Source organism: Argentina anserina, chromosome 7, assembly GCF_933775445.1.
Source record: "Argentina anserina chromosome 7, drPotAnse1.1, whole genome shotgun sequence".
NCBI lineage: Eukaryota > Viridiplantae > Streptophyta > Magnoliopsida > Rosales > Rosaceae > Argentina > Argentina anserina.
In genome coordinates, this window is record NC_065878.1 from 10,286,204 (window position 1) to 10,427,033 (window position 140,830).

Genomic DNA, 140,830 nt, shown 5'->3' on the forward strand with positions numbered 1-140,830 from the left:
ATATGTTCGTCGTATAGGATATTTAATATTCTACAAACGTATTCTATGAAGTACTGGTTTTCTTGAATATGTTTTGAATGAAAGCACACTTGCCACTTATCAGTAGCTTTTTCAGTACAAAAAGACTGGTAATTTTTAGGTCTGACTTCTTTTTTATTGGATAAAATGAGCCAATTTTGTGGCATAAGCCTGATCTTCACTTCTTTCTAAGCGAAACAAAATCTGATACCAGCTAGGGCGAATCTAACCGATGCTCAAAATGTGAAGAGGTTTATGATCTTCTTCAAAAATTTCTTGAAGAACTTCGATATTTTCTTGGGATGCGTAGATTCTACGCTGTATTTTGTAGATAATATCCCAATAATTTTTGGTATTTCTTAGAAGGTTCTTTCTATTTCTTATTAGTTTTTTATATTTTTCTTTTTCTTGTTGCAGTTTTTTTAAAGACAGTTTAGCAAACGCTAAAAGCCTAAGTCTAGAAGTTATGATAATTGCTATGATGATAAAATAACTGTTTACCTTTGAGTATAGAGGGTAGATTTAAAAATTAGTAAACTTCTTAGAAAAATAAATTTTAAGAATTAGGTCCACCATGCTCCGACAAAATTTTAACAAAATGACAAAATTAATAGAAAAAAGAATATTTTAACGGAATATTCCAAAAGTTTTAACAGAAATACCTTATTGATATCAGAATAAGAGTTCAGGGATCTCTTTGATCCTTTTTAAAGGTCAGAGATCAAACTATCCTTACCTCATGAGTTCAAGGACGGTTGGTGAACTTTCCTCTATTAAAAAAACCTCCTTTAGCTTCGCGTAGATAACCGACTCTCACTTTATATATTTCTTTAATTAAAGCCTTCGTCTTGGTCTCTCTTTTAGGGTTTTATCTGATTTAGGGTTTCCTCCCAGGTATCTCTATAAATAGAATATTCGATTATCCGATCCAATTTGGGGCTTCAATTGTTTGCTCTGCGATATTCGCTTCGCTAGGGTTTGTGATCGGATCAAATTTGGTGTTCAAGTCAAGAACTGGGGGAAATTTGAATCGGAAACAATGCCGCCGAGGATGGTGAAGAGAGGAGCTGGGTCGGCCGGAACCAAGAGGACGACGAGGGGCACCAGAGGGGCGCCCAAGGCTCAGAACCAGGCGCAGAACGATGCGGCTGACGAGTCGATGAAGGCGGAGGTCCCGGTGGCGGTGGCCGGAGGTAAAGATGAGCTCAAGGTTGAAGAGACTCAGGAGAAGCCGATTGAGGAAGAGGAGAAGCCAATTGGTGGAGCCGATGCGAATTCGGATCAGAACGGCTTCAAAAGTAAGTTTTTTTAATCTAGTTTTCTCTTGATTTGATGATTTTTTTATCGTTATTGTAAGTCTTTAAATCAATTGTTATTATTACTTTTAATCTTTTGCATTACGTTATGAGATTGTGGAACGTTGGATTAGTTTTATTTTTTCTGTTAATTGTGTGTGGAATCTTGCTGAGAGTGTTTAGGTTGTGAAAGGTTGTGTTTAACTTTAGGGATTAGTTATATATGTTATTTTCAGAACTTAGGAAAACGGATAAGATAGTTAGGAAAACAGAGGATGATTATCGGGAAACGGTAAAAGAGGATTACTGAACTTTGCTTCTAGCTCAGTCATTGGTAGGAACATAAGAAATTGGTTCTTTTGAGGGAAGTTAAGGACCGAAAATTTGGCTCTTGCAGTTCAAGTGTTGTGTTTGGTACATTGGTTTTTTTTTTTATGGAGCCTAGACTGGCAGTTCTATGGCGCAGTACTGTGTTATTATAAAACTGAGTGACTAAAGGCAAGGATGGTCTCTAATTAAGTAGCATATTCGATGTTATATATGTAACATAGAAATTGAGAGTCAGTTCCAGTAGAGGAATCATCAACCTTGATTTTATGGCAGAACAAGAAAAGGCTAAGGACTCTATAGATGATTATGAAAAAGATGAACGGCTAGAGCTGGAGGATGAACCTGAATATGAACCTGAAGAGTATGTTGGGGTTGATTATGATGAGAAGGAGATTGAACAAGAGGATGTCCAGGAGGTCGAGGATGAAGGAGAAGAGGATCCTGAGGAACATCTAGGCGAAGAAGAGGGTGATATGGCTGAGGAGGAATTGGAAGATGTACATGAAGAAGTTGAAGGTGAAGAGTATGAGGAGCATGGTGGTGGGGATCATGAGGGTGAGCGTGAGCATGAACATGAGCATGCACAGATGGTTGATGCTGAGGAAGAGGAGCACCATGAAGTTGTGAATGAGAGGCGGAAGCGCAAGGAATTCGAAGTGTTTGTTGGTGGCCTTGACAAGGATGCAGATAAGGCTGATCTTAGGAAAGCTTTTGGTGTAGTTGGTGAGGTTACTGAGGTTAGGTTGATGATGAACCCTCAGACTAAAAAAAATAAGGGATTTGCATTCTTACGTTTTGCAACTGTTGGGCAAGCAAAACGAGCTGTTAGAGAGCTTAAACATCCAGTGGTAAATTTTCATCCTTTCATAGTTTTTGAGTGGTCAATGATTTTTTTTTTCAGACATTGATTCAATTACTTGAAATGATTTCAATTCCAGATTAATGGGAAACAGTGTGGTGTTACTCCAAGTCAAGATAGTGATACCCTCTTTCTGGGTAACATCTGCAAAACATGGTCAAAGGATGCTGTAAGTAATGCCTACGTTTTAAAAAATATACTGGCATTCTCTGGAGTTGCTACAAAGTACTGATATTTTTCGATGGTTATATTTCCAGTTGAAGGAAAAGTTGAAACATTATGGAGTAGATAATGTTGAGGATTTGACAGTAGTTGAAGATACTAATAATGAGGGAATGAACCGGGGCTTTGCTTTTTTGGAATTCTCATCTCGCTCAGACGCCATGGATGCCTTCAAGCGCCTTCAGAAAAGAGATATTGTGTTTGGAGTTGAAAGGCCTGCAAAGGTTTCTTTTGCAGATTCCTTCATTGACCCTGGTGATGAAATTATGGCCCAGGTAATCGATATTTCTCCATTGTTCTTGGATGTAAGGAGTCCTGAATGGGAACTCAGCTAGTCAGTCTTTTCTTACCGTAGGGTGAATGGACAGAGTTTAACATCTCTCTCTTAACATTTGATTTGGTTAATAATTGATCTGCAGTTATCAATACATATGCTCATTCTGTATCTGTTTATTAGATTTGTCATATCATTTACACATTTTGTTTGTAGATGTAACACATGATTTAACATATCAGATTACACATCTTGGGGACTATGATTTAAATTATTACTTCATTTTGTTTGATTTTTATCTCAGTCCTTTTCCCTCGTCTATATTACTACTTATGGAGAATCATGTATAGGGAGAAGCGCTGAGTTTCTTTATGTATAATGGTAATACTAATATTTTGCAGAGCGGTGCTGATGATGTGTTGCTGATCTCGTATTTTGCGTTGCAGGTTAAAACTATATTTGTGGATGGCTTACCTGCTTCCTGGGATGAGGATTATGTTCAGCAGCTTCTTAAGGACTATGGGGAGATTGAAAAAATTGAACTTGCTCGCAACATGCCTTCTGTTAAGAGGAAGGATTTTGGTTTTATTACATTTGACACTCATGAGAATGCATTGACATGTGCTAACTGCATTAACAATGCAGAGATAGGTGACGGGGACAATAAGGTGTGTTGGATTATTATGACTCGTCCTTTCACATTTAGATATTGTGTATGAGGTACTTGTAACTGTTCAAAGTGGATATGTTTAAGTTCTATTTATGGTTGAATTCCAGGCAAAGCTTAGGGCAAGATTGTCAAGACCCCTTCAGAGAGGGAAAGGCAAACATGTTGGTCGTAGTGATTATCGGTCACCACGGGGGGATGGACGAGCTATTAGGGGTTCGTGGGGGCGCCCTACACCTTCACAAAGTCTACCTTTGCGTGATTTAAGAGTTGGAAGTCGTATCCCACCAGCCAGTGTGAAGAGGCCTGTTGGACTGAGGGATAGGCGCCCTGTTGTCTCGTCTTATCCTGCTAGAGCCAGGCCTTTGCCTCCTCCAGTTAGGTCCTATGACAGGAGGCCACCTGGTATGCAATTTATGTGCAACTTTTCTTTTCTGCACTTTCCATTTTCCATGTGTATTGTCTTTATCTGTTTGTGTTGTGGTTTATTGATTGGATTATTATGTTGGTATCGTCTTTCAGTTCCAACCTACCCAAAGAGTAGCTTCAGAAGGGAATACAATAGACGTGATGACCTTCCTCCTCCAAGGAGCAGACCAGTGACTGATTATGGGTCAAGGGCTGTGCCAGAGAGGCGCCAGACATATAGAGATGAGTATAGTACACGTGGTCCTGCCTACGTTGACCCACCAAGAAGTACATCTCGTACAACAGCAAGGAGAGCTTATGTTGATGAAAGTTATGGACAACGGTTTGAAAGGAACCCTCCCCCTCCTCCTCCTAGTTACCATCGTGAAAGTCGTGCTCGTGATTACGACTCTATTTCTGGGTCAAAGCGTCCATACTCAGCAATGGTTAGTGTTACTGTAGAGAGTGCAACTTGTTTGCTCATGTATCTGAGTAGGCCAATATGTTTACCGTGTTTTTTTTGTTTTTAGGATGATGTTCCACCTCGATATGCTGATGCGGGCATTCGCCAATCAAGGGCTCGATTGGACTATGAATATGGAAGTGGTTCTTCTCAATATGGGGATGGCTATAGTGATAGGTTTGCTTCCTCGATCTGAACATATGTAACTTCTGATTTTGACATGTATCGATGTGGTAACATCCTTTTGTGGTTTGCAGAGTTGGGAGGTCTAGTTTAGGTTATGGGAGTAGCCGGACAAGTCAGGATTCACATGGACTTTATAGCAGCCGTCAGAGCATGGGCTATGGTGGAGGTAAGTTTGAGATTGATGGTAGTCTGAATGTCTAATATACAATTAATATGTGTGGGCTTTGTCGTTTTGATGTCTGAATTTAGATGGTCTATGGCTTTCAGGTTCTTACAGTGGGAATGATGTTGGTGGAATGTACTCATCAAGCTATGGTGGTGATTATATGTCTCGTGGAAATGATGTATGCTCTTAATCTCCTTTGGTTAATTACATAATTCACATATCTATTTGGATCCTCATCTCATACATCGTTTTCTGATGCTGAATTGTAGGTTGGTGGTAGCTCTTACTCATCAATGTACTCTAGTCGTGGTGTTGGTGGAGGCAGTTATATGGGTTCCGGTGGTTCTGGCTCATACTATTGAGGTAATTTCTCTTACTGTCTTTGTATTATGGTGTTCTTTTCTTAAGTATTATTGAAGTAGCCGAGTGCAAGTTATGTGCCAAAGGGCCCCAAGTCATTACTATTTTCGTCCTGGAGATTTTTGTTTTTTCGAAGACATGGCATCTCTTCATTTGCTGTTAAGAGGTCATTGGTGAAAACAGAGTGATTTGGTTACAAGTGAATTTGTCCATGGAACAGATCTGAAATGACCAAGAGGCACTCTAGGATGGGGGACTGTCTGAAGCTTTGGATTGTGTCATCTAGCAGTTAGAAGAGACAATTATTTAAGCGTCTGTAGCACTGTGAAACTTTGATTGTATACAGTAGGTCAAGCTCTCGTAGATGTTCCTAAGATCAGAATTATGTTAGGCCAAAGTTTTGATGCTGCAAGGAAGCTGAAGTTATTCAGAGACGAAACAGACAGTGGCTTCCTTTTCATCTCTACCAGACTCACCTGATGGAAAACTTGGTGTCATTTATGTACAGAATTTGATAAGAGAACATGGGTTTTCTTATTGTGGTCTAAGGTTTTATGGATATTTTTTTATGCTGAATCCTTTGGAAAAGTTTTGGATTTGAATAATAAGTCATTTTGGTCATTTTAGACCTGCATATTCATTCCAGCTCCATGACAATGAATGCTTCAGTGAGCTGAGGAACCATTGAGTATTGAGCAGGCTCATATTTTATGAGATTGGGTCAGGGAAGATTGACCTGGAATCTCCTTTGGTTGCAAATGCGAGTTTACTTTGTATTTGGTTGTTAAGGATTGGCTATTGTTTTTGATAATCTGGTACTGCAGAAGTAGAAGACTGGTTCAAGTAGCATACTTCAACTACCAGAGAGATCACGTTATGCTTTTACTTTATGGATATTAACTGACATAAAAATTTCTCTTAGTTGAAAGCATCGACCTTTAGTTGCTTCCCAGCCCCTAAGAACATATTACAGTCGATAACTGATTTGGGTACAAAATACAGACGAGAAAATAAAGTATCCAATGATCATAATGTGCGCTAATGTATGGGGTGGAACTTCTGGACTCAGATTTAGATATCTGGATTTATTGCTTAGGGAGATTGGATTTAGTACATAGCAGGAGCTATATCCTTCATCACTGTTAGTTGCTCTAGAGACTCGGTTACAATCGCTGATTTCATTCAACACCTGCCGTGTATAGTTTAGGTATGACTACTATATACCAACTGGGCTACGGATTTGGATGCCAACTGAATTTGCTGAAGTTTAGGATATATGCCAATATGGGCACATCTATATTGCATTTGGGGGGACAATTTCAGTTGTGTTCATATATATGTATAAATATGCTGCAGTTCTCTGGCTGTGGCTCCAGTTCTGTTTCTTTTCCTTTTCGTTTGGCAAATGTACGATACTTGGTAAATAAATTGGAGGAAAAGGGTTGAACATGGTCGCGTTTTCATTGTTTATGCATAAGAGATGTCATGGATGGTTCATTTTCTGTTTGGTCGTCCAGGGTCAATTCTGAAATGTTATTTCAATTCTTATAACTTGAATATTGGGAGGACCGTGTTCAAATGTTCAATGCATCCGTTTATGGCTTAATGCGGATTGATGGTTAGATCTACCGGAAAGGTTTTGAGATTGACCAATTCATCTCTAAGCTCAAGTGATTGGCACCTGTTTAATCCATAACGTTGAGTATGTGGCGTGATTGCGTGAATGTATGATCTGTCTGTAAAATCGAATGACTGATCTCTATCATGAGCATGATGATATTTTTTGCCTAACATGGTTCTACTAAAACGAACTAGTATGAGGTATCCATTCAAAAAAAAAAAAACGAACTAGTATGTGATTTAGAGTTTAGAATTGTTATAATGAAGAAGGTTCTTTGGGGCTTTACACTAATTTTTATTAAAAATTTGCTTTCGAAAAAGAAGAAAAATTGCATGAAATTACGAAAGCAAATAGTAGCAGTTGGCAGTATCAACGTGTCACTAGTAGGCTAGTTTCACCCGCATCAAAGACGCCTCTATGTTCATGCTTTCAATCATGCTTTAATTACTGGACCAGCAACATGAGTCCAGAGAATTAAGCCAAGTCCTTTCTGGGTCTTTCAATCCAATCCGTAATTTCAAATGGGTCGCCGGCAGAGCGAGTCCGATCTCGGGCGCTTTGCAGTTCTGGTTCTTCTCCTCATGGGTGCAATCTCCTGCTGCATGCTCTATCTGTTCATCTCTATGGTGTTGAAACCCAACAGTGCGACATTTGTTTCATTTTCGGAGCTGGTTGAGAATGTCGGTGAGGTTGGTTTGGGGGATAAAGAGGAAGGGGAATGTTGTAAGGGAATTGAACATTTGGAGATTTGGGGTGATGCTGTGAAATGGGGGGCCGAGTTTAAGGTTAATTCTTCAAAAGATTGCTGCATGGCTTGTAAGAATATGTGTGGTGATCCAAATGGGGTTTGTTTGTGTGATTCTTGGGTGTTTTGTGGGAATAGAGAGGCTTGTGGAGATAAATTTGGTGAGGTATGGATTCTTCTTTCCTCTTTTCTTTCAATTACTGTTCCATTGTTGGTGTTTGTATCGTTTTGTTTCTGTAGTTTGGTCGGATTCAGTAGATTCTGAAGAAACTGTGCGTTAGTTATGGTTGGAAGTTTGTAATTCAACTGTGTAGTGTGTACGTACTGTCATATTCGATGGAAGTTCGTATACTGCTGAAAGATTGGAAGTGGCCTACAAAATAACGAATGGGGGATTGTGTGTATTGACTATTGACTATTGAGAACTAGAGTTAACCGTATGTGTTTTTATAGAGCAATGGCATAGTTGATGTAAGATGGTTTTTGTTTAAAATAGCATTTAAATTTCTTGAGAATCACCAAAGAATCTGTTCTTTTAGTTATGAACTCATGAGATGCTTGCCTTCTGTGTATTTGTAGTGTTGGTTGAAAAAGCAAAAGGATACCTTAGATCCTGATCGGCGAGACTCAGGGGATCTAGTTATGTGGACTTCTGGACATATCTTTGGAGAAGGAGAGGTAACTGATGTTCCAGGCTTTTAATCCTTTCCTTGATTTAAGTTTACGCTGCCTGCATTCAAGTCACTAGCACTCTCGAAAAGGTTGTATATTGCCAAATTATTTTGATCGTTTTGTGAAATTGTTTAGTTCATGTGCATGCACCTGTGTTTCCTAGCTAGTCATGTTTCTTTTTTATTTCCAATATCCTTTCTCTGCTGTCGACGAGTTCAAAGAGACAACTTAAGCTGTATTGCTTTAATTCTTTTGTTTTCTAGAGAAGTCATATGGGAAGATCTAATACTACAGAATTGCAGTGGTCCAGTTCCCTGCATGATATCATAGATGATTAAGATTAACGAAAGTACAGTGATTCTGTGGTGTGCATATAATCCAAAGTAGTTCAGTATGAGAATAGAGTCCCCTTGATCCCTTTATCTGACTGATAGTTAGTTTATGAGAAGGCTCTATTGATTGGACCAAAGAAGGCTCTATTGAGTTTTGATTGAGGCATAGAAATTATTTACTCCTATAATTTGCGAAGGAGCTAATCATTTGCCACTGGCAGTTGTTTTTATGAGAGGTAAAAAGGAGATTGCCGAAAGGGAAAAGGAGGTAGGAAAGAGAATATATATGTAAAATATATGACACTTCCAACGAGTGGTAAGGAAAGGTTCATGGGATCTTATGGGATACAAAGCACTGAAGCAGAAAGATTCATCATATTAATTTGACACATCCAATGCTTGTGCACTTATAACTACTTTGTTGCATATTTAGGAGCCGCTGTAGTGGAGTTTGAGACTATTGTTTTTTTTTTTTCAGCTGGCATCATCTCTATCTTTACTTGTCTGTTAAAAAGGCCTGCTTGTTTACCTATTCCCACAGGGTGTTATTGGCTTGAAGACAGAATATGGAATTCTTCGTATACAGGTATGTGTGTGTGTGTGTGTGTGTGTGTGTGTGTGTATATATATATATTAGATCAGATCTTTCTCATATCAGTCATATCGAAACCCTCAGTTGATCTATTATATTCAGTTGATGCTCACTTTGTATTAAAATCTCATGGTGTATTTGATGATTTTGTGTTCAGCTGACTTAGTCTTTGTGCCCCCTTTTGCATTTTTCTCTAGCAATCTTCTATTATTTTTCTTTTACCAAAAAATAATTAACTGGAATCGATCAAGGTTACAATTTTGACAATTATCAGTTTTCATTATTACAGGTATCAGTGGCTTTCAAGAACTTTTTTCCGGATAGTATCACCTCAACCATATTCTTGGTGTTGATCTTTTTTTTCTTTTTCTTTTTTTGGTATTATATCATCTTGAGAATAATTCTTCAAAGTATGTATTAGTAGCCGAATGGTTTCGTTTGATGAGGCCTGTTTTAACAAGTCCCTTCATTCGGCTGTCATATAATTATGTTGTCTACAAATTTGTCTAGTTGAAAGTTTCTTCTAATATACTGTTCTAATTTGAGTTCAAACTTATTGTTGTATAGCTACAACTGTTTATTTCTACATGCTATCTTTTGCTGTTATTGTATACCATGTCTATTCGTCTATGAAACTAATATATATGGCTGCGCAAATAATAGTTTCTTCATGTCTTCCATTTCAGCTGTTTGTTGATTGTGCCCCACATTCTGTTTTCTACATTCTTGAGCTGTTGCGAGAGCATTATTGTGGAGGTTGTCAGTTTTATCGAGCAGAAAGCCGTGGAAGTTTTTGGGATTCTGTAGGACATCATGTCCAAAATGTAAGCTTACACTTGATAACTTATCTACTAGTGCCTGTTCTAGAATACCAGTAAATACGTTTCCTCTTCTACCCATGTAAAAACCATGTAAAAACCATATCTGCTTTTATTAGCACCATTGTTTAGCCTATGAGATGGCTTTGATGTAGTATTTATTCCTCATTCAGATGTTTCTGGTGTGAGATATATATAGGTGCCGTTTGGCCCCCCTTTTGGATTAATACAAGGAACACTCGAAGCCCACGGTGTAATATTCAAGGAGATACAAAGAGAGGGTAACTACAACATCAGAAGGGGATCAGTAGCCTGGGTTGGTTCCGGTCCAAGTTTCTTTATCAGCCTTAAGGATGGCATTTATGTCTTTCGGGTAATACCCACGGGTAATTATCCACCTAAAATTAATCGCGGGTAATATCCATTGGGTAATACCCACATGATAATTTGATGGGTATGGGTAAATACCCACCCATTCCTAAATGGGTAATTATACTACTCACCCATTTACCCATTTTCTATGTGGGTATTTTATTATTATTATTATTTTCAATTTTAATGGGTAGCTTATATTTTTTTCATTTATAAATGGGACCTTTTTTTTTACCCACATGATAATTTAATAGGTATGGATAAATACCCACTAATTTCTAAATAGGTAATTATACTAACTCATTTACCCATTTTCTATTGGGTACCTTAATATTAGTATTATTAGTATTATTATTATTTTCAATTTCAATGGGTAGCTTATATTTTTTTCATTTAACTGGTACTTTTTTAAAAAAAAATTCCCACATGATAATTTGATAGGTATGGATAAATACCCACTAATTTCTAAATAGGTAATTATACTACTCACTCATTTACCCATTTTTTTATATGGGTACCTTATTATTATTATTATTATTATTATTATTATTATTATTATTATTATTATTATTATTATTATTACTACATACTTGAACAAATTACTAAGACAATATTCAGCAAAATTGAAATTACTCTTAATAAATGACTTTTTAATATAACATTAATTGAGATTACAATTCAAGAGTTAAATTGACTACGTACTATTAAAATAGAGGGGAAGAGTGTGCTCTACTAATATTAGCCGGTTGCCTCTGAAGTGGGGTAGAATCAGTATCACTGCCAAGGCTAGATTCTTCATCAACATCAATATCGTCATCTAATGTACCAGAAACATCTAGTAACTGACTATGTAACCAATCCCGACCACACATTAATGCCTCTATTGTGTTTGAGTGAAGTCTGTTCCGATGTGGGCTCACAATCCGTCCACCAGTACTAAATGCTGACTCTGAGGCAACTGTAGATACAGGAATGGCTAAGATGTCTCGAGCGACCTTGTATAAGGTTAGATACTTCATCCCATTCGTTTTCCACCAATATAAGATATCAAAATCCTTATCATTGATTCTTGGTAAAACAGGCTCATCCAAGTACCTCTCTAAGTCAGACTTGTCGTTGTTCATACTAGAGCCAGCAACATAAGCATCGTAGGCATCCATGTCTGCATCCCTCAAATCATCATCGCTCGCCCTTGAAATTTCAAGCAAAGACGAGTTATCAGCTACATGAGACACAGTACTTGGCCTATATTCCCTAGCCAAGTCAAAAGCAAGCTTCTTAACTCTCTCAACCTCCAATGCAGCTCTATGAGGATAAATTTGCCTGAAATAGAACTCAATTAACTTCAACTTATACCGAGGATCTAGAATAGTAGCAACAACAATTGTCCCGATCACACCCCAATACTTCTCTAATTTCTCCTCCATTTTCTTTGCCATTTCTTTCACTTCATCAATATCAGACTCGAGCCACTTGGATATAGACAACTTAATTTGACAAATTTTTGAGAACAACAAGTTCGATGTGGGATACTTTGTACCGGATAACAACTCAGTCGCTTTGTAAAATATCTGCAACTTATCAGCAATCTCCATCACGAGATTCCACTCATCTTCACTTGGCACATCCTTATATCCACGAGTCTTAAAAACTGTCTTTTAAGCTTTAGTCCACAGACCTTGTCAAGCTCATACTCAAAAATTCCAAAGATTAAATTAGAGAAAAACTAACAGAGATGAAACCTCCAAGGCTATTAATTAGAGAAAATAATTAAATGAGATTAACCTAATGAAGAACTAAACTTTAGTCCACAGACCTTGTCAAGCTCATACTCAAAAATTCCAAAGATTAAATTTTCCATTGACAAAGGAGAGTGTCTGAATCTAGCAACAAGTGTTAAAGAATGAAGGAGGCAACACCAAACATGAACTTCCCAGAAATTATTATACATTCTATGTCAAGTTTATGAGGAATCATCTTTGACACAGTAACATGCTGAAAGAATTTTATACAAGTTGAAAAAGTTGGTTATATCTCCCACCTACACAACCTTTTCAGTGTCAAAGATGCTTAAGTTCATGTTTATACAAGTTGAAAAAGTTTATGAGGAATCATCTTTGACACAGTAACATGCTTAAGTTCAGCTTAGTTAGAACTAATATGGATTAGGTGTTGCTGCAACTAACTTTGATCATATTCAGAAAATGAGTTGCTTCAATCAAGAGCTTCATTTTAATACAGTTCAGTGTGCATTACAACATTGCAAGAGTTCCCAATTCCAATTCACAACAAGATAACACAACAACCACAAACAACATCATAAAATCGAGACACATTTTCATTCAGGCATTTCATCAAACATGTGGCATGCAACAAACTACACTACACAAACATCAACACTTTGCACAAACTACACTGGTTCTTCATCTAGCTCCTATAATCACTAACACGTCCAATAAGAAACATGAATCATGATTTAGAAGCATCTATAACTATAAGCTATTTTTATATATTATCTTACTGCATCAATGCACACTAAGTTGTATCATACCTTGAATTTGGCTTGCTTCAGTATAGGGGCATCACCAGCAGCTCTGAGATGAATGACCACTGCAACAAATCGAAAACCCAAAATAACCCATCATCGAACCCAATATTCAAGCCAAATAAGATATTTCAAAATAGAGGTGTGACGCTGAATTACAGCTAACCCAGCGAAGGTGGAAACATGCCCAAGGGAAATTTAAACGACGTCCGTACCTTAAGAAATATGAGTACGAGTTTGAAGCTTGAGAGGTGAGATAGCCAATCCAAACCCTGAAATGGGTACTCGTCGGCGGTGAAATTCAGAGGTGTCGAAATGGGTATTCGAATATGAGAGTTAATTTAGGTTTTGTATAATCAAGAGAGAGCATGTATTTTACCCATGGGTATTACCCTTTACCCGTGGGTATTACCCTTACCCGCCATTTTCATCCATGAGTATTTTTTAAATACCCATTACCCACCCATGGGTATTTTCAGATTACCCATTACCCAAATAAAATACCCAACACACATTTTTACCCATGGGTACCCATACCCGTGGGTTTTATTGCCAACCTTAATCAGCCTAGCCAACCATTTTGAGTGGAAAAAAGCCTACACCGTGTTTGGTTCTGTTCTTCCTGAAGACATGGAAATCGCAGAGAAGATAGCAGAGCTTCCAACCAAGCAAGAGGTCTGGAGTAACATTGATGTCTCTGTCTTGGAGAGACCTGTTCCTTTAAATTTCCAAAGAATCAAATCAAACTCATGACATTGAATCTTACCAGCATAGACATAAGCTCACAAAGTTCAAGTTTTTCCCTAGTTTCACCTCTTTTACCATGTAGATTTGACTGATTTGTTGTTGCCTACCAAATTTGTACATAAAACGCATAATTGGCAGAAATGAAATAGTCACCATTGGTCTTAGATTAGTTGTGCAGTAACTATTTTTCTTACTGTTTACTTTTCAATTAACAAAAATGTAAAAAGTAAGAAAATCATGTTTTTGACATCTTTACTGTACTTGATTAATGTACCAGACGAAGGTTCCACCACGTGTGCACCGACGACGTGATCTCAAACCCACTCCCGCTCCCTTTCCTTTTCATCTTCTCGAAGTGAAACTCAGACTCCCTCTTTGTATTTAGTACCGCCACCACCTCCTGTCCCCCTCTTCTCTCCACCACTTTACTTTTATTTTCTACCCAAAATACCCCCAAAACCCAACTAAGCCCACTTAACCATGCCCACCAATCACCACCCTAACCACCCCCCAGCCCCGGGCGGTGCCTCACACGCTCCTCCACCCAATGGTGGTGGACCTCCCCGTTCCCTATCTTCCCCCACCTGGCGCAGGTTAGCCCCATCCACCGCTCCTTAGATCTCTAATTCAGCCGCACACTCCTCCACCTTATCCTGCGCCGCCCTCCCTCTTACCCTACGCGCCTACCCTCTCTCCTCCCTAATAAACACCTCAAATCCCTAAATCCCCAATCTCTCCTCCTCCTCCTCCGACTCTTTGCTCAGCCATGGCTTCCTCCCCTCCCTCCTCCCCACAAGACGGCTCTCTCACTCCTCCTCTCCACTCCGACGGCCCTCCCCACGCCGTCCCCCTCGCCCTCCCCGCCCCTCCCTCCCTCCTCTCCGCCCCGCCGCCGTCCGCCTCCTCCCGCCGCCTCCCCCCGCCGTGCTGGTCCCACGACGAGACCGTCGCGCTCATCGACTCCTACCGCGACAAGTGGTACTCCCTCCGCCGCGGCAACCTCAAGGCCACCCACTGGCAGGACGTCGCCGACGCAGTCTCTCGCCGCTGCCCCGCCGCCTCCCCGGCCAAGACCGCCGTCCAGTGCCGCCACAAGATGGAGAAGCTCCGCAAGCGCTACCGCACCGAGATCCAGAGGGCCAAGTCCATGCCCTTGTCCCGCTTCACCTCCTCCTGGGTCCACTTCAAGCGCATGGACGCCATGGAGAAAGGCCCCGCCGCCTTGAAGAACGAGAACTCCGACAGCGCCGGCGACGACGGCGAGGAGGACAACGACGAGGAGGAGGACCAGGACCAGGAGCTCTATGAGGAGCTCAGATATGGCTCCAATATGAAGAGCATGAGTAAGATGTATAGGAATGGAGTCGGAGTCGGGGTCGGAGTCGGAGTCGGACAGAGTGGCGGGAGCAGTGTTGGTGGCGGCAGTGGTGGCTTTCGGATTCGGATTCCGAGTGGAGTTAGTATAGCGCAGCCTGGGAACAAGGTCTATCCCAAGATGGATGCGAAATTCGGCATGAATTCGCACCCGGGGCCGAGTTATGCCACTGCTAAGTTAATGAGGGAGTGTAATAATAATAATGTAGGGGGGAGAGGCGGTGGGGCGGGGTTGGGGAAGAGGGAGAGGGACCCTGTGGCGGAGATGGTGTCGGCGATTAGGGTATTGGGAGACGGGTTTGTGAGGATGGAGCAGATGAAGATGGAGATGGCAAGGGAGATTGAGACTATGCGGATGGAGATGGAGATGAAGAGGACCGAGATGATTTTGGAGTCGCAGCAGAGGATTGTGGAGGCGTTTGCGAAAGCTGTTTCGGAGAAGAGGAAGAAGGGGAAGAGAATGCCATCGCCTGAGGCTTAAATGATGATGGATTGATGGTGGGTTGGGGTGGAGATTCGATGACAGGGTTGTGCCCGGATGGGGTTTTGTTGTGTTCGCAGAGTTTCAAGAGTTTTGGGAGAGGTCTTGTGGTGGAGTCTCAAGGTTGAGTGAACTTCCTCCTGTTCATGGCAGCAGATGCAGGTCGGTCTTAATGATCAAGAGATGTGTGAGTTTGCTACTTTGTAACTTTGTGTTTAACTCGCTTTCACACCACTTGTTTAAGTGATAGGAGAATGTGGAATTTGGTCACTTTAATTTTGGATGATTGTAGCTTAATCTCTGTAGTATCATGTAGTACTGGAAAGTTTGTAGAATAGTTATTCTGTTGCTATCTTAGTTTAATGCATAGTAACTTTAGCTGTTTGATCTTGAAGTTCCTTGTGCCAACTTGATTCTTTATCTTTTGCATTAGAATTATTGGTTTATGGAAGTTGAGGATTATTCTGTTGTTTTATTGGGCATCTTGGTTGAGTTTTATGCTTTGATTCTCGATTTGGTATTCACCACATGAAGTTCAAAGGGAAGCCCTCCGACTTTTTTATTTTTTGATATGATATGTTGTAAGATATAGGGCATTATAGGTTTGCCCTTTTAAGAAGGCCTTTGCCATGAATTGAAAATGTTAGATGAGAATCAAATTATACATTCCTTGGGAATTTGGCTCATGGTTTAGGAGAATCTGATCAATTAAGTGATTATATTAATGTTCACAGACACACTTATGCACATATCATTTAGGACCTTAGGTAATATACTGACTATTGATTTGGAAAATGATTTTCACTAGATATGTCATGAAAACGTATTCTGGTTCCATGGTTACTTATCTTATGTTGATTATCGACAAAATTGCAGTTGATTTTAAGAATGCTATCATTTAGTGTAGAGTTGACAGGATTTCACCATAGGACCATGTACAATTTTCTGCTTGTAAAGTTTTGCTGCCTGCTCTGTATGGTGTATGATTATATTTCTGGTGCTACCTGGGTTGTAAGTGGAAGTTAAACTGGGGAAAGACGAACCAGGCATCCTGCTAATTCCCCATCCCACAGTTTACCTGCACTTAACCACTTAACTGGGCATGGGCATATTGGTTGAATCATGATTTCTTGCCAGGTCCTTCTGGCATGACTAAGCGTGCCTGATTTTAAATGGTAACAAAGAACCTTTTGCCTGGAACAGTTGTATTCTAGATCTAGTAATGGGTTCGTACGAACAGTATGAGTTGTTAATTTACCTAGGAATGGCTAACATGAAACCAAATGCTTTCATTTTCTCTCTATCTGTTGGTTAGTTCATTTTAGCGGTGTCATTTTGAACGATCTTTCACCCTTTTACCTAACAATCAACCCTGCAGTGCATACGTGGGATTCTATAACTATGATTCTGTTTCTCTTGAAGGCATATATGCCCGTGTGCATGTTGCACCAGGTAGCTGAGAGCCTGAGTCAGACACATTCGAGTGGCATCAAATAGTTGGTATCCATCACCATTTCTAATCTGTTTGGTGACCAAAGCTGAGCTGCTTGAAAAAGTATGCTCCTCTATATGAATGACCTAATTATTTTAGGTATTATGTCAGTGAATCTATGAGATACTGACCAAAAATAGAAAGACACTATTACTCTTTTTAAAAGTTGGAGTGGATTCTTCAAGTGAAATACTGTTTAAGCCTTCGAGGTCGAGAAACCCGCACATAAGAAATACTTCAATAATCATGAGCCTGTGTGGAATACTCCTACGTACTATTGTTCCCGAGCAGATGTCAAATACTGTAAAATGTAGATGATAGTCCATAAAAATGACAATAATATTGTATTGGAACGCCGATGCCTTCCTCCATTCATATCCGTCTCCGCCGTGTACCACGCTAACAGAACCACTAACAGTGCCAGAAGCTTTGTAGCTAGCTAGTCTTTGGGAAAAGGAGTCGAGATCCGGATATGAATCTTGCTTCACGCACAAGAAAGGGAGGAAGACGAACACGAAGGTGAGTCTCGTACTACAGACTTGTATTAATTTCCTACTTTATTGATGTAGTGTGTTTCTTTGTTTTTTAAATACTACAAACAGTACAAAGACAAGTAGGACTTTGTTTTCGATACCAGGACAAGTACGACTTGGCTACGCGGAAAGAGGATGAGTTTCTCTCTTCGTTGTTGGATAGTCTTGACGACAATGATTTCATATTAAGGCTACGGGAACTTTCATAGCTTCAAAACAAAACCCTTTATATTTATGTATGGATATTAAATTAGCACTTCTGTGTAGAAAAGATCTATTTGCGGAAAATAGACTAAGAGTGATCTGCAAGAATATAAAAGAATGAATAAAATCCAGTATTTGTCCAACAAGCTACATGAAGTTTCAACCATTTCCTTAAATTTAAAAGCCTACAGTCTTAGATAGAGTCTATTTTTAAACGAAGCATTACTCATACCCTTGATACAATATCCAATAGTAAACACTTCTAGTCTAGCTAGCTCAACCTTTAAGAAATTAATGGCCTTCATTTGGGTGGTAGTTGGATTGCTTGCACTTGCTTACCTGCAGCCATGGACATGGAGAAGCAAGAAGAGGTTGCCTCCTGGTCCGAGAGGGTTTCCCATTTTCGGAAGCCTCAACTTGCTAGGGAAATTCCCTCACAAAGTTTGGCATCAACTGGCCAGAAGGTATGGTGACATCATGTACGTGAGGTTAGGCCTTGCGCCTGTCATTGTCGTCTCCTCCACTCAAGCAAAGCATATGTCTTACGGCCAAAGGAACTTGATTTTTGCTGAGTATGGCTCTTACTGGCGTGACATGCGCAATATGTGCACTCTTGAGTTAATAAGCAACCACAAAATGAACTCGTTCAAGTCAATGAGGAGAGAAGAGGTCGCTCTCATGGTGAATTCTATTCGAGAGTCAGCAGCCAAGGACCAACGTGTTTCAGTTGATATGAGCTCCAAGGTGTCGTCTCTTAGCGCAGATATGACTTGCAGAATGGTGTTTGGGAAGAAATACATGGATGAGGAATTCAATGAGAGGGGTATTAAATCCCTGATTCTAGAAGGCTTGCAATTAGGAGCTGCCCCTAACTGGGTGATTTCATTCCTTTCCTTGCTCCACTTGATCTCCAAGGATTGACTAAACGAATGAAGGCTGTTCACAAGGTGGAGAACATTGTTGAGGAGCATCTCCAATTTAGGGAACATGGAGAAAGACCAAAGGACTTTGTTGATATCAAGCTCAATGTTTTAAAAAGCGAAGACGTACCCAAATGCGTTTTCTTAAGAGCCTTTAGGCTTAAAACTTGAGGCGCATAAGGCGTAAGTCTTATATTATAAACAATTAGTAGTTAAATGTGTAAATATATAATTATACACATATAAAAAGAACAAATATACATAAGAACTCACCAATTTATTGCATTTAGATATAATGAAATTCATAATTCAAACGTTTTAGATATTTTTCATCAAATTAAACACATTATATAAATAAATACAAAAATATATACTTAAAAAAATTATTTTCTAAGGCGTAGCAAAATGCGTAAAAGTCGTGAAAAACGTAGCATAAGGCGTAAGCTTTTTAAGCATCGGTGCTCAGACCGAAATACATAGGCGTTATGTAAGTAGCCTTAAGCTTTTTAAGCCTTAGACGAGCCTTGAGGCCAATTTTTTAAAACATTGATGATGCTAGGCTTCATGGGTTCTGAAGAATCTGCATACCAAATTGGACGCTCCAACATCAAAGCCATCATGCTGGTTAGTATATATACTTTAGAGAAGTTCACATATCTGTCTTAGTATTCTTGGTAAGAGGATATCTTCTTTAATATTTTGTATAATGATGGTGAATTTCTTTGCAGGACATACTAACTGTTGCGATGGACACATCAGCAACAACAATTGAGTGGGCACTCTCTGAACTCCTCAGGCATCCAGAGCTATTGAACAAAGTGCAACAAGAGTTAGCAAATGTAGTCGGAATGGAGAGGATGGTGGAGGAGTCAGACTTGGAAAAGTTAGAGTATCTGAACATTAGGCTTCCCCATAAATCAACTGAGGATTCCACTGTTAATGGCTTCCACATACCCATTATGATCAACGCATGGGCAATTCGGAGAGACGCCAATGCTTGGATTGGAGCAGAGAAGTTTATACCTGAGAGGTTCATGGGTAGTAGTATAGATCTTCGGGGAAACCACTTTGAGCTCCTTCCATTTGGCTCTGGACGAAGGCGTTGCCCAGTGGCCTAACGTTGTCCAATTAGTGCTGGCACAGCTTGTGCATTGCTTTGATTGGGAACTTCCAGATAAAATGTCGCCGGATGATTTGGACATGACAGAAGAGTTTGGAATAACAGTTCCGAGGGCCAAGCATCTGTTGGCTATTCCATCATATCGCCTTCACAAATGATCACAATGTGTTGTAATGACTTGTTTTCCTCCTCGTAGCAGGATTTTTTTTCTAATGTTCTGTCTTTCTATCCTATGTGACCCTGTTGTAGCATCTTGTGTTTACTTTCTTTTGTATAAGAGGAAACCAGAAATTAAATAATATCGTTTAATTCATGTGGTCACCCAGCCACACATGCGAAACAGGACACCCGTGCAAGCTGAGGCGAGGGGGGGGGGGGGGATTGGGCGCAGGGCGACCCGGAGGTGCAAGCTGAGACTCCGGCCACGCTGGTCTTGGAGGCGGTGGAACAAGCGGCCGAGGGAGGCCAGACGCAGAAAAGGAGTCGGAGTGGTGGAGACCAGGAGCGAAGGGCGTAGAGGACGAGGTCCGCCAGTGCGGAAATGAGGGAATGGGTCGTGATTGCAGTAGAGTTTCGCCCGGTCTCGCTTGAACTTGCGATAACAGTTGGCGAACATAACACTGACCGTTGCTCGGTGTCCACCAGTACCCTCCGACACGAGTAGTGGTCTACCTGCGCAGTTATCACTACCAAATTTTACGGGAGCTAAATTCGGGGGATAGAGCTTCTCATAGCCTTGTATTCCAGTGTGTCTGCTCAGTGGGACCTACACACAACAAGTTAGAGTCAAGGGCCAGCGGTGCGCCGGCCTTCGACCATCCGAAGCTTAAGTTAATATACGGAACGTAATAAGTTTGAGAGTTAAGGACTTAGGAATACGTGACCTCTTTTATGTGGTTTTAACAACCTATTTATAGCTACACTGGGGAATGTGTATGGCCCTTTCCTTGATGTGGGAAGGTGTGCCAATACATTGTTTCTGTCTATGAAGGCAAGCCACCGTGGGTGGGGTTAATGACGATGCCTGAGGAAGCAGAGGGGTCGCCAGATCGGCGTTTCTGCCAGCTGGGTCTCCCAAGTCTCCGGCCATCGGTATGATGACCGGAGCAGGAGGAGATTAAGCCGAGATTACCCCATTTAGGGGGTGGTGTTAACAAACTTCATTTGTTCAATGCAAGCATCATTATCTTTATAAAAACATGGAGGTTCAACTACAGTAGAACTTAATCCATTAGTAACTCGAATGTGAGTAATAATTGCTCGAAGCCAAATGCACTTTTTGACTGTTTCATGCAATCCTATAATCTCAAAATGTTTTGAGGAAGTAGCAATAAGGGTTTGCTTGGTTGATCTCCAAGAAACTGCCGTATTCAGAATGGTAAAAAAACATAACCGGTTTAAAAACGTCATTTGAGTGGACCCGAAAGGTATTCAGTATCAGCCAATCCTACTAACTTATCACTACAAGTTGTAGAGAAGGAGGAGCTGCCATTCAAGTACTGAGAAATAGCATCGGCGGAGCCATATCCAGCTTTGCAGGAGGCCATGGCTGTGACGTTGTGTCGATCATCACCATCAATCTTTGCCAGAATAACACTTCTCTTTTCGTAATACTGATAATACAACCCCATATCAATGAAAACCTTTTAAGTACCTAAAGATGTTCTTGATACTGGTCCAATTACGCATAGTTGGTGTAGAAATAAACATTGTCAACAAGTTCACTTAGGCCCAGTTTGGTACAGTTGTGCTGTGAGCAAAATGACTTTTAAAGCTGCTGTGAGCAAAATGACTTTTGAAGTTGTTGTGAGAGAAATCTGTTAAAACGTTTGGTAAACTGTTTTGGAAAGTGTTGTGAGAGTAAAAAACTATTATTTGTGTTTGGTAAGTTGTAAACAAAAAGGGCTTTTAGTATGCAAAATTACCAAAATATTAATAAATATTTAAAGTGTTATTAAAATGGACAAATTGATTCATTCACCTTTAATTTGTGTATTAATTATATAAATTATACACTATGGGCTATTCCAATTGTTAGTATAATTATTTTCAATTGTTTTGGTTATACATTGTTTGAACCAAATAAAAACTTTACGTTAAAACACTTAAATTTTCAACAAAATCCATCCAGAATATTACACAAAAATATTTATCCACCATAATTAAATAGAACCCAATTTATGGGCATGTAATATTTAGGAAAGACTAAGGACAAAATAAGTTGCCCATAAAATTTCATTAAAAACATTGTAGCTCCGTGTTTTTGCCAAAAGCCATTTCAAAAGCTACCCTCCCCTAGGTTTTCAATTTCAGCTATGACCAAAATCAATTTGAGTCAAAAGCAGCTAGAGAAGTTTACCAAACATCATCAATTGCTCCCAAAAGCTAAAACAGATACAAAAGTTGTGTCAAACTGACCCTTAGAATTTAATGTCTGGATGAGTACATTGAGCTAGATAAAGCAATGCCCCTATAACACTCAGATTTGGGTATTCAGGACCAAGTGTCTCTTCATCGTCATCTTTCGGACGAAATTGATCTTTCTTGGTCTCTAGACTTCTTATGACCATGGGAGTACTAGAAGAGTGTATAACTTTGTCCATACAGAAGTGCCTGAGCATCTTTTGGACATATGCAGAATGGTGTACAAGGATTCTACCAACTCTATGCTCAATTTCCAAACCTAAGCAAAATTGAGTCTTTTCCCATGTCCTTCATCTCAAATTCTACTTTCAAATAGCCTATCGTCTCACTAATCTCACTAAAAGATCCAATTATGTTCATGTCATCGACATAGACAACTACTATAACAAAACCATAACTATTGCATTTGATAAACATGCAAGGGCACAGTTCATCGTTCTTGTATCCCTTCCCAATCAAGTATTCGCTCAAACATGTATACCACATTCAACCGGACTGTTTAAGTCCATAAAGTGAGCATTATAACCTAATAGCATAGGCATTGAGTGGCTTACTTGACTTGGGTACTTGAAGTCCATCAAGAACCTTCATGTATATCTTTGTATCTAAATCCCCATAAAGATACGCGGTCACCACATCTAACAGCTATATGTCTAGCTTTTCAGATACCACTAGACTTATCAGATATCAGAAGGTAATAATATCCATAACTAGAGAATATGTCTCCTTATAGTCAACACCAGGGAGCTGAGAGAATCCTTAAGAAACGAATCATGCTTAACATTTGGCGGTACTTCAACGACCGAATCGAAAACTTGCCTTTTAATTAGAGAGTCTAGTTCCATCTGGATTGCTTCTTTCAATTTCGGCCAATCTGCTCTTCATTGACATTCTTCAACCGAGCGCTATTGCATGTCGTCGTCGTCGATCATTTTCCGAGTGAAGGAATAAGCAAACATATAATCTATCCGCATGGAATTCCTATCCATGACTTCTTGAGCATTTGACTCGCTCAATGAGATTTCTTTGCTCTCTGATATCACCAATGAGTCTGAATTGTCCCTCAGATCATCAAGTGTTGATTCATGGACATAGTTATAATCAGAGATAATATCAAAGCTTGGGTTGTCCAAGTCTATGATGAGTGGATCAGTTTGTGCCTTGACTTTATCCATTTTTCTTGGTTGTGAGTCGGTGGAACCTTTTGGTCTCCCCTTCTGATTGGGAGGATCCAAAACCGTCGCTGTATTGCGATGACATCTTGCCTAGAAATCAGGACTTTCAGCATTGCAGGACAGTTTGCAGCATGTATACTCAATTTCATCACTTTTGCAATATCCGTAAAGGCGTCAGGCATCGAATCTGCCACCTTATGTTAGTGAAAAATATGTTGCACTTCAATCTTAGGATGAGATGTGAGGGGATCCCAATGAGACATATTAAGGGTATTCCACGTCAATTCTTGACATTTATCTTGAACAAATATGTTCTTATTTCGCCCTAAATGCGGGATGTGTGTCTCATCGAAGTGACAATTTACAAATCTAGCAGTAAAGAGATCTCTTGTCTGAGGGTCAATGTAGTGGATAATCGTTGGAGAGTTATATCTAACATAAATTGTCATTCGTCTATGTGGACCCATTTTCTTACGTACTGGAGGCGTAATAGGCACATAAATCGTGCAACCAAACGTGCGTAAATGTGAAATGTCAGGCTCATATCTAGTTACCAATTGGTACGTACGAATTGGTTGTTTGGTAGTGGGTTTGAAATGAATAAGTACTGCATGCAAGATTGCATATCCCCAAGCAGTTATGGGCATGTTACTACTAAAGCCCGAGCTATAAGCTGTAATCGCTTAATCGTCGCTTCTGTCAATCCATTCTGAGAATGAACGTGGGGTACAAGATTTTCAACATCTATCCCGATTGACATGTAATAATCATCAAATATCTTCAAAGTGAATTATCTTGCATTATCCAGTCTAATAGACTTAATCGGATGGTCAGGGTGGTGAGCCCTGAGTTTTAATTATTTGAGCAAGGAGCTTTGGAAATGCAACATTGCGTGTGAACAATAGATCGACATGTGACCAGCATGTCGATGTATCTACCAGAACCATAAAGTATCTAAATGGTTGACATGTAATAATCATCAAATATCTTCAAAGTGAATTATCTTGCATTATCCAGTCTAATAGACTTAATCGGATGGTCAGGGTGGTGAGCCCTGAGTTTTAATTATTTGAGCAAGGAGCTTTGGAAATGCAACATTGCGTGTGAACAATAGATCGACATGTGACCAGCATGTCGATGTATCTACCAGAACCATAAAGTATCTAAATGGTATGCACTCTGAATGTATTGGTCCACATATATCACCTTGGATCCTTTGTAAGAATGGAATGTTATGTGTATTATCAACTGCAAAGGAAGACTTTGTCTGCATCTTTGTGAATGTACAAGCTTTACAAAACGATTTATGGGCCTTAGAGATTATGGAAAAACCATCGCATAACTCCTTGGGCTCCATCACGATCTTAGAGGACTGTGAGAAAGCCTTGGCAGGCCGTGAGACAGAGCCATGGCCGAACGCCACTATCATCTATGGCATGTTGGATTCCCACATGCTTGTTGGCTATGAAAAATAGATGACAGTGTGAAGTTTTTAATATACAAATCATCATATTACGCCCGGGATGACCTAGACGATTATGCCATAGCTTGTAAGAGTTGGAATCACATAAAGACTTGCTAGTTGCATTGGATTGAATTGCACGTAGTGTGGTAAAGTACAACCCACTACTAACACGCTCAAACATCTCTAAGTTACGACGATGACGTCCATAACAAGAGGTAACACATAGATACTTATTTTCATTAATAACTTTAGTGTTCAGGTGATAATTGTTGACACAAATATCCTTACAAATGAGCATGGTTTGGTTCCTGTCTGGTGCATAAAGTGCATCATTGACTATATGAGTACCATTAGGAAGCAAGAATTGCGCTTTACCACATCCTTAGATCACTTTATCGGTCCCAATGAGACAAGTCATACAGTTTTGTAAGGCACAAATTGTGTAAAAAGTTGTTTATCTCATAAAAATGTGTGAGTTGTTCCATAATCTGCTAAGAATTATATATCGCCGGTTGACATCTAAAAGTAAATTGTAAAATATAATTAGTTTTTGAAAAGACAAGGCAAACATTCTCTAAGGAAAGAGAAAAATTATAATATGAATAGTTAAACAAGTTGTGATCCCTTAAATGTGCATAATAGTATCATAAATTCTTAGAGAAATCACAGAGAAACTTATGTGTGCCAAAGAGTAAGCATGTTGCCATTGGATCAAATAACTTTGATCGGCAAAATACAATGAAATAGTACTGCAGGGTCGCATGACCATGGCAAGGCTGCAGGACCTAGGTAGGGTTGCAATGTTGCCATGCAGGGGAGCTACAGGGGTCATGTAGGGTGGACTGTAGGAGGCCGTGCAGGGGTCGTTCCGAAGGAGCTGCGGGGCCGTGCATAGGGGCTGCAGGGAGCCTACAGAGCTGGTAGCAAAGCTGCGGCGGTTCGGCAGGGTTGCAGCGATGGCGATTTTGGCGATGGCCCGACGACTTACTGGCGACATCTCCGATGACTTTTCCGGCCAATTTCCCGCACTTTTTCGGGCGATTTTTCCGGCCACTTTTTCAATTTAAAACGTCTTGCGAGGGTAAACCGAGCGGCGGACGAAACATCTTGGTGGATTTTCAAGGCCGTAACTCACGAACCTGTTATAGTTTACCACTCACCCTAAGTTTCATGTGTTAGTTGAATTTTCGAACCATTAGTTCTCAATCATTACCATAAACTGGTGGAATTTAGTTCTATGAATCATTTGGTTTATAGATTTCAAACCATTCATGCTTTAAGGAAAATAAAAGAACGCTTGTACACATTCTTGTAACAAAGAATCAAAAGCGAAACTTTTATTAATTGCCAAATTTAAATGTACTTCATTGTTCTTGAAAAAATAAACACTCCACTTGAAAAAGTCTTATTATTGTGATACTGCCATTACAAATCAAACTTTAAAAGCTTAAATAAAATAAACGATATAACGACAATCAATCGACATAGATCTTATTCAAAATCAGGAGTGGATTGAACCTCATGGCCGGCTTTCTCTTTCTCCTTTGTCAGAAAGTCCTCAACTTTGAGCTTGATGGTAGCATTAGCATCAGGCATCTCCATATCTTCAAAATAGTTGCTTTCATTAGACAAGTATTGCTTCCACTTCTTGTGAGCTCAAATAACCTATTTAGGAGCACGATATTGCCTATGAAAGTGCTTAAATGAACCGCACTTGTAGCATGGAGAAATTGGTGTCTGAACCTTGGATGAGTAGCCGGATCTGGAGGTTATGAACCACCACAGCCTCGAGGGCTAGAAGGGCCGGCGGCGGCGCCGTACCTTGTCCAAGTCATGTTGCGACGAGGCCCTTTGTTTCCTCTGTTTTGATGAGGTGCTAATCAATCCCTTGATTTTTCTTTTCAAGCTTTTCCCTTACTTGCGTGATTAGATTTTAGAACACTTTTGTCCCTGCATGTCTTATTTTGTTGTTGTTTAGATTAATCTCATGTTGATGATCCATATGTTTGAGGAGATTCATCAAGTCTACAAAACTCTTAATTCTTTTGGCCTCATAATCAAGGTGATATTGATGAGGTATTTTACTTGCAGATTCAGGGAAAGTCTCGGGGGTTTTCTCGATCATGTCGGTTTTTGACATCTCTTTGCTGCATATGCTCAAGTCTGCCTGGAGGTTTAGCATTGCCTATTGATAATCATGCATCTTGAAAATATATAGTAGGCGTATAGCTCTCCACTCAGCATTCAGAGTTGGAAGTCGTGCATCATGCACGTTGTCAAACCGTTCTGCAAGAGCATCCTACAAACTTTCAGATCTATATACTTGAGACATTGTTTGTTGAGCACCTTGTCCATATGACGCCTCTGCTTTATCTTTTGGAGGCTTGATTGTAGCAGTAAACTTCTTGCCAATGAACGTGATTTTCACGTCTGCCACCCATCATTTGTACCATTACCATTGGCATCTAGGATATCAAATTCCGTTCATGGGTGTTAAAGCATCTACAAAGAAAACAATGAAGATATAAGTTTCAAATTCACGAAACAAGTTTGATTAAATAAAATTATTCCAGAACAATTGAACGTGACTAATTGATGCGAATTTGTGAATATGACCGCCATGATTGAAATTTTCTTTTATTGTTCTTCCCTTTTTTTTCTTATATAGTTACGTTCATGTAATATAATTATTTTTGAAGTAGGTGAAATTCTATTTTTCTTTGGAGAAATAGAAAGTAGAGGTTGCCATATTTTTCGGTGAAGTTTTTAGAGTCACTAGCTATTTTAAAGGATTTTCTGAAGTTAACCGGAAGAAAATAGAAGCGGCGACATGTCGCATTCATATTGGACCACATGGTGACAAGTGACGAATGGAAAAAGATGGGGTGATAGGTGCGGTTCCTTCTCATGTTGATATGTGGCAACATTTCAACCAATCATATGTTGACACGTGGCATGGGGCCTATAAATAAGACCAGCCACCCGTCTTCTGTACCGTACATTTCTGTTTCTTGAAACACTTTCTCTCTCAAGTTTTTTTATTATTTTATTAGTTTTACGACGAAACTTCAACATATCATAACTTTTTATCTGTAACTCTGATACGCAATCTGCGAGTGGTTATGGATTCGTATCGGCTTTCTCTTCCTATCTTATAGATTTGGGCTAGATCCGACGGTGATTTCTAGATGACTTGTTTAAGTGTCTTGGTTTACAATCTCAGTGACGATTTGTATTACCCACTCACTGAGCACATGGTTTTGCTCACCCACCCATTTATAAACTCTTTTGGAGAGAATAGTAGATTTTGTTAAGTTGGGAAAATCTTGGACGAGCATAGAGTGAAGAACCTAGAAATAAGTTGCTTTTATTTTTATTACATTCCGCACTGTAACATCAAGTTACGCTCCTCGGGACCGCCGACAGCCGTTTCTAGGGTGTGACAGTTCAACGGCTAAAGATGGTATTGGTATCACTCCCAGCTACCCTTAAAACTCAATACTAGGGGAATCATATCACTGTGTATCACCAGAGAAGCAGAAGAATCAAGTTGACAAGAAAATTGAATTTCAAAATCCCTGATGCAAAAGAAAAATTCAATCAAAGTAAATTTCATTGAAATCAGGAACTTTAATTTATAAATTCACCTTGATTTTGGAAAAACAAGTCTTAAATTTTCTTCTTCTTCTTCTTCTTCTTCTTCTTCTTTTTCTCTTGTACGACAACAACCTTGAAGCTTTGGTTTTCAAATCTTGGTGTAGCGGCAGAGAAGGCTAGGACCACCGAGAAGTGGCGGCCGAAGGAGGTAGGGGGTGAATGCCTAGGAATTCAGGACTAGAGCTATGTGCCTAATAACATGAAATAGTAGAATGAATTCAAGAGAATAATTGTAATTTTATTGATAGATATTGAGACTAATATATAAGCATTACATCAAAGATCTCGATGAATCTGAGATAAGATATTATTTCTAATCTAGCTAGGCTATGCTAATTAGGATAAGATATACCAAGAATATATAAAAGATGATTCTCCTTCAACATTTTGGGACTTTGTAAAAATACATATATGTAGGACTATAGGAGTTCTGTATAAGGCTCCATGCTGGAACCATAGAGGAGTTGATATCATAGGATTAACTTTATGTTTTAGACTTAACATTAGTTCTAGACTGCTGCAAATTGACAATATATGGTTATGTCTGATATGCCTGTCTAATCCAGGTTGGGTCAATCCTCCTAGTTTTCTTTTACAACAACCGAGATAGTTATGCAACAACTAATTATTTGAATCTTGAACTAACCAACCAGCATCAAAATCTGCCTTAGTACACCAAACTCATGTCTTTGTTCATTTAGGATGACAATATTGAAATGAGTGCAAGGTTGATATGATTATTAACTTTATGTTGTACATGTTGAAGTTTAGTATACAAGTGGTGGATACTGTAGCAGCATGGTGCTGCAATTCATATGCTACAACATGGTTGTAATCTCCACTTTCTTAGTTTAAATCCATGCCTTAGTATGGCATATACAATGTGTTTAGGTAGAATAACTGCCTCATTTTTCTCTTCATACTTGTATAAATACTAGTTGTATCCTTCACATTTAATTCAATTCAATACAAGAGAAAATTGCCCCAAATTGTTCTAAGTAAATTTCATTCAAGATTAGTATTCTGCTTCTACTTCTGTTGTTCTTGTTTGGTCCTTGTGTAAGTGTGTTCTAGTCTTTCGTTTCAGCCTAAATGATTGACGATGTGTTTTCCTCAGATGTTAATACCTTTGGTTCTGTGAACAACACAACCATTGATTCAAGCTCTAATGGAGATGGCAACACGAATCAACGTTTGTGTACTATTATGTTGAACTCTTTCAATTATCTTCACTGGTTAAGAGCAGTTGCACTTGCTCTTGGAGGGAAGTCCAAGCTTGATTTTATTTATGGCACTTCTCAAGCTCATGAAGTTGGTTATGTTTCTTTCATGGCTTGGATTTCCACTGACCAGTTGGTTAGAGCTTGGCTTATCAATTCCATGGAGCAAAAGATGTCTAAGATCTTTAGCTACTCCACGTCTGCAAGTCAAATGTGGAAGGGCATTGAAGACTTTTTTGGAAATCAAAATAATGCAGCTCACATTTTTCAACTGAAAAAGGATATTGCTAATCTGGAACAAGAAGGTAACTTCTCTATTCAATATATTGGTAGATTAACAAGTATGTGGAATGAATTGGAGTTATACAGACCTTATACTACTGATACTGCCATTTTGGTGAAAAGAGATGAGGAAGACAAAAAATTTCAACTTTTGGCTAATCTCAGTCTAGAATATGAAGATTTGAGGAGTCACATCCTCATGGATTCTGAGCTGCCTTCTTCAAAGCTGTTTGCAGTATTGTGCGAGGAGAAGAAACTAGAAGGCAAGTGATGTCGCTAGATGTTAAATCCACTCATGTTGAATCTAGAGCTTATGCTACAAGTTCTAGATCTATTGCTGCTGAGTGTAGTGCTTATAGTGCGAGTCCAAGTTTCAAAGGAAAGAGTTCTAGTGGCAAGTGTACTCATTGCAATGGTATCTTTTTAGATGCAAGTGTTGGATATTGTTTCCTGAATTGAAAGTCAAGTATCTTGAAAAGAAAGCTAAGAAGGACGGCAAGGGGTTTCACAAGAAAACAACATTTACCAATTACAAAGCAAATATTTCTTCATCTTCTTCAACTCCTTTTGTTCTTGTAGACTTCACTGCAAATCCTTGTGATCCCATTAATGCATTTGCAATGTTTCTCAAAAAACAGAAGATGTGAGATCAGGGTTCGATACACAATGCCCTTCTAAGTCAGTTTGCTGGTTTTCTAGCTGAATCAGATCATGTGAGAAAGAGTGATATTATAGGTATCTTAAAAGCATTTGAATCTGCTTTAAATATTAGTGTTGAAGTTGATTGTTGGATTATAGACTCTGGTGCCACAGATCACATGACAAACAACTTGTCAAGTTTATATGATTTTGAAAATGTTCTTCACATGTTTCTGTTGCAAATGGGAATGGAGCTTCTGTGTTAGGAAGAGGGAAAGTTAAGCTATTTTCAAATCAGTCGAGATTAGATGCTTTATTTGTTCATTCTTTTCCTTTTCAAAAGTGTCCAAATCCTTACATTGTTTAGTCATTTTTTCTCCTTACAATGTTGTTTTTAGGATATCATCACCAATGTGACGATTGGTGAATGTGTTTTCAAAAATGGACTGTATTACTTGACCAGGAAGCCTCAAGTCTTTCAAGTTAGTTCAAGTAGGATCTCATATCATCATCTTTGGCACCAACGTTTAGCTCATCCCATATTGTTTCCAAATCTAGACTATGACAATCATCACTGTGAAGTGTGTCAAATGTCCAAGTTCACTAGATTACCTTTCCAGTTATCTATTTCTAAAGGTAGTAATCTATTTGAAAAATCATTCATTCTGATGTATGTGGGTCTATCCTTAAATAAACTGATGGTTTTAGATATTTTGTAACCTTTGTAGATGATTTCACAAGGATTACTTAGTTGTATCTTTTGAAATTAAAAAGTGAAGTCATTGATGTGTTCAAAAAATTCTGCAATCTTTTGAATACTCAATATTCATCCAAAATTCAAATTTTTAGATCCGATAATGGCTCAGAGTATATGTCCAAAAAAATGCAACAATTTTAAGCTTAAATGGAATTATTCATCAGACAAGTTATGTTGGAACTTGGAACTCCTCAGCAAAATAGAACTACAAAAAGAAAAAAATAGAGATCAGTTGGAAAAAACAAGGGCCTTGATGTTTCATGCTAATGTTTTAAAGAAGTTTTGGTCTTATGCTGTTCTTGCTGCCACTTATCTTATTAATCGTTTGCCAAGCAGAGTGTTGAATTCTTAATCCACTCTTGAAGTTTTAAAAGACAGAAAAATCAACTTAGAACATTTAAGGGTGTTTGGTTGTGTGTGTTATGTTCATGTTCAAGCTAAGCACAAAGAAAATCTAGAGCCTAGGGTTGTCAAGTGTATGTTTCTGGGATATTCTTTTACTGAGAAGGGCTACAAGTCCTACAGTCCAGAATCTAGGAAAATCATTGTTTCTAGAGATGTGAAATTTGAAGAAGTTATTTTGTTGTTCTCTAAGAAGTTGATTGATGCTGATGGTCAGGGGGAGTCATTTAGTGACTTATTTCCTTCATCTTTGACAAGTTCTATTTCATCTATGCCCTCTGCTGAGATAAAAGAGCCTGAAAATTTTAATGATCAAGAAATAGAAGGTTTTCATGATAACCCATATTTAGATATCCCCGCTCAGCTTGATCAGCCTGCAGTAGCTCATCCTGCACAACCCTTGCCTCCTAGAAGGAACCCTGCAAGAGAGAGAAACCCCCTGTAAGATTTAAAGATTATGTTGGCTTTTATGTGAAATATCCAATTTCTGATTTTTTGAGTTATCAAAGATTGTCCACTTATCATGCAGCTTACTCAAGTGCTATTGATGATGTTGTTAAGCCTATAAATTTTAATGAAGCCAATGAAAGTGAAATTTGGAAACAGGCTATGCAAGAGGAGCTGGAACCTCTTGATGAAAATGGAACTTGGAGTATTGTTCAACTTCCAGATGGAAAAGAGGCAGTGGGGAGCAAGTGGATCTACAAGACAAAGTTTAATTATGATGGCACTGTGGAGAGACACAAGCTCGTTTAGTTGCTCGTGGATTCACTCAAACTTATGGAGTGGACAACAAGGAAACATTTGCACCAATGGCAAAAATGAATATTATGAGAGTTCTCTTATCTCTGGTGGTAAATCACAACTGGTCTTTATATCAAATGGATGTAAAAAATATTTTTTTACATGGTGAATTGGAAGAGGAGGTATATGTGTAGCTACCACCTGGTCACTCTCAGTCAACTGATCAGAATTTGGTGTGTAAATTACACAAGGCAATTTATGGTATCAAACAGTCTCCTAGAGCCTGGTATGCTAAGCTTCTACTAAGCTTAGCTCAATTATAGAGGAAATTGGTTTATGCAAAAGCAATGCTGACTCTTCATTATTTTCCAGAAACAATTGCCATAGTAAAATTGCAGTTCTTATCTATGTTGATGATTTGATTATCACTGTTGAAATTCTCAAGAGATAAATGCTCTCAAAAAATATATGTAGTCCAAATTTGCAATGAAATGTCTTGGTTTAGTTGAAATATTTTATTGGTATAGAAATGACTGCTTATTCAAAGGGGTTATTTTTGAATCAAAGAAAATATGTTTAGACCTTATGTAGGAAGCTGAGGTTCTTGAGTGCAAGCCTGCAAAGACCCCTCTTGATAGTAAATTACAATTGGATACTCACAGTGAGGTTCTTGGAGATATTTAGTGAATATCAAAGGTTAGTTGGAAAATTAATTTACCTCACAATCACTCGTCCTGATATCTCTTATGTAGTTAGTATTTTCAATCAGCTTAGTGTAATAGGTAGTGTGATAGTGGTTGTGACAGGTAGTGTGACAAAAGTTGTGACAGTGGGTGTGGCAGTTAGTGTAAATAGATAGTGTGACAACTTCTGTGACAGGTGGTGTGATAGCGGTTGTGACAGTAGGTGTGACAGTTAGTGTAAGAGGTAGTGTCATAGCGTCTGTGACAGTGGTTGTGAGTTGTGACAGAATGTGACATGCCGAGAACAAATATGGAAATATGTGAAATTTTGTTAAAATTCAAATGAGATTGGTATAAATATACTCAAAAGGAAGAGAATAGCTAGAATTAGGGAACCTTGAGCTTCAGTTTTGCTGGAATTGCTTGGAGCACCGCCATCGATAGCGGCAACCCTTTACGATAGTTGTTGCGCCTTGTACGGTTGGTCGATTCGGAGTGGGTAGTATGTCAAATGAAAGAGGAGAGCGAAATCTTTCTAACGGTACTATATTTGTCAAAATCTATCGCTGAAATTAGAAAAAAAAAGTGAGAAAAGGTAAAACAGTTTATAAATATTTTGAAAATGACTTTTTTTCTCATTTTATTGACTTTTTTTTAATTTTCACCATTTTTATAATTTTCCTTTAATATAAGGCAGGTCATCAAATAGCTCTCTTATAAATGTACTTGACCAAAGACAGGCAGTGAGTTTGAATATTTGAACAGTCATGCTGTGGTTTTTCTATGTTTACGGACTTCATGTAGCCTCTTCTGCTCTATCTACTCGGTGATGTACACTTCTGCACCGTAGTATAGTCTTATGAAAAAGAAAGTAGCCAGTAACATCAATTCGTGGCATATGTTAACACATAGTAGGGGAGGACGGGAGGTGTTAACTATTTAGATTTCTGGAAGGTGCGTGGACTTGTAAATATATTTGTTGAGCAGGTCTCAATCACTGAAGAGTCAAGAGTCTGAAGTCTTTGTTTCTTATGAAAGACTAAGCAAATTATTGATGAAGCAGCTGTTCTGCTCGGTATCCTCCTCTGTGCTTAATATTCTGAATTTTCTATGATGATGAAGAATTTATCAACTCCTCGGTTTAACAAGTTGATTCTGTTACTTTGGTTCATTTTGAAGGCACGTAATGATCAGCAATCCCAACCTTGCCAATGTCTCCCTCTAGAAATCTTACTCGGTGCACAAGTTTGGTTAGATAATCACTTGAGAGCAAAAATTCCTATTGGCAAACCGTGTCGCATGCGTTCTAGTACTTGGAAGAAGCCTCCACCTGGGTGGCTAAGTGTTTGCTTAGATGGAGCTTTTGATCCTAACACGATGTCAGGTGGTGTAGGGATTGTGGTAAGAGATTGGCATGGTAATTTTCATTCCGGGACAGCCTGCAGTATTGCTCAAGTTTCATCTCCAGCGCATATTGAAGCCATTGCAGGGCTTATGGCTTGCCGCCTTGTGCTTGATCATGGTCTCTTCCCTGTCAAGTTTGAGACAGAGTCACTTCAGTTGGTGCAGGCAGCCTCATCTCCGTCGTCATCTCATCTGCGACTAAGACCTATTTATGAAGATATTGAAAACTTGTTTGTGCAATTACCAGGTTGTTCCTTCACTCACACCGCTCGTGAATGTAATGAAGCTGCTAAAGAGTTGGCTCTTTGGGCATTAGAGACTCAACCTTGTGATGCTTATTTTTCTTCAACTCCGCCTGTTCTCGAGGAAGTTATCGCTGCGGGTCGATTGTAACACAATTCTCGTTTGTTGGAAAATGAATAACTATATTAGAATAAATTATCTTCGTTTCGTTTTCCGCTGCTCTTCCTTGTTCTTGTTTTAAGTTCGAGTAAAAACGTAATCTTTATTTTAGGTGTCGAAATCTTTGTTCCGGTTGCTAACATCCTAACGAGTTTACAGCCGAAGCACATATTGCACAGATTTTTTTTTACTAAATATATGCAGAGGTACTCTTTATTGGCTGAATCATTTTTTTTACTAAATATATGAACGGGTACTCTTTATTGGCTGTATCATGAAATAGTTTCAATCACAATTTGGCTGCTACTAAAACAAATCTACAATTCACACACTGAGCTCTAAAATAAAATTCTTGATCACTAACATATGGTGACAGCTTATGAAAATACTAAACTTCACTTGTGATTATAGTTGAGGATTGTTCTCATCTAAAATTTTACTACCACACCAGTTTGTTGATAAATCATTAGTCAAATCCTTATGCGCATTAAATGCTTATCACAGTAGTTATTATAATTATATATGCAATTACGGATATAAGGTGCCTTTCCCCATTCCAGAAACGAATTGACTCCTCTATATATTTGACTGTAATAGTACAACGACAACCGGAGCTGCGATGAATGACGAGAAGAGGAGGTTATAAAGATGGATCAAATCTAAATCATGTGAGATCAGTAAATTTCCTATCTTCCTGGCCGATTAATATGCTGATATGGTATTGGACTAATGGACTATTGGTATATGTCATTCTTGTAGCATGGACTTATCATGCAACAGTAGTGTTGGCATATGCTTATGTTCGGCCATATTTAGCGTGACTATTAGCACATTTAAGCTCAAAAGTAACCTAGTTTTACAGTACAGGCAGAAAGCCAGCTACACTAATTGTGTAACGAGCTGCCCCGCAGCTCGAACCAACTACGGACGCGCCCTCATGCGCATCTCAAAGGGAGCTAAAAAAAACACATCAACTAGACTTAGTCACACATCGGAGGATGAGTGAATAATCTACATCAACTCAACCATAAAAAGTCAAACCCTTGACTTCATAAGGAACGAGAGCAAGGAACACGGCGTAGTCAGTGCATGTATACTACATTAACATTGGCACCGTCTATGGGAAACCGTGACAAAAAGTTCCCGTGATACACATGCAACACCTCGCAAAGCAATTGCATTTCAAAATGAGCTGGAGGACATCACATGCAAAACGTTCCTGTGATACACATGCAACCCGGGTGATGGTCACATGGAGGACATCACAGACTTTAGTTTAAACCATCCCTTACCCTCCACAAACGATCTCATTATCCTCCCCCCCCCCCCACTGGGACTGTTACGAGCACTAGTGCGACGCCCGACCCTGTGGCCGCTGCAAGATTGGCAGACATGGCAAATGACCTTGCCGAGAGTAAGCAGTGAGAGGCGATCGAGCGCGAGAAGGCTGCAACTTTACAAGCCGAACTTAAAAAGATGAGAGCGCAATTAGTAAGGGCTGAACGCAGTCGACAACAAGAGGAGTCACAACGCGCAATCAAAAGGGCGAGACCAAGTTAATCTGATCATTAGCTTAACCCCCTTCGAGCTTTCTAGGAAATGGCATCCATCCCCCAAGCACATTCGTAACCATGAGAAAGGGAGTATGAGCGTAGCTTCCCGCTTACGACCCCACACTGCTAGCACAGTCCAGACCCCACGCTGGCCTTAATATTACAGCGGCTGACTGCCATAGAGCAGCGGGACGCCAATCCACGTTGCCAACCAGTATTCGCAGGCGGGCCAGGTCCCTTTATCACGCGCATCATGAACATTGTGCGCCTACCACAGTCAAAGAGCCCAAAGATAACTTTGTACACGGGTGAGGGAGACCCATTCTGGCATATCGACAATTTCAAGAAAGTCACTGCCAGTAGAGAATTCGATTACACCACACTCTGCCACATGTTGAGCGAGACATTGGATGTTGACGCCATGAATTGTTTTTTCAAGCAGCCAGCAAATTCCAAGGACTCGTTTGCACAGTTGACCACAAAGTTGCTTAACCGGTTCATCCCCATGGTTGGCGCAGCGCACACCACGGATGGCTTGTTCTAGGTGAAGCAGGAAAGTAGAGACTCTAGGTGCTTTTGTCATGAGATGGCAGACAACCGCATTCAAATGCCGCAACTTCAACAAAACACTTGCTCTGGCTGCATTCAGGGAGAGACTACGGTCTGAGAATTTCATGCTCCACATAAACGTGGACCCACGGATGCGTGACGCCGCCTATGATGAAATCATGATAGAGGTGTTATGGTATGCTCAAGTAGAGTATGTCACATATGAGCAGAAGAGAACACCCATGCCATCAGATAAAAGTAGTGTGACGGAGTCGTCCGTACTTCCATGCACGGTCCTTATACAACGCGAGCTTTTTCCTGGCAATGAGGACAGTAATAAAGGAAGGAAGAGGGACTGGCAACAATAAAATCTTCAAAAAGAGCGTACTCATGATCGGCAGGGGTGCTGGGATAAACACAAAAGGCTGGGCGGCGAGCACCGTGACAACAGAGACTTTCGTCAAGTTAACGCGATGGGTCACCGCGGTGACCGGACACCACTGAGATGAGAAACCCTTGAAGAATTTTTCGACAAACACAATGAGACATTGAGAAAGCCAGGGAGACCATAACACCCTCCAGCCGAGGCAGATACTGATAAGTGGTGCAAGCTCCATGAGAATAGGAGCCATAACATAAATGATTGTAGAACCCTCCGCGAAATGAGAGCCAACGATGATATGAGAGTTAGGGAGGTGCATCCAAGAGCACAATAGAACGTTGTGGCAGCGGTTGAAAACAAACGCCGCATCAATGTAATTGAGGGTTAACAAGCATGTCCAACCGGGCAAAAAAGTGGGGGGAAACACCAAAAGGCAGAAGGAATGATGGAAACAAATCACCTTCACTGAAGAGGAGAAAATCGGCATCTCTTTACTCAACGACGACACATTCCTCATAGATGCAGTCTTGGGTGGACAGTGGGACGTGAGCAAAATGATGATCGATACGGGATCCGAAGTTAATGTTCTCTTCAAGGGATGCTATGAAAAGATGGAGCGTAGTGGTGAGAAGTTAGTACAGGACCACGAACCACTGATCAGATTTTACGGAGACATAACGCAACCTCTGGGCTCAGACTACATGAAAGTATGCATTGGAACTGCGCCATGCACAGTCTGTTTCGAAGTTGAGTTCATCGTAGTCGATGCCTACAATTCTTACAAGGGGATAATCAATTGGCCTATCCCTCAACCGAATGTGAACCTTCATGGCAGGATACATGATGCTCATCAAGTTCCCAACCCCAAACGGAACAGAGCAGTCCGGGGATCACAGTCCGTGGCGAAGGAGTACCAAGCATGCGCAGTCAGGCGCACGTGCAACAGGCAGGAAAATCTTAATGCTACATGCCGCAGCAAACTTAACCGACAAAGTTATTGATGCGAGAGACGGTGAAGTCACAAAGAGTAAGGGTAAGAAAAATACTACGCCTTACAAAGCCAAGACACCGGTGAATCCCAAATCTTCTTTGAGGAGCATCACACCCTTCCCACACCACCCAGAGCGAAAGATCAAGAATGGCGCTACCCTTAGCCCTGCAATAGAAAAGGATCTAACCAACATCTTGGGAGAGAGCATGGAAGTATTTGCATGGTCATACGAGGATATGCCTGACATCATCACACACGAACTACACATAAAACCTTCCACATATCCAGTCAAACAGAAGCGTCGCAACTTTGATGACGAAAAAAGTATCGCGATACGACAAGAGGTAGACAAGTTGAAGAGCATGAAGTTCATTAGAGAGGTCCAGTACCCAGAGTGGATTTCAAACTGTGTCATGGTCCGTAAAACCAATGGAAAATGGCAAATGTGTGTGGATTACAAGAATGTGAACAAAGCATGTCCTAAAGACAGCTTCCCTCTACCCAGAATTGACCAACTAATTGATGCAACAGTAGGTCATGAGTTGCTAAGCATGATAAATGCCTACTCTGGATACAACCAGATACGCATGAACCCTGCGGATCAAGAAGCTACGACCTTTGTTACGGATATATGCCTTTATTGCTACAATGTCATGCCCTTTGGGTTAAAGAATGCAGAGGCTACATACGTACGCTGTGTTACGCAAATGTTCGATAAACACATTGACACTGAGATCAAAGTCTATGTAGACGATATGTTGGCCAAAAGCGTCAAAGCTGAGGACCATGTGGCTAACCTCAGAATCATCTTCAACGTGCTTAAACAATACACGATGCGGCTGAATCCACAAAAGTATTTTTTTCGGCGTAATGACAAGCAAGTTCATGGGCTATATCGTTAGCCAACGCGGTATAGTGGCAAACCCGGACAAAGTGTAGATTATTCTGGACATGGCACAACCAAGTGCTTAAGAAGTATGTGGAGGCCCTTCAGGGGAGACTTGTGGCGTTATCACGATTTATCTCAAGGCTGACCGACAAATGTGAACCATTCTTCAAACTATCAAAGTGTTCCAAGAGCAAATTTATTGAGTGGACACCTGATTGTCAAGAAGCCTTTCAGGGGCTAAAAGATTACCTTGTCGTAGTACCATTTGTCAACCCCGAAGCCAGGTGAACCACTATATCTTTACCTTGCAGTATCCACAACCGCGGTTAGCAGTGCACTAGTCCAGAGACAAGATACCCGACACTGGAACAGTTAGCCCTCGCACTCATCGTTGCAGCTAGACCCCTGCGGCATTACTTTCAAGCTCACAGTATCCACATGCTTACAAACCAGCCTCTCAAACAAGTACTGTAGAATCTAGAGCACTCCGGGTGACTCAGCAAGTGGGCTGTTGAGTTGACAAAATTTGACATTAAGTACAAGCCACGACCCGTAATAAAGGGCCAGGTTGTAGCAGATTTTATTGCATAAATGATTCCCCGAGAAGAGACCGATACAGTTAATTCCGTTACAGCACCGAGCGGTGTCATGACGAACACCACCCCCATGGAGCTTACATGTGGACGGTTACAGCTATGCCAAGTCTAGCGGTACATGTATCATACTGAGCGGACCGGGGGGACTGGAGCTGGAGTACGCTCTCAAGTTCAACTTTATTACATCTAATAAGGTAGCGGAGTACGAGGCACTGATCGTAGGACTACAGTTGGCCCTAAGCACGGGCGCAACGAGTATCAACACATTTGGTGACTCTCAGCTGGTATTCAATCAAGTCACCGGGTTTTTCACCGCTAAAAATGAGCAATTAGAGGCTTACTTGACATACGTCAAGACACTATTGAAATTATTTGAATTCTATCACATCACCCAAATCCCGAGGGCCAGTAACATAATGACGGACTCCTTAGCAAGGTTTGCCACGGCGCAGCCACATCAGTGCCATAAAGATACCAGCATCGAAGTGCTCTTCCATCCTTCGACCTTACAGGAGATATGCCAGGTAGAACAACAACAAGGCTAGTGGATGGATGAGATCGTAGCCTTTAAACGTGATGGCAAGCTACCCGAGGACAAGGATGCCGTAAGATAGCTAAGGAGGCGCGTGGTGAGATACCACTTGCAAAACGGCATACTATATTGCCAAGGCCTTCTAAACGCCAACATAAGATGTGTCACAATTGAAGAACGCAAACAGATCTTGCAAGAGATTCACAGTGGTGACTGCGGTAATCACTATGGCAGTTTCGCACAACCCGAAAAGACACTGTGGACAGGCTATTACTGGCCCACACTTGCCGCTGAAGCACAAGAGTTAGCAAGATCTTACCACCAATGTCAGATACATGGACCTACACCACGACAACCCTCAGAACCACCATCATACATAGCAGCCCATGGATAAACTGCCTCTGGGGCATAGATTTGATCGGCCCACTTCCCGTCGGAAAATGCCAGTTCAAGTGGGTCATCGTGTGCATCGACTATCACTCTAAAAGGATTGAAGCTGCACCCATGGCCGCAATAACAACTGAAAAGGTCCAACGTTTCCTACAATGTAATATCTTTTACCACCATGGTACGTCGGAGTCCATCATCACAGACAATGGCACGTATTTCAATAATGTCCTCCTAATCACGTGGTACAAAGCAAAGGGGACTACGCTTAAATTTACCTCAGTCACGCACCTCAAAACTAATGGGCAAGTGGAGGCCGCCAACAAACTCATCAGAGGTCTCCTAAGGAAGAAGTTGGATGATGCAAATGGGCTTTCACCGAAGAAGCTTGACGAAACATTATGGGCAATCCAAACCACACCAACAGAGGTCATGGGCCAAACACCCTTCTGTCTAATGTATGGCACAGAGGTAGTACTCCCCATCGAAGTGATCCAACCAACACAATAGGTTACACTGTTTGAACCCGAGACTAATTTGGAGAACATCAACTAGACAAAGATCTCTTGGAAGAGAAACACATTGTAGCGCACCACCATAACATGTTGAACAAGTACCGCGTGGCACGCTTCTACAATTCTCGGATGAAGAGCCGAACACTTCAGCTCAGAGACAAGGACCTAAAGAAAGTTCAAACAAAGGTTACCGGACTACACCCGATATGGGAAACACCATATAAGGTTGTGGAGATCATTGCGCCCAACATGTACTATCTGGAAGACAAGTACGGAGAAAGACTAGCCCACCCTTAGAATATGGAACAACTTAAGTACTACTACAATTAAAGGTTCGCGCGTAGCACAACACTTAGGCACTTGGACTGTTTTAAGTACTTATGGCACACTACCAAAGTTATTTTTGTAAATGTTCGACTATGGCCAAGCTATTAATGAAATGAGGAATTTTTCAAACCATTGATTCTTATTACACCAGTACACACTGACGCATTACGACAACCAAATTCTTTATTCATACTATTGAGCGTGTAACGATATGTATATAGCACAATCACACAATGTTTGCTACGGCAACAAACACAAGGGAAACGAGAAACTTTGAAGGCCCAAGGGCTTTAGTTCATTAAATTGATCAACAGAATGGCACAAGGCCCATTACAGATAAAGCCAGATAAATACAAGAAAAAATGCTTAAAGAGGGCGCATCGAGTACAAAGGGAGTTCATCCATTTCGCCCGCATCAATCTTCCTCAAGCACCATATATTCATATATACTCTCTTCCCGCTCATCTCCCACAGCTTGGACTACGTTGTATTGCTCAGGTTGTGTCGTTTGCTCGCCCAGTATCTGAGTCCGCCGTTTGCCCCGGTTCGCCTTGCGATGACTGTGCATCCTAGCGCTCTGCGAGGGAGGAGTAGGAGAAAGAGTCTCCAAATTAGAATCAAACTTGTCATTATCACAAGATAAACCGGTAGAAGAAGAATCATAGAATCCCTTACCATTTTCCTCATGCACGTCGTCGTCCGCAGTAGAAGGCAGCTACGAGAAGGGTGGCACTACCTGATGTGGCATGGGTGGCGCCTCCAATCCTTTCTCCTTCAGCCGCACCTCATAATCCGCTGGGTCCAGCATCTCCAGCTCTTGGAGTTGCACCACCATGTCACCCACAACCGCGACATAATACCCTTTCAGGTATTTCATCATCTCTGGTGACGTCTTGAAAGCTTCAACTGCGTTGGCCGAAGCCTTTTCAATTCCGTGTGTTTTCTCGACCGCCGCTTCCTCCGTCACCTTCTCAAGCAGATCCTCCGCTTTTGTTAAAGCTGACTTCGCCGCATCCCTCTCCGCAATCATCTGTTGTGCCAGAAATTCTGATACCTCTCGCTGAGCAACCTCTTAACGCAGATCTTCTTGTAGATTTGCTGCATTCTCTAGATTTGCTCGGGCATTAGCCATGTCGTTCTCTAGTAGCAAAACATTTGTAGCGTACCCGCTATTCCACTCCGTCACTTCAGCGAGCAAGTGTTGCTCATCCGTGACTTCCTGCTCCACGTCAAGTAGGTTAAACACCAGCTTCGCTTCCCTGGTTGTGGCCAGACCTAAGGGACTGCGCACATCCAAACCTGATCCCTCAGGCCGCCACAGTCCCCCGATCCCGGCATGTTGGCCTATATGCACCAACTTCTCTAGGTCTGCCGCACCGAGTTGGCTGAGAGGACTGCGGTCGAGGGCTGAGAGATCCTCATACACCCAGGAGTCGGTAAAAGTCAAGGGCCCTTTCTGAGTGGTTTTTTTTTCCTCTTGGGTTGCGGTGGTACGACCGTCATATCGACCACATTCTCAAACACGGGTGGTGAGCTTGAGGCATCAACCTTAGCCTTGCGCTGTGTGGCGATCACCTTCTTCTTCTTCTTCCCCTCCAACGACTCTGCCGGCATTGCCAGCCGCGGATCGGAGTCTATCTGCCCCACTTGCTCCGCATCGCTGCGGCGGGGCATGCCTTCACGTTCTGATAGTCTCACGATTGACACGCTCGACTTCAAGTTATGATAACGCCAACCTTCTCCTCGTTGCACAAAAAAAAAATAACCGTACATTAGTACACAACCATTACGCAACAAACAATCAACAAACTCATGACACCTACAGTTAATAGCTTGAAAATGTGTGAGGATACGCTCTTCCGGGAGATACTTCTTCCCGTGGATACGTTTGTACTCCCACCCACTCTCTATGATGAAGCTATTCTTTCACCAACCCGTCTCCGTGGAAGGCCAATTCTCCAACACTTGGAACTCGCTACGCTCATCCCGCTTGACGAATCGCGCAGTCCCTCCATTCCCGTTGCGCTAGTTGTAGTATATCCTAAAGAAGTGGAGTACCTCCGCCATAGTAAGAAACTAGCATCCCGACATATGGAAGAGTGAGGAGACGTCGAGAATCACCGTCCACATGTTGTAGCTTACCTGGCCAAAGGCTAAATCAAACTCTACCACCAAGTACTGCAGCTGCGGATCTAATGGTAACTCCACTCCCAGCCGCCAACACGGAAGGACTAACCAGCGCGTACCCCTCAGGCAACATCGATCCATACTCATCCGCCTTAATGGTCCATGCTACGACTGTATTTGGCAGTTTGAGCTCCTCCACATATCTCACCATTGCGGCAGGGTCTACCCCTTACGGCTCCTCCACTTCCGACTTCTTCACCCCGCCATCGAGCCAGCGCCATACATGCACTAGACTTAATGCCTGACTCGACGTAGACGTTCCAGACGCACTCGTAATACGCTCGCGCACGCCTGGGTCTTGGTCTGGCACCATATGTACTTCGCTCTCCATGTTTCCTCATGGCCTGACTCCATTGAATTTGCTGACTCACTACTATCCCAATTGGCTAACATATCCGCAAAGACTGCGGCGCGACTACTACTACGCAAGGAACTACCTCTGCTACGCCACAATAGATTCAAGTAATTAGCCTCCAACTCACTCGTCAAAGATTCGGACGATGTCGACGGGGACCGAATCCCCCTTGCAGGTGCAGAATCGCTGTCAATTAGTATATTTGTCCTAGGCATTACGCCATAGCAAGCAACACCCTAGTCAAACACGAACAATCTAAACCTAGAAGTTAGAGAGCCAATCAGGTCTAGCCTATAGTACCGCAATGAAGAACATGAAGAACACGAAAAATAGGACAAACACCAAACCCAGATTCAGGCGACATTCATCGACAACCACCCATAAAACACCTTAACTAGCCGGAAAACACATCCCCACATATCAAATAGACCCAAAAACATAAATTTTGAAGGAAACCAAAGGCCAAAACCCACTGCATCACCCCACAACCCAAAACCTACCAAAACATGCAAACAAGGATAAGGGGTTTCGACAGATACATACCTTGGAGAACGATTTGCACACCAACTCTAGCAAGGTTCCGATTGAGGGCGAAAAATGTGGTCCAAAGCAAAGGAGGAACGAGATTATACTTGATCATACCCGTCGATCTCTCACAGGCAATTGCCAGCCGTTGATGTCTAAAGGCATAAGCCGAATCACAATCGTTGACCCGAAAGGCGTCATCCCAGATCTCGCCACGTGGCACGAGTTACTGGGGCGATGCCTCAAAAACGTACGCAATAACTGCCTCAGCCACTAACGTCACCTCCCCAAAATTGAACCGTCCAATGCATGTACGCTACGTGCCACCCGCAGTGCGAATAGCGCCTCTTCCGGGTCACGTCACAACACTCGAAGAAAGTGTCCAAAGACGTCCTACACATAAAGATTTACTACGCTATGACGGAAACACTACGCTCAAAGAAAGCATCTAAAGATGTCCTATGCGTAAAGATTTACTACGCTATGACGGACGCACTATGCTTAAAGACAGCGTCGAAAGACGTCCTACGCATAAAGATTTACTACGCTATGACAGGCGCTCTACGCTCAAAGAAAGCGTCCAAAGACGTCCTACGCGTAAAAATTAGCTACACTATGACAGACGCACTACGCTCAAAGAAAGCGTCCTAAGACGTCCTACGCATAAAGATTCACCACGCTATGACGGACACACTACGCTCAAAGAAAGCGTCCTAAGACGTCCTACGCGTAATGATTCACCATGCTAGGACAGACGCACTAAGCTCAACGACAACGCCCAAAGATGTCCTACACGTACAGTTCACTACGTTATGATGGATACATTACACTCAACAACCGCCCCATTAACATGCACAACTGAGAGGCGGCATCCCTTGACCGGAAAGTGGGGGGGACTTGGAGTGAGGTCTGATGGGCTCCGCAACGCTGATTATGGCAAAACGCTTAATTTTAACTCCCGAGTCAAGAAATTGCCTACTAGACTAGGAACTTGGGGAGACTTGTTAGGATAGACTTATGCCCAACCATATTCAGCGTGACTATTAGCACACTTAGGCTCAAAGTAACCCAGTCCCGCAATACAGGTAGGAAACCAGCCACACCAGCTGTGTAACGAGCCGCCTCACGGCTCGAACCGACTATGGACGCGCCCTCACGTGCATCTTAAAGGGAGCTCCAGAAAACACCTCAACTGGACTTAGTCCCACATCGGAGGATGAGTGAATGATCTACCTCAACTCAACCATAAAAGATCATACCCTTGACCTCATAAGGTAAGCAAACTAAACCACTTACTGTTACTCTGCAGAAATTACTATCTATCTGACTTAGCATCGGAGAGTTGAAAACCATACCGCCATGGTCTCCACCCTAACCATTTGTGCTACTTGTCAGGAACGAGAGAAAGGAGCACGGCGTAGTCAGTGCATGAGTAGTGGAGTGTATTGACATAGCGCAGTATACTACATTAACAAGTAGTGAAACGTAATTCACATTATCAATAAGACAACAAACACATGTAATGCATTTAAAATGGTACTTTCACACACACACACATGTAAGTATATAAGATGAAGAATAATGTCAAATTCGGTTGTGCATGGTCACAAATAATCAATACTAGCTAGACACTTCAGAGAATGCTAGCTAGACACTTCAGAGAATGCTAGCTAGCTTTACCTTCTTCTACTAATACTCTATAATTCATACATACATGGCTGCTATTCTAATAAAAGATCTTTTGTTTTCGTTTATCTAAACTTCTTAAGTGATATCTTATTGTTCATAATTGGCCCTGACATTTATTCTATATACAATGTCTTATTTTTTATGATGTAATCGTAATGTTCGTTTCCTATAAACAGATGTACGTAGGAAAATAAATCTGATACTAACTGAGAGGCCAGGGCAATAACTTTCAAATCTCTGTCGAACTACCCTGCAAATGTGCTATAGTTTAAGTAATAGACAAAAGCCAGTAACATCAACGCGTTGCATATCTCTAGTCTCAACCCCTTGTAGGTGAGGTTCATTTTCAGATTCCACTGAGCTTTCAGTTAGTATTGAGGAGCAAAGAGAAAATTAATGAGTCAAAAAATTGTTGTGAAGAAGAATTAACAGGGTAGTACCGCATAAAGAACATCAATACACATATTTGTTGAGCAGGTCAAGTCCACTGAGCTCATTCTTTCATATCAATAATTGACTTCATCAATTTACATGTTTTTGGCCATCTTGTATTTCTAATCTCCATTATTGCTACTTCCTCTACTCTGCCTCGTTGTTTCTCCAGAATCTCTACGAAACAACAGGTTAACTGGGGATAGTAGAGCCTACACGGTAGAACCGAATAGTAGACTGATGAAGTTGAGAAAAAGAAAATAGAAAAAACGAATGATTGGTGAAGAAACTGGGTGTTGGGTCCAGAGTATAAATATACCAACCATCTGTCATTCTCTCTTCATTGCTCACTAGATTCAAAGAGGATATCAATGGATAGCAAACCCCAAAAACAAGAAGAGAACCCTCCAAAGAAATCTGGGTGGAGCTGGTTCACGAGCTTCGAATATGACAAGGAAGTTGACAAACCAGGTGATGCCCGTAATGTTCTGCTAGTAGTTGCGGCACTGATCACTGCTGTGACGTTCCAAGCCGGAGTCAATCCTCCGGGAGGTGTTTGGCAAGACGATGACGATGGTCACACAGCAGGAAGAGCCATTTATGCAAATCACAAGGGGCCGTTTTATGTGTTCTTGATATCAAACACCTTGGCTCTTTCGAGTTCAATCTTCATCATCGTATTGCTCACTCATAGGTTTCCTTTCCATTTTGAGGTGATGATTGCCACGCTTTCTATGATTGTGACTTATGGATCTGCTGTATTTGCTGTGACCCCGAACGAGTCTGTGAAGTTCCGTTACATATTGTTCACTGCTGCGTTGCCTTATGTGCTGAGGTTCTTCTATCAGTTGTGCAGGAAGTATAAACATTGTGTTCATGGTCTTAGGTCCTGTCGAAACCCATGTTCCGACTGCTAAGCTTCTCATTAGTTGGGGATGCGCGCTATTAGTTTAATGTGAGTAGTATGAGATCAGTAGAGTCGTTAAGAGTATGGAGGAGATAGGAATTGCAATGTAATAGCCCCAACTAAGAGTATGATTCTCAAAGTAATCTTATGTTATCGTATTCGTATCAATAAGATCGGTATTTTGATCAAGAGAATGACTTATCGTGTCATTCCGGTGAATGCATGTCTGATTGTACCCGGTCCAAATTACATTATTTTAGCATGTCATTTTCAATAAAAGACATGAACATATACAACAAAAATGAACAAAATTTAGATGTATCCCCTACTCAAGATATGTTATATCTCTCTTGTAATTCCAATCTATTCATTGATCATACGCACTGTCCTCATCATCTCTTTTGTACGTTGCTTGATAGAAACCAGAGTATAATTCACATACTCAACAAAGCGTTTGCAAGTCGATTTGAAATTGGTTTATAAATATACATGGTTTCTTGGCTAAGAAGGTCCGCACGAATGGTTTTGGTGCGGATTTCTATTTTTACACCACTTTTCGAATGAGTTTCCTCATCTCTACCGTCTAGTATCTAGATAATATTATGTAGATCATCTCTGTAAATTTTCAGCCAATTTGGTGATCGCTAAGTCTCTCAAAATTGTGTTTTTCTGTTAAAAAGATGAATGGTTCATGTTTGACAGAATTCAGTCAGTGCATTTGTTTTTCGATTTTGAGGGCCTTAACGATCACAAAATTAGCTGAAATTTTATAGAGATGATCGGCATAATATTATCTAGATACTAGACGGTGGAAATGAGGAAATTCGATCGAAAAGTTGTGCAAAAATAAAAATCCGCACCAAAACCATTGGTGCGGACCTCCTTAGCCAAGAAATCCGCCCCAAAACCATTGGTGCAATATCGGCGATGCTCTTCCTAGTTCTACTCTTCACAAACCACCATCGCAACATCATCTTCATCAAGAATTTCCAGATTGTCTACTCTTCACAAACCACCATCGCAACATCATCTTCATCAAGAATTTCCAGATTGTCATCTCATGATCTCATCCCCTCTAGATCTATAATTTGGAGGATATAAAACACCTTAAACTTATATGAAATTCAACAATCAAACTATCACCCAACCTAAATCGAATAAAATGAGGAAGACAATAACTTGCATCATGTATTCTTAAAGAATATGGCCTAATTTGGGAAGAAAAACCTAGGGTTGAAGATCTATATGAGAGGTTGGGATTGAGTGTGGTGAGGTTCATTATACACAAAACTCATCTATTAAGGAATAGACAACACATTAAAAAATACCCTGTTTTTTATATTCAGGCGGGTCGGTTTTTGTCGGTCGGATTAAAAGCCTAACCCTCTTTCAATCTGGTTCGGCTTTTAGCTTTTTTCCACTGTTTTATTACGGTTCGGTGACCGAACCTTATTTTAGCGGGGTGGGTCGGCCGGTTTCGAGCCGCGGGTCGGTATGTGCCCAGCCCTACTATCAGTTCGAGAAAGGTTTTGGGTTGACCGGTATCGTGGCCATTGTATTCCAAGGGGTAAGCATATAGTTGTTTGAGAGAACTCCATGGTTAATTGATATGGGCTGGAACCCTAATCGTTAAACTTACGATTCTAAAATGGATCCTTAATTGGGCCCAATGTTTTTTTTTTAAAGATAAGGCCCAAAAAACTTGCTTTGCTGAGTAATGACAGTCATTAGTCGGTAAACATTTGGTAATAATTTACAATATTGTTTTGATCCTAATTTGAGGTACAGGCTAATGATACACTTTCGACACCAAGTGGGAACCAAAATATCAGACAGTCTATGACAAACTTGTTTTTAATTGTTTAGATTTGATCTATAATTCTATAAATATCATCATAAACTAGATAAATTTTCATTAAGATGACCCTTGAATTATATAATTACTAATATTCAACAATTCGACTACTGTCCTTTACAAACTTACAGTAGTAGCAGTTTGAGCACTTCTGTGTTTGAATCTTAATCTCAGAAATTTGGGGATTATCTACAGATGTTCCAACTATTTTTCTTGTTAAAAATTTTGTTCCAGAGAGTTCACTCTCTTTTATCCATCTATCTGTCCAACTAGGAATTGCACCATGATAGCACATGTTTCTTGTTCCCCTCTCAAGGTCAGTACAACTGTCTAACAAATCCAACTGTCAGTACCAAATATACCTCCAATATTGCACACTATTGTTCTTTTGGTAATTTACCTGACCTTGCTGGCTATACCAAGCTATATAGCTAGCTTTATGCATTCACCACTCATTTTCCTTCCAAATTGTGATCAAATATCCAAGTTGGCATGCATAGCCAACCAAAATAGTTCAAAGAATCCAACATGTATGGATAAGAACAAAGTATCATTACAGGCTTTGTTTTCCAGACTGGAATTCTCAACACCCATCTTTATATACATGCAAAGAAGCTCAGTTATAAAATCCAAATAGCCAAACCAACAGAGAAAAGTGCATATAGAAACCTAATGTTCATTTTGCCAACCCATAATATTGGAAAAGTACAAAAACTCACTACATCAACTACTTTTATGAAAGAGTTATCTCCCTGTAAAGCTAAACAGCAAGTTGCTGTTGCTTATGTGAGGGGTCATCCTCATCAAAGCACAAATGGAGCTTTAGTGATTTCCCCAAACTAAGAGAAAAATCTATTGAATCTAGAGGAGGTTGCAACATAAGCATTTCCCTTTGAAGGTAGGAACAGTAGGTGGTGAAGGTTGTGGGAGTCACATTCAAGTTGAAGCTCAAACCAAATAAAAAATCCACTTCAAGAAAATTCATCTCTGCTGTGCTGATCCCTCCAACTTTTGCATAATAAGCATTGTTGTAGTACCTGAATGTAAAACATCCATAAACAAAATTAGAAACCAATGGAATTTATACAACCCTATTTTTTGGATCAACAAAAAAGACATAATTTAATTTTAGACTTCACAGAGTTTATCAAATTTTATATGGTTTTGTCAACATGTGCATCTCGGTGGACTCTCCATAACTAGGAAAGCCAGATTAGAACATTGCTGGAGTTTGTTGGATTTTCTGATAAAACACTGTTGGAGACTCAACAACCACTTATTGTAATAAAAGATTATTCCAATATAAAGTAAGTGTATTTGTTCTGAAAATTAAAACTAAGCAATGAATCAACTTCTCTATCTGAAGCAAGCAAAGGGTTCAAACTTAAAAAATTTAGCAAGAACATATGCATTATTGTGCAGATCACAAACCAGATAATGCATCCATCAAATGCATATGTTTCAATCTGCTCCTATGCATAAATAATATTGTAGCCAAAACCAAGCTGTATGGACAGAATGCATGTAATAAGTTCAAGTTCAGATACTTACAAATCATCCATGAACTTTGCAGCCACCATAACACTAGTAATCAGCAACCGATGAACGTTGAACGAATTGATATGCAAGGAGGGCTGCTTCTGAGTAAACCGATCGAGATACACGTAAGCAACGATTAAGCAAGAAGGGCTGCAATTTGCATACTTGAAGATCCTCTCTAGGTAGCTCTGAATTGAAATTGTTGGTCTGGTCAGACCATGGAAGACTGAAACTTTCTGTATTTGGAACTGAGAATTGAGATCATTTGACTCAGCTACTCTCTGAACCAAAGAAGAGAGGAATGTGATGACCTTGTTCATCACAATTGGGTTCTCTAGCTCTGCCATTGAGATGATGGCAAGTTTTGTCTCGGTGCTTCAAAGTGTAGGGGTTTTTGTTGGTGTTCAAGTGTTTGAATATGGCAGGTGCTAAGCTATAAGGCTGCTGTTGAATTATATATAAGGGTAGTTATCAGTAACTTTTTCAATTTTGTTTTGTATGTTGCTTTAGTTGAAGAAAATGAGAGAAGGTCAGTGATGGTAGAGGGGACTCAGGGGAGGTCAAACAAGAGGAAAGTAAGAGCGCACATAATATTAACAAGTAGAAACTGTCTTTAGTTTTTGTTCAGCTAATGTCATTATGTTAATTGTCTCTTACAATCTTCAGCTGTTTATTTGTCTCCAAATTTGAACTTTTGATTAGAATTACATAACCAAAAACTGTAAGCGTCTAGCTATGTGACTTACCGGAAAATTGATTTTTTCTGGTTAAGCAGGTACAAATAAAGAATGTACTGAAGCTCGAGTATGTTCTTATTTCTTATAATTAGTGTTCTTTTTAAAAATAGTTTATTTTTCAGGAGAACGATATTGACATTGAAAAAGATGAGAATTCGGTATTTGATCATCATTGATGTCACACTTCCAAGTTCTAACACAATATTTCGAAGCCAGGTTATTGGGTACAATATTTGGGATATGAAGCATTATTTTCTCTGTACCAAACAAAAAATTATACAATCAAAGAGAAAGGTTTTTGGAATATCCTCCTGATCAATTAATTCTGACTTGTAGATCCCTATTTGTTTAGTGGGTTTGGGACTTTTTCTCATTTTCATGTAACATGTACTTGAATTTAGAGTTGGGCAATGATTTTGTTTCTCTTTCTATTTCAAACCTCACAAAGAGGGAAGAGTAAGGTGGATTAATTAGTGCAGCACTAATCACCCATCAATTACGTCATTTTCTTTTAAATGAATGTGGGGGGTTTTCTGGTGATTTGCTGTGATAATGGTGATGGCATCCCATACCCATCATGTGGTTACATGTGAGAATTTGTGATTGTAAATTTGTAGGGTGTCCCTTTATCAAAGGAGATCTTGCATCTTTGCATGTGTTGGGATTCCTATACAATTGGTAGGGACAACATGGATTTGCTCTCCTGGTCTACTAGCATTCATAATTTCTCATAGTATATATATATGCTGCTTATGTGCCAAGCAATATGAAACATTATATTACTTGAACTTTGCTAATTTAGGGAGATAATGAGTTGGGTTTCTTAAGATTGGCTCATGTGACGCAGATCTTCAGGCAATGTTAGGGTTATTGTGGGCAAAATCAGAACACCAGCTTCAGTTTATAGAAAACACTAATAAGTTAGATATTTATAAATAAGTTGCTTGTGACTGAAAATAGTCACGAGGTTTGAGGGGATTAATCTGTCAATCAAGTAGGTACCAAAGAACAAAATGTCAAAGTCTGTAGAGAGAGCAAGATTTGGACAGATTCATCCATCATAATCATATTGCTTCAACATTATGTTGTAAATTAGAACAGACATATAGCTTCACTTCAGCTTCAAAAAAAATTATTTCATTTCATTCTTACAACAGATTGGTATTCATTGTACCTAGTCATCTAAAGTATGATCCAAACTAGAATAATTGTGATTAGGGGAGTTAATTAATGTAGGAAACTTGTTGAAGTAGTTAAGTACAGGGTGGAAAGTTTGGAATTGAGGTACTGGGACGTCAGGAGTGTACAGTAAAAGTTAGCCGACCGGCGGTGGTAAATCAAACAATTTCAAGTCAGGTGCGTCTACGGAGGGTTTGGGAGACCGAGTGACATTTAGTCATTCGTACCCATAAGTACCTAATAAAAAGAATAAAAAGATTATGCGATATTAGCTCTTCCGTAACAAGAAAATTGAGATATCGAGCCCACCTATGATTTAAAAAATAATAATAGCATGGGGATTGTCAAAACTCAAAAGTGTGAAATCATAGCCGGTCGCCGGTGATATTAAAATCCTGGCTTAAGGGTTCGATGTGTTTATTTATTTTAGGGTTCTTCTTATCCAAATAATTACCAAATAGCTAAAATCCAAATACATTCTTTTGAATCCAACAAACCATTATTCCCATTGAACCCAAAACCTAAGGGCGCCCTCGATCTCGATCTAGTATAGATAGCTGGTGAGCAAAGTTGGCAAACTAGATAATATCTCTAAATCGCAATTAGGGTGAGATCAAATTCAAAAAAACAAGGAAATTATCGAAAAAAAGTCCATGCAGGCCACTCAGGAATATGCCGTTCTGGTAATATAGGACAAAAGAGAAGAGAGATTAAAAAAATAGATGCTTTTACAGTATAGATTTCATCAGTATCATCATTGAAGTTTGTTATTCTCTATCTGGTTCAAGGTTAATGCAATCTGCATATAGAATCCAAGCCTGCTCCAGCAAATATATCGGTAGGCAGCAGACAATCTCTACTTCTCATGCTCTGGCATATCATAAGTTCATTGCCATATACACCTCTGTCCTAACTCCTAAGTAACAATTAAATTTATGTTTATAACTCTTCTGTCACACATTATGCCGGATCTCTAATGTTAAACATATACTATGATATATATTGGGGACGCAATGGGGAGTATATATACATTAAGTATACTGGTTGATTTAGAGGTAAATGACTTCATGCATGTATCAGTAAACTAATTAAAGATCGATTACCCTAAATTTACCGATAGGGTACGTCTTTTTTTATACCAAACTAATAAGTTTACTTTATATATCGGTACATTAATTGATCGATATAAATTTGTCGGTAGAGTTGCACCACTTGCCTCCGTCCTCAAAGTTGTAGCTTAATGTTACTATACCAATCACGAAAATATCTTACTATACTCATTGACATGATTTTATTTCGAAATAGCTTCTGCTATTCAGCAATAAGTGAATTGGAAATGGAGGCGTGAAGCATGAGAGAAGCAAAACATGTTTGGTTTGAGTGAGAGCAACAAATCGGCGCATTTGAATTGTGATCAAGATTCAGAGGCTTGTCTCTGTTGCATGCATGTGCTGTTCATGTGATCCCCTTCAGAACTCCTTTCTCCCCGCCTTCGAGAATTGACGAAAACAAAACAAAACATAAACATAAAGCACGTACCTTGTAGATTTGCATGATTTGATACCACATACTATTACAAAGAGTTTCGGAATAATTTGAATATGAGATGGAGGAAATTATGGACCACCCCCCACATGTTCTTCAATTTTTAGTTCATGCTAGTGGGTCTCCTCTAACTTTTAATTGAATAAGACACCATTCCATGTTGCTATGGAAGATGAAATGAAAAAAATAAGAAGGATTGACACTAAAAAATTGGAAATAAAAATCTTCACCTCTCCTTGTTCTAAGCCTAAGTTTTGGACATCCATTGATTGGTTGATTAAATTATACCAAATCGATTCATTGAGATATGCCCAAATGTTTTACTTAACCAGGGAATCACGTTAAGCCAATGTTTAACGTACTATCCATGGAGTTTAGCTAGAAGAGGAGAGATTTCTTGTGCTAAGCCATTCACGTATCTCCAATTGAAAGAGATTTAGTAGAAAATCAAATCACTTTTGAATGAACATAAAGATAACCAGCATGTGTTTTCAATGGTTCATGGCATCTAAGATTAATTACTCCATTTGGCATCTTCAGGCAGCCATCGCCTGAGTGATCTCTCCAGTAGGCAGTAGACACCTCAGGCAAAAACGGAACTACAACATGAGGACGACGTATATGTATCCGACATATAGGAGACTTCCATACGTCTATCCCTTGGTCGATGTACAAGATGAGCAATTGTTCATCCATCTCATGTCTTTGAGATCGAAAATACTCAAAATAGTACTATCATAGAAAATTACACGCTACTGCTTTAGAAAATGAGGCGAAAAGCAGAGTTTGAAGTAGGAGTGGGCACGGGACGGGATGGTAAGGGACGGGGCTCATCCCACGTCTCGTTTCACTTTTTTGAATCGGAACGGGACAAAGGTTTTTAAAAATGTATCTCACTTGGGATTAATCTCGGTTGGGACGGGACGGGATCGGGACGGGACGAGACAAATCCCACTTTCCTCTTAAGTTAAATAAAAACCTATATTTTTATTTTTTTCATAAAAAAGTAACATTCAATAATGAAATTTAAAAAAAATGCATATTATGTTCAAAATATTATAATTTACCATTATTATTTGAGTTGATATAATTTTGGAGTTATTAAGAACATAAATTAGTTTCATTTTGATACAAATATATAAGAATTTTTAAGTTTTCATTAAAGGTGGGACGGGACGGGACGAAGCGGGATAAAAATTATTTGTCCCACGTCCCGTCCCACTATTATGAAGCGGGACGGGATCGGAACGGGATGAACGTTTTTAGACCTCCGTCCCGTCCCGTCCTTACGAATTTCGGGACGGGATCGAGATTTCCGTTTTTTATGCCCACCCTAGTTTGAAGCTCCTTCCTATCCGTTGTCATTAATCATTTTGAGCAAAACGTAAAGCCATCAGGATTAAACTATACCTTATATATTAAAGCTCTAGTCTCCAGTTTTGCTACAGTTTGTTCTTTTTTGGAGGATGGAGCAAGATAATCGATCATTCCCCTAGGAGAATTTTCAGGTGCGGACGTCTGTACCGACCGTACAAATTTGGCGTTTCCGGCGACGGCGGCCTGCAACGGCGGGGTGGACCACGACAGCCGCACTCCACACCTCCCGGCGGTCCCGTTTGTGCCGGCCGGAGCTCCATAAGCGACCCATGGCGGCCGGAATCACGAAATCGCCAGAATCTACCCAGAAATTTGATTTTTGCAGATTTCGACCACCGCGGGTCGTCGATGAAGATCTGGCCGGCATAGACAAGATCGCCGGGAGGTGGGTAGTGCGGCTGTACTGGTCCACCGCGCCGTTGCGGCATGCCATCGCCGGAATCGGGATGTCCACACCTGAAGAGCTCTGCATTCCCCTAATCTAATGTTCTAAACTTCTCATCTCCTCTAAGCAAATGCTCAATCTGTAGTTCAAATCTAGCGATTATTGCACCCACTAAAAAGCACTTATTCCAAATGAAATACCTAAATGATCTTTACTATCAGTAGAAATTACAAAAATGAATTGGGATGATGTGCTTGCATAGCTAGATGAGTTTATGACGTATAAACTCTGAATGCATAATAGAAAACAACAAGTTTTTTGCAACTCATTCATGTGAATTCACAAAACTAGAAAGGAGAACGTAAAATGGAAGAAATTATTATGCTTTTATGTATGCTCCCACCACTCATGTTTCGTTCTTTTACGTTAGGTCAACATAAACAACTGAAAACTGTGGTCCTAAGCTAATCAAACTACATAAAGATTTACATGCAGACCCACATATTACCCGGATGTTACTCGGCAGTGCAGAGCAGAGCAGCGCAGAGGTGTAAATGCCCTTCAGATATTCAGCTAATTGTACTTATCAATATATGCAGCTACTACAGGCAGTTGTGGGCATGGCACTCATCACTACCATGCAAGGTAGGAAGCCTTCTGAAACTTAAAAGATGCCATTTCTGCAAAAAACTTACCTGCACCTTGAATAAAGGATCACATGGTACTCTGCAACTGATTCAAGAGCATATCAGACCCATCATCTGACTTCTCATCAGCGTCCTGGTTATCGTTGGTCATATCTTTCTCTAATGAGAGATCATTATCACTAGATTCTTCATTGGATAAGCCTACAAGTAATGCATATGTCTTATTTTCGAGATATCCTGACTGCCTCAACAATCCCAAGAAAACCTCTTTGCTTCTTAGATCGCCTTCTTGCTCGCAGAATTCAAAGAAGGTAGTCACATTAATGGGCTTTGGTCTCCAACTCTTTGAACCCTCAGCCGAAAAAGCTTCTTTCCAGCAGGATAATGCCTCAGAGATTCTCTTCTCTGCAATATGCCCTTCAGCAAGGGCCTCCCAGGTACTAGAATTAGGTTTTCCTCCTGCTTCAACCATGTTGTCAAAGAAACTCTGGGCTTTATCAAAATCCCCTTCTTCTATGTAAGAAACAATGAAAAGGTTGGCAATTCTAGGGTCATAAGTCGGCTTGACTGGCAGCCATTCCTCAAAAATCTTTTCTGCCCCTTCCACATCACCTACTCTGATTAGAGAAGCAATGGCAGCATGGTAGCCCAAATTCGGGATACTGGGAAAACTTGATTTGTACACATTCCATACCCGATATATCTCATTTTTATTACCAACACTGCCATAAAGGCTTAAAAGATAATGGTACGGAATCCGATCCCGACCTGTGATTCTACTCTCAACTTTTTTAAGACAAGCTTCAGCCTTTTCAAACAGTCCCATCTTGATGTACATTGTAGCCATAGTGCTGAATGTGGTCCAGTTGGGATTAATGGTTCTGTCCAACTTCATCTGTTCAAAAACCTGTTCCATTCGTTCTGCAGATCCCTGAGATCCTCTAGATGATAGCCAGATATTGTATGAGTATATATCTAGCTGAATGGTTTTCTCCATCATTTCAGAAACAATAGATTCCACTTTCTCATACTCTTTGAGGTTCATATAAAGTGTCATCATCACATTATATGGAAGCGCATGCAATGCATGACCTTTACTTCTCATTTTATCCAACAAAGCCTCTGCTTTTTCTTGCATTTTAGCCCGAACGTAGGCATTGAGCAGAGCCCCATATATTCTCCTGTCCTTCAGATTATCTGGCAAGCTCAGGAAGTAATTTTCCGCACTAGAAACACCCCGAACTTTAGCAACAAGATCTAATTGAATTGCAGCATCACTACTGGAAAACCTAAACCTCTCTGCTCTGTTGATCATCCAATCATACACCTGCGGAATGCATGGGAATGTCAAATGTAACTCGATGGAAAACGGATGAAAGATATAATGGACACATGGCCTACTAAAATGGAAAGATGATCTTGAGATTGCAACCAATTTAAAGAGCAAACCATTAGGCACATTCACAAAAGGAGTCTTAATGTTTTCCTTACAAACAATATCAAGTTTTATCCTTACGTGATAATGTTTGTTTCCAGTGTGCATACTTCTAGACAATCTCAGTACCAAATTCTACTACAGCTAACCCATGTTGCAATTGATCAAGTTGCTTACATAGAGGTCGATCACTTTTTACAACATAAGCATCAATAACATCTGACAAGCTGCATTACCTTTTTGTTCCTCTTATTTAACAGTGAAAAAATTATGCACACCATGGAAATCCTATTTCTCTTTACTAGATTTTAGAATATAGTTAGACACTTATCTGATAAAAAAATTTCTTACACTGCCAGTCAAGTAAGATCCACCCAACAGGATTAACATTAGATTGCAGAGCATCCAATATGGTAGGCCAGTTACTAGGGTATAAAATCATTCTGAACCTGGCTACAAATCAGGCCTTAGAAAAGCTGAGGGCTTGACTTAGGAAACTAAACCATCATGGAAAAGACTTACTAAAATACAATCAGAAAAGTGTAAAGGTCATATTCAGTGCTGCAGAATCGGTCATTGATGGAAGAACATTTAACAAAATAATCTCACAATCACATTAACATTGCTACATGCCAACATTGATAATTTGCAAGTTTGTATGCTAAGACAGCTGCATTCTAGTTTAAATAAATCCAAACACTATTGAGTCAATCTACAAAAGCATTCTGAGTAAAATAAACATACCGAACCAAAAGCTGAAACCCATAATGCTCTTAAGCTAATTGAGCCATAACAACCACATCAAGAACGACAAAAGCAATATACAATTCAAACACCACGTAGCAGCACATACCCATCAACCAAGGCACACCCTTTAACACAAAACAAAAACCCAATGTGATCAACTTAACTGATCAAAGTCCCAAAACACCAAAAAAAAAAAACCATTCCAAACAAAACACAAACCTGTCCCCACAAACTAAACGAACTGAACCGAAAAAACACGACATACCCAACAACCAAAACCTACTAAATACTTGAACTACTTACCTCGAGAGCTCTAGCATAGCGCTTGTACTTCCTCAACTCCTTAATAACCCTCGAAAGCTCCCACTTGCTTAACTTCTTGCCCTCCTTCTCCCACTGGTTCAAAACACTCGACGAGTTCAGCTCCGGGTCGTCGGCCAGCAGCGATATCTTGCGGTATATCGCGTTCCATTTGACGATGGGTCGTCTCTCGTAGTCGACAGTGCCGTAGTTGTGGACTTTAGATACGGAGGAGGAGATGGTGCGTCTTTGGTAATTTATGGACTTGGGGAGGGTTAGAGTTGGGATTTTGGATGGGAGGGGGCGAGAGTAGGAGAGGGAGGAGGAGAGTGAGGCGTTGAGGTGGTGGGTTGAGGTTTGGAGGAGCATTTTTTGAGCGGCGGGGGGAGGGTTTAAGGGAGAGTTTAGCCTGATTTTTGAGAAATGGAGAAAAATGAGTGTGTGTGGTATTGGTTCATTGGTTGCGTTTTGGGTTGGAAGATGCTACTCTTTGGGAATTACATCTACGCCCTTTTTGCTAGTTTGTTTTTAAAAGAAAAAAAATTAATAAGAGTCTTTTAATGGGAAGAACAAACAAATATTAGTAATAGGAATTCCGAAATTGTTGAGTGTTGATTGAGTCGATCAAATTTAGAAGTATGGTCAGGACGTCAGGTGGAGTCGAGATTGGAGGATGGGAAGTGAGATATATAACAAAGATGCACGAGATCACTTGATATGCACATTGGTTTTCAAGTTATGTTACTCATCATTTGGTTTGTTTGTAAACGTTATTCATATTAAACTTGAAGTTGAAATCCTGTGTTAATTAAATTTGAAGTTTAGTATGAAAAAATCATATAAACCCAAAATCAATTATCCAAAATTAAAATGAGTGATATATTTAAAAGAATTATGACTGATATATAAACCCAATTTATGCTAGAGCAAAGCCTAGAATTCGGAGTATGAGGAAGTATCTGAAAATGGCTTTTATCATTTTTGAGACAAACACTATAGTTAGTTATTGCCAAATTGATTATAACGATGATACTTTTAAATAATTAAATTTAACATCGTGGAGTAGTTTTGTGAGAAAAATTGAATTTCATAAACATAAAACTGACTTATGTTATCAAAATGACCAAAATATATTAACTTAAATGCATAAAACGATTAACATTTGAAGATAATAAACATATAAAACTCGTGTTTTTTGTTGTATTTTTTATCAATAATATATTTAAATGTATATTTTACATTTCCGTTATTCAACATAAGTATCAAAATGTCCTATAAAATCTAACTTCAAGTACCAAACTGTTTTATTTGAAACATTAGGTACTAAAATGTTTGATTGACCATATTTCAGGTACTATATAATAAATTTACCCTAATTATAATTATCAATCTTTTCCGTGATTTGTTTATAATTTTGTCTTTAGAAACTGACTTTTATATGAGAAGCCCTTATAATTACTTTAATAATATTATATATATATATATTATTTCTTACCATTGTAATAATATTATATATATATATATTATTTCTTACTATTGTAATAATATTATATATATATATATATATATATGTGATTGTTTGTTATTTATTGTTCAAATTTTGACCCTTCTTCCTACGCCACTGCTGACTGGCCTCTAAATTCAAGTGCCTCAAGTTGAGCAGCTTTGAGCCCAATAGTGCGAGGTTCCAAAGAAGAAGAAAGAACGCCGTCTAGATTGGTTTGGTCTAAAGGGAGATGTTTCAGCTCAAGGGTCTTTAAGCAATTCAAAGGAGACTGAGGGGCGCTGACTACTTGAAATGCTTCAATCGAGTGACGAAGTTGGGTTCACCTGCCAAACTTATTTTATAGGGTGTTGTATAGGTTCTTGCCAAATTTCCGGAAGCCTCTCTATTAAATAAAATTTAATAGAAATGGGGTGTTGTATAGGCTCTTGCCAAGTCTTGTTCAAGTAGCTTCGTTTCTGTGTGGTATCAGTTGCAGCTGCTAGAAAGATAATTACATACTAGGTAAGGTGTCCCAGCTTCACTGTGGGGTAATACTGCTAAAAATTAAGTAATTAAACCAAACATAAAAATTGAAGTTTGATGAGAAAAAATAAAATAATTTAGTATATATATATATATATATATTTAGTATATATATATACACAAAAGGGATTAGTGGTCCATTACATGTTAATTTGAGTAACGTCAAAAAATTTGCATCTGAAATAGAGGTGGCAAATGGGCCTAAAAGCCCGAGCTCGGCCCGGACCCGGCACGTTAAAAATCAGTCTGGCAAGGCCCGAGTCCGTTAGCAGCCCGGCCCGAGCCCGTTATTATAATGGGTCAGGTCGATATATTTTGGCCCATGTACCCGACACGGCCCGAGCCCGTTTTTAGCCCGGCACGACCCGAGAACGATTAATGGGTCGGCCCGTTAAACACATAATTTTATATTATTGATATCAATATTTAAATAATTATCATTATTAAACTTGAATATTATACTTTTTAAATTAAAATCTATTGATTATTTCATTATTTTAACTACAATATTTGACAAATATTATTAAAATATTAAATAAAACGTCATTATTTTGAGATACGTAACGTTTTTAAAAATAAGATTATGAAATGTGTTGTAGTATTTTATTTATTTTACTACTCTAATAGTTATATAAAACAAATATTCAAAATATATAATATTTTTTATTTTAATTGTGTCATATAATGCTAATGGGCCGGGCCGGGCCGCTTCTTGGCCCGACACGGGCCCGGTCCGACATGGGCTTGGGCCGTGAGCCGGGCCGGCTTAATATTTAAGCAACCCAGCCCGAGCCCGGTACGATAAATAAATGGGCCGGCCCGAGCACAGTTTTGGCCCGTTTGCCTCTTCTAATCTGAAATGCCACTAACACCAAAATTTCTTCAGTTTCGTAGGTTCCCTTGCTCATCAAAGCACATATACAACCAAGTAAATATGAACACAAAACCTAATGTAAAAAACCTGCAATCAGTAAAATAATACTGATATTAACACAATAATGAAAACAAAACATCTAGAGAAAAGTAAGACACCGAAAGAAAATAATAAGAAGCATAACATTAGTCATAACCCAGTTCCAAACAGGAATATATCTTGATTAATATGGTTCAGCTTAATAATGCTACAATTGGAAGTATTAGACGTACACATAATAAAATTAGGAGGAACTTTCTCAAGTTGGGGGTCAATGACGAAAGGAAAGAAAGCTATTTAAACCTCCATATTGTTCTTACCAAAAACAATATATACACATAGAACATTGTTTCCCATTCAAATGTGACCTACTCGGTTCATGTTGAAAAATTATAACCCATCGTAGATTATAAAAAAGCAACAAAGTCAACTTTGTCATTTTTTCATTCCTCAATACATTGCATAGAAGTAGAAAAGTGTAGACCAATCAATTACATCCAATCACATACGGGTTGAGTAACTGAACAATTTCAAACCAAGGGCCAATTAAATTTAGAGCGCCGATAGTATTTGATCATACTAAACAAACTCAAATTGAAACCTTCCTATCACTCTACCGATGCAAAAGTCAAAACCAAAGAAGGCACACAATTTCCCTCATCATTATCATTGATACTGAATAGATCATTTGTCTCAATAATAACTAATAACTAATAACTAATAACATCAATCTAAAACCCACAACCCAGAACCATGTTCACCTACATCTATGAAGATGCAACTATAAGATGTGTTGAGCTTTTATTTCATTTGCAAGAAATGAAGAGCAAAGCTATTGTAATTTTAAAAAGCTAAACACACTAATTATAAGTGTAATTGAAACACATAATAAAACAGTAAAACAAAACAATCAAATTATTGTCATTTGTTGTAATGACTACTCTATCCTGATCAAAATGTTGCCAAGGCACAGTCGAATTCGGAAGCACTATGCAAAGGTATAAACTCTCACTATTGAGCAGCTTATATCAAATAACTAAACTACACCTAAAAGTCTAATGACTTAAGATCAATTGTAAAGAACACACCTAGAATGTCAATATAGAAAGTTTGAATCGTAGTACTTAGTTAATCAATCTTACAGTTGAACCAGAAAACCGTATAAGAATATAGAAATCTTCAATTGATGAGAAGAAACGAAAAAACTAAAACATTAATCCAAACCCCGCCCCAACTAAAGACAGAACGAATGGGGGGGGGGGGCAAGCGAGGGTCACTGCCCCCACTCATATTTCATGTTTTTTTTCTTAAGCTAACCTAAGAAGCCCAAAAACTCAGTAGTCTTTTACTCCAACACCCTCACTGACGATTCTAAATCTCTAACTCCAACTTTCCCATTTTAAATAATAAAATAAAGTCTATAAGGGAAAAGCTAAAAGTCTCTCTTCCATAATTAGATGATCACAGATGAAATGTCCAACCCCTTTCTCTTCTCCACTCTTGTTCAATCCCTAAACCCAATTCCCAAACACCAACTCCTAAATCGTTCTACTTCTCTTCTCCTATTTTAAATCAAGTTTATTCAATCCTCAATCTCTCCTATTATATGTGCAAACGCAGTTCCATCCATCAGCAATAAGGCTTTCTTCATATCTTACCATACTAGTTGTTAACTTGTGATATTTGATTCCTCTCTTCTCTTCTGATTTTAGTTAATTTGTTCCATCTTTACTATGCGATTATTGTTATGAAAATCCTTTTTCTCACCTTTTGCTTACACTGATCATAATTGAATTCTTTCCAGTTGGGTCGGTGTACAAGAATATAGAATTGACCAACACATAGTAAGGCCCAATTTGGCACAGCTGTAATGTGGGCAAATTGATTTTGAAGCTGCTGTGAGCAAAATTGCTTTTAAAACTGTTACGAGAGGAAACAATTGAGGTGTGTGGGAAACTGTTTTGAAAATTGTTGTGAGACCGAAAACAATTTTGAGTGTTTAGTTAGAGTGTTATAATTATTAAAATAAACATACGTTGTTTCTTCTTTTGGATTCTTAATTCCAGGGGACCAGGGGTGAACAAAGACAACCTATGAACTGCCAAATCCTCCTTATCTTCCTTCCTCACAAGTGTGACAGAAAACGTAGGGTATGCCGTGAATGGCACAACTGCTCTTCCATCATTCCTCATTTGGTATCCCATTTTTGGTTTCATTTCTCTGCCATGATTGATAACCTCATTAGATATTTATTATCAAATTCTCTAGTTAAAGAAACAAAGTTCAATCATACATTTATATTCACCTCAGATTCAATTTTTAGAACCTTGATTTCGATCACAAGGGAAATCACTAGTTGGATTATGAGAATTATCAACAAAGGCAGCAACCACACAAACTCTCGAACCACACCAATAAAAGTAGTAATCAGATAATCTAAAGTAAACAAAGCACAACCTTTATCTCAAACTCTAACATCAACAAGCTACATAACAATAGTAACGTCAATTTCTTTACCAACTCCACTATCACAGTCCCACTAGTTAACTCACAAGCAAAAACTCAATCATACCTTCACATAAGCATTGCTTTCATCCTTCACCTCAACTAGCACAACCCAAGTACTATACTCATAATACCAATCCATGCTCATATTACAAGTCATATCAGAAGCAATAATAGCAACCCCATCATCCCCCAGCTTAATATAATACTCACCCACATCAATCTCTTAGATTGTGATATTTGAAACCACCATTTCAACACTCCCCAGAAATGGGAACCTCACAGTTTTCTCACAGATTCCTTCAAAATCAAGACCCTTTTTGAGATATCACTATGGAGGTAAAAAGCTTCATTTTTGGCTTCTACTTGGAGTTGGGTCTGCGTTGGAATCAAAAATGAAGTGAGAAGAAGCATGAACATTATTTGCGGTTCCATTAACATCGGTTTATGGGCAAGAAAAGAAAAGAAAAATTGGTTTTATGGCACATGAAATAGTTGAAGTTCAAAGTTCATATGAGACCCAAATAGATATATAGAAGATTCGATAAGAGGCTTATACACCAAAATCACCAAACCACTCTCTCCTCCATGAAATCATGTCTCTGAAAATAGATGAGGGAAAAAAAGTTTATAATCATTAAAGACTCTCCGTTTTTTTGTAGATGGTTCCCGCAAAAGCAGCCTCAAAGCAACCCGAAGGCTGCTTTTCCAAAACGTGCGGTTGGGAGAATTAATTCCCCTAAAATCAATTTTCTTAGTTTTACCAAATACCTAATTTCAGACCCCAAAGCGCTTTTGCTCACAAAAGCAGCTCCCATAGCCACACCAAACTGGGTCTAAGACTATTGAGGCAACCTCTATTTTTATAAACCTTTTCAAAGTCATTGCTCTCTTGGGAGGTGTTGAATTGAAAACTCTTAATGGATTTTCGAATACAAGTACTTTCCTATGTTTAGTGTTGCAATCTTTGTAAAGATATTCATGAATATGCATACCAACCCTTCGTATCCTTTTGGAAATATGCTCATTGGCTTAATTTTGCAGTAGATTGATGGAAAGATTTTATAAACGAACATCACGATTTTATAAGGGAAGTATCATCTATTCTTGTTCAGAATGAAAGAGCAAAACAAAGCAGAATATAGATTAATTTGAAGGAGCTTCCTTCTTATCCTTGATTAAGAGTCAAAATTTCAAATTATCATCCTGATCTTAGGGATCAGATTCGAAGAGAGTACTTGTTAAGAGGTCCCTGTTAGCCCAAAAATCATGAGATTGTGAAAACACAATGTGGAGCAGGAAAACAAAGCTTCTACAGAAAGTGGTTTAATGAATTTCCAAGGATACTGCATTTTGCTTGTGCTTTTATCTGTTCAAAATAAATATTGGTGACCAAGGAAGAGGTGATTGTTTTACTAGTGTTGGCTTCCGAAACTATAAGAAAAAGAGAGAGAATGCATGATCATGTAGGGAAGACACACAACAGTGGCCACAATCAAGCAGTGAGAAAATGTGAAGATTTAATGAATGAAAAACAACATATTTGGAACATTGTCGATAAGAATGTACGTCTATCTTGAGCTGATTATCGAATTCGTCTAGAAACATCACTTAATTGCATTCGCTTTCTCCTAAAACAAGACCTTGCCTTTCGTGGTCACAACGAGTCAGAGAATTCAAGCAATCTAGATAACTTCCTTGAACTTTTGCAATTTCTTACTAATCATAATGTTGAAGTTAGAGCAGTTGTATTAAAGAATACTCTTGAGAATCTAAATTAACATTACCTAAAATTCAAAAGGAGATAGTGAATGTTGCAGCTGCTGAAACCATAAATGTTATTGTTAGAGATATGGACAATGCATTTTTCTCTATCCTAGCTGATGAATCCAGGGATGTTTCTGTAAAGGAAGAAATATCTATTGTTTTTTATTATGTGGATAAAAATGGTTGTGTGATTGAATCTTTCATAGGCATTGAACATGTACAGAATACCACTGTTGTATCACTTAAGAAAGTCATAGATGCATTGCTTTCTAAACATGGATTAAGCACCTCTATGCTACGGGGCAGAGGTTATGATGGCGCGAGTAATATGTATGGTAAATTTAATGGGCTTAAGACACTAATTTTGAAGGAGAACTCAAGTGCCTTTTATGTTCATTGTTTCGCACATCAGCTTCAATTGGCTCTTGTTGGTGTAGTTAAAAAACATCATATTATTGGTCCATCTAGTGTTGTAAGCATTTTGGGGGCGTCTTCTAAACATCGAGACATTCTTCGAGCAAAGCAATCTCTCAAAGTCATTGAAGCACTGAAAGTTGGGGAAGTTACAAGTGGAAAATGACTCAATCAAGAAACTGAAATTAAGCGTTCATGTGATACACTTTGGAGCTCACATTATGGTACTCTTAAAAACTTTAATGTCATGTTCTCTTCTATCATTGATGTGTTAGATGAAATTGGATATGATAAAGGGAGTTTTGAGCATAAGCATGAGGCATATATCTCTTTACAATTGGTGCAATCATTTAATTTTGTATTTAGTTTGCATTTGATGAGAATAATACTTGGAATCACTCATTAGTTGTCTCAAGCTCTACAAAAAGATGATTAGAACATAATCAATGCTATGGATTTAGTGAAAGTGTGCAAGAGAAAATTGCAAGTTATGAGGGAGAGTGGATGGGTTTCTTTATTGGAGGAAGTTGTCATGTTTTGTGAAAAAAAAACATCAGTGTTCCAAACATGAATTATCAGTATGTATGTCCATTTAAATCAAGGCGTAGAGCTCAAGAAATGACGAATATGCATTACTATCACTTTGATTTTTTTTGTGTAGTGATTGATTTCCAACTTCAAGAGCTAAATAGCCAATTTAATGATGCTAGTACTGAACTTCTCTATTGTTTGACATGTCTCAGTCCTAATGATTCATTTACAACCTATGATAAGCAAAACCTATTGCGTCTTGCTGAGCTTTATTCTCAAGATTTTTCTACATTAGAGTTGTTGTTGCTAGAGAGTCAATTAGAGACATATATTGATAATATGCGATCTAATGACAAGTTTCAAGAATCGCAAGGCATTGCTGGTCTTGCAAAGAAATTAGTTGAGATAAGAAAGCATAAAACATATCTTTATGTTTATTTGCTGATCACTTTGGCACTTGTACTTCATGTTGCTACAACTTCTGTTGAAAGAGCTTTTTCAGCCATGAATATTATAAAGAATCGAGTACGCAATCGGATGGGAGACCACTGGATGAATGACAACTTAGTTGTATATCTTGAGAAAGACGTATTTAGTTCCAATGACAATGAGTCCATTATTCAACGCTTTAAAAGATGGCACCTCGTAGAGGACAATATTAGAGATGGAAGTACTATGCTTTTCTTCCTAATATGTTCTCTATTTTTGCTCCTTGCTAACTCTCTTTTATATTTTTGTGCTATTGAACATTGTTTTTCCAAGTTAAAGAGTTGAGCAAAGAAGTAATTAATTAGTTGTTGTATGACATATATTTTGATTAATGATTATACATTAATGTTAAGCCTCTTAATTATGGATTTAAAAGTCCATGTTTTGTTCTTCATTTTCTTAATTACATTAGTCGTACTTCTCTGTTTTTTTTTTGTACAATTGTTGTTTGTGGAAATATATCTATATTTGAGTCAATGAAATTTTGCCCCCATTGAAATACATGGCTGGTTCCGCCACTGCCCCCAATAACAACGTTCAATTGCATTAATAAAAACCAAATGATTAAGCTCCCCATGGCGAAATTTAAGTGAAGGGTATCTACACCCTGGATAACAAAGTAGATTGTGAGAATGAAATTGAAGCTTTACCTTTCAAAACATGATGGGAGAGGAAGTTGGGAGCAGAGGCTTTGGCGGATTACAGCAGTGATTTGGAATTACCACAGCGATTCGGATTGCACCAATGGCGTGAACACTTTTGGGATTTGAAAGTTGTAGGTTTTTTGAGACCGAGGGTTCAAGATTGAACACTCACGTAGACTTTTTGGTTTCTTAAAAGTTTTTGAGTCTTCATTGACAGGATTTTTAGCTTCCGAATACCCGTAAAAAAACATGATTTGGAGACAGCGCGGTGAACTTTTGGGGATTGAAGATTATGGGTTGTGGAGACAGAAGATTGAAGATTGAAAACTTAGGTACAAGTCAGCTTAATTGGTTTCTGAATGAGTTTGGGGGTGAAGAGATAAAGTGATGGGGTTTTTTGGCCTCATAGTTGACGATGAAGCGGTGGAAATTGTAAGACTAATGGAGGAACATAGAGAGAATACAATCCATTTTCATGTCCAAAAAATTCAGTTTTCTATGAAAGAGGTGGCAGCGTAAATTGTCCGAAAAACTTGGATAGTCTCAATGGGCTTGTGAACAGTACCTCAAGGTGAATAGTAAGTAACAAATGATATATAGTAAAGTAGGCGATCTTTCTCTATACTTGTCATTTAGGGCGTGTGCATGATGACATAACAGAGGGATTGAATCTGCATCATAGTTTTTTTTTTTTTTTTGCTGAGAAGAACCATAGATTGATGTTTTGCCACACTCAATATCGTCAGAACCACTAGTGTTGTTTATAACTTTGACTAAATTTGCTTCAACACATTGGCTCCCGATATATCAAATTTCATGAGTATTCAAAGTTGATTGCTGAATGCAACCACATACACAAAATAATACATTCAACTGGCTTTATAATAATCGTGACATTGAGCCAGTTCAATCATTCATCATTTCGTTACATAGAAATTGGTTCTCAACCGAAAACCAATATTTTGACTTTATCAAAATATCACACGGAATCAGATTCCTTAGGTTCACTATGTCTTACGAATGGAACGAGTTCACCAGCAGCAGAAGCCTCCTCTTCAACACAAACATCATCTCTAACCCTAAAACCCGCATGCACCAAAATTACCGGAGTCACACAAGCCAAAGTCAGAAATAGATGTTTTGCCGCTTCTGTGACTATGAGCTCAACCATGGTCGCAATTACCAGCAACACCAGAATCAGTCTCCTATCGATGATCTTGTATTGCAGGACAACAGAATCAGCTGGTACTAACCTCATCACCGCAAGCAGCGAGCATGTCAGAGCCGTCATCGCTATCAGAAAGATCAAGGAGAGCTTACGCTGCGGGACGAGGGTTATGAAGAGTATGATCCATATGAAAAGTATGTAGTACAATCTGTAGTAACTCAAGTTTCTGAAGATTCGGGAGGCTGGGGACTTGGGGATGTTGAAGGGAAATAAGAGGGTGAATTCGATTTTCATTCTTGGTGTTGAGTCTTTTAGTTCGTGAGGATGTGCTGTTGGGAGAGGTGGGGATGTTGAGATGGTGGTGGATGGCCTTTGCACGGGGCCATGGTTAGCCATTTTGGTGTCTTGACTTGCAAAAGCTATGGAGAGTTGGAGATTTGATTGTGTTTTCAGGTATATGTATCATGTTGAAATTGCTGAATTATATAACAACAATGAGATATGCCTCGAGGAAGAAGATCGAGAAGATCAGTGTCATGTATGACTCACTGTTGGAGCCAATGGACGACTCGCAAGTCTCGCATCTTGACATTTCTTTGATGGTAAATTTTGACCAAAATAATAACATAAAAGGGAAAAAATTGATTAAACTTGCAAATTTTGCAATAGCCCTCTTGTGAAACATAGACCAAATTAACAATTGAGAAAGAATATCACATGTTACAGTAACATTATATTAATTAGAATGTGTCTCAAACATTACACAAGATTGACAAGAAGCATTTGAAACATTGAGTTGAAGGATCGGTGACCTCTAACTTGAGTGAAGAGTTACACCATTTGCCCTTATCCCACGTCCGACACTCGGACTATAGATCGAGTAACCACATTAATTAATTTGAGAGTTGCGACATCTCTCTGACCAATTCCGAAATGGAAAATCAAGTTCGGAGGCGACTTTATTTTTATGAATCTTGACCTCCATATTGAAGTTTCCTCGTAATGAAGAGATTGAAGATGGACGACTTCAATCATGTATAGCTACAATCTTCCCCTATCTCGTTCAATGATAAACACTCTTGAGTTTCGGAAACAAAAAACAAAAAAGAATAATGACTCTACAAGGCAAAATCCAACCCATAGGGCAGCTTGAGTATAGGTCCTGTTGTTGTTTGGTTATTTTATGTTATTCGTTATTAATAAAACTGATGTTTCTTTCATTACAAAACTATCTTAATTTCGACTTCATTCATAACTAAATGTAATCTTAATTTAAACTAACATTTTCGCACGTGCCAAGACACATACGAAATGACGTGGTTAGTGTTTTACTGCTTATAAACTAACTTCTTTTACTGTTGTTTGAATATGTGCACCACATGTTATATTTATATTTTTTGAGAGAATTTGGAAAAGAAAGTGGTTTCATTATTTTAACATTACTTTCTTACCTACTATTTAAATATAATCAATTTAAAGTTATATATAGGAAACATGTGTTTGACGGTTACCTATGACAAATTGATTTAATATATAGAGATGTTGTGTCAGTGACATATTTAAACTCCACACACAATGAATACTAGCATTTACTCATGAATATTTTCACGGAAGTTAAATTGATCATAACTTCACACTACCCACTACCCATATCACTTTTCCATAATTATCTCTTAATTGTATTTATTTATTTTGCTTTTTATCTTATAGTCTTTATGTTTATTTATGAGAAAATAATGATGGAATGGTAAATTTATCAGTTCATAATTTGGTGGTACTTTCCTACTTGCTTTATAATAGTATCGATATAATTTTTGTAATAGTCAATAATCTAATATTCAGCTCTGCAGAGAACTAGAGGAGTGATAATAGAGGGGTTACCCGGTCCTTATTTTAGACTTACTAGGCAGTATGTTTCTTCCATTAATTAGTAGATTACCCAAATTAAGTTTTGGTTTTGCCTTATTCCCTTCCCTAAGTTTTGTACTCTCATCTTCTGTTTTTAGAAAATCTAAATCAACGTTTCTCCCCATTTTATTTTGGGGTCAATCCTGCTTGGCAATCCAAATCCCTTCCCTCGGAGCCTCATCTTTTGTGTCGTAACTAGCTAGGGAATTGAAATCGTAACTGTTTTCACTTGTATAAATATGTAATTCCCTTGAGTTTATAGGTAGAAGCCCCCTCCATTTCATCCATTTGAGCTGCACTTCTGCCTCATAGATAAGGTACATTGCTGAAGAACAATGTCGTTCAGAATGCCGGCATCGATGAGGAAATTAGCCATCATATGCATCTCTTCAATACTATTAGTATCAACGGTGGCCGCCCTGACCTTTGATGTTGGTGACCAAAACATAAAACGCCCAAGTCACCTTGCAGATGACAGTCTTCCCATTGATGGTGACACAAACACCCGAGGCTCAGGCCGTCGCCTCCTCACAGATGAGGACGTACCTATTGACGGTCACGAAGATCGATCAGAACTACCTGAAATAAATGCTGATTTTAACACAAATGCTGATTTTAACATTCCAGGTCAAAAGGCTCACCGCAATGCGGATGGCAGCCAACCTATTTTTAACCAGGATGATGATTACCAAGAAATTCCCTAATCGTTTGATCATGCAAACACCCCAGGCCAAAGTTGCTGCCTCCATAGAGGCCGATCTCAGTGTACAAGTATAGAGGTTAAGCGTTCTTCTCCTCCAACTTTTGTACAAAGAAATTCTCACAACTATGGGATTCATAGACAAATGTATCCAAAAAAAGAAAGAAAAGAAGTTAGCTAAGTTCAAGAGTTTCACAGATCAGGAACATTAAAAAATAATCTACACTACAGGTAAATGGCTAAACTATTTATCAGGATAATTTTAGCAAGTCAAATCAATGAGCATTAGTAACATGGATCCCAAAGCATTTTAAGAAATGCATTCATTAATAAAGGGATTGTTGTCCACTGGTTTTCTTAATAGTCATGGTATTTTACAAAAAGCAAAAGGATAATCTTTCATCATAGTAAATATTTAGGATATTCATCATCACTGCATAAAAAAGTCAGGAGCAGCCTGGCCAAATTTTGTCAAGGACATGGCTGTGTTTTACATTTCCATGAATATATACTTTAGGCTCTTTTACCTGAAACAAGTATGGAGTAGTTAATATAGTGACTTAAATAAATCGATATATGCCCACATTTAATTATAAAAAATAAAAATAAAAACAGAACCCCTACCAGTAAAATTGGTGGGAACCCAATTTGACGACGAACACGTGAAAACCCATTTACAGAGGATAGACACTTGAATCCATTGATTGCAGGATGCTCACTGTTATATATGGAAAAAGAAAAAGAATCAAACATCCAACACAAAAAGTAAAAGACCGTATTTTGTAAACCGGAACATCTAACTTGCACTATTGAAGAAACTTTTGGATTTTTGGAATGTAGGTATGCATCCATTGATAGGACATAAGCACTACAATATTCACAAGGACAACGCATCTGTGCCTACATCGTAGCTCATTGACTTACTGGTTCCCACATTTTAACTAACAGAATGCATTCTAAAGATTCTGTCCTGGCAACAAGTACAGGCATGAATTCAATAATTACATGTGGATCCTTAATGTGCAGTATATGTGACGTTTTTCGTCCAACTACTTTGCTAGTATTTGATTATACTAAAGTCAAAACAAAAACTCACTTGATAAGATATTTGAAATTTCTCTGGCATAATTCTTCCTTCGGAATTCCTTCCTCTTTCGAATATCTGCCAACAAGATAGATATCAGATCACTAGTTTGTATTCCAAAATTCTTGTTTCCCAAATAGCAAACACAGCAGTAATAGAATTTATACCATAATCATAAATTAAACCTAAATTAAATCAAGTACAATCAGGCAAACCTCCATGGAAAATCATGTTCACAAAAGCGGGATATTCCATTCATGGCTGAGTACGTATCAATATGGACCCAGATTTCTTCTGTTCTGTTCCCAGAATGACCTGTTAGATTTCACATCATCAGATTATAGCCAAAACTGCATAATTCCACATTTATAAGGTAAATTTAAGAATACAAGTCAGTGTTACTTATAAAGAGATACCAACAATAAAGTTATAAGTTAGTAAACAAGTTCCATTAGCTCTAGAACTCAAGAAAGAAAAGTGAATACAAAAATACTTGCATTGCACATAAATAATCTAAGCCTGTACTTTGAGTAATTTCAGGTGTGCATTAGGGCTTGGAAAAAAAAAAGCATTTTCAGCAAACTTAAACCCAAAGCAAGGACCAAGCTTGTGAAAGCCTTTCAAATGGGGAAACAAGTAGCAAAGTGCTCAGTGAGTAAAATCCTAACTAAAATTGGATGATACCCAACAAATACAGAAAGTAAAACAAACGGCAGAATGTGACATATTATTTCAGGATGAACCAGCAATGAAGGAAACATTATATTCATTTTGTTCAATACAAGTGCAACAAAATGACTTCGGTAATAGCAGAAAGTCCCCAGAAATAAATAAACAGTGGCGATAAAAAAATTGGTCTGTGCACGTGCAAAAAAATGACTTGTATAAAAGGCAAATGTACCAAACAGAAAAAAACAAGCAGCCTCACCAATCTTATGCAAATGTTTTAAAGCATGACCACTGGGATAATTCTCATTGGATGCCATGAAAGTTATGGCCGTGCACCCTAGACTACAAAGCATAAGATCAGTAAAGGAGGTGATTATATATTGTTCCCCATCAAAAAGAATAGTTGAAGATCTAACCTGATGAACATTAATCCGAGCATAATTAAATAGAGAAACTTCCAGAATGTCTTTTTTCTATTGTTGTAGCTGTAGTGAGGAAACACAAGAATTCATTTCTATTAGTATTTGAACCTGTAACAATAACAATAATTACCAAGAAAAAAAAGACTGTTGTGGGATACATGCAACTTGACAACCTTGCTAACAGAGTTTATATCCTAATATTTATCTCTTTTGAACTACTACAATTTCCAGGACAAAAGGTGAGATGATGTGCTATGACTAAATAGGTTGAAATACATCAGTCAAACAACCTCTGGAACGAGTAATTGAGGAATAAAGGGAAAAATTACTTTAGATCATATTTGAAGATGAAATTTAAACAAATAATCTAGCTAAGAACCAATGTAAGTAGAGACAACATACATTCTAGTAGCTGCGATTGCAGCAGATAAGTTGAAGATTGGAATTGAACTAATGATAAAGCGGAGCTCCTGCATCATGAAATTATAGTCAATTCCATAAATAAGCAGGATTAAGTCCACTGAACTCCCAAATGAAAGCATTTTACCTTATGGGGCAGCTTAGAGTATAGTAAAATAAAGGAAAAGACTGGAATAGTGAACGGCAAAACCCTTCTGTCAAGTACGATCCCTAGCTGCAGGAAGATTGTGTTTCGAGTTAGAAAAATGGGGGTTTATGGGTTGCAGGAAAGTAAAATAAACCATATGCTGAACAAGTTGAGAACATTGAAACCATAATTCCGATTTCTCTGTCTATTGGTTTTCCCCCACCAATTATTCTACATTCTTGCATCAATGAAGAAAAAGAAAGCACTTCAATCAACTAACAAAAATAAAGCAATGATCCAAGTCAAAAGTTCATATTTCACCCTTCGAAAGGATTTTTTTTCCTGAAAGAAAAAATAGCCTGCAATCTATACCTTACCAAAAGTAGTTCGCATTCTGACATAGAAATAATTCTAAGCAATTTACTATATATCTATTTTAATTATTTTAATATGCCCACCCCATACTCAGAAACAAAAGTACAAAGACCTAAATTCAGTGCATATAGATGTACCCCATCATGTTATGTAACCCATCAATTTTATAAATTAGTAAACATTCTAAGCGGAGGCACAAACTAGTGGCAACCATCATAATGAAAGAGAACATTTAGATAATAGTATATCTTTCTTCAAGAGCCAGACTCACCAGGAAAAGAGGGTATGCAGCAAGCAATGAGCGAGGAAGTGCTGAAGTGAAGTACCAGTGAAATCTATGTGTCTGAATAAATCGTTTAGGAAATCTAATGATATATTTATTAGGGAACTACATAAAATGAATGCAGAATCACATTTTCCTGTCACAGAGACAAATAATTACTCAAGAAGGCTATGAACAAGACTAACTTCTGTTGGAGAAAACAAATGCTTCTATGAATAATGAATAAAAGGTTACCCTATTTCAAAATGCACCGCTAGCACTTGAGGAAAATTATTCTTACACAAGCTTGTCCAGAGCTCAAACTATATGATAAATACTGAGGTATAACTAAGTAAACACCTAGTAAGAATTGAAGCATGCTTAAATGAATTTTTTAAATCCATCTTGTGATTACATACAAAAGGAGCAAGTCAGGTTGAAAGAACATCAAACAGTCTTTTAAAGGATACACCCCACTCTGAACTTCGATTCAGAACAGAATTGAACCAGAAAACTTCAAATTCAGGCCAAAGTAATCTCTTCCACATTATTGAATCTACAAATACAGTAAAACCTGCACTGCAACGAATCCAATTCCAATATCAATTCAGAAATTGCTACAGTGGGAAATAGAGACAAAGTAATTTAAAATTTTGTGATAATAGAAACATATAAGAACCTGTGCACAATAGAGCACACAAAGTGCAGCACTTCAGTGCCTTCCAGAAAGAAATTGATCTAGTCTACAATGGAAAAAAATGAAAAGAGGATTAAATCCTTGCTGTTGGGCAGAATATTTAGCAGACTATCTCATTGTGATCGTAATAGGCGATGAATGATATGAACATAGAAAACACAGTCTGATGTCCACATAATAGGTACACCTTATCAAACACCAAAAAATAATAATTGCTTCATAAGATCATGACACAGAAAAGTACCATAACCAGTGCAGAACAACTTTTGAGGTACCTTATTCTTTAGTTGTAATAAAGTACCATAACCCATTGCACAAATATATGTTCCGACCAGGCATCCAGTCAAGTTACAACCTTCTCTCATTATTTAGCTCCCCCCTCCCTTATTTCTTCCTTCAACAAAATCCTGGATCCTCCTATTAACTCACTCGTAAGTCTTGGCAGGGTCGTTTCCTTTTTCTTTTTGTGCACTGGCCGGCGAGCACCAAAGTGCTTCAGAATCACCCCAAATAATAAATTATAATTAAAACTATTAGGGAATGAATCTACCAGGTATGTGTCTAAAATACTGTGAAACATCTTAAGATGTTTTCCTGTGCATTCTCTATTAATACATCTTGTAAATCATTTTATGTTTTGGATTATTTTATCTTCTAAACTCTCTGAACTGGGGAGCTCTTCTTCTATTAAGCAAGATAAACAAGAGACCAGGTAAATACACCAGCCAGAAAGTATATTAGATCATATCAGATACAAAACTGAAAGGTTGCTGAAAATAATTTATACGAATGTAAAGAAAGTTATCCACCAGAGGAAAGAAGAGGTGTACCAACAAAAGCTCCAAGCCAACAGGACATAGAAGTAGCAGAATATCACATCTTAAAATAACGGTAGCAAAGATCTGATCAAGGAAAACAAGGAACTGTAAGAGTAATATACAAAATCAATAAAAAATAATAAGAAAGTCGCCCAAGGGGTACTACAAAAGTTTGTATGAAACAACAGAAGCAAGCTTATTCCATATGCTAGTTGCAAGTCTATAATATAATATCCTTGTACAATTAATCCAAGTAAAAACATATCATTTCCTTGTCAGCATTAAGGAAACAGTAAAGGTACGTCTGTGGCAGAAATGGCAATACCTTCTTCATCCACTACCCAGAGTTACAATATCTATTTAATGTTAACATTAAGGTTTCTATATTTTATTTGGTTGAAAAAAAATTGACAAAGTGATTTTTTTAATGTAAAACAATAATTACAGTTTTACAACAAAAACGGATATACTTAATATACTTTCGGCTGTGTGCAATCTACAAACCAGAACATTACAATAAATATATGACACGATTTAGAAATTTCACCCAATGAAAAAAAATTATACTAAAGACAATACCTCTGACCCAATGTCTTGATTTCCCTATCTTTTTCAGTTAAAAAAAATATTTTTATACAGAATGGTTCACAATATTTTCGAGAATGTTGGCCTAGAAAATTCAGACACTAAGGCGGTCCACTTGGTCCATCTTTTCAACAAGCCAGAATAGCTAATAGTGAATGCTTAGTCTGCATTTGTATTAACTACCAAACCCAGATCCACAACTAGCAATACTTAACATTACTATGGCCAAACCGAGGAAACTGCAAAAAAGTGCTCAAAATTCAAATACGGTACACAAAATGACAAAGCAATGACACAGAATCTGATATTAGCATATAACAACATACCAGACAATTTAAAGCTGCATAAGACTTCTCCTTTAACCAATATCCATATGCCAAGTTGACTACAACAAAAATTAGAAATTAAATGTAACGCTACAAGAGCGATCTATATATAAAATCAGCAGAGAAAAGTATAGAAGATATGTACTCCTTCCAACCTAAAAGTGTTAATTATACTCGGCTCCGGGATTGGATGTCTAAAATCTTCAGAGGTTTTCCCTCTTATAGACTCTAAGTACATGCAACTATCTCCAGAGTAATAAATAAAATGCCAGAAAAAAAAAAGCACATACCATTTATATCTGCTGACCTTTACTAAATCTTATATGGTACACTAAAACTGATCAGTGTAGGGGCAGTGGAAAATAAATGATATGTCAAACGAATAATCAGAAGAATTAGCTGTACATGCTGTTCTGAATTCATACACTCCTTTAGAATTACAGAAAAACATAACTGTGCATCAATAAATTAGACAAGAAGAGGTTTACTACCTGCGCCTAGAGCTAGTATATTTGGGAGTGGACGGGTACAGTAGAACAAAAGGTGGAATTGAGTTGCAGTCAGTATTACAAAAAAAGCTTCTACCTGACGCCCAAACTTTTCTCTAACCTGCTAAATTGAAATAATTAACAGTATTACTTATCTTACCTAACAGAATCATGAACCTCCATGATGCAAATGACAGGGATTCAATAGGCACATACCTGAAGACGAAAGAAGCGTAATGTAGATAATATGATGCATCCTAATGTCAAACGAACTGGAAAATAGCAACTAAAAATCAGCATATCGATATACCACACAGTTTATATGAAACAATAAAATGATAGATTAAAAGATGTTCAATGGGGGGAAGATAGCACGCAGAAATTTATACATGTTTTTTTCTTTATATAAACAATTATGAATTGCTGATCCAAGTACACCGGAAGTATACAAGAGCTAACCATTTAAACTGAAAATAAACTTATCTCCAATTAACTCCTCAATACTAGATGACCTTCCAAATTATCATCAAACCACCATGAAGAGTGGCCACATATGAAAAAAAAAAAAGTAAATTCGCTCAATTAACCCCAGAAACAAATAAAAACAAGGGCCCAATCATAAAGTGGATAAATGTTATAACGTGTAAAATACTCAGAAAAACAATTGTCTGATTACAGCAAACCTAAATAACGTACTTGCAATAAGACCGCAAGTCTTTGGCATGCGCAGCAAGCTCATTGCTAGAACAGATGGGGATGCCAAACTCGATACAAGCAAAGCACCTAGAATTTCAAAATCAGTAACAAGTCAACACCTAAATTTACCAAAATCAATCGATTCCAATACCAAAATCCCTGCACCAGAACTCCAAATCTACTAAACTACTAAGCTGAACCACAATCCTAGCCCTATCTTAACAACTTCAGAAACCACAAACTCACCGAGAAAACTCCGAGGCACAACTCCTGGGAACTCCAAATGATCATACTAATAGCAAACCAAAACATCCAAAACCGAGCAATTAGTCAAAACATCCAACATTTCCTCACACTGAATCAACTTCCAAAGCCAAAGAATTTACTCTTACATTGTCCAAGTTTTGCCGATGATATAGAATATCATGCATTGCCTAAATCAAACAAATCGCAAAGTTACCAAGCAAGATTTAGCCATAGAATTAAGAACAGAGAACCAATATTCTATGCATATATACTAAAACGATTACAGGATTAGTAATTTGATCTTAATGATAGTAAAAAGTTTCAGATTCTATCAGTTTTCTCTCGATGAGCAAAAGCAGTAAAAATCGAAGGAGGTGAAGCAAGAAGGAGAGGTTTTTTACCTGAACGTTGAAGCTTTCTTCAACCTTAGTGTAAGGGGCCATGAAGACATAAAACGCAGCTACTGATCCGAGTAGCACATCGTAGCCGAATCGCTCTAGAAATTTCGAAGACTTGAGAGAAGCCATTGCCTTCAACACAGTCGCTCAGAGAGAGAGAGAATAAGTAATTGGGTTTATGAGCTGGGCCGGGATAAAAATCTTAGATTCGGGTCAAAATTTGAACCGGAATTGTAGTCAACCCTCTGCATATCAAAACCTTGTATGCTCTCACACTAGGGTTACTTTCTATCTTTATTTTTTTTATTTTTTTTATTTTTTTTAAGGTCACAGTTCAAAATATATTGGCATCGGGATATATATAGTTTTTTTTTTTTTGAAAAATAGAGATATTAGATATATCGAAAATATATCGGGGATATTGGAAAAAAAATATCGTTCCTCTTCCGAAATTATTTATTTATTATTATTAAATTACATACAAACAAATATAATTATTAATTTTATCTAGTACCAGAAAGAGGTTTTAGGTGCTTGAAAAGATGCACATTGGTCAACAAAACTACAATACTTTGCCCAAGACATACGAGTCATATAGTAGGAATTGTAATGGTTAATATGATAGTCATATATCTCTTTTGAACTACTAACAGTTTCTCCGAGAATGAGATCGTAAGGATGACCCAACCCGATAATTGATCATAAACATCTCCAAACTGACCATAATTGTAAATAGGATGACCAGATTGATAGTTGACTTCATGTGATTCGTTTGACATCCCACTGTGCTATGTGTCTAAACTGATAGAATCAAAATTTAAGGCAACTGAACTAACATCAAATGAGATATTTTGATCATCAATGACTCCTCTTGTCCTCCTCCTGCACCTATATCCATGATTCTCATCTTGGGTAGCATGATCAAAATTACTTTCACAAGTAAACTGCTCAAATTCTCCACATACATAAAATTGTCCATATTCAAACCTTGTATCTCTACCACCTTGTCGACTTCCACCACTACCATCACCATTACCACCATTACCACCACCACCATTATCATCATCACTATCTGAACAATATAGAGTTGCTACACCGCCCCACACACTAGCATTATCAAAATCATCTCCCAGGTTTCCAACTTCATCAGATAATACCTTGTTTACATCAATTCCAAAATCAGTTGCCTTTTCTACGACATGTGCAAGAGGGTTGTCATTTTCATCATCGAGGTGTGCATGCATAATCCAATCATAAAGAGGATCAATGTCATTCTGAAGTGGTTAACTAGCAACATGAAGTAGATTGATATAGTTGTTTTCATTGATCACATTATCCTTTGTTCGTTTATCACGTAGTCGTAACTTCATGTTGTAGTAGTAGTATACGAGTTTTTCCAACTTCTGATCTGCAAGACGGTTCCTTTACTTTGTATGAATAAGAGCAAAAGTACTCCACTTTCTTTCACAAGCAGAAGAGAAAGCCGTTTGTGCTAAAGTACGCATGGCAAATTTCAGTATTATTATCCTTCTATGATGGGTTCACGGGTTGCTAGCAATCTATGAAGGTATGAGGGAACTTCTAGGAGACAAAGACTACAATGTGACTCATGTTTTCTTACTTTCCCTAATAGTGCTCGAGGAGAACACTCATTATCTAGATATCATGTGAGAGGACGTCAAGGAGATAAAGATTACTACTTTGTCTATATTCATCAAGAAGAACACTTGTTACTAAAATTATGGATATTCTCTTATGATCTTCATGAGAGTGTGAGACTACGTTGTGACATTTTATTTTGGATTCCCTCAAGGTTAAGGAGAGCACTGGTCACTGATATGACTTGACTTTTAAGAGTTAAGACTTGAACTTTCACTCCTCATCTCGATATCTTTTACGAAAAATTAAAAATTAGCCGATTGAATGACTACTCTTCTAGTCTTATTTTTTATATCCCTCGAGGTTCGAGGTGATTAATTAGAAATATGAAAAAAAAATCCAGATGAGAGACAGAAACAGAGAGAAGACGAACTTTTTTTTATCAATTTCATTTAATAATGTCTCTTTGACTTGCACGTGCCTAACACCTTCACACTATGCTGGACATTCTTTTGTTTGAATTTTGAAATGAAGCTTTAATATTGCTATAATCAAAGATAATCATGGTTTAGAAAATAAGTTATTAATAGTTATCCAGTTATTTTAATACTAGATAAAATAATTAAAAAATAAAATATAAAAATAGTATATAATATATATATATATATATATATATTATTCCGACGCTTCCAAAACGCACCCGTTTCCTTAATTTTTGAAAGAAAAAAAACGCTTCCGCATTTCCAAACGCTTCTGTGTTTCCAAACGCTTCTGCGTTTCCAAACGCTTTACTTCCACATACCCGCACCCGATTCCATGCACCCTAGGTACTACCCACCAATCGTCGGACCACCCTAGGATAAAAGTGAATTTGAAGCTTTATCTTACTCAATTAATCTTAAATGGAATCCAATATCTCTTCCTCAATAGGGATAAAGTTTAAATTGAAAAAGATAGAAGGTGACCAAGCTATAGCTTAGGTAGCTTCCAAAGTAACAAAGTAGCCAGATGCCAGTTTGGACTAAGATCATTAGTCTATACGGTAAATATTAAACGTATCAGAAACATCTGCTTTTTACATCATTTGATTACAAGCAATGGTGCAGAGAAGAGCAATTTATACCACCAAAGAAAAAGAAGAGTGGTTTGCACGACTCTTTCCGTCATTGCTCCTAAATGGCAAAGGTGGCATCTACATAAACTTCACTTCCAAGCAACCACTCCTCAAAGCTTATAAAAAGCTCAACTGAAGCAAAGAGAGCTTCAACTGAAACTCTCTCTCTCTCTCTCTCTCTCTCTCTCTCTTAGTACTTAGAATAGTTAAAAGGATACATATATGTACATGGCACCCATTACTACCATTCTCTGGTTCATTTTCTCCGAGATAGTTGTACAGGCCTACAGTCCACAACTTCAGTTCAGAAACCATCATCCGAATACCACCCTTGGGTACTACTTCTATGTACACCCTTGGGCACTACTTCTATGTACACCCTTGGGCTATTGTACTAAATATTTTGTAATATATATGCTGCGATCTTGGTGTTCAATCGAATCATATACATAATTCTTCTACTTCTGGAAAGGTTATGTTTATTTCTGCAGGTGGATTTCTGAGTTAAGCAATAATGATTCTATCGCCAATTAGAAATTTAGAATCACAAATGCCACTCTTGGTTATGTATATATTAACTAGTTAGTCATTACATTTTATATATACAAGATCATAATTGGAATAGAAAATGAATCAACTTTCATTTTATCTTGGTTGAATAGACGGGCAAAGTTACTTTTAGCATACCGGCCAGTATAGTGATGATCAAGCTAGAGTTAAATTCTGGTGTACTTTTTACAGAAACCGGCCATTTTTATAGTTATAGACTTTCTGGTGTTCTGAGTTATAAATGTCGAGTTTAGGTGCAAGTACAATGTCTCTTTAATAAAGCACATTGATATCAAAAGCAAAGAGGTAGCCTAGTCACATCCTAGTTAGTTAAGCCAACTGATCATATATATGGTGTAAAGACTAAATGCATGCCAAATTGCCAAATGCCAATGCCCATTGTCATAGTTATTTGTCTGAATTAATTTACAGTAATTCTGATATCTATATACTTAATTAGTATCGCATCAAATTGAATGGTATATTAATACCGCAAATACGTACTATCAGTCATATATCACTATATACAAAGCCAGAGCCCCATCAGTTTAAGAAAAAGTAACCTTTTGTATAAGCATAGGTAACTAATTAATAAACTTCATAATTAGCAAGAAAAAGAAATCGTGTGGAGCAAGTTGCTAAATATTAGCTGTAACCCAGATTATGAGGAGCAATTTACTAATCATCTGCTGTAACCCAAGTTAATAATTTTGACACAAGAACAATTAAACGGCTAATTGACTCCACGTGTCAAATATACGATTGTCCACGTAATTTTCATAACACCTAAATCAGTGGCTAAATGTGCCGCTTCAGTATTTCACGAGTCCAAACTGCCCTCAATCCAACAGGATAAAGAGCGCCCAAAACAATAAGGCGGTTCTGTAAATACAGAGATTATGTGAGGGTAGTGTCCTTATTATTGTCCTCCCCGCCCCTTTGTTCAAAACGGAGACGGTCAATACTCTCTTGACTAAAAACTTGTGAGAGGACGCAGAGACGATGAATAATTACGAGAAGCGGCTCAGAGCCGCGGCGGAGATCATACTCGCCGACGACGCACGCGCCGGAGACGCGCGTTTCAGCGCCCAAGAGCTCGGCGTGACGGCGACGCTGAAGCCTCACCAAGTCGAAGGCGTCTCGTGGCTCATACGGCGGTATAATCTCGGCGTCAACGTCGTCCTCGGTAAGGGCCTTTCCGTAATTTCTCAACTCTCCGGCGTGTTTTTGGTTCCCCGTAAAGATTAAGAATGAGTTCAATTTTTGGTTTTTGCAGGAGATGAGGTATTAACTCTCGCTCTATCCAAGTCTTCGTCTCTACGGTGATTTCGTTTTTAATCGAATCTGATAATGTGAAGTTTAGTGACGATTTTATGTTAATGAAGTAGTTAAACGAGGTTTTGCATTAGATTTTGATATGATTGCATATCAATTTAGTTTTAGAGAGGAAAATGTCAGTAATTTGCAATGTTTTCGGTTCATGATGAGAATTTCGAGAGGTTAGTCCAATGCAGTGAGAAGAGATAGTTGAGGCTTTTCGATTTCTGTTGCAAGATGGTTCAACCATGAATATTCGGTAATTAATAGGGATTTAGGTTGATCACATGAATTTAATGGAGAATGCCTACTAGCTTAGCAGGTGAAGTCCTTTAGTTTATAATGTCAGTTGAGCACAATGTTTTTAATGATAAATTTTAGGAGGAGAAATATCATGTAGGGAGAAGAGATACTTGAGGCTTTTCAATATCTGTCGCAAGTTGGTTCAAGTATGACTGTGTGGTAATTGTTAGGGTTTTAGGTCTGATATCATGATTTTAGAGTAAGGTTCCTGCTGGCTTTGTTGGTAAACTTCTTTGGCGAAGTCCGCCTTCACCTGGTTCGAGAATCATGGGTTGTAGCTCCTTTTCTCTAAGCCATAAACACAAAGTTTTAGTGAGCATGCTGGTATTGATTATTGAGGCTTGTGAAATTGACTTTGTGTTAAAATGCAACTCCTTGCAGAAAATTTAGTAGAAGTGAAGTTGTTTATTGGTTTTATACGGTATGCTTAAATGCCAGTGGATCTTTGACAGATGGGTCTGGGCAAGACTTTGCAAGCTGTCGCTTTGTTGAGCTACTTGAAGATTCAAAAGATGTCACATGGACCATTCTGTGAGTATCTTATATGTTTTTGGTGTGAAATTATTGAGTTAGTAGCTTGGTTATCGGTCTGCTTGATACATATAATGTATCCTAATTATTACCCAATTATCCAGTGGTGTTGTGTCCTCTAAGTGTGACTGATGGGTGGGTGACAGAGATGAAAAACTTTGCTCCAAAATTAAAAGTTGTGCGGTATGTTGGTGATAAAGAATATAGACGCAGCTTACGCAATACAATGTATGAGCATGTGAAAGCACATTCCTCAATATCTAATGTAAGAATGCTATTTGAGAAATGGGCTATGAATGTAATTCCATTATAGTTGGACACTATAACTTATCACTGTTAGCTTTTTAGTCAGGTAATGTATAGCTCATTACACTATAGTAAACATGTATTTTGTTGATGTGTTGGCAGGTAATTTCGTTACCTTTTGATGTTCTGTTGACGACATATGACATTGCGTTGGCCGATCAGGATTTTCTTTGTCAAATACCGTGGCACTACGCAGTAATCGATGAAGCACAAAGGCTCAAGAACCCATCCAGTGTATGTGTAATATATGTCATGTATGCCTTTTTACAATTATTTATGGAATGATATGCAATGTGGAACACTTTTCCTTATCACGAGCTGATAAAATTTAGTACAGTGAAACTTGGAAATAATCAAGCGGTAGATAGTGGGTATAATATTCAGGATATGACCGTTATAATAAAAAAATCAGGATATGACATTTTTAATCACTGACAAATATATGCTTTCAGTTTATTGTACTTTACATTTGATTGTTTAACATTTTCATAAAACAAATCTTGAGAACTTTTTCCCAATACTTGCTGACTTTTAGCATGTATATTATGTCATTTGTGACCCTGAGTAAATTTGAGCAAAGATAGTACTTGTCTTTTGTTCTATTTTGTATATAATTTATCTGGCAAACAAATTATATGCTTTTACCTTAATAGGTTTTGTACAATGTCCTAAGAGAGCGGTATCTCATACCGAGAAGGTTACTGATGACTGGAACACCTATTCAAAACAATCTCACTGAACTGTGGGCTTTGCTGTATTTTTGTATGCCTTCAGTCTTCCTGAAACTGGATAAATTCCTGGTTACATTCAAGGAAGCTGGTGACCCTTCGTCAGGTTATCTTCTCATTTGTTATTTAGGGGTTCTGCTCATTTCTTTTCTCTACTGTGATGTAGAACCTTTGTTTCAATAAAAATATTTTGGTTAATATCTGGCTGCTGGATAGGTAATGCTCACCTTCACACATAGGAGAAGAGTTTTCCTTTTGTTTTATTGTTCTAAATTTTTTTGTCAAAGTTACTTTTGTTATTATTGAGCAGGTAGTACAGCTGAAGTCATAAAACAACTCAAAAGTTTAAAAGGGATATTGGGGGCTTTCATGCTCAGGCGCACAAAGTCTAAGCTTATCGAAATTGGAGATCTATTCCTGCCACCCCTTACAGAGATAACAGTGTAATTTCTCTGTCTCTTTTCTGTATAAATACTTTCAGAACATTTGGAGCCTGTTTTGTACATGTCAATATTGACTTGATAGGCTGGCACCACTGGTCAGCTTGCAAAAGAAGGTGTACATGTCAATATTGAGGAAGGAGCTGCCTAAGCTACTTGCACTGTCTTCTGGAGGTTCAAATCATCAAACCTTACAAAATATTGTATGTTACTTTCTTTTTCTTTAATCTTAAGATTCTCTCTTTTACTTTCCTGAATGCTATATATACCAGTTGTACAACGTTTTAACTTATTCGGTATACGAATTCACAATTGTGACATCAGTATAATTGTTAAATTTATCTAGGATGATCTGAGCAGTATTAGTGCTTTTGCTCTTGGAAGATGCATTTAAAAGGTCCTGTTGGGTTGTTTTATAGTTTCTCGTGTAGACAGCTGAGGTTTTGTGCAGAGTTTGAGCATATATCCTTAGTAATTTAAAGATGCTAGGATATCTTGAAATGTTAAACTGAGTATCCTCATTTTACTTTGTCGTTGAATGTTGCCAAACTGCTATTTGTTCAATTATAATTTTGGAGAAGCACCCTCTAGTTTGCTCTTAAACGGATGCTGTCCTGTGGCAGAAACTTTGACTTTATAGAAGCAGAAGCAGAATTGTCCCAAAATATTGTAAAATGAAAAAAAGGGCAGAAAGAAAATGAAAAACCCTGAGATAGGATAGTGATCTAATTGGTGCTATCCTAGTGACATAGTAAAATTTCATATTCTAAGTTCTTGTGTCAAATATGTAATAAGAATCTTTCAGTAATTCATTGCGTACTATAAGTACACCTGGTATAGTTATTTTTGGTATCTGTTTTTAACTATCCGATGCACTTTCCTTTACCCTTTCTTGACATACAGGTGATACAGTTAAGGAAAGCATGTAGCCATCCTTATCTCTTTCCTGGTATTGAACCAGAACCATATGAAGAGGGTGAACACCTGATTCAGGTATCCCTAATTCGTTTAAGTGCAGTGTCAAGCCTTGGGACACTATAAGTGGGTTTGGGGATTTCTCGGGTATCTAAAAGGGGGTGGGGGGAGGAAGTTAATGATTCTAAGCCTCTAACCCGGTAACCTTTGAACCAAAAAGACCTATGACTTAAGGACATAATATTTGATTAACAGAGGAAATGGTATTTGCTTCGACTCTTGAGACGGAAAATACCTGACCTCAGTTCTAGACTTCTAGTACTTTTAATCTGCATGCTGCTCAGTTCTTAAATTTCTGTCCAACCTGTGTGTATTCATTTCTTATGATCTGATCAGGCTAGCGGTAAACTTATGATTTTGGATCGACTTCTTCAGAAGCTGCATGAGCAGGGACACCGTGTCCTTCTCTTTGCTCAGATGACGCATACACTCGATGTTCTACAGGTTTGTTCATGGTGTTGTGTTTTTCGTGCCTTTGATTATGGATTAATGTTTCATTTGTTATTTTTAAGGTTGCCCACATTAAATAGGTTTCTACTGTCACGTGCAATGCAGGACTTTCTTGAGTTGCGTAAGTATTCATATGAGCGCCTTGATGGATCAATACGAGCAGAGGAGCGGTTTGCTGCTATAAGAAGTTTCAGCAGGCAATCAGCAAAACAAAATTTGAAGTCTCAAGCTGATCAAAATGATGCTTTTGTCTTCATGATCTCCACTAGAGCTGGGGGTGTTGGCTTGAATCTTGTTGCCGCTGATACTGTGAGTTTTAGTAAACCCTTATGTGGCTATCATTTTGAGACCATTGTTTTTCGAAACAATATTCAGGGTTCTGGAATTTTCTCCTACAAAGTGGAAAGAAATATGGCCAGGTCTTAATTTGCTTATCGAATCGTAAAGTTCAGATTGTTACACTTTTAAAGACTGCAAGAACAGAAGGTTTCTTCTTCTTTAATCTATCTGTGTATGCATGACAAATAATAGCGTGATCCCAGATTAGGGAGATTAAAATTTAAAAGTATATCATTGCTTCAAGTACAAAAAAAAGTATATCAGTGCTATCCTGCTTGTGTTATATTGTGATCATATAGTTGTTAGTATCTTTTAGTGTGACATTCTATTGACCTATGACATGTGGTAGGTTATATTCTACGAGCAAGATTGGAATCCTCAGGTTGACAAGCAAGCTCTGCAGAGAGCACACAGGATTGGCCAATTAAATTCCGTACTGTCGATAAACCTAGTTACAGGACGCACTGTGGAGGAGGTGTGATCTTATACATCCTTCTTTTTCCCCTTTTTGGTCAACGAGTCCTATATACATTGACCATCATAACTGAAGGCCTCATACACATTTCTTTCATCTGCATCCACATAGGTTATCATGAGGAGAGCAGAGAGGAAGTTGCAGCTTAGCCATAATGTTATTGGGGATGATGTTATGGACGAGGATGGTAAAGAAACAGCAGGAGTTGAACCTAGTGACCTGCGATCTATCATATTTGGGTTACATCTCTTTGATCCCGCTGAAATCAACAATGCTGAGTGTGAAATTCCAGAATTGAATGCTTTGGCTGAGAAGGCAATTGCAGTGCGCCATAAAGAAACAGCAACCAAGGATGAGAGGAAATTTGAGGTCAGTCAAACAGATGTATTGAGTGGACGAGATTTGGTTGTAGGAGAAAGTTCTGCTTCGCTTGGTTTGAATACTGGTTTTGATGAAGCTTCATATCTCTCTTGGGTTGAGAAATTCAAGGAGTTACCACAAGCAAATAGCAATGAAGATATCGAAAGCAGAAGAAACTTACCCGAGGAAAGGCGTCTAAAACTTGAGGCTGCAAAAAAGAGGGCAGAGGAAAAGAAGTTATCTAAGTGGGTAGAGCTTGGCTACCAATCATTGTCTGTTGAGGACCCCATCAGTCCTGTAGATAGGGACATCATGGCCGACTCAGGTTCTGTCCATTTTGTTTATGGAGATTGTACACAACCATCAAAAGTTTGTCCCTCTGAGCCTACCATTATTTTCAGGTAAACAAATTCTCTAAATGCCTCCTCAGAGGTGTTCTCGGTACTATGGATGGATGTCTGTGTTGACTTTTTGAGTGTGAATTTTCATTGTGTGAAAATCATGGGATGTGAGAGGCAGTTCAGTTTTCTACATGAATATACGTACTAATAGTAGATCCTGTATTATTAATCACTTGGTTCTCTAGATGTAGGATTTCTAAGATCAATAAACTTCTTCAATTTGGAATTTCTACTTTTATTCTGCATTAGTACATAGAATCACGGAATAGAATTGTTATTTTGATAATTTAACTGCCACATCTGGTTACTTATTGATAATTTAAGAGATCATATCCAGGACACATTGATAATGAGCATCAATAGATGTTAAAATTTAATGGAGAGAGCATTTGTGCTTGAGAACTCATGAGAACCACGCTTATGACTGATGAGTTGCAGTCATGGGATTCCAGGGAAATATTAATCATGTTTGTTAGTCATGTACTATGCTCAAATTCCTTTATTTTTTATAATGGCTCCATCTTTGTTGGCTGTTAAGAAATTCTTTACCATCAGACACAATTCATATTTATATTTTGCAGCTGCGTTGATGATTCTGGACAGTGGGGTCATGGAGGCATGTTTTATGCACTGGAGAAGCTATCTACTAGTGTCCCTGATGCATATCAACGAGCTTCTGAATTTGATGACCTGCATCTTAGTGATCTTCACCTTATAAGAATTTCTGGTCAGTCTTTGTCTTTCTTGAAATATACATAAGTTCAACAGAAAGCTGCTTATAGTGACGTTTGATTATATTAGTTGCTTACACAATTCTTATATTGTTATGTACTATTTAAAGGTATACCGAGAAAGTGTCAGTAACTTGTAGCTCCAATAGACAGCATACAGAAATATGTTTAGTATTAGTGTAAATTTCCTGGTCAACAATTTATTGCTATGCAGAGGATTCAAATGAACAGCAGATGGACAGCAATCCTCCACAATGGGTGGCTTTAGCTGTTGTACAATCTTACAATCCCAGGCGTAAAGTACCCCGTAGCAAAATTTCTATTCCTGACTTAGAACATTGCTTATCAAAGGCGTCATTTTCAGCTGCTCAAAATTCTGGTAAATCTCTCATATATTCGGTTCAAAGTTGAATTTGCGTAATTGCATTTTCATTTAACCGTATGGTACATTGAAGTTCAAAGTTGAAATGCCATATCTTTGACCAAGTTTCAAATTGTTAACCTGGCGCTTGGCACGTAAAGCATGTTTTGAAGTATCTCACGTCTTTGTTTTCTGCTTTAATCCTAAAAGCCTCGATCCACATGCCGCGTATTGGGTATCAAGATGCATCAGATCGTGCAGAATGGTATACCGTGGAACGTCTTCTACGAAAATATGCTTCGATTCATGGTATAAAGATTTATGTGTAAGTTCTCTTTCTCTTCTTTTCCATTTATCTTTCTCTTCCTTCCTCCATTCTGGGTGACAGATGAACAAAAAGAACAAACAATTAATTTGTTGTAATTTCTGCAGGTATTATTATAAACGGTCATCTTGATGCTTTGGAGTTGGACTGGTAGATGTGGGTTTTTTGTCTTCCACCGTTGTAGCTAATATGATTAGATCAAGTTACTGCTCCTTTGCCACATTTGTAAAAATGTGCACTACTCACTTTACCATATACTCTAGGGTTGTAAGTAGGCTCGAGGGACTCGTGTTCGGCTTGTTTTTAGTCCGTTCGGCTCGAGCTCATACAGTTAAATGAGTCGAGTTTGAGCTTAATATTTAGCCCGACTTTAAAAATGAGCCGAGCTTGAACAATAAGTATTCAGCTCGCGAGCTAGCAAGGGCTTGTTAAAAGCCCGGCTCGTTTATTAATTAAGATTTACTTATTAATTTTTATAGTATATATAAAGTATAATTTTTATATGAGAAATATTATTAAAAAAATATAATATTAGTTCGAAAGAGCTTAAAAGTTTATTTCTAAAATAATTAAGACTTTAAGTTTTATAACGAGTTTTATTTGTTATTTATAGTTTATTACAATTAAAAGAGATTTTGTGTGATGCAATGACATTAAATTTTGAATTTTCGTTTTAATTTTAAAATTTTAAAATTTTAATTTTCGTATGATTCAAGCTGGTTCGATTTGAGTTTGATTTCATCTAATAAAATGAGTCGGTCTGAGCCTAATTCGAGTTTTTTCAAGCCGAGCTGAGGTTGAACATGAAGCACAAAAATCATATTTTGGTCTGACTCAAGTTCGATCGAATGAAAACGAGTTAAACATGAATAACTTAATATTCGACTCAGCTCGGCTCATTTACACCTCTAATATCCTCTTGTATGAAAATGATCAAATGATCAAATTATGAACAAATGAACAATATCATGTTCTATATTTTGATCAGTTTCTAATCTTTGTATTAGTATCTTCAAATATTCAATGTTTTGATACTGAAAGGCTAATCTGCGGACGGATGACGCGTATAAATTGAGAAATGGTCCAAAATTTCAAATTAGAAAAATCAATATAGTATGCCCTATTTTTCATATACGTAGGTCAGCTGTATATATGAGGTTTTGTCAATTTCACCAGCTGCCGTAAAAGTCGGTTTTGCCCTCAATTCAAATGGCTTCAAAGTTTAAGCAACTGTTATCAGTGTTGTGTTTCAGAACCCGTTCCAGAGTTCCAAACTAATGTTCCCAAACACTTGATTGGTCGGAAAAAACCAAAACCCACCGCCTGAATGGCCACCAAACCCATTTCCCGGCGTCCAGCCGTATCCCTCCTCCGAGACCAATTCCTCAGACCCAACCGCACCTCCAAACCTCTCAACTCCTCCTCCCCTCCAAAACCCAACACCTCCAACCCCAACAAATCCCAAACCGCCCAAGCCATGGCGGACCTCATCAACACCACCCCATGGTCCACCCACCTCCAAACCTCCCTCTCTACCCTCTCCCCCTCCCTCTCCACCACCACCGTCTCCCAAACCCTCCGCCGCATCAAAACCCCCTCCCAGGCCCTCCACTTCTTCAACTGGGCCCACTCCCTCGGCCACTCCCACTCCCCCCACTCCTACTTCACCCTCCTCCAAACCCTCGGCAATGCCCGCAACCTCAACGCCGCCAGAAACTTCCTCTTCTCCATCGAAAAACATTCATCCGGGAGAGTCAAGCTGGAGGACAGGTTCTTCAACACCTTGATCAGAAGCTACGGCGCCGCGGGGCTGTTCCAGGAGGCCGTCAATGTCTTTGACAAGATGAAGTCGATGGGGATCAGCGCCTCGGTTTTTACTTTTAACAGTTTGTTTTCTGTTTTGTTGAAGAGGGGGAGGACTGGTATGGTGAAGAGTTTGTATGATGAGATGCTTGGGATGTATGGAGTTGAGCCGGATACGCGTACGTTTAATGTTTTGATTAGGGGGTTCTGTATGAGCAAAATGCTTGATGAGGGGTTTTGGTTTTTTAAGGAAATGGAGAGGTTTGGGTGCGAGCCGGATGTCGTTACGTATAATACTCTGGTTGATGGGTTGTGTAGAGATGGGAAGGTGGATATTGCGAGGAATGTGGTGAAGGGGATGAGGAAGAGGAGTGGGGAGGTGTTGAAGCCGAGTGTTGTTACTTATACGACTTTGATTAGGGGGTATTGTGTGAGAGGAGAGGTTGATGAGGCTTTGGGGGTGTTGGAGGAGATGAATAGTCAAGGGTTGAAGGCGAATGAGATTACGTATAATACTTTGCTAAAAGGGCTGTGTGAAGCAAAGAAGCTGGATAAGATCAAGGCAATCATGGAGGGGACGATGAGGGGTGAGGGATTTAGTCCTGATACGTGTACGTTAAACACGCTGATGCATTCACATTGCAATGCAGGGAACTTAGAGGAAGCGTTTAAAGTATTCAGAATGATGTCAGAGTTAAAGGTCCCTCCGGATTCAGCTACATACAGTGTTTTGATACGCAGTTTGTGTCAGCAAAGAGATTATGCAAAAGCTGAGGAGTTGTTTGATGAGCTATGCAAGAAACAAATCTTGATTAGTGATCGTGGCTGTACGCCTATTGTTGCCTCATACAAACCTATCTTTGAGTACTTGTGTAGTAATGGGAGAACTAAGAAAGCAGAGGAAGTGTTTAGGCAGCTACTGAAAAGAGGAACACAAGATCCTCCATCCTTCCAGACTTTGATCATGGGCCATTGTAGGGAAGGAACATTTGAAGCTGCCTACGAACTGTTAGTGTTGATGCTTAGAAGGGATTATGTGCCTGATGTCGACATTTATGATTCCTTAATTAATGGTTTCTTGGAGAACGGTAAGCCCCTGCTTGCACAACAGACTCTAGAGAAGATGCTGAAGAGCTCTTATCTACCCAAAACGTCTACTTTCCATTCTATACTGGCAGCTCTTCTAGAAAAGCATTGTGCCCGTGAATCGGCAAGCCTTTTTATTTTAATGTTGGAGGAAAACATCAGACCAAATATTAATATCTCAACAGATCTTATAAGGCTACTATTCAGTGAGGGATTGCAAGAAAAAGCATTTAAGATTGCAGGGATGCTGCATGATAACGGATACTCAATTAAATTGGAAGAAGTGGTCGAGTTCCTTTGCCAGAGCAGAAAGCTATTAGAGGCATGTGAGATGTTGCAATTTTGTCTGCGGAAGCGAGAAAAAGTCAGTATTGACATTCTCAACCAAGTTATATTAGGACTGTGTGAAATCAATAAGCTTCGAGAAGCATTTGGCTTGTACTATGAACTGATCGAGACTGGTGACCGTCAGCAGTTGCCGTGCATACATCAGTTAAAATCTTCCCTAGAGGTTGCAGGTAGAACAGTTGAAGCTGACTTTGTCTCTAAAAGAATGCCAAAAATATCAGCTGGTCGATAAATCTGGGAAGTCAAGGCCTCAACTATATGTCTGTAAGTCTTTTTTATAATTATCACCCCTTTGTGCAGGAGTCACATGCATTCTTCCAAGTCCTCTACTTCCTATGCACTTTTGTAAAAACTAAAAACTAGTCATTGTCTTCATAGGAGGCACACAGAATTATGCAGAATAACTTAAATGTGTTTCTGTATTTAACTGGAAATAGCTCAACTGAGTCAAATATATATGGATCCCAGAGAGAATTAATTTAGTGCTGTAAACTACTGAACTATGCATGGAATATTGTTTGAATTTGATCCTCTATGGAGACTATTCAGTTGGACCTGTTGAGCAATTTTCAAGGACTCCAATTGATTTGGTTGACCTCTATGGTGTTTTTAACGTTAGTCTTGTATGAGCGACTGCCAATGCTATTGTCAAAGTATTAAAATAGATCTGGCGTTTATGCTGGAATGTCATTTTTTAAGTTGTTAAATATTTGCGGTATATAGGTTTCAGAACTATGCATTGATTGTTTTCTTTTTCTCTGAATTAAGAACTGTATTGTGGTTAGGTTATGGTATTTGTGCATGTAATGTTATAGCACTGAAAAACAATAGTGAAGGATTTCTGTGTGGTGTTCTCAACATCATGAACTAATCCATTATGAATAACTGTGTTCTTCCCTTTCGTAGTCTTTAAAATCAATAAAATGTATCCTATTTTGTGGTATGCAGAAGATCATGATGAACAGACTGTTGGTGTACTTCTCAACATAGGGACTGGGCCATCAGAGTTGTCTGAACAGCTCATCACGTCAAGATGAAATTTCGGACACGCAATGTGATCGATGGAAGGCTCTCCGAAGAAGGCATCAACCTCAAGCTGGGAAGGGACCTTCCTCAGAAGATTGGTGAGAACAATGAAGTGTTTTGCAAGAAACTCATGGCAAAAGCTAGTCTCAAGGACTTCAATGAGTTGTTCTGGGCTGTTCATCCTGGGAGGGCCTGCCATCCTTAACAAGCTAGAGGGGACACTGAAGCTCACTAGTGACAAGCTTGAGTGCAACACACAGGCCCTGATGGACTATGGCAATGTGAGCAGCAACACCATTTTCTATGTGATGGAGAAGATGAGAGAGGAGCTGAGGAAGAAAGAAGGGATGGAGGGAAGAATGGTGACTTGCATTGGCTTTTGGACCTGGGATTACATTTGAATGCATTCTACTTTGCAGCTTGTGATCTTTTAAATGAAGAGTACTATATTGCTACATATAAGTTTGTTTCAGACACATTTCAATATATAGAATGATTGAATCTTTTAACCTTTAGTTTTTGGGCTAATGGTGAAAGAGATGTAGCTCAAGGATCATTTACCACTGGTTAAAACTTGGTGACGTTGGCTTCAATTGGAGAAGCCTTCAAGTGAGTCATAAGCAGTGTTCTAAATATCGGGATATATCGGCGATACTCATCATCAGAGGCCACCCTCATCTCTAGAAACCGACAGGATAAATGTCATATCGCCTCAATATATTGGTCAACTCAAAATATCGGGTCAACAAGCGATATATCGGGTCAAACCGAGTTTGACCCGATATTTCGTGGATTTTTTTTTCGGTGACTTTTTTTTTAAGGAGACGATATCGTTTTGAGGAATTTCAACTCAAATAGGAGCACATTTCAACACAACCACAAGCTCATCCGAGTGTGAGAGAAATTGGAGCACATTTCAAGGGATACACACAAAGAAGAGGAATATGCTAGATACCGCAAGGATGAGCAAGTTGGTATATGTTCAATTCAATGCCAAAATCATCAACAAAAACCGAAGGAAGGATAAGGGAAAGGAGGTACTACTTGCCAAAGAAGCTAGGGAAGCACAAGAATGGCTTGTTGAAGGTAATGTCATTGAAGATTTAACAATAGATGAACAAGTATTCGAAGTGAGTAGTGAGATACCACCCTTAAGGGAAATCCGAGAGGTAAGAGAGTTTTATGAAGATGATTTTATCTCGGAAGATGAGGATGAAGATAATAGAGAAGATGAGTTTGACTTTGATTCCGATGATGAGAGAGTTTATAATGCATGAATGCATAATCAATATCTCAATCTATCTTTTGTGCACCTATTTTTGTTCAATTAGTACTTAGTAGTTAATATTATTTGGTATATTTTGAAGTATATGTTTATAAATATATTAAATTTAAATTAACAATTAACAAAAACGATAAATCCGATATAATCCGATATATCTCGATATATCCCCGTTATATCCTTATTTTACAAAACTGATACGATACCGATAACCGTTATTTAGACCATTGGTCATAAGTCGAGTATCGTACTATAGAGTATAGTAGTAGTAAACTAGTAATAGTAGGGAAAGATACCGATCTTTGTCGAGATCGTGTACGAGAATTGGTTGTTACAAAAGGAGAAGAACTCTCTTCCTTTCCTCTGACGAGAAGAGGAGGAGAATCAAATTCATGGTCTCATAGATCTTTTCTTGTATTGCAATACTTATATGCCTCAAATGATTTTATGAGGTTATTTTTATTTAATCTTTTGAAAAGAGAGGCTTTGCTTGGGTTGGATTAGAAGGGATTGAGGATGGTTAGCATCTTTTCAGTACACCTTAATTCCGGATTGATCTTTTCTATCGGGTCAGGGTGTTACAACCAAGACCAGAGAATGAGTGATAAATCATTTCATCTTTTTTTTTTGCATTATTTTTTGGGATGGAGAGTGATTTTTTTTTTGTAAGAAATAAAGTTTAGAAATTGTTTTCAAACTTATACATGTTTAATAATTCTATAAATCTAGAGATTTTGTTTATGTCTCTTCCCACTTTCTCTATTATAGAGGACGGTTTAGAAGAGTTAAGGATAATTTATTACTGTGGTTTAAACTAGGGGTGGCAATGGTATATAAAACCATCCCAACCAATTCGTATACCAACCGTACTAAATATGTTGGTATACCAAATACTTGGTACATGGTATATGGTACAGTATACCGTACCAACATTAAAAATATCGTAGGTATGTGGTATAGATTTTCCGTATACCATGGTATATCGTACCTACTAACTTATATTATATTAAATTATTTAATTAAAAATATATATATCTTTAAATTTCAACCGTAGATTTATTGAAAAATAAATCCAAACCGTATAAATATACTAACATTAATCTCATCTCTATGAGTTTATTTCTCAAGTACACTATTTTTCTCGTCTTCAATTTCTATATTTAATTATGAATGAATCGATTCAATCGAATTCCCAAGTACAAATACTTAGACCTATTAGTAGCACCGTCACTGCTTACAACATGTCAACATATATCGCATTTAAACCTATCATTTATGTTTTCAATTATTTTGGGAATTCATAAGTACTTTAACAGCTTGACTATTTGGACTTTGCCTTTCTATTTATGACTTTGTATTTGATAATTTGGTTGAAGTTATATAAGACTTTGGAATTCTATTGCTATTTCACTTATTTGTTATTACTTACTTGGATTGGGCCTTTAAATTTTTAGGCCTTAAATATGTTGGTACAAGCCTATTACCAACCGAGTATCAACCGTACCACTTAATTGGTATACCAACGTTATTGGTTGGTATAAATTGTGGATTTTTCATACCAAATATATATTAATTGGTATATGATATTGGAAAATTAAGACTGATATATCAACCAATTCAGCCTTAGTTTAAACTTTGATGTTGCCTTCGATTGGAAAAGCTTCAAGTGAGTCGCAAGTCAAGTCATCATACTATACTTATTGGGCCAGACGTCGGGTCAAGTACCCGAACCCTAAAAATTTCCACTTTCGATTCATTTCGATTGAATTCAATTCAATCCAATTCAATTCAATTCATTCTCAGTTTCCATCCAGGTTAATCCGAGATCTCTAATTTCTGTACTTGAATAGCTTAACCCTCTGATTTCTCATATTTGACATTGAAGCTAAACCCCCCATGATTCCGTGTTTCGCAGGCACTCCGTGTATGATGCAAGATAGAAGCGCCACGCCCACCGAAACGACGCCGTTGGTGGTAATCTTTCATTCCTCCTATTCTATTATTCTCATTCTTGCATTTTACTTCTTAGAAGTCCAGGTTTATCTTTCGGTGCCATGAATATATTGATTGGAAGTTGTTGGTGTTGGATTGAGTTTAGCTTTTGATTATGTGATCATCAAGCTACTTACTACAAGCAGAAAGAACACGATTTCGATAGGAACTTCCCTATTTTTAAGGTTGATTTGTTTGACAGTTGCATTGGTTAATATTTGTGAATTGTGCTGCTGTACTTTTTATTGTACTTGTTCTTTTTTAAGTTGAATTGTTGATAAAAGAAAAGTGGCGAAAGTAATCGTGGGTTTGTTATCTGCAATATCTTAAATGATGATGAGATGACTATTGTTGTGTTTGGAAGTTTTTGTAACAGCTCCTGTTTTTTTTTACAGGCTCAGAATGACCATTTAAGAAATGATGGGCTTATCCCTCAACTATTTACCTCTGTACCAGTTTTCAATGAAGCTGCGTCTTATCTTTCTCAGACAACTTCATTATTTACACAGTGTTTCACTGATCATTCTGGTAATCTTCCTCGCTCAATGTTGTTGCTTCTTACTCTATCCAGCTTTAAGAGATTCATATGCTCCCACTGTTGGGGTAATCGGTTATCAAATTTGTTATTAACTTATTTGTGTATGAATATGGAAAAAATTATGCATGCACTAGTAATGTTTTCCTCTCTAGGTGGTGTCTTGTTCTTTTTTTAAAAAAAATTTTCCCAACGTACGTCCATAGTTTTACTAGTATTGAGAACGCTTGATGTTTGGGCATCAATATCATAAACTAAATCCTAAATACTTTGAATTTAATGTGTTCTTTGTGGAGAATCATGCTAGAAGTAAATGCAGATAAGACAGGGGACTAGCTCCTCCACATAGTTATCCCTGTACATTATAAGAAGCTTCCTTGAAAAGTCCTTTATCACTATCACAATTTCATGTTTAATGAGTGCAAGCACACATATTTACTGAAGCATTTATCTATTTTCTTTTTATCGTCTCCATCTGTTCTTTAAACCTTTAGTCTCATCTATGATATGGCAGTGCCCCAAATATAAAATAAGCTTTTTCAAAACCTTCTTATTGGTTTGCTTCTAATTTTTACACATTCATATTTTATTAAAATCAAATTTGTAATCGACTCTACATGCCTCTTTTATTCAATTATTGCAGGCAATAGAATCTTATGTTGATTTAATTAAATGTTCTGCTATGTTTCAGTGGAACCTTCATCTAGAGATTTTGGGGATTCCAATGTAAATGCTCAAGAACTGGTGACCTTCTCATCTGGAGAAAGTAGGGGCTCTCTTGCTACATCTAGTGATCATGCGTCTTCAAGTGTGAGTTCGTCATCTGCAGAGTCATCTCATACTGCAACCAATGCTCCCTCAAATCTTGATGGAGCAGTGAAATGCTCTCCCGAAAATTCATCTCAAACTTCTACTGCGATCATAGAATCTAATCGCGGCCAAAATGGCATCTCTATCTTCCAAGGGTATACTTCAGAATGCTACTTAACAGTTTTTTTCCTGGAGCAATCCTCTTAAAATCTATGTTATTTAAGTCTCCAATGGAAATCTGTTAACTGTCAGCCCAAAGCTTTTATATGGTAACCACATAAATAAATAAAATGTATTAGTAAAATTAGAAGGCTGTGACCTGAAAAATCTTCGGCCGATGCTATAACTTTTACCACACAAGATACTGAGAGTAAATATGAGGATGGCTGATTTTTTCTTGCTTTTGAGTTGCTAGACTGTTAGTTTGGAAAGACTGGGATAATTGAATTTAAGACAGTTTTAATGTCACTATTTGAAGCATGTTTTTTATGGTTGTCTGAAATATGAGTATCAACAGAGGATAAGAGATATATGTTTTGGATTTTATATTGGTGTTTATAGATAAGAGTGGCAATATAGAGAAGTATATATGTCATTTTCTAAAGCATTATCTATGGTTGCTGTTTAAAGTATGAGTATCAACAGAAGAATTTAGAGAAGATAAGTCTATAGCATCAATGCTTTCCAGAAGTTCACAGCCCTAGAAACCGTGAAAAGGTGATGGATACATGTGCTGCTACCACTAGTCATGTCGAAGTCCAACAAATTTGAAATTCCTCTGCTGTATTCTTGGCTGTAATGCTATCCAACTGAAGTTGTCCTCGTAAAATGTTGAAATATGAGTCGGAGGATGCAACAGTAGTGTGTGGGGATGTCAGTGGGCCCCAGACTGAACCTGTATAATATATTTGCAATTTTTTGCATGCGACATTCAGACTTTCACCTTGATGAACATGTTCTCTTTCAGTCTCATTGATCGGGTGCGAAAAACTGTCCGTGGGTCTGCAGATGATATAGGATGGCTACAGCGTGATCCGACTATGCCTTCTGTTGAAGACGGAACTGAAAGATTCAAGGAAATTCTTGGGGATATCAGGTATAATTCTCTGTTCTTCTGTGCATATAGCTTCTTCTCGTGTCAATGCTAATACGGGGTGAGATGTTTCTTCTGCTGATAGGCATGGTGTTCACAGATTGCCAAACTCAATGGTTTGTTTGTTGGTTCCAGGTATATTTTCATTTAAGCAAAACATAATTCTCATTATACTTGAGTCAGGGAATTACATTGCCCACCTTTCTCCCTTCTCTGATTGGCTTATATGATGCTAGTAGTGGGTTTAAGCAGCCCTTTGCGAGATTTAAACTGTGCCCATTCTTTTTATGTTCCTATATATTGTGCCTGGAATAATTGGGCTTCTGTGATTGGAATCTTGTGTATCTTTTGTTATTAATGTGCATAAGATTTTGGCTAGAGCTATGGGCTTATGAAGTTTGTTTACTTTTGTAATCAATAGGTCTTTTCAGCAACCACGGACCACTATATTTTGTAAATACAAAAATGAGTTTGTCAAAGATTGGACTGGCTTGTCATATAGCCAAAATTCATAGTGAGGTATGTGCTATTATTTTTATTTTAATAATGAAAATAACGCATTGTTGATCCAAGTTACAGACTATAGTTTAAATAATAATCACTTGTTAGGCTTCGGTTGAGAAAAATGCTCGAGAGATAAAAGAATACATTGAGGAATTCTATTGGGGTTCGAAAAAGCGTGTGTTAGTTCTTGGACATAGCAAAGGGGGAATAGATGCAGCTGCTGCTATGTCATTGTATTGGCCTGATTTGAAAGATAAAGTTGCTGGATTGGTGTTGGCCCAAAGTCCATATGGGGGTAGCCCAATAGCTACAGATATATTGCGAGAGGGACAGCTTGGTGATTATGTAAACTTACGGAAGCTAATGGAGTTTCTGATCTGCCAAGTAATTAAGGTATGATGAGACTTGAGAGTGTGTGCATGTGCATGTGCATATGTGGGTGTGGAACTGTGCAGTAAAAAAAAGAAAAAAATTCACTGGCCATATGAGTTGAGTATTCTTCTCCTTGTAAAATCCTTTTCTATCTGTCCATATTGTAGGTGACTTATATGTAGTTTATGCTATTCGTATAGATAATAGCTGAGATGTTTGGATTTATATAAAGTCCCATCAAAGTCGGAAGTTTTCAAAAAGTTGGCCGAGTAGTACAACTAGAACAGAGTGCTTACCTCACCATTTGTTGATGACAATCTTATTACTCCCTTGCATGATTCTAATTTTAACATGTTGCAACACCCAAGGAAGTACTATTATATGCACTCATGATTATCTTTTCTTTCTCTGTCTTTTTCATGGTGTTATGTAATTATGTTATTATTAATTCTTTCAATTCTCTATTATTGTATAAATCTATTAATAGTGTGTCATCTTATTCTATGAAGGGCGATTTGCAAGCTCTGGAAGACTTAACTTATGACAGAAGAAGAGAATTTCTGAAGAAACATCCATTACCAAAGGATCTCCCGGTTGTTTCATATCACACTGAAGCTGCCATTTCTCCAGCTGTTTTAGCTACATTATCACGGGTAGCACATGCTGAACTACCTATGGTTGCTTCCGCAGGCCAACCAGCAAAACTCCCAGTAGTGATACCTCTTGGTGCAGCTATGGCTGCCTGTGCCCAGCTTCTGCAGGTCAGATATGGCAAGAAGAGTGATGGACTTGTCACATGCTGTGATGCTGAAGTTCCGGGATCCATTGTTGTCCGTCCCGAACGTAAATTGGACCATGCCTGGATGGTTTATTCATCAAAGGAAGATGACCCTTCAGAAGCCGATGCTTCTCAAGTGTGTGAAGCTCTTCTGATGTTGCTTGTAGAAGCTGAGCAAAATAAGAGAAATGACCATGCAACGAAAGATGATTGAGACCGATGTGCATCACTGTACTCTCCATTGTTCTCTTGTTGTAATATTGTCGTAGGTATTTCTGCCTTTCGTACATAGTTGAAGCTGTTACTTAATGTTACTTACCACGTTCTGTCCCTTTCCCATTCTTTTCATTCAATTGGAGGAAAGCCGAATGACCATCAAGTATCAAACATGAGAGTTTTTCGATGGTAACATGAGAACAGAGTTGTTCAATTGACTCTAAAATAGTAATAGTAACAAATATCAAAGCTATTGACCCAAAGCACCACAATTGGCTAAAATTATCCCACATATTTTTTCAGCTAGTCAACTTTATAAAGTATTCCGGCAAGAATTATCCTGGTATGAATTGGCAATTTTGATACTTGGTGAGTAGTTCAAACCTTCTCAACATACATCCTTTCTCTGAGTTCCCCATACCGTAAATGTCATATGAACACGTCAACACGTCAACACGTCATATCAACACTCCAAACCCAGTAACTACAGTATGTGTTTTTATGATGAAATAGTCTGTGCAGTATTTATGTTGCTCATTTGCTCTTCTACCACTATTTATTATTAGAGAATTTAATTTATTTGGACGCCCAGTTTTACAATCTACACTCTTTATTTTTTTTCTTACACAAAAAGATAAATCACATGTTATTAGTGTAACGACCCCAAAATTTCGAGCTTAAAAACTCAAAATTTCAAAGTCGTTAAACACCAAACAATTTCAACGAATCGAAATCATTTAAAATGCCACAGCGGATCATCTCTGAGTTCAAAATACAACTCAGTTAAACCGATTATTACAACCCAAATTATAATTCAATATTATAACAAATGGAATTGCGAAATCCTCACTACAAACTCACAAGATAGTCACACAAAATCCTCACACAAGCTGGAGATAAATAACTTCAAGTCCTCTGAGCGGTCCGTCAATTCCCGCTAATCCACACCTGCGGAGTTATCCACTACACCATTGAATTGGTGCACCGGGATTGTAAACACAAACCCGGTAAGCTTTACAGCTCGTATGAGTAAAATGAAAATATATAACTCGCATATCAATATATACGAAAATCCAGAAATCAAACAAATATAAATGCACTCATGAGTCAATGGACGGCCCATCTGGTCGTCCCAAAGAAATATGAAATAAAACGCTCATGAGAAATTAAGTAACCCTTCTGGTAACCCAAATGCATTTATATTACGGGTACCAAGAACGCTGGTACACATCTGTTACCCCTTTCGTAATACACCGCCGATATTGGATAGCCACCCGCTACCCAACATCCAAAACAATCTGAGTACCCATGAGCAGATAACCACCTGTTACCTCACATGCAGTACTAAGGCAGACAGACTAGAGCTCTAACTGTATCGTAACTTTCGCCCGGCCAAAGGCTAGGTTCCGACTTGCCAAACACGTACAATAATCTCACATCATATTGTACCAAATCACGTCCGAAGACAAATCAACATTTTAACAATCTCAATGTTAAAATCACGTACAATAATCTCACATCATATTGTACCAAAAATCATGTCCGAAGACAAATCAACATTTTAACAATCTCAATGTTAAAATCACGTACAATAATCTCACATCATATTGTACAAATCAAAATCACATGCTCGTTATATAAATCTCGTCATCGAAATGACATAAATCACGATAAAATCATAACAGTATATTATATAGCAAACTATATATATATGTATATATTTACCATTTATACAATATATATATATAATCCATTATATCATATACATGTCATATTTCATAAACACGTCCGAAGACAAAACTCGTCCGAAGACAAAACATTTTAACAAACTCATGTTAAACCACGTACAATAATCACACCTCATATTGTACAAAAATTAAATCACATGCTCAATATTTAATTCTCGTCATTCGAAATGACCAATTCCAATGAATTCATAACAGTATATAATATAGCAAACTATATATATATGTACTTATTACCATTTATACGATATATATGTAATCCACTATATTGTATACGTGTCGTAATTCAATATTAAAAACTCTTGCAAAATCTTGAATCACCGCAAGGGTAGATTCGTAAATAAGTGAGATTTTACTCACCTTTTTTCCTGCGTGCAACTTCCACGACGCTGAAAGTAATTTCCTCACTCGTTTCGTCAGTCACTTAATAGCACGATAAATGCTTAGAAAATTATACTTAAAATATCAGGTGACGAGTTCAGCACAGCTAAATGTTGTTCATAAAACATTGTTCACAGAACACTGTTCATGTTTACTAATCACTGTTTTTACTAAACCACTGTTCATAGTTACTGTTTTACCAAACACTGTTTCAAAGTTACTGTTTTACCATGACACTGTCCACAGTACTGTTACACAATCACTATTCACAGTTACTGTTCCAGGTCACTATTCATGCGGAGTTACTATTCACAGTTACTATTTATTCGGCGTTACTGTTCACCGACCGCCACCAATCATCACCAAATTTCACCACCACAACTTAAACAACATTTCCAACAACTTCCTAGTTGACACCAAGGTCTAAATCCGAGTCTAAACAGTCCAAACAACGAAGAACATGAAATCGGCACTATTCACAAACCCTAGAAATTGAAATTTTGATTCGGGTACTTACACTTCGATTTGGGTCGATTCCTTTTGTGGGAATGTTGCTGGGACTGAGACAAGCAAAACCCCCCAAGAATCTCGAGCCATGGTGGCCGGAGGAGGCGGCGCCGCCACAGCAGTAACTTCCGGCGGTTGCTACACCGTGTGTGGTTGTCGCCGGAGTGCAAGGCGTAGCCCAAAAGATGGAGCTCGTCGAGCCCGTCAGTTTGATAGGTGGCACGACACGAGGCGACGTCGGATGGTGGAGAAATTGGCCGGAGAAGGTTTTTGGGTCGGGTGAACAGTGCCCGAGCTCAGGTGAACAGTACCCGAGCTGATTTTTAGAAAAATCTGATTTTCTGATTTTTAATCTCCTCTCCTTCCTTTTATACTATTTCCAAAATCGGAAACGAACTTCCGACGTTAATAACTTTCGCGTCCGACGTCCGATTCGAACGCATGACGTGTCCACGAATTCATATCGATGAGCTCTACGACTTTCGTGAAGGAAGTTTTCGCAACCGAGCGACGGAATAAAAGTCGATCTATACGTTGCGGTAACGTTACGTTTTCTAATTAAACGATCCGAGAACGTTTCCGTTTTCGTTTCGAAATGTCGCAACCCTCCAATTGTCGTCTTGAATTAATTTCACAAGTTTAACACTTTGAAAATACTCGACATTTAGTTTCTAAAAAATTCATGTTATTACAATTAGAAACAAACTTAGGTCTTGTTCGGTAACTTTTTGAAAAAAAAATTAAAAATAACTTTCAAAAATGAAAATAAGAAAATGAAAAAAGTGGAAATGCCAAATTTGATGTTTTCACTTTTTATTCGTAAAATTTGAAATTATTTTCAATTTGTTCCGAGATAATTATTATTCTACCTTTGTGTGTGTCTTAGTGTTGTTATGTTTCTTGTTAGAGATAGATGTCTTGTTATGTTTCTTGTTAGAGATAGATTATCATCTCTGTAATAGATTAAAACTCTGAACCCTACAGGATTGTGGTTTTGTAATGCCTATATATAGTCCCCCATATCACACAATAAATATACAGTTATTTCATCATGCATCACGTTATCACGCACTTTGCTATAAAACTTTGAACTTTTAAAGGCCTAGAAATCCTATCTTTTTCCCCATCGGCCGCCCTTGTCTCCGACCTCTAGCAACCTTCTAGTCTGCACTCCTCGTCGGTGACAGCCTCTGCCCGCAACCCCCTGCATCCCATATAGATCCCTGCAGCCCCGTAGGTTCTCCTCCGCATTCGACTCGCAAAATCAACTTTTTTTACGCCACAAGACCCCGCATCAAATCATTCAAGATTGCTCCTCCAGCATACTCACGCAAGCAACGCGAACTTAACAAGCAAAGTCTTCGCTCTAGAAAAGCAACTCACGTCTTTTCCACACCTTCCAAGATAATTTTTCATTAGCGTCCCCGCTTTTGAACGTATAGATATATTATATCGGGCGCTATTAGCTCTCTTTATGTCTCTTTTCCTGCCTTTCTTATAAGCCGATGAGACCAAACAAGGATATGATTCCCCTCTTGGTCGATGTTTTTCGTGTGATGGTCCTGGGGGAGTCACGATTGTTTTGAAAAGGGAAGTTAATCGATTTTCGTGTGGTCGCCTGAGTGCACCGCTGTTTTGGGTGCAATCGTAAGTATCACCGTTTGCATCGATTTTTCTTGTGACCATATACGTCACCCCTTCTAATTCCTATTATACTTGAATCTAATCGATTTCGTATTCGTTTTTTGTAGATGTCGTCGCCATCGTGACCGAAATTTGGCCTTCTTTATCTAGAAGGCAAGGAATACCACTGTCGGGTTTCCGATATGGAGCTCGCTTTCGAGAGCCGAGGGATCCAAGGCATGTTTGCCGACCATCCTGCTAATTTCCCACCTATGACCAAGACTCAAGCTCTCATTTTTATGAGACGCCACATCCATGCAACTCTCAAGAGTCAATACTTGAACATAAAAGATCCTAAAGAATCATGGGACAAACTACGTTTGCGGTACAACAACGTTCTTGATAAGTTTCTCCCTGAATTGACCGTTAGATGGGATAACATCCGTCTATTGGACTATAAAAAGAGAGTGAATGACTTCAATCATGATATGTTATGCCTGCAATCCGATCTTAGTACCGTTGGTGTCATCAAGACCGACCTCGATCTTCTCAATAAGACATTGGACACGTTTCCAATCAACTATGAGGTTCATGCTGATATGTACCGCACTCATGTAGAGGAGGGAAGATTCGGACTTTCGCCGATTTAATGGACCGGTTGACACTAAAAAGAATGATACGTTACAGTCTAACTATGGGAAAGCTCCTAAGCAAAATAATCAATCACAGACCGCTCTATACCAGTAACAACGAAACAACTCTCGTGGTAGGAGGCAACCTGGTCGTTCTTGGCCCAAGTCCAATACTTGGACCCGTGATGGTGGCGGCGGCGCACCCTCCGGTGGAGGCCATCCCCGTCCCAAACCTCAAGGAGGCCGTGTGCCTCCTCATGCCTCCAATTCCAATAATGGCAAGTCTCCATGTTTCAAATATGGCTCCTTCAAACACTTTAATCGCGATTGCCGCGCTAGCAAAGAGATGATCAAGGCATACTCCTCCTACGAGAAGTTTCTACAACCCGAATCAAATCATGTGGATGAGGACCCTGAGATCGAGACTCACCACATCTCCATGAAGCCCAAGCCCCTTGCTTCCAAGGCTAAGCCTTCGGCCCCTACAATGGATACTCCCGACTTTGATTATTCGTTTTTAGCCTATTCTAGCTTTATGATTTCAAGTATTGTTATGGTTGACAACCATTGTTATTTTTATTGACTTTATAATAGTCTTTAGATATTGGAATTAGAAGTTCGTGTGTGATGTATTAAAGATTGGCATTCATTAAAATTTCTCAATTTCTTGTTTACAAGTCGATCTCTTTGAGAATTTTATTTACGTTACACTAAGTGTTACACCCTTGAACGTGCCATAGGCATATTAGCCTCGCTAGCGGGGAGGTTAGCCTCGCTAGGCAGAAACAGAGGCAGGGTGATTGATCTAACCAAGGGGACAAGGTGCGGGAAAGTTAGCCTCACTGGGCAGTCATACAAAGGAAGCAGTAACATGGTTATTAGGCTCGCTACAATAGCCAAGCAAACACGGAGTCAGGTGCTAAGCAGTTCAGCATGCAAGGCAGACCACAGAGACAAGTGTTGAGGCTAGGCTAGACATTAGCCTCGCTAGCATAATCAGTGGGCTGGATATTAGCCTCGCCAGCAAGGAAGTGGGCAGATCTGACTAGGCAGGGACAGGGACAGGGACGTCGCCAGCAGACTTCGGCAAGCACTAGGCAGGCAGTTGGCCGGATATAAGCCTCACTGGCATGGAGCAGGCATATCAGATGCGGAGGAATTAGCCTCACCAGGCAGTTGCAGACTATGCAGGCAGTTTAGCCTCGTCATCGAGCAGTTGCGGGGAGATTAGCCTCGTCAGCATAAGCAGTTACAGAACATGGATGATGGTAGTTACCTAGGCAGTTACAGGGGCTTTATGGGAGGTTACTGGGCTGCTTAGTGGGCGGTTATTCATGGGTAGTTGGCGCACACTGAGGAGAAGTTATCCAGGGACAGTTGGGCGCCAAGAGGGGAAAGGTTTAGACAAACCATTGTAAAGATCCATGCTAGGTTTTCAGTTTGTACTTTGAATTCATCAATGAGAAAAGGGACACTAGTTCCACAAAACCGAGTATGCATGTGATTACTTGTTAACTCCCCCACACGCAATTGGAATTCGGGAAACACTTGTGCATATAGAGACTTGTGAGTTGGGATAAACACTCATAAGGGTAGAATATAGATATCCGCTGCATAGTACAAAGAATCTGCACAAGGATTCAAGCATACACCATCAAATACAAGGTGTAGTGCAAGGAGGCTGGCTAGGATTGATACCCTAGCGCCATCACAGGTAGAAGGCAAGGCGAGAAAAATTTACTTGCGCACGATTGGCATATATTGCACGTGATGCCTGTGACACTTAGCATGATGGTCAACGTGTGCAACTCACGTGGTTTTTAAATTGGATGCTTTTGGGTTACATGGGACCCTAATAGAACTACATTGTGAATTTAGACCTTAAAATTTGGACAAAGGATCTCAGAACGTCAAAAATTGACGTCGATTTGGCCTCTTGACCGTACCCGATTACTGTTCCGGCATTTCCGTAACATTTTCCGGCGTTTTGGCCGCCTTCCGGCCACTTTTTGGCGTTTCCAGCGCCACTATCCGGTTCCTGCCGGCGTCCCCTGTCGGACCTACAACTCCAGTGTCCATACCGGCCAGCTCCAGTCTCCACCGGTTTTCGGTGAGTTTTCCGACGATTTTTTCGTCGTTACTCGTCATTTTCCGGCATATTTCTAGCAGTTCTTGCTACCACATTTTCTCAGTCCAAACTTCATCCGGTTTTGAGTTCTTTTAACATGGTTTTCCGGTTTTCTCCAAGTCCGTTATCTACACTCACCGACACTCTTTATGTGTGTTTTTACACCGATTTTGAATAGTTTCTACCACCCTCATTTACTGTTTGGTATTCCACTGCTTCAATACCATGTTTTACCAACTCTTTAGTTGAAGAATGTAGTACTATTGTCATGTGATACATTTGCTGGGATTACACTTTGTTCTGATTCTCTTTCTTACAATATTCTACGGTGTATTGTACATAATTATTCCCGTGTCGCTGACTTTCTTAATTTTCATTTTATAGATGTCCCGATATGAAATCGAATGTCAAGCTGATTGCGGCACCACCCACACTGTTCTACGGCACATGCAGTCGTTCACGGATCTAGTTTTTCGACTTCTTCGATGACTACAATGATTGGCTCAAAATCCATCATTCAAATAAGAGGCACCGCTTCTTTTATGTTGCCTAATAGTACGACTCTCAACGTCGTTGACATTCTTTATGAGTCGAATTCTCCTCACACCTTGCTAAGTTTTAAGGACATATGTGCCAATGGTTTTCACCTCGATACTTATGTTGAGAATGGAGAGGAATATCTTTGTCTTACATCTGAGAAAGCAGGCAAGCGCCGCATCTTAGAGAAGATGAAGAGTCTCAGGAATAGTTTGTATCTTACTTCCATTTGAATATTTGAATCATATGCAGTTGAACGTAAATTTTGTGATTCAGATTCTTATATGCTTTGGCATACCCGTCTCGGGCACCCTGGACGTGATATGATTAGAATTCTTAAGAATTCAAATGGTTATCCATTTTTCAAGTCCTGGAAGCGATTGGAGGATCACTTTACCCGTTCTCTACACGGTGAGACCGTGCCTACTCGTGCACTGCACGATGTGGCCGAACCTGCCCTCCTCGGCAACTCCACGACATTCATGCCGTCGGTGGCGGCATCCGCTCGTTCACAAGAGTTTGCAATGCCTACCGTGCTTTTCTCATGCCTTCATGACAATTTCTGATGCCCATCGCTCATTTTTTAAAGCTTGTTCTCTTGCTAAATTTCAAGGAAGTCCTTTTTTTGCTAAGGCTTCAACCGAGAAAATTTCCTTCTTACAACGTATCCAAGATGACATTTGTGAACCTATTCAACCAGAAGTAGACCTTTTCGATATTTTATGGTATTGGTTGATGCATCGACACGTTGGTCACACGTCGCTTTGCTCTCCACAAGAAATGCTGTATTTGCTAAGTTATTAGCCGAGATCATCAAACTTAGGGCTCACCACCCTGACCATCCTATCAAATCCATTCGTTTAGATAATGTTGGAGAATTCACTTCCAAAAATTTTGATGATTACTACATGTCTATTGAGATCAAAGTTGAACATCTCGTTCCTCATGTTCATTCACAAAACGGTCTAGTAGAGGCTACTATCAAGTGTATTCAGCTTGTTGCTCGGGCAATGGTTTTACTCAAGAGGTTTTTGTTTTGCTTAACAAGTTTTCTATCGAGGCAACGTTGTGCGCCATGCAACCTAGGCATGCGACATAAGGGGGAGTGTTCCGGGAGAATTACTATTCTACCATTCTGTGTGTCTTAACTTTGTTAGGTTTTCTGTTAGAGATAAATTATAATCTCTGTAAATAGATTAGGACTCCAAATCCTACTGGTTTTATAATACTTATATATATGTCTCATATCATTCAATAAAAATACAGTTATTTTATCATGCATCACAATTTCTATTTTACGCGTTTTTATAAATTCCTTAACACATTTCACTCTATTTTCATCTTCAAAAATGAAACTATGCGTATCAAAACCATACTGTACACCACTTTAACTTCTTAAAAGAGGAACGAGCGCAAAAAATCAATTCCGTTTTCGTAATTTTGTTTTTACCATTTGGGATGACGTCATTAACCATTCAACACTTGCACTTACTTTGAGACCTCTCCAACTGTCAACAACCTATCCCAGTGCCAGTCCCATCCATTTTCTCACCCCAATCTCCTCCCCCGCACCCCACCCTAATCCTCCCCCTTCCAACCAATCACCTCTCTCCACACCCCTTAAATCCCCAAAACTACCCTCCCATCCTTCACGAAATCCTCGCCACCCCCCTTCCATCAACTCCAGAGATTAAAAAAATCGATATAAAAACCCAAATCATTTAATTCCGAATTTTCTTTTTTTCCTTCTCTCCTTCCTGAGAGAGAGAGAGAGAGAGAGAGACTGTTGTGCTCCAACTTGGCTGTCTTCTTATTCTTCTTCCTCTGTGTGCTGTGTTGAAGGTTTCAATTTCCGTATGGATCAAATTCACTAGGCCGACTATAAATAACCGCCAAGGATTTGGACGCTGGCGCCGACCGCGAGGTCACAATCAGGGGTTTGGAGAAATTAGGGTTTCGGATAGAGGTAGGAGTGGTTGGGAGATAGGGTTTCAGCTAGGGTTTGTGTTTATTAGTTTTGGATTGAATAGGTTTAGAGGTTTGGTGTGGGGGAATATGAGTGGAGGTGTTTAGGGTGGGTTTTCTTAGGGTTTTTCGGATGGGGAGCACCGGTGAGCATGACCGGAAACGCCGTCACTTTAGCTCCATATCGTCGCCCACGGCGGCTGCTGCTACTGCTAAGAAGCAGCCGTTTTTGCCTATTTCTGAGGATAAGAAGGTGAAGTTTTTTTTTTATGAAGAAATGTTGTGGATTAGTGCGTTGAAATTTTTTAGTTTTGTTAATTTATTTTCGTCGAATTATTTAAATGATTCGCGGTCTGTTTATATAATTGATCAAGTGTTTATGCTGCCAATTTGTATCACTGCTTATAGTTTGGATCAGATTATAAGTGTTGGAATCAAGAGACGTTGCTGTTTGCTAGTACAAGATCATGTGGTCTTTGGTTTTGCAGTCCCAACTATGGCCTATGCATTTAATTTCTATCAATAGAGCTAAATTTGTACTAGGTAGGGATTGCAATTTGGGCGGTGGATTGACTGAACAAAGCTGTAATGACAGGAGATAAGGGTACTGGTTCGGCAATCTCTAGTGTTAGTTGGTTTTGCGATCTCTGAGTTAGTTGTGTGTTGAGGAATGATGTGTAGTTAAGGAGAGTCGATCAGTAACTTCAGAGTTTAGGATTAGCTTTTTCTCTGTTACTAGATCTCTATGATTTTATTTATGTGTTCATGTTATAGTTTTCTAGAGGGCGTTATTTGGGAAATTTGCGGGTCAATGTGCCTTTTCATTTCAGTAGTGTTGGCATTCCTGAGATATATTAGCTTTTGGAACCTCTAAACTCATTTTCTATGTTAATGTGTGCTAGGGTAGTTCTACTGTAGTTTCATGCTCAATGAAGACCTGGAGGCTGACCTTAAATTAAAAACATTTATTTAGGAGCTTAATTAAACAGGATCTCAAATTCACTATTTTTTTCTCCTAGGCACTGTAATAAGAGAACTTCGCTGAGATTATTTTTTACTTCATGTTATTCACTTGTTTTTAGACTTATGTTATCTTTTGACCTGTAGCTTGACATTACCGTCCTTCAATATCAAAATCAAAAGCTACTACAGAAATTAGAGACTCAGAAGGTTGAGTACTTGGCTCTTGAGAATGAATTGGCTCAATTGAAGAAGAAACAACTGCCCTATGATCCCACACTAACAGTGGTCAACAAGTCTTGGAAACAGGTAAGACAACTTTAGTCATTGTTTCTCTCTTTGCCTCTTCTCTATTTTTGTTTTCATCTATTTCTGCATATTGATTTATGAATATGGTATTTTGTATTTTTTAGAGGGGAAAATTGACACTGTGTTTTCGTAATAGTTGGTTAAAGACATGGAATCCTGTTCTATCCAGCCAACAAAGTCAACCTGCCAGGAAGATGTTAAAAACAACTTTGTCAGGCGTGGTGAGGACCATTTTTGCGTAAATCATAAAAAAGAAATGCTTGATTAAATACAGGTCTACCTTTATGAAGTTTTGTGTGTGTCTTATGTATTTAATCCTATCCTGTAATAACCTTCTAATTGCTGCAATCACGTAGTTACCTAGCCGATATGGTTTTCAATAATACTGCAGATGCACATCACTTTTAAATTAATAATTATAGATTTAATGATTTATAGTTATCAATTTCTATTACTTATTGAATTTATGGACGTGGTCTTCACCCTGCTAGTGTATTGTGTTGTATGTCTATGTAACGCCTGTTGGCCATCAACTGACTGTGGCTGAGTAATTGAGGTGATCCTTACATACCATCAGCGTAATGTAATTCTTTTAGGTATTAAGTGGTTTTGTCAGTGTATCCCATGCCCTTTATTCTTGTTCTAATTTATTACCGTGATTGCCTTAGTTTCATTTATATGTTGGCAGTCAGAAATGTCCCAAGTTTATATGCCTTGACTTTGTGCTATTTGAATGTTCTGTACTTGTAAGAAGAATCAGGAGTTCAAAGATCATTTTCCGCTAAGCCTGCTTTGTATTGTTTATCAGATGGGGCTCCGTCTACCTTGCATGATGCTTTCTTAAACCGCCTTGCACAAGCTGGTGCAACTGAAAGTTCATGTACATTCAACATGTGTAATAAGATGGAAGAAGATAGTGGAACTGCCTCTGAAAATACTCGAAATATTTTAGGTAATGTAGTAGCTGCAATTGACAACGTGTGGAATGTGAAAGATGCATTGCGTGATGCACTGTTGAAAGAGCTTCCTGAAGATGGTGAGAGTTTAGAGGTTTAAATGTTTTCTTCTGTCAAATTTGTCACGATCACAATTGTTTCAGAATTATCCCTCACTCTTCATTGTCTGCTTCTTTTGTCAGGCTTGTCTAGGCAGAGGGCATCCAATGATTTAAAAATGGAAGTTAAGAACTTGAGATTGGTATTTTGTGATAGCCTTCTGAAGCACAGGGGTCTAGCAAGGGAACTGCAAAACCGCTGGGACATCGAAGCAAAGAACAAAGCAGAGATTAAACGTTTGAAAGGTAATCCTTATGTACATTTATCAATTAACCTAATATTTGTGGTGTCCATGTGGGTTTCATTTTTCCAGTTTTTAGTTTTTTTTAGAGGTTTGCTTATTTCATGCTTATCTCATTTGATTGGTGTTTTCATCCATGCTTGTAGATTCATTTATCATATGAAATAAGTTTTTTGATCATTTGTCAATATTTATTTTTGTTGTCATTTCATCAGCCCTTCAATAAAAATGGATGAATTATTATCTTTTCGTCATTGCTCTCATGATTGTTCTGAAATGTTGGTTGTTCTTTGGTTGAATTTTGAAGGGGAGTTGGAAACTACTCTTGGTGAATTAGGAGAGAATAATCGTCAACTAGCAACCCTAAAAGCAAAGAGAGATTCTACAAACGGAGCAACTTTCCCCATCTTAAATTTTCTGAACAAGCCTGTTGATAAGGCCATAGATAAACAAAAGGATCTGCAGGATATGGAGTCTACTCTCAAAGAGCTCACGGTATTGTGTTGGCTTTCTCTCTCTTGTTAAGTACTGAAAATTCTTATATTGTAATGGGGTTTCTATTTGAACTGAGTGATGCAGGACCAAGCTTCGTGTCGACTAATGGAAATCAAGGGTCTTCATGAAGAACGTATAAAAATATTAAAGGAGTTATCTAGTTTGCAGGTTATTTTCTGTCTTTACTGCTGATTTTCTTATCTACATGCAAGTTGGAGTTTACTTCTCACTTCCTGTGGTTTTGAGTTCTAGATCAGTTTTAAAATTAACTTGGAATTTTATTCGACAGAGCATGATAAGGAGTGTTAAGTGTATATCCTCTTCCAAAGCCTATCTCTTGGTCAAAGATCAAATAGAAATGGCGAAATCAGAAGTTTTTGAGTGCCAAACTATCATTGAGAAACTACAGGTTGTAACTGTTCTGTATTCTTTGCAATTTTCTTGAAGTGTTCTGTCATATTGCTAATCATTTCTTGTTCCTTTGACTCTTTAGGTAGAGAAGGATAATCTTGTGTGGAGAGAGAGGGAACTAAATGTTAAAAATGATGTAGCTGATGTTTTGCGGAGATCAGCTACAGTTATTGATTCTAGAATTACTGATCTGGGTATAGAGATCCAGAAACAAATTGATGAGCGGAAAAAGATTGAATTGAGGCTTGAAGAGGCGTCAAGGGAACCAGGTATGAGCTTTTCTACCATTTTGGGATTTCTGCTGCTTTCTTCATACTTGATGCTGAAATTATTTGTATATCAGGAAGAAAAGAAGTACTTGAAGAATTTAAAGCCTTGGTTTCTTCGTTTCCTGAGCAAATGGGTACCATGCAAGGTCAATTACGTAAATACAAGGAGGCTGCGTCCGATTTTCATTATTTGCAGGCTGATGTGCAGTCCCTTTCCAGCATTCTTGACAGGAAGGTGCGTATATCTGCTCTGTATTAAAATTCTTGAACACCCTGATGGAGATTAAACTGTTACCTTTCCGCACAGGTGAAAGAATGTGAAACTTTTTCAGCAAGATCTTCTGACCAACTTGCTGAGATACAGCAGTTGAAAGCTGTGGTATGTATCTCTTCTTGTTGTGGCTATATTAGTGCTGAAATTTTAACAATAGATTTTTATTTAAAGTTTTAATCGCCTTCTAAGTAGCCTAGTTGTTGGAATATGATATGAGTCAACTCTGAGCTGGCTTGTTAGATTGTCCCCTTATCTATGTTCTTAGACGTCCATATGTAATAAAATGCTTTGAATTATTTCTTTTAAACAACTAATTGTAGAAATTATTACTTCTTGTGATCTGTTGGAGTTCTCTGAAAGGTTTCACCTGATTTACACTATATTGAGTACATTCGTGCTAGTTTATATCTTGATCAGTCTGCGATGGTATATTTAGCAAATTTACTTGGTTACTGGGCTGTCCATATACATGAGTTTGGTGAGCGAATCCATCATTTTGTTGCAAGGGTGATTAGATGTTGGTGTTTGTGCTTAACCATGTCTAGTTTTAGTTGACTAGAAAGTAGAAACTGGTTATGTAAATGGATACAATTCTTTACTTTATTAATCCATTTTCTCCTTTTTGTGGGCTTTGTACATGTATAAGATGTTTCTCAAGCAATTGTTTCAGCTAATTATATTGTTTATTGGTGTAGGTCCAAGATTTAAAGGATACAGACTCGGAGTTAAAGCTGTTTTTGGCAATGTATAAACATGAATTGAGTGATCCAAGGTTAGGTGCCTTTTCAAGTGTCTCTTTTGGGAAATCAAATGACAGATTTTAGTTGATATAACTTTTTTCCAATGACATATCAACGACATTGAATCTGTTTTGCATTCTAGTAAAAAAAAAAAAGTTCTACAAGTCGATGCAACTAAAAATTAAGATAGCCTAAATAATTTGGGAGCTGGTATTGAATCTTCTCTAAACTGTTGGAGCTGAAACTTCTTCAAGAAAATATCTGAAAATGCCCTAAAATAGTAAAGAATGTTGATACTTATTGAATGCCGATTGCATTCATAGTGATATTCCTGCTACATAACATCAGACTTTTGACTGCAATTACTGGTATTATATCGGGTACACGATAATCTTCCAATGAATGAATGATAATGGCCTAATTTGAAAGACAACTCAACCTCCCATGCATTAATCTGGAGCAGAAATGGATCTTTTAAATTTTATTGTTTACATTTATGATTTATCTATAAGTGCAGTATCACTTTTCTTTTATCTACAATAACTGCTCATATATTTTACATAGTTTTGTATGTTTCATTGTGTGCAAAGGTACGTGTGATGGACATCTTCAGTTTCATCCATTTGCAGGGATGTCATGGAAGCTAGGGATTTGGAATGCAAGGCATGGGCTCATGTTGAAAGTTTGAAGTCATCCCTTGATGAACACAATTTAGAATTACGTGTTAAGAAAGCAAATGAAGCTGAGGCCACTTCTCAACAGAGGCTTGCTGCTGTAGAAGCTGAGATTGCTGACCTCAGACAGAAGCTTGAAGCTTCCAAAAGGTTATCACTTGTTCATGTTGGTTGATACTATTTATTTTTGTTAATAGTGGGAGCATGCAATTTTTGGTAAGAAAAAGTGAAAACATAATGAACCAGACAACACATTGATGGTCAGCAATTCTGATTTGATTTCTATGTGTTTTGACTTCATATTGTCAGGAATAAGTTGAGACTTGCCGATGTTCTGAAATCTAAGACTGAAGAGAATGAGGCCTACTTGGCTGAAATTGAGGTTGGTACCCGGTCTGTGGATTATAACTTTGTTTCATCATTGGTAGGTGAAAATCTTATGTGTTTAGTTTGATATGTCTTCAGACAATTGGGCAAGCATATGATGATATGCAAACTCAAAACCAGCATCTACTGCAGCAAATTACTGAGCGAGATGACTATAACATTAAGGTGATTGGTCTAACACATGGTTTCCCTTTTCTTTTATTTTGTTTCTTTTCCTGAAATTTCTTAAGGTGCTATGGGCTTGTATGTAATTGCTTGTGAGAATGGTGATTGTACTGCGCCATGTGGACACTACATTGTTTTTTATGCAGAATCTCTGTTTAATGTTGGCTTACAAAATGTGCATGTTAATGTAAGTGCTAATCATTTGTAGATGATTGAATAGGGTTTGAACTGTGGTGGCATTGGCAAATGCATTTATTATGATTATTTTGAAGTCATTTATTATGTTTTTTGTCCTAAATAATGTGGTTTAGGTTCTGACATTATTGAATGGGGGTTGAACTGGGCTGGCATTGCCAAATGTGGGTCAGTGGTTGATATGTTTTCTTTTACAATAAAACAAATTGTGGCATTGTTGTCAGAATTAGAATTATTATGAAGTCATTTAACACATGCATGAACTTCTACTATTGTAATGACAACTTTTTTTGGGGGGTTTGTTTTTTTGAAAGTGAAGACTATTTTGTTTTTGATTGGGCTTTTGATCTGATGAAGTGTGATTTTGTTAATTTAAGAAAAATAACTATAGTGTGAACAGGTCATTCACTGTTGAATTTGCAGTATATTTCAGAAACACACTAGATAAACCGACTGGCACGGTGGCTATTTCCTGCTAGCCAACGAGAACCAGTCGGTCTACACTGTTTTTCTAAATTGTTTTTGTTTAGTAAGTAGTCACGTGCTTCAAAAAAAAAAAGTCGTGTTGTCAGCACTTGGTCAACCCTATTTTTATAAAATTGGTGTACTCTGTTTTACTAGCATGTCTTTGTTATCAGCACTTGCTCAATGTTATTTACAGGTTGGTTTACACTGTTTTGCTAGCCTGTGTATGCTTAACCGCGTAATTATGATGTCAGCACTTGCTCAACACTATTTCCCAATTGTCTTCTTTGTTTTGCTAGTAGTTGGTCGACTTTGTTTTGCTTGTACGTTTTGTTTAATCTGGTCTGTAGTGCAGAAATTTTGTTATTTGTCTCTCTTATTGGAACTCACTTGAATCAAGTTATTTTAAACCACAATGGACAAGTTATTATTTCTGATGTTGCATGCTAAATTTTGGAAACGTACAGTTGCCATACTGAATTATACTGTGTTCTCTTCTTCAGCTTGTTTTAGAGGGCATGAGGGCAAGACAGACACACAATGCTATACTCATGGACAAACATAAGATGGAGTGGGAGATTCAACAAGGCAATGCATCTGTTAATTTCTATGATATGAAAGCTGCTCGGATCGAAGATCAGGTGCTTCTAGAACTCATGTAACAACTGAATATATATTTCTGTGGCGTTCAGTACTGATTGTCATGTACTTCATCTACAGTTAAAAATATGCTCAGATCAACTTCAGAGACTGGCAGATCATAAGTTTCAAGGTGCAGTACAACTGGAGAATACCCAGAAGAGGTTGATGGATGTGAGAAGGTCATCACAGCAAGCTCGGGATTCTCTAGAGGAATCACAGTCTAACGTTGTCAAGGGTCGATTGACTCTGTCCCAGTTGCAGTTAGATCTAGAGAGAGAAAGGTATATAGAATGCTGAGCACCTTCCGTCCAATAAATTTATGGTGATTCTTTGAACTCATGTTTTGTTTTATCAGGGTTAATAAGAAAAGATTAGAGGAGGACATAGAAGTTCTGAAAAGAAAAGCTGGCCGGCTTCAAGCACAGACAGAAGGTTCGTCCATTGTTGAAAAACTTCAACAGGAACTTGGAGAATTTCGAGAGATATTGAAGTGTGATATCTGCCTTGATAGGACAAAACAGGTATTCATCGGGTCAATTTCTGTTATTCATTGCTTCATTCACAGCACTTTATCTCATCTGGGTGGAATCAAATTGCATGTTTTAATCAAGTAACCGACATGCAAAGTTTGAGAGTAGATCTGATGTAGGCTCATAATTATATTATAGCAGCATATAATGTGACATCGCTTTTCGAGCTTAAACACAGACATGATGAGGAACGATGTCAGAAGGTACTTAAAGCATAAAAAGATACTTGAAAGCAAAACTTTGACCTGGTCAAATGAGTTTTAACTTTTAAGTAACACAGTTATCTATCAATCAGTGGTATTTGATTGTGGATCTGACCTATGTTGATATTTGATTGCTATTTTGCCATGCATTTAAACATCTTTTGACCAAACATGGATGAGTTGGTCACTTTCTTCTAGATGTGAATCTCCATTTCTCAAGTCATGATTGTAGTATAGAGAATTGTGGTTGTTTGATGTCAGGGACAGCTCTTGTTTGGTCATGATCTAAGCGTCTGAAGGTCAATGTTGAAAAATTTGTTACCATGACGTATTTAGTATTTTAAGTAATACATTCATCAAAATGTTGTGGTATCTGGATAATCATAAGTTTTCTTACGTTATTTATGCAGGTTGTCATTACAAAATGCTATCACTTGTTCTGCAATCCCTGTGTGCAAAAAGTAGTTGAGTCTCGCCAGAGGAAATGTCCAAAGTGTTCCATTAGTTTTGGACCTAATGACATAAAATCTGTGTACATCTAATCAAAGTGGAGACGTGGAAACGGATGGAACTTTTGGGAGGCCTGCTTCTTGCATGTGAACCACTAGGAATCCTCGCCAGTTCTCACCTATAATGTTATATTAGTGGAATTGTAGTGAACATTTGCAGCCTTGGTTAGGTGCACCTTCCCTTCACCAATGAGTGCTGATCTTAGTTTTGCTGGTTTTTCTTTTAGGTTGTTAATTTGACTAGTGCATTATAATGTTTAAATCCATTTGCAGGCTCATCAAATGTTGATCAATTTAGGTGGTATTTCTAGTCATTAGTCAATGCCGCATGTGTGCCCAAGAATAAGAATTCATGTTTATAAGTGCCTTTTTTGAAAGAATCTGTAGGCTTGTGGCATCCTATTCGAGGGTTTGTTTCTGCCGAAGATAGAACAAAGATGACGCAGTGACAGGATTTTTCCGTACATATTTTAGATGGGTAGTAAAATCTTCTAGTAGCCTTTAGGTTCCTTTAGAATTCTGAAAGCAGGTTGTTAGTATCTGGTGTATTAGTGTACAACATTTCTTAGAGATGTATATGCAAATGTTATTGAGATATTCATTTATAATAACAAAGAGTGATCTCGATTTTGACCCCAGTTTATTCACTTCCAATTTATTTTTGTTATATTGTTTTCTTGAAAATGTTACATTCTACAGATGAGCACTCTGATGGCGTTGATTAGTTCGTCTAAGCAATGGCTAATATTTTTTACTGAGAAAACAAGTCTGTTGATTCAAGTCTAAGCAATGTGCCCAACATCAGACTTGTCTTCCGTGACTCCGTGTTGTTGATTCAAGACACGCTCAGTTCTCATATTCTGTTATTCCTTCATTGTTTGTTCAAAGTTCAAACAACAATGAGGGTGGTGTGGGTGTCATTGCTAGAGACCCGGGAAATGCTTGGGTGGGTGTCTTTATTTCATCGTAATATGCTAGTTCGGCAGTTTTGCTGGAGCTACAATCTCCGTTTGCAGCTTTAGCCTCGGCCAAGGAATTAAGCTCAATTGGTGCGAGCTATTTCCCTTCCCTCAAATGTTCCAGCTTGAGCAAACCGTTGCTACATATGGATTTGCAACCAGACCTTGGATCTTGGGGCCAAGCTATCTTAAGCATATTAATCGAGAGAAGAAGGGATGAGTAACTGCATGAAGCTTTTTACCCAACATAATTGCAAGGAATGTGGGAACAATGACTCGTGAATGTTATATATTATATACTGTTTGTGAAATCATTAGTTAAACCTGTGGCACAACCTTATCAAAGAGTTGATGGGGGATTTTGTACAGCGACACATCAACTAACTAAACAATTTAACCAATTGTACAAGCAATTCAGCATAATTTGTGTCGGAGAAGATTCTGTGGATATGCCAAAAGCAGCATTATCTTTACTTGCAGATCCAATCCACCTTGTCCAATCGCATTTACAACCTGCTTCATATAGAACAGTAATTCAGTAGAGCAGGTTGTTAGCTGTTTGAATTTAAAAGGGTTATGAGACATGAAAATGATAATATAATGATGCTAAAATATGCCGCAAAACCATTTTCCAAACTCAAAACACTATAAGATCAACGAAAAACTTATGGAAGTGCAAAGAATCTGAAGCATGAATAAAGCAGTATCTTTGACTATGCAATTATGTCCCATGATAGGATGGGATGACAAAACTATACTACAATACAATACCAGTGACTAGTTACTGCAGTCATATGTATTCCCATCAATGCTTGGAAAAATGAAGAACAATCTTGCTACACTAGGTTTACCTCTGTCGATTGCTCAACTGCTGGAACTGCCAAGATCAAAGTCCATTGTGTAGTCATATTCGATTGTTGGAATCACAGAGGCAACAAACTTCAAGAATAAGAAAAGGTACCTACAAGAAATTAAGACAAAATATGATAGTTGGTGGAATTGACAGCTCCATGTACCAGTCCAGTGAATCTAACCATAAATCCAGTGTAGGATGGATATCTAGAAATTTGTATAAGAAAATATCCGAATTGGAACATACAATAAAATTTGGGATGAAGAAAATAATCCTGATTATATAGAAATTAGCATGCATATACATTAATTTTTGATCTAGTATATGCATCACCATCTCCCTACTTCCCTGGTGCCTAATAATAGGCACGATTAAAATCTGTGTCCTTTAGTAGCAAAGGTTTGTGACTACTAGACTAATATAACTAATATGGAGAACTACCACGAGATCTTTAATATAGGACTATTATAGGCTTTAACTGTTCGCATTAATCTCAACTATCGGGAACCTTATCTAGAAACCAAAACTTTCCGATTAAAAAGCCTTGAAGGCGTTATGTTTCGAATAATAAAATAAATAACACCAGAATAGAAATAGAACCCCTTAAAGCATTGGGTAAGTTGAGACAGAAATTTACTTATCAACTTCTGGTTCCACTCCACGTGACATTAGTACATCAATTATTTTCTTCATGACAGCTCCATGTCGGCATGGATGGACAGAAGCATGCTTTCCAGGCAAGTGAGGATGATCTTCAATAGTTACCTGCATTGATAAACCAACCATTAAGCACAAAGGGATATGGGACACAGGATACAGAGAACGTGTGTTGTGTGCATGGGTGTGACACAACAGCCTAAATGAAGACATTTTTGAGTTGAAATTGACTATTTGGGGAATTTAGAGGTAATAAATTCATAGTTCTGAGAAACTCAAAGCATTAGAAACATGACTATATATATTGTGCCCAGTAAATTGAAGTCAGCGGCCTGCATATTGATGATGTCTAGTAATCACAGTCCACAGAAAGCTCGAAAAAACCTGCTGATATGTCACTAAACCACAAGGAATTGTCTATACTGTATATCAAGGTATACAAACCGTAATCATTGAAAAAAGGAAAAATATGATTCTAGAGAATCAACTCACAGTTTTGCGTGCATGATCTTGACTGACATCTTCAAGTACAAGCTCTGCTTGTAAAAGCATCCTTGACTGATGGAATTGGATAAAGAATGAAATCAATCATATCAGTCTTTAAATTAACTATAATACATGTTAAGGACAAAGTTATTAGACTGACTGGGATATCCAAAAAGCAAATCTTGTGAATGCATCAAAAGGAGCAATCATATGCGATGACTAAATTAACATGCTATTGAAGCCAGAACCTTGAATTAATTAACACAACGTGAAATCAAAGAACATATAGTTGGAGCCATGTGTGATTTTACATACCAAGTACAGTCGCAGAAACTTCCTATTTCTTCTACCTTTCTAGTTTCCATCAGTCTTTCCTACATATATTTATGATGAACTAGAAATTTAACTATATAGTCCTGTGTCAAATTATACCAATTCTGACAATATTGAGCACAATAAACCACAGAATACTGGCAGCAATTGGCATGAAACTTTCTTTGGTCATGACCTAACATGCAGCTAGCTCAGTTGGATGCCAAATTGACAGCAATTACTGATAATCATAGACACTTGCAAAAATAAAATACAAAGACAAAATTGTGGGACAAACCTCATCATAGCCAGTAAGCCACACCCGAGGAGTTTGGTAATATTTATCATACCTGTTGGTGAACGTCAAAAACCATTACATACCCAGAACGCAATTTATTATCAAAAACATTAAAAAAATCAACTGTTTCTCCAAAAGCCCTGTGCAGCCGAGTTCCAGACGGGAAAAATATAATTAGTCACAGTGGAGAAGAATCTTACGTAATACTGACATCATATGTTCGGGTCCGTAAAATATTGTCGTCATCAGGTTCATGAGCAACCAGATATGTTCCCTGCAGTTTAGCCAACTTACTTCTAAGCCCAGTAGATATATACTAAATTGACCAAGTAGGCATCTATTTCATGGTCCATATGCATCATAATTATAACAGTACTAAAAATCTGAAGCAAAAAACAAACAAAAAAAATCATCATTTTGTGGGGAATGAAGGAGAGAATAATCATCATCCTGTGGGGAATACATTATTCTGTTAGGATATCATAACATTACACAGGTAGACCTAGGATAACAACTTCTCTACGCATTATATAGAACTTTTATCGACTCCTGAAACCTCTTCACTTCATCTTCCAACAAGTAGATACATATGGGTTACAGAAGTAGCCTGTTTAAAGCCAACAAACACTAACCCCCATTTATTCTTGATTTCGCATGTAACATACATCCAAGACAATTTGAAAAATAATTATATATTAACAAAGAAAAATTAACAAAAAGTGTTGAATAGCTTGAGCTTAATCTACTGTCCTTCAGTGAAATGAAGGACAGTCTGTATACATTCTCCATATTATAATACTCACATTAGAGATAAATCAGAATCATACTCCCCCATCTTTTCATTTCCCAAACATCACCTTTGAGCTTACTGTACAAGACATTTTCCAAAACGTTCAAGGAACACTTTTTTTAACAGTTTGAAGAGATTGTTATGACTTAGACCAGCTGGACATAAATTAGTTCAAGGTTAAACCTTCCCCTTCAATGAGGAAGTCAGAATACCCCTTCCCCCAAAACTTGCTACCAATGAAACAATGGGTAGTATTATAATAATATGTAAAACCAGCATCCAGCCATGAAGTTATAACTTATAAGGAGACGTGAATGTCCATATTACTATTTCTATGCAATTCTATTCACAACTTATGCCTGACAATAGTTTAAACTTACAGGATCAATTTCAATGTTGTCAGCTTCTTCATAATCAGCCATGTCGGGGATATCGTCTTCATCTTCTGCCCCACCTTGCGAGGGTGCTGAATTCACAGCCTTATTCTTGCTGATCTCTAAACTCTCAATGGAAGGAAAGTTTTCCTCTTCACTTCCTCTATCTTAAAAAGATAACAAACAGTCTGAGTCTGAAGGTTCCACATATACATTGCCGTGCACTTCGCATAAGAACAAAGAAGCTTACCCTTTGGCTTGCCGTGTGTAGCCAACCAGCCGTCATTATCCTCATTATCAATAAGAACTTCCATACCTGCAGCCTCATATTCCTCTTCCACACTTGCAGCCCTCCGTAAACAGGGGACTGAACAAGTCACAGAGCATTCCAACAATAAGTAAAGACACAAAGTAAACAACCAAGCATAGCAATATCACCATATACAAGTTTGTACCATTTCTAGTAATCAAGTACTGCTTTTCAGATGGTAGATAAGGCTTCCTCTTGCTTGGCTCTCCTGATTCCCTAACATAATCGGAATCGAAACCACCAATCAAATACAAATAAACACAGCAATACATCAAAACTTTGACCAATTTCTGTCCTTATTAATCATCACATATATACAATCATCATCTAAATCCACATCAGGGAAAAATCAGTACTTTATCAACCATTGAATATACGGAAACATAGATTAAAGGTCGACTCTTTGCTAGAATATGGAACTAGAATTGAATTGGGAGGAAAAGGGTTTCCATACCAAGACCAGGTAGGGCACTTGGAGACGAGGTTATCGCCGGCGGTGACGAACTCGGAGACGCTGAGAACGCCTTTCTCTTTGAAAGCGGAGACGGTGCGGGGGCCGGTGATCTTCTCGACGGTGCCTTTGAAGGCCTCGTGAAGCCTCTGTGACAGAACCATGTCTCGTCGCCGGCGAGAGTATACGTAGAGATAAAGGTGCCTGCTTGGTGTTGAAGGAGAGAGAGACAGGAGGGACGGCAGCGGTGGGTGTCGTCTAATATTTTCAAGAGGATGCGACGCCGTATTGACAAGCTGTGTGACGTGAGAGACAAGTGTTTTTTACTTTTGGGGAGTCGCAGAGGAGTTAATCAATTGGATGTTATATTTGGATTTTTATTTTTTATTTTGTTGAGGAAAATAATATCGAGTTCCATTTAACCATGTCAAGTAAGCAAGTTAAATGGATACGTTCATCGTACGACAAATCGACAACCATTTGTGTTTTAATGTTTTATCGCAAAGTTTAATTAATAAACAGGTTGTTCGAAACAGTTACATTTTGTTACCCAACAGAACCACAAATTTAAAAGAATTCTATAAACTAAAAATAAAACAAAACAAAAATCATTTTATACAGATTTGAAAATAAAGCAGAGCCACTGATTTGACTTGTTATGTCCCCCAAGACTCATTGATGTATGTCACCACATATCAACCAGCAAAACAACTATGATTCCGATTAAGATCGGGCTGATCGAGGGCAATTAAAAATACATACATAATCCTCAATGGGTTGAATTTCATTCCCTGGCTCCTCCACAAAGACTACATGTCTACATTCATCTCCAAAGATGGCACGGTGAGTATTGAGGTTTTTGTTAATTTCGAATTTTCGACAATCACAGAGGAATTAAAGATCGCCGGTGCCAAATGAAATATCAAGGGTTCAATCTTCATTGAGTCCTTTTTGAATGAAATGAACTTGGAGAATGGAGAAATATATATCAAATGACATAACATACATGGATATAAATGCTTGGAGAAAGAACTTTTTAGAGTATACGTGTGACTGAGAAATATAAGAGATTATATGTGTCATCTTGTTCAAGTCTTGAATGAAACTTGTCATTGCAGATGGATCGGATATATCAGCCTTTCCTTGTAATAGCACTTTTGCTATTCAATCATAGCATTGATGCCCAAAAAGTCTCTTAGGATCTGGGTGTACATTTATATAAAAAGGAAGAACAAACTGAAAGTAAAAGCTGAGAAAGGAAAGAACACAAGGAAAATACTGATATTTGATAAACGGCTCCCCAAATTAGGGTTTTTATCGTTATATTTATAGCCCATACTGGCGATCCATAACTGACCACGTGACTGCTAAGAGTCCACAACCATAATCTATCAGCTGCTACTACTCACGTGCGAGGCACGAGCACGATTTAAACAAAACGACTACGTTTCAAGCTAAAGATAAATACTGATAATTACATCTAAAAGACCAGGGTAACATAGAGCTCCTAACAAAGTCCTTGATTATTTGTTGCTATATTTCTTAAAATCGAGTTTCTCGATTTCTTTCTGAACTTCACTTTTAACGATGCATGGAATATTTGAAGAAGCATAAACGGAAACCGGGGTTTATCCCCAAACCTAGAGAGTGTATTTCGTGCTTCAGCGGTGTCCAGCCACTAGCAGCATGTGCCTCAACACGTGACTTCTTAACAAACTTCTATTAGTCTTTGTCTAGTCTTAAAATCCCCAAATCCAAACCCAAACAACCCCCGATAAAACTCGGAACCCTTCGCTTCAAGATTCAAACCTAGCGCCGTTGCCCAATTCCGGCAATTCTAATTGCAGACCACCGCATTCGGGTCGTGCCTCCATCATTCCATCCTTACCACCACACTAGTAGACCTTGCATCTCCTTGAAAAAATCCCTTCGAAAATCCTAACGAGATCTAATCTGATGTGATCTAAGTAATTAACCAAATTCGATCTTGACAAGATAGCTTTGAAGATCCAATCTGATCATCTTCCTTTCTAAATCTTGGCTTCTTCCTTGTTCATTTCTCAAAACCATTTCAGCAGCCATCATGCGAGGTCTTGGCACTCAGCCCTTAAGGCCTTGACTATTTTTCCAATAGTGGTTTTTGTCTTCAAAGACGTTCTCGATACTTACCCAGGTTGGTTGGAGCGCATGTCGATGGAATGGATCCATGATCTTGTCGGTGAAGCTTTTTGCTTGGCTGGGTTTGTCTCAGCCTTTCCATGGGTCTTGTGAAGTGGAGGTGGATCTGGCTCTACTCTATGATGCACCAGTATGGGTACGAGACACGGATGCTGGTACAGAATGATACGGAGATACGTTTTTTTTTCTAGTATATAGTGTTTTAGATACGTTTTGTAAAATAATATTTAATATATATATATAATAAATTCTAGAATTTAATCAAAAACAAGTATTTAGAAATTTAGAATACCTAAATCTCATCAATTTTACAATTTTAGAATGTTTTACGTGACATAATTTGGTCGTCGAACTAACAACGTCGAGTCTTCATCGTTTTTTCTTCGAATATAGTCTCTTATTTCCTTAAAACTAGTATGGGCCACTATTTTAAGACTTGAGAAAAGCTCAAGTCCTTTACCCACTTTAAAACCCAAACCCAGACCCAATTCTTTTCTTCTTTATCTCTTCCACCTCCTATCTCTTTTCTTCTTCATATCGACACAAATCTTCTTCTCCCTCATCTTCTCCACCGAACCACCGAGACCGCTCCTTCACCTCTCAATGCCACAACCCCGACAAAGAAACACCATGCAACAACACAAGCGTGATCCTCTCTTCTTTCTCTTCAAGACCATACACATCGATTTTCACAGTAACCCAATCTACACATCGAAAGAGTTAGCAACCCAGAGCTTCCATGTAATCTGACCATGGATTTGAACTTCGACGAGCTTCTATGTTGTTCCTTGGGTAGGTTTATTGCTTATCCAAATACCCAATTCAATTATCCATTTGACTTTACAAATCAGAAATTAATTTGAGTTTTTCCTTTCTCTTCTGTGCTGCCATCACCATCGTTGGCGAACCACCTTCATGGTTCTCTTTCTATTTTGATCTCTAATGGTAAGCCCAACCTTCTATCCTCATTTTGAATTCAAATGATAATTGTACCCTAAAACGTATCTACATAGTATTCGGACCGTATCCAATGGGTTAACTTTGCACTACATAGTTAGGATACGTTTTTTCATCCATGGATACGTGTATATGATGTATCCAGACCGTACCTGTATCCGACAGGGTACGATACTGACATACCCAAATTTTCCTATATCATGCTTCATAGGCTCGACTCTCATGTGATTATTATCTCCATGACCACATCACCCAATGTTGTGTAGATTTCTATTTTGCCTGGATTTACAATCGTATTAGGAGAAAGAGGGGGAGCTGGAGATCCGCTCAACCACTGCTCCAATATAGGGAATAAACATCTAAATCAAGGTATCAATGAATGAGTTGATTAAATTAAAATTAAACCCTAAACAACCCCGACAAATCCACCACGAAGTCAGGTTGCAGATCCACCACCACACGTCCTATATTTTGATTGGGTTTATTCTATGACCCGTCCGACACAAATAGCCGCAGACACTCTTTGGGGATCGTGGGTGTTAAATAGATTAGGTTTTTAAAGTCAACCGTTTATTGACCGTTAATGGCTTATAAAAATATAAACAAATTGATGGGATTTATCTTTAGTACTATAAAGCAAGTAGGAGAGTACCACCAAAATATGAAAAAGTAGATTTACTCTTCTGCCATCAGTTTTCCACAAATAAATGTATGGGCTATCTTTACTACTATACATCGAGCATGAGAGTACCACCAAAATACGAACTGACAGATTTACTATTCTGTCATCAGTTTTCCACAAATAAACGTAGGGGCTATATAAGTAAAGGCAATATAAAATATAATTGTGGAAAAAAAACTGAGTATTGGGTTGTGGGAAGTTTTAATCTTCTATGAAAATATTCACGGGTATAGATTAGTCTCTATAAAGCAAATACTGAGATTACTTTGATATAAGTAAACTTTTCGATGGTGGTTACACACCGTGGTGCATACCATCCATTCCCCCAAACCTATACAAGAGGCTCTTCTGCTCACATAATTTCGCTCGCCCGAATCAGTATGTAGTTTGTTTAGTGTCTTATGCTTTCTATCATTCTTGAATAGATGGTGCCGATCTCGATCTCACATTCTTTAAGAGCCTCCTAATGATTGCTAACATTGATTTTGCGCAGCTCATAATTAGCTACTAGCATCACCTCACACACAAACGTGTGTGGAAACCTATTTTAGGGAAATTAACTGTAAAGTATAATTATTGTGTAGAGAAGTTAGATCTGGAGGATAACTTCCTTTTTCATTTGCTTGTAGGACTATATCCTTCGTATATTAAAATCTATTTTTATTTAACCTATAATATAGGGTTATTAATGTATTTTCACATGACTTGTTATTAGCAAGCCATGTTTCGGTTATTAGAGTATAGATGATTTTGTATTCATCCCATGTTGTGGTTTCTTTTTCACAATTGTCTCCCCTTAATTTAATTTTATTTATTTCCACTTGTTGTAATTTTACCGTACTAACCCTCCTTGATTTATCTTGTTCTAAATTAAAAATTTATCTTTGATAGGCGTTATCGGAACTTCAATTTATTAGTGAAGTTGTTGACACCAAATGCGAACCTCCAGTTATAGTAGTGGAGATTAGAATTTTTTTTGTCGCAAATTACATGCCATCTTTATTGTTTCTCTGAAGAGCACGGTGAGAGATAAAAAGCAAAACCCCATGATTTATGAAAACCAAGATATATAGTCAAAGACCTAGGAGCATAGAAGCTAGCACAACCTTACCAAACACTCTTGGATTGTTTTTATATTTCCACAATGTATAAATATAATCCTGCATTCCGCTCTGATAGTTTAGTTCCAAATTCCATTTGAAGCCCCCACCTCGCACCACAAAATTCCATCTGTCCCCCACATATTTGGTTGTATTGCTTTCAGAACCATGTTTCTACGATATACAATTTATGTTTTTTCTTGGGATTCTTATATAAAAAAAATTAATTTTAACACATGAAATTAGAAATAATTCAAACAAGATTTCAATATTATAAAAAAAATCACTTAATTAAATTTCCTTAACTGTTACCCCTATTTTTTCATAAAAATTACAACATGTCATTGGTAGAGTTTTGTTCTCAATCCCGATTTTGACATAACACAGTAGAGGCATGGTTCAAACTTTCTCAATGCATGTCAAAGTCGTACAGAGACTCGAGGAGGCGCTTGATTCAATCTTGAAATGGTTTTGCGTGCGAATCCAGTGATGGCGAGCTTGATGCGTCTGACTCACTGAGCTCATGGGAGGCTCAAAAGGAGGTGAGGTGGTCTTCGTGGATCTGAAAAGTTTGAGTTAGGCACTGCATTGTCACTGCTCTCAATTTTCGTCTTTGAAAAAGACTTATCATAGTACTCATCACATTATCTGTCACACTACCCGTCACAAAACAAAGTTAGTATGACCAGTAGTATGACAAGTAGTGTGACTATCAGTTTACCCGTAACACTATCTGTTACACTACCTATCATAGTTAATGTGTGGAATTGGATTAGGGTCATTTATAATAGCCTTCATGTCCGTGCGATGCACGTGTGCATATAGTTTTTTCTTCATTTACTTTATAATGAGAAATAATATAACATTGCAATTATTGAAAAAATCTTGTCGATTAGAGGATAATTTTAACAACAATATCTCGAGTTATATGTAACTCAATCAAAAATCGAATTACTATAGTAAAAGGATAAAGCCATGACAAATCAAAGAACTCAAACAACAAATTAATAAATAATTTAAAAATCAGAATGTGAGAGAGATGGGGGGTATCTGAGAATCCAGGGTAGATAGAATGTATCTGATAAAAAAGATTAGGCTCTGCTTTGGTTCGACTGTTTGTTTTCAATTTCAGTCTCTTTGGAAGGATGATTACTGTTAGAGACCTCTTATTGCTATAGCCATATGTATAGCTATGGCTATATTAATAGAGCCCAACTCATTTTCACTCTCTTATGTCTTCCTTCATATAACCATGTAGAACGAGAATCTGAAAACAAATGAGAATGCAAACACGTGTACAAATAAAATGTGATTTATTGATAATCAAGCGCGAGGTTACAATCTTTGTGAACTCCTCTGATTCTATCTCCGTATGTAACTTGGCTCAATGGTGACATGCACTTGATCTTGAGAATTTGAGTTTGGATTTGGATTTGATGAAGAACAAGCGATTTGGTAGCTTGATGATTCTTCGTGGACTTGAGTTTGGATTTGGATTTGGATTTGATGAAGAACGAGCGATTTGGTAGCTTGATGATTCTTCGTGGACTTAGAAGATTTCGGAATTTCTCGAGAGTGATCTTGCTTAAGTGATTTTCTCTCTTATTCTCAAGTCCCTTCACTTCATGTTGGAATAGGTATTTATAGTGTCAAGGCTTCTTTTTTTATAGAATATTTTAATGACACTAAAATAATAATATTTCTTTATTTGTATAATTAAATCAATATGTATTTTCTGATTAGTTATTCTCATAACTAAATTAAGCAGAAAATAATTAATTTAATTATAAAAGTTAATTTTTTTTATTAATTTAATCAAATGTTCGATTACCATTTCGAATCGTCAATGACATTCAATTATCGATTTAAGTTGGAATCAAGTAGCTTTGATTACGATTATCCATTTATGTGCTGACACGAGTTTTATTCGGATCCGCACTAACTTTTTTATTTTTGGGCAACATGTGTAATTTTGTCAGGTTCTTAGTCGATTTAATCATTTAACAAAGATAATTTACTTTATTAAATTTCATGTGTCTACAAACCCTATCTACCTAATACCTTAGATGATACAACTCTGCATACAAAAGCAAATCAAACTATATAAATTAAACTAATAATCACCCAAATTGAGATTAGTTAATATTAGATGGAAAGAGACTTGGTCTTAACCTTAATCTAAATAAGAGAGAGTAGCCCTGTATGCGTACGGACCTAGGGGGTGAAAGAATTTTTTTTTTTAACGAAAGGGAGTGAAAGAAGTTAACTGTTAGTATAATGAAGTAAGAAAACTATAAAGCAATTGGTTAGTGTGTGGTTGTGTGGGATGAATGATTCATTCGGTCAGCACACCCAGTCTAATTAATCATAAGAATGACTACACAAATCAATAGCCTAAGGTGTGTGTGTTTTATGTTTTAACCACAAAACCATCATCAAAACACCTGCTAAATTAAAGATATATCAGATGGCTGGCTGGCTTCCACAACAATAGTAGTACAAATTGATACAAAAAGAAAATCAAACCAGCCCATTCTTAGAAATCATCGTGAAGACATATTCAAGAGAAGACCAATAAGACCATTGGAAAACATAGCCAAGCGGGGGGAAAAGTATATGCAATCGGCAACATATTCAAAAATAAAATGGAGTGAGAAAGTTACCTGGAATCAGAAAGCGTAGTCATATCTTCTCATAACCCGACTAATTAGCAATAAGCTTTTAATTTGAAACATAAAACAACGAGAAAGGAAGAGCCTAGGGCGCCAAAATTCAAACTTGGCCTTGCTCCTGAAAACGCTTCACGGCCTACTACGGCAACTGCGGTCTATGAAATCAATACCCAAAATTGTGTGCCTACCAATACGTTTTTGAAATCAATTGGCAACAATAACTATAGCAATTAGCCAATTATCAGGTTAAGCCTCAGGCGATACAATAGCAGGTTTCTCCTCCTTTTGGGTAATCTATTCTGATCAGTAGATCATCTTCCCAAAACTACTCAGTGAAAACATTCGAATTCACTCATAATCAACCAACTACTCAGCAATCCTAAATACTTAAGAAAGGAAAACTGAATTTACCAAGCAGTGTAGACGATGGCGTTGGAACTGGGAGGGCAGAGCAGTGATATTGCTTTGATTTTTTTGGTTTGATAATAGTTCTGCGTTTCTCCTCCTTTTGGGCATGAGAACGGTCTGTTGGATCAACTCCCACAGTTATAGTATGCGTTGAGATCGTAGCACAGACAGTTCCCCTCAAGTTTGGAGATTGTGGGCGATCGGGTTTCGTTTTTCTCTTCCTCTCTTCTCCTTATGTTTGTTTTTCAAACAAACTATATTTGAGATTGATTTTGAGCTTATAAATCCTGGACAAATTAGGTAGTTCAAAAATTTAACCTTTGAACATTCTTTCTTGCTTTATTAATAGAAGATTTAATAACTTGAAAAAATTCATGCTCTAATGGGTGGTTACAAATTGTTTTGACATGTTCAAAAATTCTCCTCGATTTAGAATCCAAGTGTTTTTTAAATAAAAATTATAAAATCAAGTCGATACAAGCGTAAGCTTGAATCGTGTGAAAAGTAAGGTTCAAAATATCCCTGATATTTTTAATATATCCTCCAATATCTTTTTATTAAAAAAAATGATATATCTTAGTGTAAATACTTTTCTCTCGGATCTGTGATCTTTCTCCGATAACATAAAATATCTCCGATGTTTATGATATATCCAATATATCTTCGATATTTGGTAAAATATCTGAAAATTTTCACTTAAAAATGTATCTCGACTTGAGGATGTCATGGTCTCTTGGACTCTCAGAGATGAGGTTTTGATTAATTAATCACCTCGAGGGATATCAGAAAATGAAAACTAGAAGAGTAGTCCTTCAATAAGCTAATTTTTAATTTTTCGTAAAACAAATTTCGGATGAGGAGTGAAGGTTCAAGTCTTAACTCTAAAGAGTCAAGCCATATTAGCGACAAGTGCTCTCCTTGAGAGAATCCTAAATAAAGGGTCACATATTAGTCCCATCACTCCCATGACGGGATGATGATGGTGGTGGTGGTGGTAGTGATAGAAGTCGACAAGGTGGTGTAGATACAAGATTTGAATATGGACAATCTTATGTATGTGAAAGATTTGAGCAGTTTACTTGTGAAAGTAATTTTAATCATGTTACCCAAGATGAGGATCATGGATTTAGAGTAGGTGGTCATGGTGTGCAACAGAAAAATAGGTATGGAAGGAGGACAAGATGAGTCATTGATGATCAAAATATTCCATCTAATGTTGCTTCAGTTGCCTTAAGTTTTGGTTCTATCAATTTAAGCACAGAGTACGGTGGACGTTAAACGAATCATATGAAATCAACTATAAATCTGGTTATCATATTTATGATTATAGTATGTTTGGAGAATTATATGATCAACCATCGAGTCGGATTCATCCTTACTATCTCATTCTCAGAGAAACTGTCAGCAACTCGAAAAAGATATATGACTATCATGTGAACTATTACAATTTGTACTATATGGCTGGTTTGTCTTATGTAGAGTATTGTAGTTTTGTTGACTAACATGCGTCTTTTAAAGCACATAGAGCCTCTTTATGGTACTAAATAAAGTTAATAATTGTATCTGTTTTTATGTAATTCAATAATAAATAATTAACGATATATTTCAGCCAATATCCCTGATATATCTTTGATTTATCCAATATTCGATACCGATATTTTAAACCTTGCAATTGTCAGTACTCAGTATACTCATAAGGCGTCTCCTTAAACCCAGAAAAAAGCAGAGAGCAAAACAAGCCAAAGATCACACCCATTCACCCTAGGTAAAAAAAAAACTTTCAAGAATTAGTTTCATCCTAAGTGTTTGAAAGATGAAATCTACCTTTGATTCATGTTTGCTTAGTTGTTTGTGTAAAAAGATTGTGCATTTGGCTTGAAAGTTGAAGGGGTTGAAAGATTTGTACTTTAATTCATGTATGCTTAATTGTTTATGTAAAAAGATTGTGGCTTTAATTTGGTCTGAAAGTTTAAGGTGTTTCCAAGATTTGACTTTGATTCATGTTTGCTTAGTTGTTTATGTAAAAACAATTGTGCATTTGGTTTGAAAGTTGAAGGTGTTTGAAATATTTTGTACTTTAATTCATGTTTGCTTACTTGATTATGTAAAACGATTGTGCATTTGGTAACAAACCCGAAAGTTTGCATCTTTGGTACAGATTTGGTTTCCAGATGCCATTTTTTTTGTAGTATGATTGCATCTTTGTGTTCACGTCAGTTAGATGTGTTATTGAAATGATAATTATCATGTAGATGACGTCATCGCAGCTAGAGAATAAGTTGCTTGCTGTCGTGACAGGTGACGCGTCAGGGGTTGCTAACGGTTTCTCGGGCAAAATTAAAGTTCAAAATATCTCAGATATTTTTTATATATCCTCTGATTTTTTTATTAAAAATGATATATCACTTTCAAAAAAGATATATCTTAAGGATAAATATCTTATTTTCTTCCTTATCTATAATATTTATTTGATAACATAAAATATCTCCGATATTTAAGATATATCTTTGATATTTTTGAGAAATATCTGAAACATTTTACTTAAAAAATTTATCTTGACTTGAGGATGTCTTGGTCTCTTTGACTCTTAGATGAGTTTTTTTAGGCAAAAATACCAATTTGCACCCCAAACATGGCCATAATTGTCAGTTTGCATCATGAACTTATATTTGAGTCAATTTACCTCCTAAATTTGGTAAAACAATTGCCGATTTGCACCCTATCCGTTAAATTTAATGTTTTTCATCCAATTTTAAGTCATATGTCAAACATTTGAGGGGCAGTATTGTCATTATATATTTATTTATATTTATTAAAGAATAAATTAATAAAATTACTTAAGAGGAACACTTGCTACTATGTTTTTTATTTTTTAAACATGTTATAGATTTATATATTTATTATTTTACGTGATATAGTATGTTAAAAGATATTAGAAAAATATGAATAAATACAAAGAAAATTAAAAATAAATGTGTACCTAGAAATATATATATATATATATATATATATATACATAACACACTATATTTGAATGTGTGTGTATCTTAAATATATAATTCGAAGTAGGGTTAAGTATGTAGAAAAAAGATGTAAATATATAATTTGATTAAAAAAATAATCTTCCTTTTAAAGAATATTTTTTTATTTAAAAAATATATAAATAGAAAATGACAACATTACCCCTCATGTGCATGACATGTGACACAAAATTGTATAGAAACGGTTAAATTAACGAATGGGGTGCAAATCGGCAATTTTTACTAAGTTTAGGAGGTAAATTGACTCAAATGCAAGTTCGGGGTGCAAATTGATAATTTCAGCCAAGTTTGAGGTCTATTTTGACAATTTTGCCGTTTTTTTATTAATTAATCACCTCGAGGGATATCAGAAAGAAGACTAGAAAAGTAGTCCCTCCATTGGCTAATTTTTACTTTTTTGTAAAGATATCCAGATGAGAAATTAAGGTTCAAGTCTTAACTCTTAAGAGTCAAGCCATATCAGCGACAAGTGCTCTCCTTGAGGAAATCCTAAATAACGGGTCACATAGTAGACCCATCACGTACTACCATGATGGTGATGGTAGTGGTCATGGTGGTGATGGTAGTGGTGGAACTTGACAAGGTGGTGGAGATACAATGTTTAAATATGGACAATCTTATGTAGGTAGAGGATTTGAGCAGTTTACTTGTGAAAGTAATTTTGATCATGCTACCCAAGAAGAGGATCATGGATCTATAGCAAGTGGTCATGGTGCGCAACAAAAAAATAGGTACGGGAGGAGGACAAGAGGAGTCATTGATGATCAAAGTATTTAATCTAATGTTGCTTCAATTGCCTTAAGTTTTGATTTTATCAATTTAGGAACAAAGCACGGTGGGACGTCAAATGAATCACATGAAATCAACTATCAATTTAGTTATCCTATTTACGATTATAGTCAGTTTAGGAGAAGTATATGATCAATCCTTGGAATCATCCTTACCATCTCATTCTTATAGAAACTATTAACAGTTCGAAAGAGATATATGACTATCATGTTAACTAGAGGTGGCAAACGGGCCGACCCGGTTCGGCTCATGTTAACCGGGTCAAAACCGTGCACGTGCCATACTCGGGCCGGCCTATTTATTTTTCGTATCAGAGTCGAGCTCGGGTCAGCCCATTTGCTTAAATATTAAGCCTGGCCTCTGACCCACAACCAAAGCCCATGTCAGGCCAGGGCCAAGAAGTGGGCCGACCCGACCCATTATCATTATAAGACACAATTAATATAAAAAAATTTGTGTAAATAAAATATTTGTTTTCTATAACTATTTAGAATAGTAAAATAAATAAAATTCTACAACATATTTGATATTCCTATTTCTAAAAGGTTACATATGTCAAAACTATGATTTTTTTTATCACTACTTTGATGATATTTGTGACATAATGTAATTAAAATAATGAAATAATCAAGAGATTTATATGTAGAAGGTTTAATATTCAATTCTCATTATTATAATTATTTAAATATTTAAATAAATAATATAAAATCATGTGCTTAACGAGCCGGCCCATGAATTTTTCATGCTCAGGCCAAAAACAAGATCGGACCGGGCTCATGGTTTAAAATATCTAGGCCCAGCCCGGTCCATTATAATAACGGGCGGGCCCGTGCCAGACTCGGGCTTTTCAGCCCACTTGCCACCTCTAATGTTAACCGTTACAATTCGTACTACATGACTTGTATGTTTTGGGCATAATATTGTAGTTTTGTTGACCAATGTGTATTTTTTCAATTATTCAGAGCTTCTTTATGGTATTAGATAAATTAATAATATGTTTGTGTATATATAATTCAATAATAAATAAATAAATAATTTTAGAACATAAACGATATATTTTATCCAATATCCCTGATATATCCGATATCTCCATTAAAAAAAATATATATATGCCGATACCGATATTTTGAACCTTTATTAAAAGTCTAGTATCAATAAAGCTCAACGTGACTACCACATATTCTCAAATTATTCTTGAAACATTAGAACAACCTACTAGAGCAAGAAATCAAGCATGTAAAGACCCTAATTCAATTCCAATTACTAAACCCTGGCGCGGGAGAATTTGTGCAACAGTTTTAATTTTATTTTGTTCAGATCAGCAGCGATTCAGCAAACGATTCAAACTCAACTTGATAGTTCTGATCTTGATCTACGGTATTCAGAAGGGCTTGCAGATACTCCTCGTAATAAGTATTTTCCAAAGTGTGGTTATCACCACCAGCTGCAACATTAGGTACAGTAGTCCTAGCTCTGGTTAACCTATCGTTTCTTAGTAAGTTAACAAAGGAAGTGACCCTGGTGGGTTTGGGGAAATGGACCTTAGGTTTCTTGGGCACCAAGCGTTTTTCAGTACTGCTCGTGTTCTTGGCTTTATGGGTCTGCTTATTCTTATTGTTTTCCTTGGGAGCCGGAGACTGAGATATTTTTTGGTGTGTGTTTGGGTCAGTTCCATCGGTCATGAGCCTTTTGCTGAGATTGGTGTTCCAGTAGTTCTTGATCTCGTTATCGGTCCGACCGGGAAGTCTACCAGCTATGAGAGACCAGCGGTTTCCGAGAAGTGTATGCAGTCGGATAATTAGGTGGTCTTCGTCTGAAGTAATGTTTCCTCTCTTGATGTTTGGCCTTAGGTAATTCATCCATCTTAGTCTGCAACTCTTCCCACACCTAAAGAGGCCTTCATGCACATAAACACAAATTTAGAGTACGTACATAAGTACTTAACCAACTTATACGAACAAGAAACATATATAGTTCATTAGTTTATCTGAGCTAGCATCAACCATGTG

The 140,830-nt window shown here is 38.1% G+C and overlaps 16 protein-coding genes, 1 long non-coding RNA gene and 1 pseudogene across 25 annotated transcripts in view; 11 read left to right on the forward strand and 7 right to left on the reverse strand.

The window, feature by feature from the left end:
* The first annotated feature begins 853 nt into the window (after positions 1–853).
* Positions 854–5,939, forward strand: LOC126803169 (uncharacterized). Of its 2 annotated transcripts, XM_050530932.1 has the most exons (12): positions 854–1,316; positions 1,917–2,491; positions 2,582–2,671; positions 2,760–2,999; positions 3,445–3,666; positions 3,776–4,070; positions 4,188–4,519; positions 4,604–4,713; positions 4,794–4,888; positions 4,990–5,066; positions 5,158–5,251; positions 5,469–5,939. In XM_050530932.1, exons 1-11 carry the CDS (start codon positions 1,058–1,060, stop codon positions 5,248–5,250), a joined length of 2,388 nt encoding a protein of 795 aa, XP_050386889.1. In that variant the 5' UTR covers positions 854–1,057; the 3' UTR covers position 5,251; positions 5,469–5,939. The 2 variants fall into 2 exon arrangements, with proteins under 2 accessions (XP_050386889.1, XP_050386890.1); XM_050530933.1 differs by lacking the exons at positions 1,917–2,491; positions 2,582–2,671; positions 2,760–2,999 and having other exon boundaries at positions 1,069–1,316.
* Positions 5,940–7,390: 1,451 nt separating this feature from the next.
* On the forward strand, positions 7,391–13,751 carry LOC126803176 (uncharacterized). The gene is made up of 6 exons (XM_050530944.1): positions 7,391–7,780; positions 8,194–8,292; positions 9,160–9,204; positions 9,897–10,034; positions 10,228–10,384; positions 13,517–13,751. Exons 1-6 carry the CDS (start codon positions 7,391–7,393, stop codon positions 13,696–13,698), a joined length of 1,011 nt encoding a protein of 336 aa, XP_050386901.1. The 3' UTR covers positions 13,699–13,751.
* Positions 10,136–13,804, reverse strand: LOC126803181 (uncharacterized). Of its 2 annotated transcripts, none has more exons than XR_007673066.1 (3): positions 13,759–13,804; positions 13,503–13,657; positions 10,136–10,364 (listed from the first exon to the last, which is right to left on the reverse strand). It is a non-coding gene; the product is annotated as an uncharacterized LOC126803181 (long non-coding RNA). The 2 variants fall into 2 exon arrangements; XR_007673067.1 differs by having other exon boundaries at positions 13,503–13,663.
* Positions 13,805–13,971: 167 nt separating this feature from the next.
* Positions 13,972–16,004, forward strand: LOC126803175 (trihelix transcription factor ASIL2-like). Its single transcript, XM_050530943.1, has one exon. It carries the CDS (start codon positions 14,459–14,461, stop codon positions 15,545–15,547), a length of 1,089 nt encoding a protein of 362 aa, XP_050386900.1. The 5' UTR covers positions 13,972–14,458; the 3' UTR covers positions 15,548–16,004.
* A 2,060-nt stretch (positions 16,005–18,064) lies between these two features.
* On the forward strand, positions 18,065–19,974 carry LOC126803173 (cytochrome P450 71AU50-like; annotated as a pseudogene).
* A 14,309-nt stretch (positions 19,975–34,283) lies between these two features.
* On the forward strand, positions 34,284–35,270 carry LOC126803177 (uncharacterized). The gene is made up of 2 exons (XM_050530945.1): positions 34,284–34,339; positions 34,444–35,270. Exons 1-2 carry the CDS (start codon positions 34,319–34,321, stop codon positions 35,059–35,061), a joined length of 639 nt encoding a protein of 212 aa, XP_050386902.1. The 5' UTR covers positions 34,284–34,318; the 3' UTR covers positions 35,062–35,270.
* Positions 35,271–47,316: 12,046 nt separating this feature from the next.
* Positions 47,317–48,071, forward strand: LOC126803180 (uncharacterized). Its single transcript, XM_050530948.1, has one exon. The coding sequence runs from the start codon at positions 47,351–47,353 to the stop codon at positions 47,894–47,896; it is 546 nt and encodes a 181-aa protein (XP_050386905.1). The 5' UTR covers positions 47,317–47,350; the 3' UTR covers positions 47,897–48,071.
* A 2,282-nt stretch (positions 48,072–50,353) lies between these two features.
* LOC126803178 (cyclin-U4-1) lies at positions 50,354–51,699 on the reverse strand. Its single transcript, XM_050530946.1, has 2 exons — positions 51,293–51,699; positions 50,354–50,778 (listed from the first exon to the last, which is right to left on the reverse strand). Exons 1-2 carry the CDS (start codon positions 51,625–51,627, stop codon positions 50,502–50,504), a joined length of 612 nt encoding a protein of 203 aa, XP_050386903.1. The 5' UTR covers positions 51,628–51,699; the 3' UTR covers positions 50,354–50,501.
* Positions 51,700–56,830: 5,131 nt separating this feature from the next.
* Positions 56,831–60,047, reverse strand: LOC126803170 (pentatricopeptide repeat-containing protein At1g02150). Its single transcript, XM_050530934.1, has 2 exons — positions 59,636–60,047; positions 56,831–58,477 (listed from the first exon to the last, which is right to left on the reverse strand). Exons 1-2 carry the CDS (start codon positions 59,999–60,001, stop codon positions 57,218–57,220), a joined length of 1,626 nt encoding a protein of 541 aa, XP_050386891.1. The 5' UTR covers positions 60,002–60,047; the 3' UTR covers positions 56,831–57,217.
* Positions 60,048–69,663: 9,616 nt separating this feature from the next.
* Positions 69,664–70,533, reverse strand: LOC126803179 (PRA1 family protein F2-like). Its single transcript, XM_050530947.1, has one exon. The coding sequence runs from the start codon at positions 70,486–70,488 to the stop codon at positions 69,904–69,906; it is 585 nt and encodes a 194-aa protein (XP_050386904.1). The 5' UTR covers positions 70,489–70,533; the 3' UTR covers positions 69,664–69,903.
* Positions 70,534–72,994: 2,461 nt separating this feature from the next.
* Positions 72,995–80,442, reverse strand: LOC126803172 (dol-P-Man:Man(7)GlcNAc(2)-PP-Dol alpha-1,6-mannosyltransferase). 6 transcript variants are annotated; one of them, XM_050530936.1, is made up of 19 exons: positions 80,317–80,442; positions 80,062–80,103; positions 79,916–79,961; positions 79,670–79,756; positions 79,190–79,245; positions 78,977–79,094; positions 78,486–78,544; positions 77,587–77,658; positions 76,739–76,802; positions 76,530–76,633; positions 76,069–76,140; positions 75,423–75,509; positions 75,278–75,345; positions 74,870–74,938; positions 74,713–74,795; positions 74,000–74,099; positions 73,797–73,862; positions 73,325–73,418; positions 72,995–73,227 (listed from the first exon to the last, which is right to left on the reverse strand). In XM_050530936.1, exons 1-19 carry the CDS (start codon positions 80,440–80,442, stop codon positions 73,147–73,149), a joined length of 1,494 nt encoding a protein of 497 aa, XP_050386893.1. In that variant the 3' UTR covers positions 72,995–73,146. The 6 variants fall into 6 exon arrangements, with proteins under 6 accessions (XP_050386893.1, XP_050386892.1, XP_050386895.1 ...); XM_050530935.1 differs by having other exon boundaries at positions 78,977–79,097; XM_050530938.1 differs by having other exon boundaries at positions 79,190–79,230; positions 80,317–80,436.
* A 4,098-nt stretch (positions 80,443–84,540) lies between these two features.
* Positions 84,541–91,910, forward strand: LOC126801571 (probable helicase CHR10). Of its 2 annotated transcripts, XM_050528962.1 has the most exons (17): positions 84,541–84,761; positions 84,852–84,859; positions 85,648–85,726; positions 85,831–85,991; positions 86,135–86,266; positions 86,686–86,866; positions 87,071–87,203; positions 87,286–87,403; positions 88,104–88,193; positions 88,512–88,619; positions 88,731–88,934; positions 89,314–89,439; positions 89,551–90,200; positions 90,782–90,927; positions 91,146–91,310; positions 91,503–91,617; positions 91,725–91,910. In XM_050528962.1, exons 1-17 carry the CDS (start codon positions 84,578–84,580, stop codon positions 91,747–91,749), a joined length of 2,625 nt encoding a protein of 874 aa, XP_050384919.1. In that variant the 5' UTR covers positions 84,541–84,577; the 3' UTR covers positions 91,750–91,910. The 2 variants fall into 2 exon arrangements, with proteins under 2 accessions (XP_050384919.1, XP_050384918.1); XM_050528961.1 differs by lacking the exons at positions 84,541–84,761; positions 84,852–84,859 and having other exon boundaries at positions 85,594–85,726; positions 87,304–87,403; positions 91,725–91,908.
* A 980-nt stretch (positions 91,911–92,890) lies between these two features.
* LOC126802040 (pentatricopeptide repeat-containing protein At1g02060, chloroplastic) lies at positions 92,891–96,395 on the forward strand. Its single transcript, XM_050529568.1, has 2 exons — positions 92,891–95,118; positions 95,803–96,395. Exon 1 carries the CDS (start codon positions 92,945–92,947, stop codon positions 95,084–95,086), a length of 2,142 nt encoding a protein of 713 aa, XP_050385525.1. The 5' UTR covers positions 92,891–92,944; the 3' UTR covers positions 95,087–95,118; positions 95,803–96,395.
* LOC126803556 (type III polyketide synthase C-like) lies at positions 95,888–96,281 on the forward strand. The gene is made up of 2 exons (XM_050531342.1): positions 95,888–95,978; positions 96,070–96,281. Exons 1-2 carry the CDS (start codon positions 95,888–95,890, stop codon positions 96,279–96,281), a joined length of 303 nt encoding a protein of 100 aa, XP_050387299.1.
* A 2,501-nt stretch (positions 96,396–98,896) lies between the features above and the next one.
* LOC126802520 (uncharacterized) lies at positions 98,897–103,633 on the forward strand. The gene is made up of 9 exons (XM_050530156.1): positions 98,897–98,976; positions 99,078–99,136; positions 99,550–99,682; positions 100,381–100,654; positions 101,467–101,595; positions 101,678–101,727; positions 102,014–102,111; positions 102,202–102,489; positions 102,978–103,633. The coding sequence occupies exons 2-9, from the start codon at positions 99,089–99,091 to the stop codon at positions 103,458–103,460; spliced, it is 1,503 nt and encodes a 500-aa protein (XP_050386113.1). The 5' UTR covers positions 98,897–98,976; positions 99,078–99,088; the 3' UTR covers positions 103,461–103,633.
* A 9,147-nt stretch (positions 103,634–112,780) lies between these two features.
* Positions 112,781–122,116, forward strand: LOC126802390 (E3 ubiquitin-protein ligase BRE1-like 1). The gene is made up of 19 exons (XM_050530010.1): positions 112,781–113,233; positions 114,088–114,249; positions 114,386–114,470; positions 115,058–115,285; positions 115,388–115,549; positions 115,853–116,040; positions 116,125–116,208; positions 116,330–116,449; positions 116,534–116,720; positions 116,795–116,955; positions 117,028–117,099; positions 117,690–117,766; positions 118,364–118,558; positions 118,718–118,790; positions 118,874–118,960; positions 120,124–120,261; positions 120,341–120,543; positions 120,618–120,783; positions 121,406–122,116. The coding sequence occupies exons 1-19, from the start codon at positions 113,114–113,116 to the stop codon at positions 121,535–121,537; spliced, it is 2,640 nt and encodes an 879-aa protein (XP_050385967.1). The 5' UTR covers positions 112,781–113,113; the 3' UTR covers positions 121,538–122,116.
* A 654-nt stretch (positions 122,117–122,770) lies between these two features.
* Positions 122,771–127,295, reverse strand: LOC126802033 (autophagy-related protein 3). The gene is made up of 10 exons (XM_050529559.1): positions 126,998–127,295; positions 126,689–126,759; positions 126,484–126,600; positions 126,240–126,400; positions 125,270–125,343; positions 125,070–125,121; positions 124,466–124,531; positions 123,954–124,081; positions 123,315–123,424; positions 122,771–122,976 (listed from the first exon to the last, which is right to left on the reverse strand). The coding sequence occupies exons 1-9, from the start codon at positions 127,156–127,158 to the stop codon at positions 123,328–123,330; spliced, it is 927 nt and encodes a 308-aa protein (XP_050385516.1). The 5' UTR covers positions 127,159–127,295; the 3' UTR covers positions 122,771–122,976; positions 123,315–123,327.
* Positions 127,296–140,134: 12,839 nt separating this feature from the next.
* Positions 140,135–140,830, reverse strand: part of LOC126801852 (myb-related protein 308-like) — a 1,039-nt gene continuing 343 nt past the window's right edge. The window contains exon 2 of the mRNA XM_050529324.1: positions 140,135–140,718. Coding sequence (XP_050385281.1) covers positions 140,135–140,718 — 584 coding nt within the window. The remainder of the gene's footprint in view (positions 140,719–140,830) is intronic.

Bases quoted from the DNA above. Each gene is read 5' to 3' on its own strand.
- LOC126803169 (XM_050530932.1), top strand. From the start codon at position 1,058: ATGCCGCCGAGGATGGTGAAGAGAGGAGCTGGGTCGGCCGGAACCAAG. The intron at 3,000-3,444 runs GTAATCGATATT...TTTGCGTTGCAG, and splicing joins GTGATGAAATTATGGCCCAG to GTTAAAACTATATTTGTGGA. The intron at 5,067-5,157 runs GTATGCTCTTAA...GCTGAATTGTAG, and splicing joins ATATGTCTCGTGGAAATGAT to GTTGGTGGTAGCTCTTACTC.
- LOC126803176 (XM_050530944.1), top strand. From the start codon at position 7,391: ATGGGTCGCCGGCAGAGCGAGTCCGATCTCGGGCGCTTTGCAGTTCTG. The intron at 7,781-8,193 runs GTATGGATTCTT...GTGTATTTGTAG, and splicing joins GTGGAGATAAATTTGGTGAG to TGTTGGTTGAAAAAGCAAAA. The intron at 8,293-9,159 runs GTAACTGATGTT...CTATTCCCACAG, and splicing joins ATATCTTTGGAGAAGGAGAG to GGTGTTATTGGCTTGAAGAC.
- LOC126803175 (XM_050530943.1), top strand. From the start codon at position 14,459: ATGGCTTCCTCCCCTCCCTCCTCCCCACAAGACGGCTCTCTCACTCCT.
- LOC126803177 (XM_050530945.1), top strand. From the start codon at position 34,319: ATGAAGCAGCTGTTCTGCTCG. The intron at 34,340-34,443 runs GTATCCTCCTCT...TTCATTTTGAAG, and splicing joins TGAAGCAGCTGTTCTGCTCG to GCACGTAATGATCAGCAATC.
- LOC126803180 (XM_050530948.1), top strand. From the start codon at position 47,351: ATGGATAGCAAACCCCAAAAACAAGAAGAGAACCCTCCAAAGAAATCT.
- LOC126803178 (XM_050530946.1), bottom strand. From the start codon at position 51,627: ATGGCAGAGCTAGAGAACCCAATTGTGATGAACAAGGTCATCACATTC. The intron at 50,779-51,292 runs GTAAGTATCTGA...TTTTACATTCAG, and splicing joins GCAAAGTTCATGGATGATTT to GTACTACAACAATGCTTATT.
- LOC126803170 (XM_050530934.1), bottom strand. From the start codon at position 60,001: ATGCTCCTCCAAACCTCAACCCACCACCTCAACGCCTCACTCTCCTCC. The intron at 58,478-59,635 runs GTAAGTAGTTCA...TGCATTCCGCAG, and splicing joins GCTATGCTAGAGCTCTCGAG to GTGTATGATTGGATGATCAA.
- LOC126803179 (XM_050530947.1), bottom strand. From the start codon at position 70,488: ATGGCTAACCATGGCCCCGTGCAAAGGCCATCCACCACCATCTCAACA.
- LOC126803172 (XM_050530935.1), bottom strand. From the start codon at position 80,442: ATGGCTTCTCTCAAGTCTTCGAAATTTCTAGAGCGATTCGGCTACGAT. The intron at 76,803-77,586 runs GTACACCTCTTC...TTTCCATTGTAG, and splicing joins TTGGCTTGGAGCTTTTGTTG to ACTAGATCAATTTCTTTCTG. The intron at 73,863-73,999 runs GTTTGCCTGATT...TCTTGTTGGCAG, and splicing joins GAACATGATTTTCCATGGAG to ATATTCGAAAGAGGAAGGAA.
- LOC126801571 (XM_050528962.1), top strand. From the start codon at position 84,578: ATGAATAATTACGAGAAGCGGCTCAGAGCCGCGGCGGAGATCATACTC. The intron at 88,194-88,511 runs GTATCCCTAATT...TGATCTGATCAG, and splicing joins AGGGTGAACACCTGATTCAG to GCTAGCGGTAAACTTATGAT. The intron at 90,201-90,781 runs GTAAACAAATTC...TATATTTTGCAG, and splicing joins GAGCCTACCATTATTTTCAG to CTGCGTTGATGATTCTGGAC.
- LOC126802040 (XM_050529568.1), top strand. From the start codon at position 92,945: ATGGCCACCAAACCCATTTCCCGGCGTCCAGCCGTATCCCTCCTCCGA.
- LOC126803556 (XM_050531342.1), top strand. From the start codon at position 95,888: ATGAAATTTCGGACACGCAATGTGATCGATGGAAGGCTCTCCGAAGAA. The intron at 95,979-96,069 runs GTGAGAACAATG...TCATCCTGGGAG, and splicing joins GGACCTTCCTCAGAAGATTG to GGCCTGCCATCCTTAACAAG.
- LOC126802520 (XM_050530156.1), top strand. From the start codon at position 99,089: ATGATGCAAGATAGAAGCGCCACGCCCACCGAAACGACGCCGTTGGTG. The intron at 99,683-100,380 runs GTAATCTTCCTC...GCTATGTTTCAG, and splicing joins GTGTTTCACTGATCATTCTG to TGGAACCTTCATCTAGAGAT. The intron at 102,112-102,201 runs GTATGTGCTATT...ATCACTTGTTAG, and splicing joins TAGCCAAAATTCATAGTGAG to GCTTCGGTTGAGAAAAATGC.
- LOC126802390 (XM_050530010.1), top strand. From the start codon at position 113,114: ATGGGGAGCACCGGTGAGCATGACCGGAAACGCCGTCACTTTAGCTCC. The intron at 115,286-115,387 runs GTGAGAGTTTAG...TTCTTTTGTCAG, and splicing joins GAAAGAGCTTCCTGAAGATG to GCTTGTCTAGGCAGAGGGCA. The intron at 120,544-120,617 runs GTATATAGAATG...TTGTTTTATCAG, and splicing joins TTAGATCTAGAGAGAGAAAG to GGTTAATAAGAAAAGATTAG.
- LOC126802033 (XM_050529559.1), bottom strand. From the start codon at position 127,158: ATGGTTCTGTCACAGAGGCTTCACGAGGCCTTCAAAGGCACCGTCGAG. The intron at 125,344-126,239 runs GTAAGTTTAAAC...GCTAAACTGCAG, and splicing joins ACAACATTGAAATTGATCCT to GGAACATATCTGGTTGCTCA. The intron at 123,425-123,953 runs GTAAATTTCTGT...AATTTCTTGTAG, and splicing joins GTGGAACCAGAAGTTGATAA to GTACCTTTTCTTATTCTTGA.